Below are 141,696 nucleotides of genomic sequence, written 5' to 3'. Positions count from 1 at the left end.
TATGAGAATAGTTAATAAAATAAAAAAGGTAGTTTTGAAAATGAAGTCCAATCTACCTGTTTTACCAGATACTTTCACTTTCCGTTACATACTTTCCCTTTTTACTAACTTGTATAGATAGCAGTCTATCATAGACAAGTTTCAGACAGACCAATTTCAAACACTGATTAAATTTATGAAAAGAAACGAAAGTAACTATACAGAAAAATAGCTTTCATGCCCTAATGCTGTCAAAAGGCTACATATAGAGAAACTATTTACTTAATGCCCCATTTCAAACCTGTTTCAGATTCCAGTCCTAGCTGTGAGTTGCTGCCAATGCTTCTATAATATTAAGCTTCCAGAAAATAGCAATACAGAACACTCAAATTAGACCCATAATCCTAAAAAGAATAGAGATCATCTACAATATCTTCCCAATCATGTTCCTTTGGAGATGCCTGGGGAAAAACAGGTCTTCCAGGATGTTCTAGAGGTCACCAAATCCAGGCTCTAGTGAAACAAGGAGAAAACTTTATGCTTGGGAATGGGAGAATTAGAAAATAGGAGTTTCCCTTGATGATGTCTATTAAAGTACAAACTCACATGAGCATTTGAATTCTAACTGTGGGGAATGGAAGACCAAGTAGGTCAGTCTGCCAAAACTGAAAATTGCCAATTTAATGTTGGTGTAATTGTATTCATTCTTTAAAGCTGTCTCTTTTTTTTCCCTGCCACTGTCTCTAATATACTTCCATCTGCCATTTTATTTCTTAACCACTTTCTTTTGTCTTTTGCATCCTCTCCTATACTTCGTCTTCTATCCCCTGAATGCAGTTTACTTTGGAGCAGCTGTGGAGTGCAGAAATATTTAGGCTTCTCGATACAGGGCTGATGAGCAATTCCTGCCTGTTATGATGGAGGACGTTTAGAGGGAGTGCTAGATTTTTCACTCTACCTTAATTTAATGTTTGCGGTGAAGTTAAATAGCTTTGTCAGCTGGCCCTGCTAGTGTCCGCTGTTATCACAACAATTTAGTTGTTGAGCTCTGGAATTTGAAACCCTACAAATTCACAGTGAGCAACAAATGAAGTAGAGGCATCAATGCAGTCAGATGCACAGCACAACTGGGCTTGAGATTCGCCATTAATATGGAGGAGGGGCGGCAGGAGCTTTTGAATCTACACTTTGACATGGGTAAGAATTAGCTATCTCACTATCACTGGCTGCTTTAAAGTTTCCTAAAGTGGGAAACCTAAGCTCCCAAAATGCCTTTCATGGTCCTGCAAAACATTTTGGGTGCGAGAGTTCCAGATTAGAAGTAGTATTTAGTTGAGTGTTTTTGAAGTTGACCTTATATAAAGCAGACTAATGGTACATACTTAATTTCAAATGTCTAGGACAGCTACTTCAAAATCCATAAATTCATTGAAATCTGCAATCTCTCTCTCTTTTTCCTAACAGCTAGTGCAGGGGTGGCCAACCTGAGCCTGAGAAGGAGCCATGATTTACTAATGTACATTGCCAAAGAGCCACAGTAATAGGTCAGCAGCCCCCCATCTGCTCCCCAGTGCCTCCCGCCTGCTGGCAGCCCCCACCAATCAGCGCCTACTCCCCCACCCACTGCAATCAGCTGTTTCACGTGTGCAGGAGGCTATGGGAGGGAGGAGCAAGGCCATGCAAGGCTCAGGGGCAGGGGCCGTGGGGGCAGGGCTTGGGGCAGAGCAGGGGGTTCAGCAGTGAACACTCCCCAGCACATCAGAAAGTTAGCATCTATAGCTCCAGCCCCGGAATCAGTGCCTAGGTAAGGAGCCACATATTAACCTCTGAAGAACTACATACAGCTCCGGAGCCACAGGTCGGCCACCCCAGGGCTAGTGTTACCCCAAAAGGCAAAATGTAGGTATGTCCATTTCAGATTCTGAATTTTTTTCCCCTCCTCTTTCTTTCTCCCCCCCCCCCCCCGCCCCCCACTTTCCAACCTGGCTTCAGCACTTTGCCAAAAGCTTAGTGTTAATTATAGCCACCCTCCTTCAGAAGGGGAGTTGTATTTACCTTTACCTTAAGGACATCTGATCCTTTTCCTGAGAGCATCAGGGATAACCTATGTAAGTACCTTTAGAGACTATGTATTCCTAATAAAATTGGACTCATTCAGACATCTTTCACTGAAGTTCATCCACTTGTCTGTGCCTGGACAGGGAATGAGTGAGACTTTCATTTTGGAATACTTCTTGCACTCCAGCATTTCCTTGCTCTGGTTTTGAACTTCACTCTGTCCCTAAGGTAGACTGTCCTTCATTGTCTTGGCCACTTTGCAACCTGTCTGGAGTTGCTAATGTGTCTCAGTCCTATTTTTAAAAGTGGATTTAGGCATCTAGGAACCTAAATCTCATAGAAAATCACTTGGGATTAAGGATCTTTAGGCACTCTTGACCATTTTACCTTAATCTTATTTACAGTCCTGCACTTCTGTCCCCCAGGGCTTTCTTATTGGAAGGTTATATTTTAGCCTGCTTTGAAGATACTTTCTGAAATAGTCTCCTGCAGGGTAATACTATCCACTGAATGGCACAGCACATCCTGAATTTTCTTCCACACCCCAACCTCTCACAATTTATTCCTTGAGGAGGAATCAGTTGTGATGACCTGCCTACCTTAAGGATTTTTGCACCACTATATTGACATAAGTGGCGAAGAGTCCTGTGGCACCTTATAGACTAACAGATGTATTGAAGCATAAGCTTTCGTGGGTGAATACCCACTTCGTCGGATGCATGTCGTGGAAATTTCCAGAGGCAGGTATAAATATGCATGCAAGAATCAGGCTACAGATAATGAGGTTAGTTCAATCAGGGAGGATGAGGCCCTCTTCTAGCAGTTGAGGTGTGAACACCAAGGGAGGAGAAACTGCTTTTGTAGTTGGCTAGCCATTCAGTCTTTGTTTAATCCTGAGCTGATGGTGTCAAATTTGCAAATGAACTGAAGCTCAGTAAAAAGAAAAGGAGTCCTTGTGGCACCTTAGAGACTAACCAATTTATTTGAGCATGAGCTTTCGTGAGCTACAGCTCACTTCATCAGATGCATACCGTGGAAACTGCAGCAGACTTTATATATACACAGAGAATATGAAACAATACCTCCTCCCACCCCACTGTCCTGCTGGTAATAGCTTATCTAAAGTGAGCAACAGGTTAGGCCATTTCCAGCACAAATCCAGGTTTTCTCACCCTCCACCCCCCCACACAAATTCACTCTCCTGCTGGTGATAGCCCATCCAAAGTGACAACTCTTTACACAATGTGCATGATAATGAAGTTAGGCCATTTCCTGCACAAATCCAGGTTCTCTCACTCCCTCACCCCCCTCCAAAAACCCACCCCCATACACACACAGACTCACAGTTTCTCTTTGAAGTCTGGTCCTCAAGTTTTTTTGCTGCAGGATGGCTATTAAATCTTTAAATAGCTTTAAATCTGCTATTGTGTGTCCAGGGAGGTTGAAGTGTTCTACAGGTTTTGTATATTGCCATTCCTAATATCTGATTTGTGTCCATTTATCCTTTTACATAGGGACCGTCCAGTTTGGCCGATGTACATAACAGAGGGGCACATGATGGCATATATTACATTGGTGGACATGCAGGTGAATGAACCGGTGATGGTGTGGCTGATCTGGTTAGGTCCTGTGATGGTGTCGCTGTGTTGATATGTGGGCAGAGTGGGCATAGAGGTTTGTTGCATGGATTGGTTCCTGAGTTAGTTACTATGGTGCGGTGTGTAGTTGCTGGTGAGAATATGCTTAGGGTTGGCAGGTTGTCTGTGGGCAAGGACTGGTCTGCCTCCCAAGGCCTGTGAAAGTGAGGTATCGTTGTCCAGGATGGGTTGTCGATCACTGATGATGCGTTGGAGAGGTTTTAGCTGAGGACTGTATGTGATGGCCAGTGGAGTTTTGTTGGTTTCTTTCTTGGGCTTGTCTTGCAGCAGGAGGCTTCTGGGTACACGTCTGGCTCTGTTGATCTGTTTCCTTATTTCCTCGTGTGGGTATCGTAGTTTTGAGAATGCTTGGTGAAGATCTTGTAGGTGTTGACATAATTATGTTGGTGCAAATCCCTGTGTAGATGTACTGTGACTTACACCGTATTGGTGCAACTGAAGCCCTGTCTACACTGGCAAGTTTCTGCGTAGTAAAGCAGCTTTCTGTGCAGTAACTCCCAACGCTGCCAAGCCACTCAGTGCGCAGAAACTGCGCCATTGTAGCACTCTTGTTTTTAAAAAAAACAAACAAAAACTACCCTGCCGAGAGGCATAGAGCTTTCTGCGCTGGGGCTACAGCCCTGTGGTGCCAGCGTAGACACCGTGGCACTTACAGCGCTGTGGTAGGCATTGTGGGACACCTCTTGGAAGCCAGTTCTCACCTCCTGGTCATCCGTTTGAACTCGACTGCCTTGCCCTTACGTGACCAACTGTCATTCCCAGCCCATACATTCCTTTGCAAATTTGAAAGTCCCCTTCCTGTTTGCTTGGTGGTCAGTGCAATGGTCTGTGCGCATCTTTCCAGGTGGCCATGCCTGCTCCATGCACCAGGCGATCCCCCGCTTGGAGCAATGCCGAGCTGCTGGACCTCATCTACATTTGGGGAGAGGCGTCTGTGTAGTCCCAGCTGCACTCCAGCCATAGGAATTATACCTACGGACAGATTTCATGATGCATGTTAGAAAGGGGCCATGAGCAGGACACGTTGCAGTGTAGGGTCAAAGTGAAGGAGCTGCAGAATGCCTACTACAAGGCGCGGGAGGCAAACTGATGCTCCAGTGCTGTGCCCACGAGCTGCCAGTTCTACAAAAAGCTGTACACAATACTCGGTGGTGACTCCACTGCGAAGGCCCCTGTGGATACTTCGTTGGCTTGCATGTCAGTTGAGAGTGGACTGAGCCAGGAGGAGGAAATCCTTGGAGAAAGAGGGGACGGGGGACCCAGAGGCAGAGGATGACTCAGAGGCCAGAGATGCATGCAGTCAGGAGCTCTTTTCTACCCCAGAGGAGCCTAGCCAGTCACAGCAGTCGGATCTTGGCAAAGCGCAAACAGGAGAGGAAGCCCCTAGTAAGTGGATCTGATTTTGGGAAATGCTGAAGCAAGTTGTTGGGGGCAGGAGGGTTGCAGAAAGCAGGCTCGTCTCCCACCGCATGCCTAGTCTGAGTGGCGGAACAGGCTGTTGATTCCCTTGCTCCTCTGAGGGAGATTCCCATGATCTCCAGGAAACTCATGGAGATACTGGGCAATCCGCTGCTGCAGATTCCTGAGCAGAGGTGCTTTGTTTCTTGCCCCATTAACGGTAACTTTCCCGGGCCACTTTCCTGTGATGGGTGGGGGGATCATTGCTGCACACAGGCGAGCCACATAGAGGCCAGGGCGGAAGCCACAGGCTTGGAGAAGACCCTCCCTTGATTCCCTGCTCACCCTCAGTGGTGAATGTCTCCCATAATGATCACCTCCTGAGGAAAGTGTGGGGACAGGAATGATTATCAGGCCCCTCCTACAGTGCTAGCTCTCCCCAAGAGCCATGTGCCCAGTGTACAGCAGGGTCCAGGAAGAGAGATTTACCCTGCCCCTGTCGCTACTCGCCATTTTGGGGGTCTTGTGGCTTGTGTGCTTGCTTGGGGTCAGCCAGTTAGTGACAGGTGTCAGTACTGGCTATGTTTTAAAGCACTGAATCAGTGTTGTCTGTGTTGAAAACAATACTGCTTCTGTAAAATGTTGCATTTAAACTTCACAGAGATGACCTTGTGAGCCCCAGCCTCTCTCTTTGTTATCGGCAGCAGAACAGCTGTGCAGAATTAGAAAACGGCCAAGAAGAACTAAGGAGGACTTTCTCTATGAGGTTATGATGCACTCCACTGCAGAGAAACAGGAATTGAAGGAGTGGTGGGACAGCGAAAACAGGGATCGAAAGGAGAACGCGGCACACCAGAAAGAAGCCATGGAGCGGCTCTTAAACATTATGGAGCCACCAAGTGGACATGCTCCAGGCGATACTAGCTCTTCAAACCAAGCAGCTCCATACCTGCTCTCCCCTACAGCCGCTGTGGCAAAACTTTTGCCCATGTGCCGCCCCCCCCACACACACACCCCCAACACATTATCAACCTCCTGGCTCCACTGTCTACCCACAGCATTCCAATCCTCCCTCCTCACAGTCCAGGATTGACGACTCCCACTACTCACTGCACCAACACCCATCCTTCTGCAGTTTGGCCCCGCTGAAGTACAGCACCTGCTGCATTGTACTCCAAAGGAGAAGGTTGGGTGTGATCCCTGGACATAAACAAATCTGTAGCTGACCCAGGACCCCTCCTTGAGACCTTCCCTTCCCCTTCCCCTTCCCCATCCCCCTCCCTGCTGATGAATTTTTTTGTTTGAGTCTTTCCTCCAGTTGTCTTTTAATAAAATAATTTTGTTTGAAAGCAATTTCTATTCTATTAAGTGAAAGCAAAAAGAGCATGCAAAGCAACATTCAATTAGGTTAAGGCCCCTTCTTGCATCATGTGCACCAATCACCTCCTAGAATTACAAGCACCTCAATCCTGAGCATAGCAACAAATATTCGTGGCTTTCAGCTTCAAATTACTGCCTTAAGGCATCCCTGATCCTTATGGCCTCATGCTGTGCTCCTCTAATAGCCCTGGTCTCTGGCTGTTCAAACTCCGCCTCTGCAGTCCAGCCTTCAGTGAAGCTTTCACCCTTCTCTTCACAAATAGTATGGGTGTATACAGCACGCGGCTATAAGCATAGGAATGTTGTCATGAGCCATGTCTAGCTTCCCATACAGGCATCGCCAGTGGGCTTTTAAATGGCGAAATGCACACTCAACTCTGCACGTGCTCAGCCTGTTGTTGAACCTCTCCTTGATGCTGTCAAGTTGCCCTGTGTATGGCTTCATAAGCCACAGCATTAAGGGATAGGCGGGGTCTCCCAGGATCACAATGGGCATTTCAACTTCCCCTACAATGATTTTCTGGTCTGGGAAGAAAGTCCCTGCGTGCAGCTTCTTGAACAGGCCAGTGTTCCGAAAGATGCATGCGTCATACACCTTTCCAGACCAGCTTACATTAATGTCTGTGAAATGCCCAAGCTGATCCAGAAGTGCCTGGAGATCCATTGAGAAATACCCCTTGCAATTAATGTACTCGGGAGGTAGGTGGTCTGGTGCCAGAATTGGAATGTGTGCGCCATCTATCACCACTCTGCAGTTAGAAAAGCCCATTTGTGCAAAGCCATCCACAGTGTCACGCACGTTGCCCGGAGTCACAGCCTTTTGGAGCAGGATGCGATTAATGACCCTGCACACTTCTATCAACACAAGTCCAATGGTTGACTTTCCAACTCTGAATTGGTTAGTGACAGATCGGTAGCAGTCTGGAGTAGCCAGCTTCTACAATGCAATTGCCACGCACTTCTCCAGCGACAGGGCAGCTCTCATTCTCCTGTCCTGGCGCCGCAGTGCTGGGGTGAGCTCATCACACAGTCCCATGAAAGTGGCTTTCCTCATGCGATAGTTCTGCAGCCACTGCTCATCATCCCGGACGTGTATCACAATGTGATCTCACCACTCAGTGCTTGTTTCCCAAGCCCAAAAGCAGCGTTCCACTGTGGTCAGCGCCTCCTTAAATGCCACAAGCAATCTCGTGTCGTAGCTACTACGCGTGGCGAGATCAATGTCTCACTTCTCTTGCCCTTGTAGTTTAAGGAATAACTCCACTGCCACTCATGATTTGTTGGTCAGAGCGAGCAACATACTGGTCAGCAGTTCGGAATCCCGAAAGAGGCAGGGCACGCAGTACACAAACTGTGGAAAGATGGTGCCAAATGCGGACGGAAGCACAAGGATTGCTGGGATGCAAAGCAGTGCATCACAGGGCCTTGGGACAGGACCCACAATGCCCCGCGACCCCCTCCCACAAGTCTTTGTGGCAAAAGAGAAAGAGGTGCTCTGTGGGATAGCTGTCCAGAGTGCGCCGCTCCGAATAGTGCTGCAGGTGTGAACATGCTATTGCGCAGGCAGCTGTCAGTGTGAACACACAACAGCGGTTTTCCTTCTGCGCTCTCTGAGCGGCTCTCTAACTTTGTCAGTGTGGAGGTGCCCTTACTCTGGGTATTTACACTGGAGTTATAAATAATCTTACAACTGGAAAAATTATGTGTTTAGTGGATTAGGGGAGATGCTCTGGGCACCCTGCTGGCTCATGTGCTTGACTACTGCTTTCCTTATTGGAGTTTCCAGTGGGGTACAGTGTTCCCATCTGCTACTGCTTTTTGTTGCCTGATTCTCTTTCTCATAAGCTGAAAGCTCTCGCTAACTTCCTTTCCCAGTTCTACAACACCAGACTTATTTTCAAAGTGACTTAGAGGAGGAGAACATACTTTTTTTTCCTTCTGTGTAACATATAAGGAATGCTTGAAATTCCCACACCATTATAATAAAAAGAGATGGTGGTGGATGGTAGCTTTGTTGGGTTTTCTTTACAAATATCAAATCTTGTCTCCCCTATGTTTGCTTAAAAATTAGAGAACTGAAGCCTGGAGCTCTGTCAACTCTCAATTTAGGTGCATAGTAGCAGGCTCTTGAATCATTGCCTTACATATTTGCAAGGGGGTTGAGTTAATTAACAAAAACAAAATTTTGAACTAAACCTATCTTTGTGTCTCAGTTCAGCTTTCATGTCATCATCCTGTTGTTCAGCAAAACCAGGGGAGATAAGCCTGATATTTTTAGTGCACCAAAAAGCCATGCTAAAATAGTCCATTACCTGGATGCTTCCACTATTGCAATCAGCTGAGAAATATTTAAATGTCATTTATTTTATTAATAGTAATAGGCTTCATTATTAGCATTCAGGTGAGATGGGTGTGCTTAGTGCTGTTGTTCAGTTTGCTTACTTGAAAGGATTATATTGGTATACCTCTTACAATTCCATAGAAAACCTTAGGGAGATCCCAAATTCTCAGAATTTATGGATTTTTTTTCCTTTCCTGTGAATTTTTCCTTTTATAGTCATGTATCTTAAGATAGCATCCATGTGGATTGATCTTCCATGGGAGGCTGCTGACAGCACATATACTATCTCAATTAAAAAAAGAAAATCTAAACCAGTGCTTATGATTGTTTGTTTGCCGACCTCTTTCCCTCGCTCTCCTTTTTACTCCTCTGAAGAACGTTGTCATTCATGGATAGTTTGAAATACAGTAGTTGCTGGGTTTGGGCATTTAAGCAAGTAGGATAATGTATCTCCAGGACAGCTGTTTTTGATACAAATGCTATCCAATTACAAAGTCTAACCAAAACATTTCAGGCAATGATGGGGAGTATGCAGTAGATGGCTCTCTTCTCTGGGAGACATATACTTGCCTGTTCCCAGTCCCAGACTTCAGTTGTTTCTGTCACCAGTAGGTGGAGTATCAGTGCCCTTACTGGACTGAGCAAAAGAGAAAATGGACTAGACCACACAGAATTTCGAAGCTTACACTGGATGTGCATCTGCTTTTGTTGCACAAGAGACCAACAGCCCGCACTTGCTTTGTGTCAGCCCTCCAAGAACTGCAACAATGGTTCAAAAAAGAGCTAGTTAAACTCATATAGGATAGGTCCATCAATGGCTATTAGCCAGGATGGGCAGGGATGGTGTCCCTAGCCCAGGGGTCTCAAACATGCAGCTCGCAGAGTTATTTCCTGAGGCCTGCCATAGCTCCCCTGCCTCCGCCCCCTCCCCCCCCGAGTGCTGTGTCCCCGCTCCTCTGCCTACCTCCCAGCACTTCCCGCCACCCAACAGCTGTTTGGCGGCACTTAGGACTTTCCAGGGGGGAGGAGCGGGGATGGAGCACGCTCAGGAGTGGAGGTAGAGAAGAGGCGGTGGTGGGGATTTGGGGAAGGGGTTGGAATAGGAGCGGGGAAAGAGTGGGAAGAGGCAGGGTGGGGCCTCATGGAAGGGGTGGAGTGGGGGCAGGGGCAGAGCAGGGGGCTTTTGAATCTTTATATGAAAAGGTGACAGTGATGTCGCCCTCAGGCCAATGTACTAGTCCTCTTGTGGCCCTCGTGGTGATTTGAGATTAAGATCACTGCCCTAGCCTCTGTTTGCCAGAAGCTGTGAAAGGGTGATGGGATGGATCACTTGATGATGACCTGTTCTGTTCATTCTGTCTGGGGCACCTGGCACTGGCCACTGTCAGAAGATAGGACACTGGGCTAGATGGACTTTTGATCTGACCCAGTACAGGTTTCAGAGTAACAGCTGTGTTAGTCTGTATTCGCAAAAAGAAAAGGAGTACTTGTGGCACCTTAGAGACTAACAATTTATTTGAGCATAAGCTTTCATGAGCTACAAGTACTCCTTTTCTTTTGACCCAGTACAGTTGTTCTTATGTAACATGCATGGCTCTTCCAGGAGCTCCAAAGCTAGGAAGTGCCCATGCTGCCAGACTTCCACAGAAAGCAGCCCACCAGTGTGGTTTTCCTCCTCTTGCTGGCTGCGTTGGAGCTGGGGGGAGGCGTAGAGGAATGGAAGGGTTTTTCAAAGCAAAACAACAAGGTGAGGGCCAAGCATTATGTGTTTTGCTAGGAGAGTAAAGAGCTTCAAGCCCTGCCTGTGAAGAACTACACCTGATTTTTTCCCCAAGGCAAAGCCATTGTTAGAATGGTTCTGTGCTTTATACAGAAGACAACGCCATCCTTTCACCTAAACCAGGATATCGTATTGCTGTCCTGCTCCAGTCTCCGTAACCGTTTTGAAACTCGGCCCCACTATCTGATTCTTACAGGACTGCTATGAATCTCTTGAAAGGGCTGTAGGACTGCACAGAGTTCAGGTCCATTCTCTTCAACTGGATAAAGCTCCTTGTCAAGGAACTACTTTTCAGCTCAAGCAAACAAGTTCTGATGCTTTCAAAGTCCAAGTTGAAAGTTGGCTCTGTCCTGGATGGCAAAGTTGTGTGCATCATTACTGGAGATATGCGAGGCAGCCACCAGGAATATTTGTTTACATTTTCTAAATACCATCAATTCATGCATTTTTCAGTAAGAAAGTGCTTCTCTCTAACGTATGGCACAGCACTCTTTTGGGAGATCAGAAGTATCTACGTTTGCCAAAACAATTGAAGAGAGGGAAATTTGCCTTTGTTAAATTTTTTTTCCCAAGAAGTCTATGCAGTGTGACTGTGTATATTAAATTTCTGTTTGTTTTTGACATTTCAAGTCAGAGTTGTGAATTGCTTTGAACTATGGGAGTCAGTAAGCCCCTTCTATACAGGGATTGACATCACCAAAAGGTCTCAATGGACTGTCTCCACCTTCTGGCAGGGAGGAGCTGTGCAGACTAGCACAGAAGATCTGGAAAAAAGAAAATGTTCCTCTCTTTGCCCAATACAATTTGGTTAATTGTGCTGCATAATTTGTACATTGCACCAAGCAATATCAGACTCCTTGGTGTCCCTTCTCAAATGCACTTTTTCCACCTACTGTCCTATCCTTAACCTCCACTTTGATGTCATTCTGCCCTGAGTCCCCACATATTTCAATATTTTTTTAAAAAAATGCATTACATAACTGTACATAAATCTTTAGTTATTGTAACCCTTGACCTCCTGTGCCCCTACTTCTTGCCCCTTTGTCATCCCTTGTTGTAGTGATATCTGGTTTACACTGTAAGCTTCTCTTGGGAAGGACTGAACATCTCTTAATTGTCTGCAAAGCATCAGTGGTTCTGAACTAATAGTAATGGCTTGTCTACACTTACAATGCTACATCACCAACCTAGCACTGTTTACACCAGGGGTTAGGTCGGCTTAACTACATCACTCAGGGATATGGATTTTTCACACCCCTGGGTGATGTAGCTGGGTGCAACTAACTATTTAGTGTAGACCAGGCTTTAGTCATGGTTGCAGTAGTCAAAGTTCAAATTCATCTAGTTGCCAGTTGGCTATGTTCAACATTTGCTCTAAAGCAGTGATACTCATACTTCAGGGGCTCAGGAGCCAACTTAGCCATCAATACGATTTGAGGACTTCAATAGCTCAGACATAGGTGAGAGGTTTTTCGCAGGAGTGGGTGGGTGAGATTCTGTGGCCTGCGTTGTGCAGGAGGTCAGACTAGATGATCATAATGGTACCTTCTGACCTTAATATCTATGAACATTACCCAAAAGAGCCACAGTAGTGTGAATTCATGGTTTCATTTACTATATCTATTTTTTCTCAACAGCAAAATAACTGACCAAGTATTATTATAACCAACTACAATTGGTTAATAACATAGTAAAGGCATCCTGATTGGTTAATGACTTAGATTGGTTAATAATTAAATTGCAGTGTTTAAGGGCTTGGCTACACTTGCAGATGTAGAGCACTTTGAGTTAAACCAGCCTTCGGAAAGCGCAGTAGGGAAAGCGCTGCAGTCTGTCCACACTGACAGCTACAACCGTACTGGCATGGTCACACTTGCAGCACTTGCAGCAGCATTGGGAGCGGTGCATTATGGGCAGCTATCCCAGCGTTCAGGTGGCTGCAATGGGCTTTTTGAATGGTGGGGGTGGAGTGTGACAGGGAGTGTGTTGTGTGTATGTGGGGGGAGAGAGTGGGATTTTGGGGTGCTGAGTGTGTGTCAGCGTGCTGTCTTGTAAGTTCAGACCCCCCCCCCCGCCTCTGTCTCTGTGTGTCAGCGTGCTGTCTTGTAAGTTCAGACCCCCCCCCCCGCCTCTGTCTCTCTCACTCACTCAAAGCAAATATAAATGTTTGCTTTTTTCTCAGTCCAGATAAGCAGCCGCTGTCTGAAACTGAGCTTTGAAAGGGCACTTCTGCATTCCTGCAGCCGATTTCACAGCAATGGGAAGAGTGGCCACTTGGCTTAAGGGGATTATGGGATGTTTCTGGAGGTCAATCAGAGCGCAGTAATGTAACTCCTTATTCACGCTGGGGCATCTCAGGCAATACGCAACAGACATTATTCCTCTCACTGAGGTGGATTACCAGGAACGCTCTAGCCAGGGAGTCAGAGCGCTCTACGTGCCTTGCCAGTGTGGACGGGGAGCGAGGAAGAGCGCTCTGGGTGGCTTTATTGCGGTATAACGTGCAAATGTAGCCAAGCCCTTAGTATCATGTGCTGCAAAGAGCTGCAGGAGACACATTAAAGAGCCACTTGCGGCTCCCGAGCCTCAGTTTGAATATTGCTGCTCTGAAGTATCCTTCAGCAAGCACATAGTGGATAATCAAATTCAACTGTGGCCATAATACCTGCTAATGGGTGATCTGGGCCTTTTAGAAGAGTTCAGGTACTGGCTGTGTGTAACTGTGACTAGTCCTTGATCAGTAGACTACCACAAGGCTTGCTGAGAGAGGAAGTGGGAATAAAACCAAACCATATTCTCAATGCGAGACTTTTTTCTAATGTCTTCTCACAAGTGCCAATTTTTGTAAGAACCATTCTGAGAAATCTGGATGATAAGAGCTATGCTATGAAGTAGATGTGAATACATATTAAGTTGTATATAATTTAGAGATGGAGAAGATCTCTCAGAGACTGTTTTTGTATGTATTTGTGCATTAGCTAGCACAGCGGGGTCCCAGTCCTGACGGGCCTCTCAGAGCTACTGTGATGTAAATATTAAGTAGAAATAATAAGTAATCTGAAATGCTCACAACCACCAGTGAAGAATTGTTCCCTACAGTATATTATCTAGTGCTTCAAACAAACCTAGAACTAGGAGTAACCTGAATATTGCTGCAATTCTTGGTTTTAAGAGCCATCTATCACAAAGATACACTCACCTGAGTGGCAAGACAGACCGGAGTATACAATGGGACTGGGTGTGGCTCTGTTTAAGGCTGATAATATGCCTGAGGAGTTTGCACTTGGTGGACTTGGTTGGTGAAATCTAAGTTTTCGAACTTATGACCAGTTTGGGGTTTGTGCCCTGTTTTTTTTTTTAAAATAACAGACTGCCCTGAGATTGGTCCTCATGCTCTTGTGGGAGCATCACAACATGGTGGAGGTTCCCAAATTGTATGGGACCCATGTGCCTATTATTTTCCCACCACCAGGCCTTAGAATTTGTCCACAGAAAGAGATACTTCTCCATGATGATGCAAAGTCTGTTTGGTCACCAATGTTAATGTGTGCTGGTCTGGAAAGGTCCATGACACCAGGATCTTAGACACTTATTCTTATTTTATGCAATGAAAAAATGAATTTTTCCTGCCAAGACATTAATAGTATTGTGATTCCCCCCTGTCATTCTGGGAAACATAGCCAGCTTACCCTCTGCTTCTCTGGCTTATGAACCCTTTAATAAAGCACTTGGATAGGAGAAAGGAGCTGTTTAACTGTACCCAGAGTAGCTGCAGAACCGCAGTGGAGTGTGTTTCTGAAGGTGGAGGTGTCTAATGATAAGGCTGGATGTTTCTGAGAAATAACTGCCTTGTGTTATAGCTGCTTGCTATGTTTTCCACAACATCTGTGAGAGTAGGGGGGAGAGAGGTAGGCTTGTGGTTGTTCTCCTTGTTATGGGGGATAAAATAGCATGGGAAGGGCCTGCCCTTTGTAGCTGGAGGATTTAAAGGGGGCTTTCAGTATCCTGTGTTCTCAACCATCTGCAGAACACTACTAGGTTGCAATGAGCAACAGTGTTCTCCAGAGGTTGGTCTGCTTCTGCATCATACCTAGCATCTTTTCCTGAATGACCCTTTTTCTGTCCATACATTTCCTTGATGGCTCCCTATTCTTATTTCAGAGCATGAAACCTTCCCTCCACTCTTCTGTCTTTTTGGCCCTCTGCTAGGATGCTGTGACAAGGTCAGCAAACATGTCCTTCATCCTCTCTCTTTGCCAGGTGTTCAGCAACTGATAATGCCTCTCTCTGTGAGGTCTGTGGTGCATCAGGTGCCAGGAGAAGAGAAAAACCTTACATTATTAGCTATTGTCCCAATACTAGTGTTCAGGGCAAGAATGAAAATATATTGCTTTTTTTCTCCATGCTAGAATTCCTTTTCCTTCTGCTCTTCCCAGGCCATATCTACACCACAGCGGCTACAGAGGCATAGCTTCGGCACTGCAGCTACACTGCTACATTGACAGAAGGGGCTTTTCCATTGCTGTAGTTAATCGCCTCTCTGGGAGGTAGTAGCTAGGTCAACAAAATAATTCATTGTTCTTTGCAAGCTGCTCCTGTCTCAGACCTGACAAACTCACTACACCTAATACCCTGTTTTTACGGTATTTATCCATAAAGGATAGTATGTGAGGTCTCTACTGAAAGCTTGTAACTTAAAGATATTCATAATCATTATGAGATGTGTTTATGGGTAATATTTAAGGAATAATGCAATTATATTAAGAATTATGCTCTTATCTTGGAGTGAAAGTGCATCAGCAGGAAATATGTCTTGGTCATGGCCCATTCAAGCGGAAAGGAGTTGTTGGGGCCCTCCCTGGCTAGCTGATTATATAATGTATTGCTCAATTGTCTACCTTTGCACCAATCTGGAGAAGTCAATGGAAAGCCATCAAACACAAACGATAAACATTAAAACCATTTGGAAAAGAACAGGAAAGCTTTGACAGGGAGGGGATCTGTGAATAAAGACAAAAGACAAAAGATTCAGTATATCAGAGGGTGGAGAAAGACACTCTGTTCTGGATCCATTCTCTGAGATACCCTGATGAGTGGGGGTGCTTCATGAAAAACTGGGTCCTCCTATATAATGCCTGCATCTGTAATTTTCACTCCATGCATCTGAAGAAGTGGTTTTTTATCCACAGAACTGTTGCCAGCACAGAGTGCCCGAGGCAAGCAACAGTTGGGTTTGTTGTCCGGTGTGCGTCGCGCCAATGACCACAACGGGATGGAGAAGCAGAAAGTTTTATTTGAAGCTTCAGATAGGGCGCAGGGAGACTGAACTGTCTTAAATCCTACAGCCCCGCATGCAGATTCCAGTATACATTTTATACCTTTTTTTATTTTACTATATAAGCTTATGCAACTAATTATTTGTTGCCCCGTACAATACCGTAGCCAATCAGCTAAAGCAGTCAGTTATGTTATTTCTTAGTAGCATTGCCCGAGCCTTGCTTTATTTGGTTCTATTTGTTACTGGTTTTTGCTACACATTTTTGCCTTATTTATACGTTTCCTAGGCCGAAGCTGGCCTTCGCTTGCGAGCCGTGTGCAAACCTGTCTGTTTGTGTGCTAGCTTCCTCATAGTCGGACAGGGTCACAAAAAGTTCAAGGAGCGGAGGGGCTTCAGTTTGCCTGGGCCTAGAGCAAGAGGGCTTCCTCGACCCTCGCGATCTTCCGCCCTCCCGAGTTACCTAGAGTAGTGCCCAGTGTCACCAACAAAAGCTTATGCCCAAATAAATCTGTTAGTCTTTAAGGTGCCACGGGACTCCATGTTGTTTTTGTGGGTCCTCCTAGTTCCTTGGGGCTTGCAAGTACTGCAAAAGACTGAACTTTGGAGTGAGAAGCCATTAGATAGGAAAGGTAGCTATTAATAAGTAAAGGTCCTAGTTTGTGTTTTATGGTTTTGCTTTATAGTTGTTTTCCAAGCACTCAGACTTGTTTCTATCTGAATGTCTACTCTTTCTTAAATTTCATTTTGTTTTACTGTAATTGAACTCAAGTGCTGTGTGGGATACAGGACCTGGGGGCTAAGATGAAACTGTAAACTGGAGGATACTATTCCTTTGGGAACAGAGGATCTGGGACTTCTAAGGGATATCCAGTAATCAGGGGCTTGATACCACAGGGGAACACTTTTAAGGGATTAGGGGGCTAGGGTGCATCTGTTGTCACCCTGCAAGGAAAAGACAGACAGGGCTGGTATAGTCCAGAGGAGAGTGCTTCCTTGAGTGGCTGACAGGCTAATTGTTTTAGGGAGCTAACATCTAGTGGGCACAGGCAAGATTCCCTCCTCACCTGCTGGAGGCAGGTGCCAACAAGGTGACTCTCAGTCCTGGGTGCCCCGAGAAGTGTATACGAGTTCCCAAGGGACAGATTAGTAATTGCACGTGCTCATCTGCAGGCTATCCTGGAGGATGTTACCCTGAGGTGTGTCTCCAAGAGGCAGAAAAGGATCCTGTTAAAGAAGGCAGTGGGCAAACCAGGACGTATGCAGCCTTGCTATAACTGACATGAGTTAGCTGTCTCCCTGTAAAATCCTAGTGGAAACAAGACACAGTTGTTATTTTGAGGTAGCTAAGTGAGGTTGACACTGTAACCCTTATCCAGAGTTGACCTCACCTAGCTACATCAAGGTAAAAACTACCTGTGTCTTGTCTCTACTAGGATTTTAACACTGGCTCCAATAAAACAAAACAACCCCAGTAATTCTTCGGGCTGAGAATCCAATAGGTTTTGTCTACTCAAAAAAATTCCCACCAGCGCCCCCTCTGGTTTGGTTGCACTAATATTGGCATTGGCGGTTATCAGATGATTTTAAATGCCCCCAAACTGCCAGAGCCTTTTTATACTAAGGATTTAATTAGTGCTGCCAAATATTTTTTTTCCTAGAAGACCTAATGAAGACATGGCTGTAGAGTTTTGGGATTTGTAATCTGAGATAGGTAAATCAAACCATATTTTGAAAGTGATGAATCAATGAACTGTCTGAAAGAATGGATAGCTAAGGAATATTTACACACCTAAAATATTCCTTGGCCTGAAAGTCTTTGGCCAGCTAAGACAATATCAAACAAACCTCTAAGCAAGTAATTTAGAGCAGACAAAGCAACAGTCTGTGTTATCGTAGCAATGCAAAGTACACCACCTCCTTTGATGTGACTCTTCATATCAGAGGATATCAGGCAATAGAATTCCTGGCTTTGTAATGATTCATGTGGTGATGAGATATTGCTGCACCTTAGGCAATTCGGCTCAGAAAGTTTAGTCCCATCACTACCAAAAAGAGGCAATAGTCCAGCATCACACATGCCCTAAACTGTTATTGCACTTATAAAATGGCCGTGCAAACATTTATGTGAGGAAAAATCCTATTACATATTTTCATAAATGGTGTGTGGCCTTGTGCCATAAAAGCCAGAGGTTAAGTAAAAACTAATTATTAAAATTATTCTTTAAGAACAGTCCTAATTCTCTGCGATAGCCTCTGTGGGACAGGAGAATATGGAGTCATTCTCCTAAGATGTACGTGATACATGGACAGTACTGATAGTGCAGTTTATCTGACAATAGCAGGCTTGTGGCACTGTACTGTTTCTGATGCAGATGACCTGTTATGAAGCCAAGACCTCTGTGAAGGGAACTTGAAACGTGCTGCTGAGAGGATTCTAAAAAGAGGTAGTTCCCAATAACAACTTAGAGCATTTCAGCTTGCCTCCTCCTCCCTGCTAAAACAAGCCAGCTGAATCAGAATGCACTATTTTCAGGTTTCAGAGTAGCAGCCATGTTAGTCTGTATCCGCAAAAAGAACAGGAGTACTTGTGGCACCTACTCCCCTTCATACTTACCCCCTTGAGGTGTTAATATTGTAACTGAGGTGTTAATACCATCATTTAACTACAGCCATTTAAATGTTCATGTTAAATTCAACAGCCAAAAAGCTTGTCTGCATATACAAGTTGTAACACTTTAACTATATCTGTATAGGTAATGTGGTACAACTTCCGACGAATTGAGCTGTAGCTCACGAAAGCTTATGCTCAAATAAATTTATTAGTCTCTAAGGTGCCACAAGTACTCCTGTTCTTTTTACAGATACAGACTAACACGGCTGCTACTCTGAAACTCCTCTAATGTGGAGGCAATTATATTGGTGTAGAAGGGTCTTATGTTTGTGTATATTCTGTCCATCAGGGAAAGAAAATAAACTGAACCAGTCCAAGGTACCTTTTTCTAGTAAAGCTCCATCCATATTTGGGGTTGTACCAGTGCAACTATTTGGGTAAAAACGTCACACCTGTAACTAAAATAGTTATAGCAGTACAAAAATTGAATGTAGAAACAAACATGCTCCTCAGAGCAGGTGATCTGTTCTTATTTGTATTGTAAATCATTATACACATGTAGGGTAAACACACCTTTACTCCAGTCTAAAGAACAATAGCCTGGATTGTGTGGGGAATATCCACTCTAGCTTTACAAACTTTGTTATGTACTCAAGTTACTTGACAATCCATTAAGTCAAGATAAAAACAATCGTATGGAGCTATGTATCAGTGGTTCTCAAACTTTCGTATTGGTGACCCCTTACACACCGCAAGCCTATGTGTGTGAATCCCCTTATAAATTAAAAACACTTTTTTTATATTTAACACTATTATAAATGCTGGAGGCACAGCAGGGTTTGGTGGTGAAGGCTGACAGCTTGCGACCCCCTCCCCCCCATGTAATAACCTCGTGACCCCTCCAGTTTGATTAATGAATAAACTAATAATAAAAATCAACATTAAGGGCACATTTAAAGGTGGTTTGCTTTATGCCCTCGCCCTATAATTTTGTTAGAATGGACTCTTCATCCTTGTGTTCCCTAAATCAGAAATGTTCTGTGTCTCCATGCTGGTGTGGGAAAGGGACAGTTTCCCTGCCAATGCACCCATGGAATTGTTTTCCTTTTTACCAGGAGAACAACTGTACTCTTCTAAGTTGTGATGGATACCAGCCTTTTCCCCAATCCATGTAGTAATGCAGCCATTTTATCTGACAAACTTTGTTGAGGTTCTGCCCAATAGTTCCAGGCTCTGGCCTTCCCCCAAACTCCCCTCCATAACTGACATCTCTGCTTTCCTGGGTGCTCTCCCAGCTCCAGCATTTCCTGTCTCTCTGCCCTAATCACAGCTTTCCAAAGCAACCTGGTCAGTAAGCCTGCATGTTCTTCTCAATTCCACCCCTCCCAGGAATCACGCTCATCCCAGACTCAGTGTATCACTCAGCACCTTCCTCAACAAGTCTTCCTGTTTTCCTTTATCTCTCCTCAGAAAAATTTTCCCCCTCCATCTGTTCCCCACTATAGGCTCCCCCTGTGCTCTCTCCATAATAATCCTGTAGACTCTGACACCCAGCTGAGTTTTCTGTCCTGGGACAGTGAAAGCTTGTCTTAGCAACAGTAATTAGATAGGCACTAGTGAGGTGGCTAACATAGGGTGGTTAGAACTGCCATATTGGATGAGATCAGTTGTCCATCTAGCCCGATATCCTGTCTCTGGCAGTGGCCAGTTCCAGAGGAAAGTTCAAGAAACCCTGTAGTGGAAAATCAGGGTAACCTGCCATGTTGAAGAGATCTTCATTTAGAAATGCATCTGTAAAACAGATTTAAAAGCAGCTCTTTTTTGAAGGTTTGTAAGGTACGATTAATCACAAAATTCTGCAGATTGAGGGCAACGTCTCAGCAGAAGTTTCTTCAAATTCCATTGGCTCCACTGCCTTAAAGGAAACAAAGGACAAATACATGTGGTAGCCTGGGCCTTTGGGCTCCCTGACAGACCACCAGACTGTTGGTGGCTTGTTCTTATTCTTTCTTACTCTTACTATCCCTGAAGACATCAGGACTGTGGTGTGAGGCAAATGATGGACCACTCTCCCATATTATCTTCAAATCCCATGCATGTTTTCCTCTGCTGAGCCAGAGGAAAACATGCCTTTCCTGGCCAGCTCGTTGGAATGCCACTTTCAGTTGCTCCATGTGAAACTGTATCCTCAAGAAATCCTGTTGTTCAATGTTTTGTTTAGTAAGGGAATATGGACTGAGATCAGAAGTGGACCATATCTTTCCTAACACTCCCACCAAGAAGATGACCCATGAAGAGCGCAGTAGGGAATAGGCCTAGCTGCCTATTCTTCCTATCCTTCGACTATTGGATGTCTACTACAGAGAACCAGAGGTAGGAGAACTAGGGAGGAAGGGGGACTGGGAGGTAGAGGAGAAGCCCCTGTCCTTTTTCTTGAACAAAAACAGCCAAAGCATTGATCTAAAGTTCTGCAAAATACAAACACAGAAGCTATTTATTTGGGATGTAATAAGAAACTTCTGGATAAATTAAATAGCACCTAAACCACACAAATTTGATTAACAGACATTATTTTATATGATAATAGTCTGATTTGTTATTGTCACAAAAGTGAAAATTGAATTGAAGCATATATATTTTATCATTTTCACTTGCTGTTTGTTTACTTATGTTTGTGACTAATAGATAAGTAAGGCTGTAAGAAAATCACTGGCCACAATCTTGTTGTGGAAACCACAACTTTCAACACACACTGCAACTTTTTTGCAACAGCACTCACTCAAATTTGGCCCGAGTGCGCCTCCATCATAATGGAGAGGCAGCTGGGCCAAATTTTAGTAAGTGGTGTTGTGACCTATGCATGGGATGGGGACAGTGGTGGATGAGGAGGAAGACAGGGCCGGGGACCCATATGGGGTGAGACCTGACTCTCCAGGGAGCTCCTCAGAGGTGGCAGATAGCTAGGGCTAGAAGGGACTCAGCCCCATGCCAATCTGAGTTACCCTACTACCCCCACACACAGGCCAGCTTGGGAGGCAAAGCCCTGCCACTCGCAGCATCAGGACCTGCTTGGCGCTGAGTCTCCTGGCTGCGCAGCAGCAAGACAAGGGAGAGTTACTAGAGCCTGGTGACGGGCAGCGAGATGAGTCTTCAGCACAACATGGTGCTGTGGACAGAGGCTGTCCTGAGTGAAGACAGCTCCCAGCAAGCCAGTCCTGTCCCTGGTGCAGCGGGCCAGCAATCCGTCCTTCCCAGGTGCTTTCAAGTGAAGTCTGGGGTTGGGGTCAGGGCCATGGAGCGAGTAAATGAGACAGATGGAGGAGAGGAGAGGGGGAATGTCTGTGGAGGAGGGAGCCAGGCACGGCCATAGCTAGCTGTGGCCACCGGTACCATCACACAACTCCCTGTGGCTCCCAGCCCCTCCAACAGCTTCCCACCCAACCCCTCCTCCCTGCTATAAACCCCCAACCCACCCTTTCCACAGCTCCCACCCACCTTGTCTCAACCCCGTTCCCACAGCCCCACACAACCCCCAGCTCCTGTTTAAACCCATTCAGCCCCCTGCTACCCCATCCCCAAATAAACACACCCCGTTGGAATTATTAATATTTGAAATTATTAATATGGGAAACCACCAAACACTAATGTAAAGGACTTATACAATTGTTCTAAATGTGCCTAAAAAGCCTAAACAATAAGCAATTTACTACGTCCGAAAAGTAACAAAACATTCATAAGCATTTTATCAAGATACTTACACATGGGCTAATTCCAGGGGTGCTTAGATCCATATTGGCCCCAGTGTGATCAGGCAGATACTAGCAATGAAGCCTTTAAGAGTTTACTTTTTTACCCCCTTCAGCAAACAAGGTATGTCATTCTGACCTCATCTAAAAACCAATTTGAGTTCACCTTTATTTCCAGTCTTAATCCAGATAAGATTTACAACCTCCATTCTTCCCAAGGCCTTTCCTCCCCTCCTTCTTGCTGTTCGTTTTTCCATTGCAGGTGGGTTCACATCGGCTTTAACACTGGTGTGGGGGTTGGGAAGGTCCATGTTGGCACAGGTGCTGATTTTCCAATCAGCCGGGGGTGTGTGTGCACCCCTTCCCACCCCATTCCGCCCCCTCCCCCAAGCACACTACATCCTTGCTCCTCCCCTCTCCCCCCCAGAGCCTCTTGCATACTGCAAAACAGCTAATCTCGGTGGGCAGGTGGCACGGGGAGGGAGGGGAAGGCACTGATCAGCAGGGCTGCCGGCAGGCGGGAGGCACTGGCTGGGGGGGAGCTGATATGGTGCTGCTAGTGGGTGCTCAGCACCCACCATTTTTTCCCCATAGGTGTTCCAGCCCCGAAGCACCCTCCTAGTTGGCGCCTATGCACGTTGGCTCATTTTAAGACCGGTTCTCTTTGTTTATTTAAAATCATCTGCAGTTACCCCTGTTGGTCAGAGGCCTTCTTTTTAGAAACTTCTCCTTATCTCATTAGTTATTCTTTGAACCAGATATCCTCCCTACTTTATTCCATCTGGCCTTCCACTTATTATTTTCAAGGCCTTCCTTCTACTTGCTAGTCAGGGCCTTTCTTTACAACACATATATATTTCCTTAACCAAACTTAAGCTAACTCTAATTCTTTAATTTCATATTTATCCTACACACCCCAACTCCCTCCCAGGCCCCAGATAAACCCAAACCATGGGCGGTGGGTGAACCATGGGTGCGGGGAGGGCTAGTCCCTGCCCCCGCTCGCCCGTTCCACCTGAGGCCCTGCTCCTCCCACCCCCCTTCCCCTGCCAAAGCCCAGAGAGTTCCCCCCCACGGCCACCAGGCCATCCCCCCCAGCCCTGGGGCCACACGAGCGCCTCCAACCCTGGAGTGCCGTGTGGGTGGGTGATGCACCCCACCCCCTGAAAGAGCACGAGGCGGTGTTGCCCCAGTGCTACCCCAACTCCCAGTCTCAGCCCCAGCCCCACCCAGTAGGCTTCCCAGAAGAGGACGCAGCCTGCCTGGGCTGGGGTGTGGGGCAACTAGTGGCCAGCAGGAGGGGACCTTGGGGTGGAACATGGGCGGAGCCACGTGGGGCTGTTTGGGGAGGCACAGCCATCCCCAGCCTAAGCTACGTGCCACCCATGTCCCAAACCCTCCTCCTGCCACAGTCTCCTGTTGCACAACCCTCCCAGTAAATGCCCCCAGTAAAACATCGCCGGGCCAAAACCCTCCCCCACCCCTTTTCTCCACTCCCCAAAGCCCCACATTCCCACCCCCAAACCCTCCCCTGCTGCTGCCTACCATTTCCCTAAACCCCATTCCCCAATAAAGGGAAGGCCACGGTGAATGGGGCTGGGCAGAGGCTGGGGCTTGTGCTTCCTGCTGGATGCAGGACTGGGATAGGGCAGCCCTGACAGTGCTAGAACTGCACAGGGCCTCCAGGGGTCTCTGAGGTGGGGCTGGCTCTAGGGCTTGCGGTCATGCCCCCCCACCCTGGGGACTGAAGGAATAGGGGAGCATCCAGTCCCTGTTGGAGGATTAAGGACGCTGCTGCCAACTCAACAGCCAGTCAGTTACAACATGAGTTTATGTTCTGCATCCTCCAAGCCACCAACACGTCTAAAAGTCCGGTGGAAGGAGGACCTGCACCTCCACACCACCTTTTATGGAACTGAATTGACCACACTGAACCCACCACTTTAACAAACTATGGCCACAACTTTTGAACCAAGAAATCTGTACAATTCAACTCAGTATTTATGTGTGTGGGTTTGTTAAAAGTGATGTGCAAAAACAAACGGAGAGAATTTCATTGCTCGTCTTCCTTCTTTGCTGGAGGACTCTGTGGAGTACCTGAGAGCTGGAGTTGGAGCTTTCATAGCTCTCAGGGAAGGAGGTAGGGATATTGAATCTTTCCTAAAGTGTTAGTCTGCTGTTTGAATTAAATGGGTGATCAGAAAATTAAGTTTTCATTAAACAATTTTTCCTCTCTCCATTGCTCAGTTTCTTCTCTTCAGACTAGTGGTGTCATATTTCTACTAGTTATCAAGTCTTCCATGGAGTACTCCAAGAATAATAGGGTACATAAGATTGGAATTCCTAATGTAGAAAAACCAAGCAGATTTTAAAAACCAAAACAACCCTTTTCATGCTCTTAAAAAAATAAGGCAAACAAAACAGACCACAAACACACAAACTCTTTTATTTCTAATGCAGGGCACCTTTAAGACTGCAAGTTTGGGGTTACTGTTTAAACATACATGGTGTTTCACTTGAAAAAGTAATTTGAGTCAGGTGCATTTGTGTCATTAGAATTTCTAGTAACTGTGTATCTTAAAAAACTTGTTTGTCCTCTGTCCTATTCAAAACCCTCCCCCAGTCACAAACGCACACAAAGACAAAACAAGGCCAACAGCTTTATGCCTCTAGCAATTTTAGATACAAGATTATCTGTCAAAACAGTTTGATGGAATGAGTTATTTTGTGGTTATATTATCCAACTGCTTTCAGTTCCTTTCTTCTATTTTTGTATATTTCTGAAAATAGGATAAAAATATATATATGGGTCAGACACACGGAATAAACCGAATGTGTCCTGCTTGTTTCGTGCTTGTTTAAATGAAAATAAACAACGTAAATCACTATTCGCCAAATGCAAAGGGCAAAATTGTTGAGGGAAAGCGTTTTCAGCTATTGAACAATAATAAATATAAAGCATTTGACAAGGTTCCCTTTGAATTAAACAAACTGCTACATTCTTTTCTATTCAGATTCTTATACCACGGATGACCATATCTACAGGCCTTCCAGAAATGCATTAAGCAGTGTGACTATTATATTTTTTGAATTACAGTAGTGCCTAGGAGCCACAGTCTCAGACCAAGACCCTATTGTGCTAGGCACTGTACAAAAACAGAACAAAAGATTAATATTTGTCATGTATGATTCCCTCTTTCTCTCTTCAAGGGCAAGAGAGAGAGTTTTTTCATTTTGTTTTTATTTAATATGTATTATGCTGTGTGTGTTTGTTATTGAAGGCAAGGTCAAAGAAGTACAGCTTGCCCATATATGAACTGGTGCATATGAGATGGATCCTGTAAAGTGATCAACCAGGCACCAATGTGGCATTTTTCGGGTGCATGGGATCGACACTGATAGAACACAATTGAAGGGACAATTGACAGTTCAGGCAAGGTGCTAATGAGTCATAGAGTTGAAGGCTAGAAGGGACCACCAGATCATCAAGTCTGACCTCCACCAACACCACTCAGTGCCCACCCATCACACCTGACAACAGTGGCATTTCAACCACTGTGATACTTAGGGCTTTTCTACATGGGGAAAATGACCGGCATAGTGATATCTTTGCCAATATTATTTTATTCCTGAATCAAAGTGACCTTTTCCAGAATAACTACTCTGAGTGGATGCAGTATTGGTGTAACTGTGCTGGTCCCAGTATAGTAGAGACACAAGGTGGGTGAGGTAAAATATTTTATTGAACCAACTTCAGCTAGTGAAAGAGACAAGCTTTTGAGCTTACACAGAGCTCTTCTTCAGGTCACTCTGAGTAGAGTAATTACAATTATTCTGCTATAGTTTTGCTGGTCAGTTTCCCCATGTAGACAAGCCCTTCACACCGTGGGTTGGAAAAGGGGTGGTTAAAAACACCAACAGCTCGTCTACATCATTTCTATGACAGCTGGAGCTGCACTTGTGACAGAACGTCACAAAAATTTTGGTGTAGACACAGTTTTAGGCAGCTGTGTCTATGCAAAATCTGTCAGGTACAAAAAGTCTGACAAAAATAGTGGTATCTGAAGAACAGTTGTTTCCTTTTTGCAAACTTTAAATATTGCTGTAAATATTCCCCATGCAAAACTTGCCCACAAACACAGTCGTCTTCTGCTTAACCCCAACTGAATTAATTTTCCTTCCTCCACCACTTCTATCCCTCCCTACAATCCATTAATTCCCCCTCTTCCACTCTATTAGGCCTAAATCCATAAAGATATTTAAGCACCTACCTCACATTAATGAGAGTTAGGTGACTAAATACCATTGAGCATCTGGGCCTTAGTCCTTCCCCCAGACCCTCAGTTTTTTTCCTCCAGCCCCCTCAGTCCTTCCCACCATTTTCCCCACGTGAATCCACATGGGCTTGGTGGGGCCCCTTACTTAGCAGCTGCAGGAGCTCCTCCTATTTTTGCGGTTTTGCTCCTGGCTCCCTTCCTTGGTACAGGTCAGTGGTTCCTACTCTGAGTTCTTCCCCGCAACATCCTCTGAGTCTCTCACTGGAGATCATGAAAGAGTTGAAGGCAGCCTGACTGGCTGGCAGGAGAAGGAAGGAATGCAGGTTGAGCCAATGGCCCCAACCCATCCACAGCTAGCTAAAAGCCTGAGATGGTGGTGGCTGAAGAACAGAATATAAAGTTGGAGCCACCAGCCAAAAGCTGGAGATAGGCATGTGTGGTCTACACTGGCAAAACCAGGATGCATAATTCACCACCAGTGCAGGATAATAGCAATGGCAAAAGCAGTAGGGTCATGTGTGTTTACTGTAGATCCCTCAGAATCCATGAGGTTTGGAAGCAGAATGCTGTCCAAACCCTACCCTTCCTCCTCTTGTAGAGGAAACTCATCAAGGAGATCCTGGTGCAGTCTTCCACTCCATGAACACTGTACCCTCCATGGACCCTGTATTTTGTAATGAGGGAATGATTTGGCCCAGGTCCTTTTATAGCATAGGAGTATGAAAGAGCAAAATAGTCCTATAGGAAAGTTTGTATAGTTCACAAGTACATTCTGTAGCTCACTTCATACAGTCATCTGAGTCCTGATGTTTTCCAACCTCTGTTCCATCTGGAAAATGTCTGCAATCCCTATCCTTATAGCAAAATGTAGTGCACAGTTCCAATTCAAAATGATGTGCAAGAGAGACAGAATATAAAAATCTGAAACAGGAATAAAATAAATTACATTAAAAACAAGTAAATACTGAAAGTGGTACTTGAAGGACAATTGCTGCAAGTGAAAAATACTTTTCTTTAAGTGTCATAAGTTCTTCCTACGGGCATGGCTACACTTGCGAGTTAGAGTGCATTAAAGCAGCCCTGGGCGCCCTAACTCCTGACGCATCTGCACTGGCAAGGCACGTAGAATGCCCAGACTCCACGGCTGGAGCACTCCTGGTAATCCACCTCAACGAGAAGCATAACACTTGCTGAGCACCAGCTGGAGCGCTGTGGTGCCAGTGTGGACGCCCTAGTCTATTAATGCGCTCTGATCGGCCTCCAGAAGTGTCCCACAATGCCTGTTCTAGCCACTCTGGTCATCACTTTGAACTCTACTGCCCTGCCCTCATGTGACCAACTGTCAGACCCGCCCTTTAAATTCTCTGGGAATTTTGAAAATCCCCTTCCTGTTTGCTCAGCAAGGCATGGAGTGCTGTCAGCGAATCTTTCCCGGTGACCATGCCTCCACACACCAGGCGATCCCCAGTATGGAGCAATGGCAAGGTGCTGGACCTCATCAGTGTTTGTGGGGAGGAAGCTGTCCAGTCCCAGCTGCGTTCCAGCTGTAGGAATTATGATACCTTCAGGCAGATACCAAGGGACATGATGGAAAGGGGCCATGACTGGGACGCACTGCAGCGCAGGGTTAAAGTGAAGGAGCTGCAGAATGCCTACCACAAAGCCCATGAGGCAAACTGCCGCTCCGGTGCTGCCCCCACGACCTGTCATTTCCACAAAGAGCTGGACGCAATACTTGGGGGCGACACCACCTCCACTCCGAGGACCACCATGGACATGTCAGAGCCCAGTTCAATAAGGCAGGAGGAGGAGGAGGAGGAGGAGGAGGAAAGCGGGAGCGGGGGTGCTGAGGAGAAGGGAGACAGCTCAGCCTCCCTAGATGCATGCAGCCAGGAGCTGTTCTCAAGCCAGGAGGAAGGTAGCCAGTCGCAGCAGATGGTGCGTGGGGAAGGACAAACACCAGAGGAGGTTCCCAGTAAGTGGCTTTTAGTTTGGGAAGGAAGTTGTTCAATGTGGGCTCTTGGGGCAAGGAGAGTTAGGGCTGCATGTATGCCTAGATGCGGAATAGGGCGTTGAGGTGCTCTCTCATATCACGGTAATCGGCCTCAGTGATCTCTTCAAAGGTCTCATGCAGAAGCTGGGAAATGAACTTGTGCAGGTTCCTTTCCAGAGCTACTGTGCTCCTTGTCCCAGTCAGGCTAACATGTCTGTGCCACTGTGTCATGAGGGGCGGGGGGACCACTGCTGCACACAGGCAAGCTGCATATGGGCCAGGGTGGAAGCCACATTGTAGTAGAAGACCATCCCTTGCTTCCCAGGTCACCCTCAGCAGCGAGATATCTTCCAGGACAAACTCCTGTGGAAAATGTGGGGACAGTGTTCAGTATAGGGGCCCCCTGCAGCTGTTAGTTCTCCCCAAGGCACAGAACCCCAGAGGACAGTACAGCAGTGAAACAATCAGTCCCCCTTGCCCCTGTGCTTACTCACCATTTTGGGGATCCTGTGGGTTATGTGCACTCGCTTTGGGATGGGCAAATTCTGCTATTGTGTAGACTGTGCTTGTCTTTAAGTACGGGGGAATCATTGCTCTGGGGGCTGTGAACAATGCTGCCTCTGTTAAGTGTTGCATTTTGGCTTTACAGATGCAACTCTGAGATCTCAGCTGTCCTTGTTATCACCAGCTGAAAAACTCCAAAGAATTAGGAAGCAGCCACGTAGAAGCAAAGAGGACATGCTGCATGAAGTAATGCGGCAGTCCCTTAATGAAAATCAGAAAGCGCAGGAGTGGTGGGAGAGTGGAAAGAGGGTCCGCCAGCAGAATGCGGATCGCCGGCACCAAAGCACGGAGCAGCTGCAAAGCATTATGGAGCGCTGTAGAAATGCAGGCTGAGAACTACCATGCCTGCCCGCCCCCCCTCCCCCCAGCCCTTGTCCCAAAACTCTTTCCCTTGTGTCCCCATGTCACCTCCAACCCACTTTCTTATCGCCACCAGCTGCCTCCAATACCTGTAGTTTCACCACCCAGCCCTGCAAACTATGACCCTTACCCACTGCAACTCCCATCACTATGCATTTTAGCCAGCCTGAAGTGCAGCACTCATTGCACAGCACTCCAGACAGGAAGGCTGAGTATTATAACAGGACATACGCAAATCTGTGATTGTACCGTTCCCCACCCCACCCCCTGGCCCTTTCTGTTTCCCAAGCAGTTGTGTTTCTTTTCAATAAATGGATTTTTGGCTTTGAAAACATTCTTTATTATTGCATTAAGTTAAAGATACCTTAGCCCAGGAAAGCAACAGGCACTGCAAGTCAGTGTAGCAAACACCGATTCCTACTAACATTGGAACCACTGCACTTCACTCCCGTGCAGGGCACCAGACATTACTGGTGACTTTCAGCCTCAAATTGCTCCCTCGAGGCATCTCTAATCCTTGCAGCCCCACGCTGGGCCCCTCTAATAGCCCTGCTCTCTGGCTGTTCAAATTCAGCCTCCAGGTGTTGAACCTCCACGTTCCATGCCTGAGTGAATCTTTCACCCTTCCCTTCACAAATGTTATGGAGGGTACAGCACGCGGATATAGCTGTGGGGATGTTGTCATCGGCCAGGTTCAGCTTCCCATACAGATAGTGCCAGTGGCCCTTTAAACAGCCAAAAGCACACTCCACAGTCATTTTGCACCGACTCAGCCTGTTGTTGAACCACTCCTTGCTGTTGTCAAGGCTCCCTGTGTAGGGTTTCATGAGCCACGGCATTAAAGGGTAAGCAGGGTCTCCAAGGATCACAATGGGCATTTCGACTTCCCCTATGGTGATCGTCTGGTCTGGGACAAAAATCGCAGCTTGCAGCTTCCTGAACAGGCCAGTGTTCTGAAAGATGCATGTGTCATGCACCTTTCCAGGACAGCCTGCGTTAATGTTAATGAAACGTCCACAGTGATCCACAAGCACCTGGAGAACCATAGAGAAATACCCCTTCCAATTAACGTACTCAGAGGCTAAGTGGGCTGGTGCCAGAATTGGAATATGTGTCCCATCTATCGCCCCTCCGCAGTTAGGGAAACCCATTTATGCAAAGACAGCCACAATGTCATTCACGTTACCCAGAGTCATGGTTCTTCTGAGCAGCATGCGATTAATGGTCCTGCAAACTTGCGTCAACACGATTCCAGTGGTCGACTTTCCCACTCCAAACTGGTTAGTGACCGATTGGTAGCTGTCTGGAGTTGCCAGCTTCCAGATTGCAATAGCCACCCACTTCTCCACTGTCAGGGCAACTCTCAATCTCATGTCCTTGCGCCGCAGGGTAGGGGCGAGCTCATCACACAGTCCCATGAAAGTGACTTTTCTCATCCAAAAGTTCTGCAGCCACTGCTCGTCATCCCAGACTTGTATGACGATGTGCTCCCACCACTCATTTCCCGAGCCCAAAAGCAGCGTTCCACGGTGGTGAGCATGTCCGTGAATGCCACAAGCAATCTCATGTCATATGTGTTATGCGAGTCGACATTGTTGTCGGACTCCTCACTGTCAGTTTGTAGCTTAAGGAGTAACTCGACTGCCAAACGTGACGTGCTGGCAAGACCCATCAGCATATTCCTCAGCACTTTGGGATCCATTCCTGCAGACCGAAAGGGAAGACAGCACACGCAGTACAAAAAACGTTGAAAGATGGTGCCAAATGTGGACGGAAGCACAGGGACTGCTGGGATGCGAAGCGATGCATCATGGGGCATTGGGACAGGACCCAGAATGCCCCACCCTCCCCGCCCATGACTGTTTTTTCCACCGAATGCATCCGATGAAGTAAGCTGTAGCTCACGAAAGCTTATGCTCAAATAAATTGGTTAGTCTCTAAGGTGCCCCAAGTCCTCCTTTTCTTTTTGCGAATAAAGACTAACACGGCTGTTACTCTGAAACCCCTAGTGTGGATAAAGATATAGCAGTATATAGACGCTTTATACCAGTGTAGCTATTCTTGTATGGGAATGGGGGAATAACTATATTGATAAGTTACCTTTATACCAGTATATCTGCGTCCACATTAGTGTGTTTTCCAGTATAACTGTATCAGTTAAAAAAAAAAAATCACGCTGCCAACCAACATAGTTATACTGGTAAAACTTTTAAGTGTAGACCATGCCTTAGGCTATACCAGCAGAACTGCTTAGCAGAGATGCAGCTAATTCCAGGTTCATTTACCAGTATAGCTTTTACCAGTTCCCTGAATGAAATAAGCTAAACTGGCAAAAGACTTTTTTGCCAATATAACTGCATCAATCTCGGGCTTTTGCTGGCACAGCGATGTCGGTTAGGGGTGTGATTTTTTTCATAACTTTTAACTGACATAGCTATGCCGACAGAACTTTTTAAGTGTAGACCAGGCCCGAATCACCAAACTGAAACTACCATTGCCAGAATAATCCACTGCAAGGGCAGAAAATGGGACCAAATGACTCACAGGTGGCCAGTGGGGGATTACCGGTCTCAAGGAGATTTCTGGTTTATTTAAACCATATTAAAAAATTGACTTGAAACCTGAAAATTATGCACATAGCTAGTGTACGTAACTCTGTGTCCCTGTCAGTGTTAGGGCTTATCTACACAGTGCTTTAGTCTGTACCAGAGGGGTGTAAATTTTAGTCCACATTAAGGTGTTGTGCACTAACTGACCCAGGTAGACTCTGCTACTGGCCTGCCCTAAAAATTCCCTAGTATGTGGCAAAGTTGGGAGCCCTCATGCAGACAAGGTGCAGGTGAACATCAGTGCTTTTACCATCATATTATATAAACCTGCACTGAGCAGGGTTACAGGATGCAGTGATTTAAAATCCCAGAAGTCACCTAGAACCCTGCCTAGTGTTCCCATCATTGCTAACACTGCATCAGCTTTAGCAATAACGGCAAATTTTTCAGAAAAAGAGACTGATGTAAACACAAGCTGGGTGTTGCACTGTTTACATCCACTGCAAGGTCTTTGGGGCAGGGAGTATCTCTTGCTAGGGCCCAGATTCTCATACCTTTACTCATTCTGGATAGCATGTTGCTTCATAAGTAATCACAATGAAGTCACCTTTGTTCACATTTGTCCCTAAGGGTTTGCACAGTGCCTGACCTAATGGTACCTTGATCTGATTGAAACTTCTGCGTACTACTGTCATTCAAATTAATAATAACCATCTTCTTTCTATTGTCTGAGGCCACACAACATAGTTTCCCCCTAGAACTTGATTCAATTCAATGTCTTACAGGAAAGATCAGATCATATTTGATATAAGCACTAAGTAAGAAAACAAAGGATCCCAGGCCTCCCTATATTCAGAACTAAATTCACAACTCATCTCTTGCCTTCAGTGATGGAGTCTCTGTTGAGTTTGATAGACTTACACAGAGAGTTGTTTAAAGTGATACTAGGTCATGCACAACTAGTCACACTCTCTCATCTTTGTTGGCCATTTTGTCCACTGGAGCAAAAGGTTGTAATGAGTTGGCAGACAAAGATGCAGCACTTTTGTGCATTGCTAGTGAGACAATAAAGGCAATAGCAAGTAGAACCCACTGAAGGCCAAGGTGCCCACACCACATCCCAGTGCCTGGGCTGTGCAGCAGTGCCGAAGCTTGCTTGCTAACGCTACTGCAAACTGAAGCAGAATCACTAACAAGCCCACCAGCTTTTTTTCCCCTCTGTCCCCTGTGACTGGAGAGGTGTTAACGGACCACTTCACCTTGAATGGTCCCATGAGATATGTGCAGGGCCCTTCAATTTCAGTTTTTATTTTATTTAATTTTTCTTGGGAATTTATCGGTGTTTATTACTGCAAAAACAAAAACAGGTGAAAATCAGGGCAAAAAAGCTATTAATAATTTTCCTGGGTAAATACTGGGATTTATTTTAGTGGGTGGAAAGATGGGGGGGGGGGAGTGTTCAGTAGATTAATGCTTTGAATTCTGATCATCAATGTGGTTTGCTGCAGAACTAAAACAGAACTCAAAACACAAGGCCAATTCTGAGTTTAAAAAAACAATATACCTCTAATCCCCAAATAAAACTTTTCATTTGAATAAACAGTTTATTGTTGTAGATTTAGAACTATTAGCCTATAACTATTTACATTTAATAATTGGGCCACACCATTTGCAGCGCATACACTCAACTTCATCCTTTTCTCCTATTTTTGTTTTTTTTAAACTTTTGAATACTTCCTTATGTTCTGAAACATATTCTGATACAGATTTTTGTTTTCTTCCCATTTTAGTGTGTCAAATCTTTAAACTGTTATCTGCGAACAGCTTGAAATGTGTACGTGGTGGGTGTGAGATTCATCAGTACATTCAGATGCACACGCACTTCAGAGCTCGCATGCCTGCCTGTTTGTTTATTGTGTGCACCTTCTAGACTAATACATAGCCTTACTTCAACAGGCAGCTTTGCATATACACACAGACTAATGTATTACTGATATAGACGATATCTCATGCAATGTATTGTATTTTCTTAATAAAACAAGTTATTTTTGTATATTTGAATGATACAAAAGTAGGGTGAAAATCAGAAAAAAATGAATAATACTTTTTGTAAAACCCGGGGACTTTTTGGTAAAAATTGGTTTAAGCTGAAAACGAAGGGGCTTAGATATGTGCTAACTCCTTCTGCTAAACAACCTGTTCCACCTTGTATTTAGCTGTGACACTCTGAGTACATTTCCCAGACCAGAAGAGCTCTGTGTAAGGCTCAAAAGCCTGTCTCTCTCACCAACAGAAGTTGGTCCAATAAAAATATTACCTCCCCCACCTTGTCCCACCAATATCCTGGGACTGATACAGCTACAACAACACTTCATATCATAATATTAAAACAGCATCACTAACACATATATGCCCAAATGTAAGCACCTCACAGTCAGTGTAATGTGGTGTAGATAAACTACAGAGCATAGGTCAGGGGTGTGTGCAATGATGACATAAAGGTCACCTTTGCACTCAGCTTACGCTGATGCAGCCTCTCTGTAGGACTGCCTTTCCATCCCCAGGAGCATGTTAGAGCAGTCTTAGGACTACTCTAGTTTATGCTGACTGCAACAGCAACAGTGCTCTGAGAACACAGCCGAGGATCAGCATAGCACAGGGGTGTTCTCAGGCCATGTCCTGCATTCCCTGCTATAGTAGTAGGGAAAGAGAGTGGAGTAAGAGTCCCTACATTGTTTTTTCAGCACTGGAAGATTACCCTTACACTTGGGTGATCTCTGTGCTTCAGATGGTTTTAGGGAGAGATTACACTGCACTAGAGATGTGGTGCAAAGCTGCTGCACTGCACCTGAGAACTCCTTCCCCCCACCCCCCAGCATTTTCACACAATATTACATGTATGTTTCAATAAACTACTGTAAACTTTAATAGACAGCAATCAAGTGTGTGATTTAGGTAAATAATACTAAAGATGAAAGTAGTTGCTATTTTAATATCCTTACAAGAAAAACATTCCAAAAGAACATGAGAACAGCAAGACATGATTTACCAAGGGCTTGTCCTCACTTGCAAGTTTTGTTCCCAAAAACTGGCTTTTGGTGACAAAACAGCGATAGCATACACACTGCAAGGTCACTTTTTTCGAAAAAAAAAAAAAGCCTAGTTTGGCGACAAAAAACGTCCAGACTTTTGTCTTTTCCCCTCCCTTTATTGTTGACAAACAGCCAGTGTAGACACCACAGAGTTTTTAAAATTTTTTATTGGCCTCCAGAAAGTATCCTACAATTCCCAAGCTGCCGCTCTGGTCAGCAGGTTGAACTCTGCTGCCCTGCAGCCAATTCGCCCCTCCCCTTTGCGATCTCCAGGACTTTTAAATCTCATTTCCTGCTTGCTGGCTTCCCAGAGGAGCTTCCCAGGTTGCTTTCCAGGTGAGCATGGCTGGCTATCGCACCAAACACACTCGTACTTGGACCACCACTGAGTTGTTGGATCTGATCAGTATATGGGGAGAGGAGTCTGTTCAGTCACAGCTGCAAGTGACCTGTAGGAATTGGGACAAATATAGGCAAATGTCTCGAGGCTTGTGTGAAAAGGGCTATGATTGGGAGACACAGCAGTGCAGAATGAAGATAAAGGAGCTGAGGCAGGCATACCATAAGGCACAGGAGGCAAACCATCACTCTGGTGGTGCACCTAAGACCTGCTGCTTCTATAAGGAGCTGAATGCTATCCTCAGAGATGACCCCACCTCCATTACCGATTGCCCCGTGGATACTTCATATGCAACTGAAAGAGAGGGTAACCCAGAGTCTGAAATTGTGGATGAAGAAGTTGAGGTAGAAGAGGATGTGGTGCTCCCATGGGGTCGCCGGATGGGTCTGGCAGCCAGGAACTTTTCTTCACTCCAGAAGTGCTCAGCGGAGAGCAGGAAGCAGATGAGACTCCGGATAAGTTGCTGTGTCTTGTGTATGGAATTGAAAAGTGGGAGGCAGGTAGTGTTTTCTGTGAGCTGGACATTGCCCTGTGTAGCTAATCTGCATGGCCAACCAGGGTGTCGATGGACATCGAGACCTGCAGGGAATCCTCCAGAGAAAGGCTCTGGAAAGTTTCTTATTTGTTAATCCTCTGCCGCAGATTCCAAGGGATTGTAGCCTTGTTAGTTCCCCCATTGTAGGAAACTGTACCATGCCATTTAGCAAACACTGGAGCTGGGACCAAAGCGGCACATAGCTGAGCTGCATATAGACAGGGGTGAAAGCCTCAACCATTCAGCAGCTGAGTCCTGGTTTCTCTGGTCACCCTCAGCAGGGAGATGTTAGCCAGCAGGTTGGCCACCTGTGAAAAAGTGTGAGATAATTTTAGAATGAGTTCCCTGCAAGCTGTGACCTTTTTGTCTGCACGCACAGCCGCCTTCTGCCCACTCCTGAAACTCACCATGATTGGGGTGCCTGCGGAGCTGTGTGCCTTCCTAGAGTCTCAGAGAGAAAGTAATTTCTACTAGCAAAACGCCCTTTTTACTAAAATGTTTCAATCATTTGCTGGAATGTAACAATCCCTCTTCTGTTCAGCACAGACCTTGAAGAGCACATCACGTACCCCCGTGGACTGGCTGCGGCAGATAAGAAAAAAACCTAGGCGCAGCAAAGAAGAGATGTTCCGTGAGGTTCTACAGCACGATGAGAGACAGACCAGGGAATGGGAAGAGTGCTGGGAAGCCGAAAGGCAGGACAGAAAAGAGAATGCTGCTTTTTCTAGGCAAGCGGCAGAGCAGATGATAAAAGTTATGGAGGATCAGACAGAGATGCTCAAGTCATTGAAACAGCTGCAGATTGAGCAGATCCAAGTTCAAGCACCACTGCAGCAGATACACAATTCTTTGCTAAACCCACCCCCCTCTATGCACACACGTTCATTTTCACTCTACCCCCTCTCACAGCTTGCACAATGATAGCTGGAGCTACACACAGTTGTGAGGTTTTACCCTTTTTAACAATAAATAAAGGCTAAGGTATTTAATGGTACTGCGTTTTTATTCTGTGTTCTACAAAAGCATATAGCAATCAATTTACTCTTGGGAACAGGTTTCTAAAGCATTGTGTTGCATGGATCTTGAGCCCCAAAATTGTACATTGATGCAACAGGGAAGCAACTCCAAAGCAGACGTGTTACTGCCCCTCATTGTCAAAGTGGTTCCTCAAAACCTTTCTGATGTTAATAGCAACCCTCTGGGTTCCTCTGACAGCCCTAGCATCTGGCTGTTCAAACTGTGCAGCCAAGCGCTCTGCCTCAGTGCTCCACACCTGAGCAAACATTTCACTCTTAGATTCACACAGATTATGCAAAGTGCAGCATGCAGCTACGACCACGGGAATATTTTTATCCTTGGTAAGGTCTAGCCCGCCATTTAAACACCTCCAGCGAGTTTTCAAACGGCCAAAGGCACATTTGACTACCATGCGGCACCTGCTCAGCCTGTTGTTAAAATGCTCCTTGCTGCTGTCCAGGTGCCCTGTGTAAGGTTTCATGAGCCAGGGCTGTAAGGGGTAAGACCGGTCTCCCAGGATTACCATGGGCATTTCCACATCCCGCACTGTGAACTTGTGAACTGGTAAGAAAGTCCCCGCCTGCAGCTTTTTGTACAGGCCACTGTTCCTGAAGATGCATGCATCATGTGTCTTTCCAGACCAGCCTGCACTGATGTCCGTGAAACACCCCCGGTGATCCACAAGCACCTGCAACACTATGGAGAAGTATCCCTTCCTATTGATGTATTCAGAGGCAAGGTGGTCTGGCGCTAAAATTGGAATGTGTGTGCCATCAATCGCCCCTCCACAGTTAGGGAAACCCATCTCTGCAGAGCCATCCACTATTTCATGCACATTTCCCAGAGTCATGGTCCTATGCAGCAGGATGTGATTTATTGCTCTGCACACTGGGAGTAATACAGCCCCAACAGTGGACTTTCCTACTCCAAACTGATTTGCGACTGACCGGTAGCAGTCTGGATTCACCAGCTTCTACACAGCGATTGCAACATGCTTCTCTACCGGAAGGGCAGCTCTCAATCTGGTGTCCTTGTGCCGCAGGTTGGGGGATAGCTCAGCACATAGCTCCAGGAAGGTTGCTTTATGCATCCTAAAGTTCTGTACCCATTGATCATCATCCCACACCTGCATGACAATGTGATCCCACCAATCAGTGCTTGTTTCCCTAGCCCAAAAGCGACGGTCTACCATACTCAGCTGCTCTGTGAATGCACAAAGCACTGATAAGTTGCTGCCGTCCATATCACACTCGGGTGCCTGCGATTCATCTTCTGCTAACTTTGCGAGTAACTGTGCTGCCATGCGCGATGTCCTCACGACAGCTGACAGCTAACAGCACATAGGAGAGAAGTGCGGGATTCATCCTCTCTCACTGCAGATGCTGGCGCACACTACAAAAGAATGACAGTTGGAAAAACAGTGCGAAAGGAATCCAAAGACCTGTGGAGGGCTGGGACACAAAGCGGTGCATGACGGTACATTCTGCACATCCCAGGATGCGCCACGCTCCGTTTCCGCATTCCCACAACACCTAGTGACGGATGGTGCCGCCAGGCATTGTGGGATACATACCCATAGTCCATTGTTCTCACTGTCAACAAAGGTGCCCAGAATGTGGACACAATCTGTCGACAGAGGGAGAAAATGTAGACACACTTTGGTGACTTTGCTTTTGTCGATTTTTCCTTGGCGACATTAGTTTAATCAAAAAAACTTGCCAGTGTAGACAAGTCCCAAGTCCCTGGACTCTACACTATATGTCCCACCCCTTAGCTGATCACTGGCTTATGGGCCCATCTGAATTCCTTGCTTACTGCTCTTCCTTCATTTGCAGAAGTTGCTAGATTACAACATCTAGGGTAACAACTGGGGTAGATTCCTGAAATGTGGTTTTTGTGGCTTGCCTCTGCCTTTCTTCACTGACAGCTACTACTGTTGCCATCCTGAGTTCATAATGGATTCCTCCCCAAAATCTATTTTTAAATTAAAATGAGCTGGAGGTGTCTCTCTTAAATTCACTTTTATTTTTTCTTAAATAAAAGACTTAAAAAACCCAGCTTTTCTTGAAGAGGGAATAAAGGGAAGTTTGATTTGCTAGACTCCTAGAAGAAAAGATGTTCTGCCTTGATACATTTGAGAGATTCAGAGTGCTAGTATGCCTGAGTGAACTCTCTACGTATGAAGGCATCTGCAGTCTTGGGTCATTTATTTTATATCTAAGATAGAAAGTCTTTTGTTCCTTAATTCTGTTTGTCACAACCTGGCCTGGTACAGTCTGGTACACTGTATGGTCCCCAGTCTGTTGTGGTCCCATGTACTTCTAAGCCCCCAAATGGGCCTAACTCACCAGAAATAAAATATGTGACCTCTATCCCAGGGCACGTAACTGGCCATTTCACAACTATGTGCTTAGCAAAAGGCTAGCTGAACGGGATAAGCCTTGCATGCTGCACTTAAGGTGACAAAACTCAGGCTCTAGAGGTTGTAAATTTCATGGAGGCAATAAATTCCACAGCTGAGAGTACCTGTCCCCAATCTGGGGTTCATCTGCCTTATTGCCCCCTTGAAAACGTTGAAGACAAGAAGCGGGATCCTGAAATGGGTGGTTAGGCAACCAGAGTGGAGTGCAGAATATCAAAGGTTTCAGAGTAGCAGCCGTGTTAGTCTGTATTCGCAAAAAGAAAAGGAGTACTTGTGGCACCTTAGAGACTAACCAATTTATTTGAGCATGAGCTTTCGTGAGCTCACGAAATTGGTTAGTCTCTAAGGTGCCACAAGTACTCCTTTTCTTTTTGCAGAATATCAAAGGGATGTTTAAAAGAGAAGGTGGGTGAGGTAATATCTGTTAGTGGCCCAACTTCTGTTGGTGAGAGAGACAAGCTTTGGCTTGCAGAGAGCCCTTTAAGTTCCCAGAATATTTTATTACTGAACTTTGCTTTATGCTAAATCAGATCAGGTGACCAGATAGCAAGTGAGAAAAATCAGGACACTTCTTTTTTTGTTTTTTTGTTCAGGGGGAGGGGGGTATAGTTGCATGTCTAAACCAAGCCCCTAATATCCGGATGTGGTGAGGTCATCCTCAGCCTGATTCACACAGGACACCCAGCCAGAGGCACCTGCTGTCATCCCCCCCCGGAAGCACAGCTGCAGCAGCCGCAGGATGGCGTGACTGACTGTGCAGCCGCAGACGCCGGCGCCCAGCAGACCCCATCCGCCTCCAGCGCGGACGAGTGTCCTCCTTCCCGCCTCACCCACCCACGCGCCCTCCCAGCGGGGCCCGCCCGCCAGCCAAGCCGGCCCTGGCGGCAGCCGCAGCTCCTCCCGCGGCGGGACACGTGAGCGCCGAGTCCCCGCCCGTGGCTGGCTCGGACGAGGTGTGCGGCTGTGGCCGGGCTGCTGAGCCTGCCGAGCCTGTGCCGACGCCGCGGCTGGGGAGCGCGGGAGCCGCCGCTGTTGGTGTGAGTAGGGCAGGCGCGGCTGCTGGCCGAGAGCGGGGCCCGGCTGGGGTTCGTTCCCGAGCGGAGGCTAGGAGCTGCCGCTCCGAGTGGACAGGACAAGCGGGGCACGCGGGGGCCCCAGCTGCGCTGTCCGGCGGGCGGGCTCCCTGGCCCCGCGGGGGAGGAGGACCGGGGGCGGGAGCGGCGGGGCGTCATTTCGCTCTCTGCTCTGCCCGGGCCGGCGCTTGGCGGCTCTGTCACCCTGCGGCGCTCGGGTGTCCGTGGGGAGGAGGCAGACGCACCGGGTAGCCCGAGGCTGGGGCTCCGCGGCAGCCGGGCATGGGGATGTTGGGGTGTGGAGACGGGGGATCCTCGTTCACAACCCTCTGGGTCCAAGGGAGCCGCCTTTGCTTTCGGGTGGCCTAGGAGGGGAGTCATTGGCTCCCCTGCTCAAGCGGGAGGGGCGGCCGGTGAGATTTAGCGCGTCCCCCCTCGACCAGCCGTTACTGTCTTGAGTTGTCTTGGAAGCGCCAAAAGGGATAATGAATTTCTTGATATGTGTTCGAGTGGATGTTAATGCACCGCTGCCCCAACACTGCCGCTTAATGGGGACGGTCATAGGAGATGCCACGGGCTATATCGTCTGGTATTCGCTCTTCGAGTCCATGCCTACCGTGGCAATTTTAGGTAGCTCTCCCCCTGTTGCAGTAGCAATGGTGAGGGAAAACGTGTACGTTGGTTATTTGTATTCATACCACTAAGTCAGGGGAGGGGGGATCCCCTGAGCCCAGCTAGCCACAGGTCTAGGCTAGTACTCTCACCAGCAATACTAGTGCTAGTGTAATGAGTGGGAGATTTTAAGAAAATCTTAGTGCAGACCCAGTCTGGACTATGGATTGGGGCAAATGATACAATAATTGTACTACAAGTACCATAGTTGCAACAGGATTTGGTCTTGTGCATGCAGGAAAACCAAACCGTACTGTAACACAATCAAGGCACTACTGTACAGTAGTAGTATAGATCAGTACATAGTGGTTATTGCCAGACCCAGTTCCTGCTGAATGGGCCGCTGGTTTGGGCTTACTGGAGTGAAGGGATGCAGTTTTTAATGAAATTTAGGTGAATGAATTAGATCTGAGCTATTGCCGCCTATGGGGACGCTGGCTATAGCAGTATGTGCCCAAGGGTGTGATTGTTATATGTATACTGGGGACTTTTTCCATTTGAGATCCCACATTTGGTATAAAACTATTACTGATTCCCTTTCAGAATATGCCTTTCTTGCAAATTTGTTAGCTATCACAGGACTTGCTTCTCCAGTATAGTATAAAGTACTAATTGGAACAACAGAGAAATAATTTCTCCCTGTCCTAGACTATTAAGCAAAATTATATCACACAGAACACTGTTACTGTGATTTCATAGGGTTTTTTTCTTTGATAAACTGCTGCTGTTGACTATAAATAAGAAGTCCTGTACTATGCCCAGCATTATCTAATAAGGCTTTAATTCCACTGAGCTTTTCTAAAAACATTGTAAGTGGTATGTTCACGTCACCAAGGCACCAGATGGATTTATAAAGCTTGAGCCTTATTCTGCTCTCTCATCCTTCAGTGTAAAGCAGTAAGTAGTAAACTTAGAGCATAAGTGAGATCAGAATCAGGCCCCTTAAAATATAATAATAATAATTAGTGTAGCATCTGGAATCCCCACTTATGGACCGGAACCATTGTGCTAGGCACTGTACAAACACAGAACAAAAAGACAGTTCCTGGCTCAAAGAGCTCACAATCTAATGTAAGAGACATCTGATGGATAGACAGACAAATATATTCATTACTTACAACATAACTTTTTAACTTCCCCTATATTTAATTTTGCCTCCACCCACACATTTCTGCTCTCTCCTTTCCCATCTTGATTTTTTTAAAACAGCCATGTTAGTTTTCACAAATTCATACAAAGTTGTTCACTTTTCTATCATTTTCTTATAAATCCAGTACTGGACACTAGTATTAGTTTGTTTTAATATGGCATATAGTGTATCCACAACTGTTCATAACACTGAAAATTCATTAAGAAATTCTACCAGCATTTTAATACATTTTGAATTTATATACCTAAATAAAAAATACAGCTGTATTACTTGCATGTATTTATACTAATTCTAGGTGAGTTCATAAGGAGAGGTCCAAAGTTCCAGATATGGCAGTTAATCGATAACCACCAGTGAAATTTTGCTTGTGTATTCTAAAATCCCCATTTTCTTCCTCTTTGGCTGCAACATGAACTGCTAGAGTTAGAGATTAATGCTTTTATACTACCTGAAAGAAGTAGTTCCCAGCTTTCACATTATAAAGTTACAAGTATTACTTCCTAGATCTAGCTGTTTTGAGATTGTGATGGCTGAAATACTATCTTCTTTAAAGTGCACGTTTGACAAAGATAGTAATTAGAATTATGTGATTTTTTAAGGTGCATTTTGCCCACAATCTGTTACCATCCCAATGGAAAAACATCACTTCTTTTTTGTCCTTGTGGTACATGAAATATTATGCTTAAGTCTGATCCCCTATAAACTTTCAGTTTTCTGGTTTCTCCTTGCTCCCGATTTTGTGATGTGGCTGGCTAAATATTATCTTTATCCTTCATGGTCTCTCTCAGGGCTTGTCGACACTTGAAAGTTGTTTCAGATTGTTTGTGTGTGTTAACTGATTAGGAACAATTGTTCCAAAAGCAGCTTGTCCTCACTGCTTTATGCCCGTTAAAGCTGGTTGCTTTTTGAATCATCTTGTCCATATGGTGCTGTGTTTTACTGAAATATGTGCACAGCATTCAGGGCAGAAATCCCATGGTGCAATGTTCTGCCGCTAGGCTCAATGCATTTGGGGATTTTTCTTGTGGCACGTAATAGGATACCTACTAGAAGCCACTGGAATTCTGGGACTTGGGGGGTCAAATGAAAAAATTCCCATGATTCCTCTCCTTTTATCCTATTATTCATCTGGGTTTTGGAAGCCAGTGCCATTGTCAGACTGCTGTCAGGCAGCATGCGGGGAGACATGGCTGAGTGCTGTGATCCTGATGGTAGTTAATACAAACTGGCAGATGCACACGTATTGGCAGTCATGCTTTGGGTAACTTGAGAGACAGCCACGGTGGTGCTGTGGCTATATGAGCACAGGAGGAGGATGAAATTGAGCAGTGACCTCTGTACAATCTTTTCTAGGAGCAAGGGCTTCTCTTAGTGAGCTGCCACTTCAGGCAACCAGCACTTCCTAGTGAACAGGATAGTGCTGCAGACCTGGGAAGACTAGCAGTGGTACTGGTACTTAAGGATGAGAAAGCCCACTCTACTAGAAATCTGTGCAGAGCTCACTCAATGCTATAGTAGTGGAACACATACATGACAGCTCCCTTCAGCATGGAGATGCATGTGGCTATTGCTGTCTGGAAGCTTGCCATCACGATTGCGAGTGGTCTTTAGTTAACCAGTTTGGTATTGGTAGATCAACTGTGGAGCTGTTGTCCTGGAGGTATGTGCTGCTATCAAGAAGTAACGGCTCCTTTTTATAACTTCTTTTAATGAAACTCCTCTTAATTCTATCCCTGATGACCTTCGTGTGGGACACCACAAACTCCTACATGTTTGTCATATCTCTTTTGTAATTTCTTGATATTTGGAAGAAAAGAAGGAAACATTTCTCTGGCTGGTTGATTTAAAAACAAAACAAAAAAACGCAACAACTTGTTAGAAGTTGATCAGAGGTGTGGAATGTTTTAAGTAATCCTGGCCCAAATGGAGAAGTTGACAGAGGGCAGGTGACTAATTCAATGTGGCATGTTTCTGCAATATATTGATATCACTTCCTCATATGTGATCTATAGCATGCATAGGCTCTTGGTTTTGGAATCAAGGAAAGGTGCTGCATCTGGATAATTTAAGATCAGGTGATCTTTTTCCTAGTTAAATGTTCTGCTAAAACCTATTTAATCACAGGAAAATAACTCTGCAGCTTATTTTTTCTGATACTAAAAGTAAATGGGCCCAGATCCTCAAAGGTATTTAGGCGCCTAACTTCCATAAAAACCAGTGGAAGTTAGGAGCCTGTATTTCTTTGAGGATCTGAGCCTCGGAGAAAACTGTAGCTGTATCCTACAGGAATTCCAGGCTCCAGACAAAATAAATCTTGATATTGAGTGTTAAATCCTGCTCATCTTACTCATTCACTCAAAAGGCCCTAATGAAGCCAAAGGGGCTATGTGTAAGAATTTAGCCCCAAATCTGTCTATCTGCGTGTTTATATTGTCCATTCAATATAATATCTAAATTCTGCCCACTATTTAAAAATAGAAACAATTAATCTCTCTTTCTCCTTTCCCAGCCTGTAAAAATAGATTGGTTAATGTATATGGTTTTGAAACATGTATTTGTTTGTGTGGGCGAAGAATTTATTGAAGCCGAGCTATATCAAGGAAATGAGTTTGGCATTTAGCTTTCGGAAATGGGTAGGCCTGTGGCCACTCCTGTCACTGAGTTAGATCTATTAATTAGGTGCATATCTCATAGGAAAACCTTCCTCTGCTGGTCATCAGGATGAATGTTCCATTGAAACTAGTGTGGAGAGAGAAAGAGAGGAGGTAATTTGGTCAGCTATGAACAGTCCTAACTGAGGGCTCTGAACATCAAGACAGGATCTTGAACCAAATTCTGTATTCAATGGGAAATCATTGCAGAGAGTGGAGCATTGCAATGACTTATTAACAGTGACTTGTGATGCTAAGGAAACTGGCTGCTGCTTTTTATATGAGCTGGAGCTTTATTCTTATATATGAGATGAAGTGATCAAGCCAAATGGTAATGAATTCATGGATCTCTATGGGCAGCCTACATCCAAAGGGATGGGACACAGTCTTCTGTCCATTTGCAGATGGAAGCAGACACTGTTTACCCCTATGGCTATTAGGGCACCCATTGGCCCAAAGAATTGCAAAAAGATCCCAAGCCCTGAAAACCAGTTTGACAATCCAAGGACAGATCAGGCCCTCATCAGTGAGGAATGTTACAGAAGAAGCAAGTTCTTTGAAGCCTTCTCCTCTTCTTACCAGCATTGTCTGAATCTTACCTGAGCTCAGCTTTAGCCAGTTGCTCTTCATCCAGGTCCTGATTTCTTCCTGACATTAAGATAACTGGAAGATGGCTTTTGTAGCAGGATTCAGTCCCAGAGCGCATCCCCTTAGGGCATGGTAAGGCACTACAGGCACCCTGCCTTCAATTCCCTCAGGTTTTTCCCCAATAATTCATTCGCAGTGTAGAATACTAAAACTACATGTTCCCTCTTGGGACCTAATTTGTTAAGTCCTTACATATTACAGTCCCCTTTGGCCCTTCTGAGCCATTATCCTTCCTTCTCTGGGCTTCCAGTTCACTCTTGTTCCAGGGCTTCAGGTCCCAGTTCCTCTGACCCTGGAGAGCTGACTGTCATGCTCCAGCCCCTGACCTCTCTGGGGAGTCTTTCCCACAGTTTCCTTGTACCCTGGTCTTTAGACTCTCAAACTGCTTACCCCTGGTTCAGGGGCTCCACAGCCCTCCTTCCTGGGGCTGGGCTGTGATTCAGTCAAGCTTCCTCATCCCACCAGCATCTGAGTTCTGATCCTGCTCCAAGAAGCTTCCCTTGGTCTCTGGACTCATGCTCTATTTCTCCTTGGTTCTGGGGCTGTACTGTAACTTATGGCTAGGGCCCTTTGTTTTCAGTTTTCATTTTAATATTTCCTGGGAATTTATCAGTTCATTACCACAACAATAAAAACAGGTGAAAAGCAGTGCAAAAAACTATTAATTTTTCTGAGTAAATATTGGGGTTTATCTTGATGAATGGAAAGACGGGGGGTAAAAGTATTCAGTAGCTTTGAATTCCATTCACCAATGTGGTTTGCTACAGAACTAAAACAGAACTCAAAACACAATGCCACCTCTGAGTTTAAGAAAACAGTATATCTCTAATTTTCAAATAAAACTTTTCATTTGAATAAACCATTTACTTAGAACTATTAGCCCATAAATATTTATATTTAATAATTGGGCCGCACCGTTTGCAGCGAATACACTCAACTTTATCCTTTTCTCCTGTTTTTGTTTTTTTAAAGCTTTTGAATACTTTCTTATGTTCTGAAACATATTCTGATACAGATTTTTGTTTTCCCATTTTAGTGTGTCAAATCTTTAAATTGTTATCTGTGAACAGTTTGAAATGTGTACATGTTGGGCATGTGAGTCATCGGCACATTCAGATGCACACACACTTCAGAGCTTGTGTGCATACCTGTTTGTTTATAGTGTGTATCTTCTAAACCAATACGTAGCCTTACTTCAACAAAAAGAAAAGGAGTACTTGTGGCACCTTAGAGACTAACCAATTTATTTGAGCATGAGCTTTCGTGAGCTACAGCTCACTTGCATCTGATGAAGTGAGCTGTAGCTCACGAAAGCTCATGCTCAAATAAATTGGTTAGTCTCTAAGGTGCCACAAGTACTCCTTTTCTTTTTGCGAATACAGACTAACACGGCTGTTACTCTGAAACCTTACTTCAACAGGCAGCTTTGCATAAAAACACAGACTAATGCGTGTGAGATACATGTATTAAGATAATATAAGGTATTTATTTTCCTAATAAAGCAAGTTGGTTTTTTTAATATATTTGAATGATACAAAAGCAGGGTGAAAATCAGAAAAAACTGAATAATACTTTTTGTAAAACCCAGGAATTTTTCTGTAAAAATTGGTTTAAACTGAAAACAAAAGGGCTTACTTATGGCAGATATCCTCAGCCCACCAACATGCAGATGCTGGTTCCCATCCAGGAACCCTTTCCACAGGCCCTAACCCTATGCTTCTGCTTCTCTTCCCCAGCTCAGTACTGGGTTTTATCATGTCAAGAGGCATCTGATTAACACTTGGCCCCTTTCCCAGCTTGGCTGCTGATACCTAGAACACTGGTTTTCATAAAGAGGGCACATCATGGAACAGGGGTTGGCTGGCCCCCAGGCTCCATTGCTCATAAAGTGGACAGACCACCTTGTTACAGAGCTGTTTACATTTGCTGTAAAAGAGGTGCATTGTAGGGTACTGTCTGCATCCTGCTGGCACGTCAGACTCTCTCCCTCAGTAGCTTCAACGACTAGATATTAAATAGTAAGAGCAAGAGGATTGAACTTTGCGGGAGAGGGCTCATAACAACCCTATAGTCTTGGCCTGAAAGAAAGGACTTAAGCCATTTCAAATGAGTTTCTGTTTGCTCCTGCATCATCTTAGAGACAGGATTTATTTGTGTTCAGTGGCATACAATGCCACAGAGAGGTCTAGCAGGATGTGTGCTGGTGTATTTCCATTGTCTAAGAACAAACGAACACTGAAACATAAGGGTTCTGTACCATAAGATCTTCCATAAGATGTCTTGGGGAATTCTGAGTGTGAAATGAAAACATGTCTTGTGAGCATGATGATGATTTTTTCCTTGCTGTTGTCTTGTATCATGTGTCTTGAAGTGTCTGTCCTTTAGTATTTTGGGGGTTTTCTGACTTAAGAAAATACTTTTTTTTTTCCCTACCAGAGTGGACAGATGGAAGAGAAACACTATATTTTTATAACAAAACATCCGCTTTACTGGAATGTGAACAGTGTTTCATTTAGGAGAGAAACACTGTGACCTTTCCGTGTATGTGCAGCCAACAAATTATCGGAATCTTAATTCCAGCTTCCTGCTGCTCCTTTCCCTCGAGGTCCTAACTCCTAGCCAATTCTTTGTATACACACAATAATTATAATATAATTGGGTGTCTATTAATAAACTTGTCATTTTTAATCACTTGTGTAGTCGGAATGTAAGTTTTGGATTAGTCATAATTTTGGTATCTGTTGTAATGAGATCTTGGTCACGTTCTGGGAATGGGAATTTTTATTTCACCCAAGATGTTTTACTCAGACGGGGGGAGAAAGAGGTTCTAAAAATCCAGAATTAAAGGGTAAATTCAAAAGCTGAACGGAAGACAGTACTTTACAGGGGGAAGGGCAATAGCTAAGTAACATATGTAGGCATATGCCTTGTTGATAAAAGAGCATTTTGGCAGTGTCAACATGTCTAACGTGCCTATGACATCCCCACTCACAAGAATTTGCAACCGTGCACAAGTGTTCACAACTGCCATTGTGACTGAACTTGCTTTCAGCAAGGCTAAATTCTCTAACTTTGTCCACACTAGTGGTGTAGCTAGGAATGGAAATTTGGGTGGGTCCCAATTTGTGGTGGATAGGCAATGACCAAAGGTCTGATATCACAGCAGCCTGTAGCCTCTAGGGCAGGTAACCAGTCCCAAGCCTCCTCCTTTTTCCACCCAGGGTGACCTGAAGCGCTCTCACCTTGGCTGCAGAGTGTCGTCTTGCACAGCTCCTTGCACTTCCTTGCCTCCTTCAGATAGGGATGGGTCTAGCCTGCCTTGATCTCCCTTCCCTGTATTCGCAAAAAGAAAAGGAGTACTTGTGGCACCTTAGAGACTAACCAATTTATTTGAGCATAAGCTTTCATGAGCTACAGCTCACTGCATCCGATGAAGTGAGCTGTAGCTCACGAAAGCTTATGCTCAAATAAATTGGTTAGTCTCTAAGGTGCCACAAGTACTCCTTTTCTTTTTGCGAAAACAGACTAATACGGCTGCTACTCTGAAACCTTCCCTGTAGTGGCTTTGGGCACAGGCCAAAGCTGACCAGTGCCACCCACTGAGGAGGTGCCTGGAGGAGGCTGGCTGGAACAGGTGGTGTTTGAGAGTTACTAATTTGGGTTTAGCTTAAAGTTGATGCTTAAAATAAAGTAAAATAAGCCACTTAAACTGAAATAATGTTCACACAGGGGTTTGCACCTGTTTAAATAATTTTTAAAAACTGATTTAAACTAGTGTAGTTTATTGTATAGACGAGGCCCAATTTGCTACCTCTCCCAAACATACAGCAGTAAACTTGAGAACTCTGGAACAACGCAGGTATGAGATGTGCCCCCAGTTTGCAGGGAAGCTACTTGTCTGACGCCTTGGATGCTGTACTTTATTATTGATATTCAGAGGTGCCTAAAAGTGTGCTAAATGCTGTGCTAACAAATATAGGAAGGCATAGTCCAACTCAGTGAGCTTTCAGTCTAAAATGACAGACTGATGAACGGTGTAGGAAAGAGTTGGTACGTACCAGTAAAGTGGTCAAAGTAATGATTAGCCAAGTCTTCACATCTCTCTTTGTTCTTTTTAAAATTATAAGATATTCTCAACTAGCCTTTTACTGCCTCGTATTATTTAACTAATATCTCCTCGGAGGTCAAAGGGTATGTCTCACTGGGATTGGCAGTGTGACTGCCGCTCAGATAGGTATACCCTCAGCAGTTTTAATCTAGCTAGTTCAACTAAAAATAGCAATGAAGATGCAGCAGCATGTACCATATAAGCCTGCCCAGAACCCTGGTATGTCCATGCGTTACTAACCCATGCCAGGATCTGTGGTACTGTATCTTCATTGTTCTTTTAGCTGGGTGAAATTCTAAGGCCTGTGTCATACAGGAGCTCAGAGTAGATCATTATAATGGTTCCTTCTGGCCTTAAAGCATAAGAATTGGTAAATTAAGTTTATCCTAGAAGCACAGTGACTTGAAGTAGAGCTGATCAAAATGCACAGAGAGCTGACTTCACTCACTAAACTCTTTTTCTTATCTTTCCTCATACTTTGTGGTGCAATTGTGTAAGCTGTTTGGGATTGGTCAGTCTCAGGGAAGCGTAGTGGAAGCTGTCATTCAAGAGATGAGAATCTTTGCATTTATTATGGTTATTTTACTTTACAATATATATACCCTGTCTGCCTTTACAGACCTCTCCTCAGACCACTGATATTGGGCTGGCAGTTCTAGTTCTGGACTTCAGAGCAGGCTTCTCCTTTTCATTTTACTTCGTTGGTCTCAGGAAACAGACCAGATTGTAGCACACTTCCTACAGGTGACTAGACCCTGCTTCTCAAAAATACCAGTTTTGACACACCATGCAAAACAGAACAAGGAAGGTTGTTTAAAAAAAAAAAAGATTATGTAACTCTTTGGAAAGGCAATTCAAAGTAGCAGAAATCTTAAATACAGAAAACATAAATTAGATGAGAAGTTTAAGAAATGATTGGAGCTAGGCCCGAGCTGGGACCTCAGATCACAAAGTATGCAAAAGGTTCAGAACATTAAAAGGAGAAAGTGTGGAGGGGAAGGATGAGATGGTGGCAGCCTTTGCATGTGTGAGTCTATTTGAAAAAGTAGTGTTGCAGTAAGCATGCACTGTGTTCACTAGCTTCTGCTCTGCTCAATTAGTATTAAAAAGACAGCATTTGGTCCTTCCTTACAAGGAGGGTTGTTATTCTAGAGACATACTTTGAGAAAGTAATACTTTTCAGAATAGACTTAATTTACATTTATAATATGTAATAATTCCTTAGACATGCCCATATTGTTTCTGACATAGGTTCAAGATCTTTCTTCTAACCAAGGATTTTGGCCAAGGCTCCAGGATGCTGATAGGTCACGCCCACATCCCCTAATCTATGTGTGTAACTAACTGACTTCCTTTGAGGATCCAGGTCTCAGTCTCTATTTATCTGCATGGGATCCTTGCTGCTGCCTCTCTTTCCAACTATAAGTATAAGTGACAAAGTGTATAAGTGACAAAGCTCCAGTTTAGTTGTTTGTAACTGCATCATACAAAAATGTCTGCCTTAGGGTCTTATACTGCTGCCCATCACCCATAGCATTTGAGCACCTGATCTCTGTGTGTGTGTATATATATATATCTATATATAATTTATTTATGCATATTTGTATTTATAAGTGTATATATGCACATCTATGTATTTGTATTTTGTAACTGAATATAAATAATCAACACACGTTTGACTCCCTACACTAAACTTTTGATTTTACGTGGAAGATGCTCAGATACTGAAGCAATAGGTGCCAGGATAAAGCTGTAAGATAAGATTAAAAACAACATTTTCTCTCAGGGTACAGAAAAGGGAATCTTAAACATTTTCATAAGGCAAGAATACATATTAACAGAGAAATCGTCTTGTGAGCTACCAGCCCTTCTGTTTGTGGAGATCACTCTCCTCTCATAGACCATTGTCTAATACCCTTCTGACAACTACAGCAATTGCTTACACAGAAAAGTAACTTTAGGAAATTTATTTAATGTAGTTAGTGGCTGTTGCAAACAAGTAGCAGAGCCCACATTATGTGACAATCCATCTCTCTGTGGACCAGTAGTACGTTCTGCATGGAACACTGTTGGAGAGCTGGAGCTATAGAAGAAGAATTTTGAAGGCTTCCAGAATGACTGCAACAAACTCACATCCTTCCCCAGTGAATAACCAGTTGTCATGATGAAAACTGACACACATCACAAAATCAGTCCTACCACCCATGCCTACCATCTCCAATAGTTGCCTAATAATTGGCATAGCTCTGGCCTTTTGAGTGTTCTCTAACCAAGATTAGACTGACGTAATGGGTAAGCAACCAGATGAAATAGCAGAAAGTGTATGAGATCCCTTGATGGAGCTTATGTCTGTTATCTGAGGACTCTACAATGGGAAGATGGGAGAAAAAGAAAATACATTGTAGGCTGTGTATGAATGTCTTGTTTTTTAAATTATGGCCATCTTGAAGCTTCTCAGAGGTTTGGAATGTGAGTCATTCTGCAGCTAGAGAGGGATTATTAGACAGAGTGCAGGTGACACAGTCAGACTTGCTTAATAAATTTCATTTGCAGAGTCATGTAATATCACCTGTCTGTCACTGCCACGTGCTGGTGTGTGTATAATTATTTTTTGGGGGAGGGCTGATGATGATCAAGTTTGATTAATTAAATTAATGGCTCTTTGATTCCCAGGTTCCTGAGTAATGCATGACATTCTCCTAGATAAATGTTTTTTAGGTGATTTCAGTTCATTTTCTGATAGAGCAGTTCTTGATAGCAAGGATGCTTGCCACATAGTAGAATGGTGAGCATGCTTGATTGGAAGTAGGCATCATGACGTTAAAGAGAAATCTTTGTATAAGATGAGCATTTCATCAGCCATTGAGCTGAAGTCCTGCATGAATGTGAGCAGTTTCACCTCGGCCTCTTGGCAGTGGCTGCTCAAAGTCCAAATTTCAGGAGGAACTCTGTAACTTGCTTCAGCATGCTTTACCAAAGGGCTGTTTTTGAAATTGTCCCTCATTGCTGGCTTGTGGCCAGTGCTTAAATTGTAATGAAAGAGGTGCCGGGGCTCAAGCAATTTTTTTTACATTCATAACCAACGCACCAAACCCAGAGGTGCTGGGGCTATGAACTGCCAAGCCTAGAGATGCTGGGGCTGAGCCCCAGCACAAATTAAACACTGGTTGTGGCTGCCGAAATCCTGCTGATAATATGGAGTCCCTTATGGAAAAGTGCCCAGTTTCGTTTGAAACTGTCCTTGTTTCCTTTTAATAGCCACGTCAACGAAGTGCTTTTGCTGCTGGTGTGGAAGACCATGACTGGAATGTGTATTGGCAACCTGAGGCACAAGGACAGCTGGTCCTCATGGATCTTTAATTTGGTTAAATTAATATCTGAATACTGCATAGAATTAAGATACATTTATTTTCCTTTGATTATTTCCTCATATTTTCAATGGGGCAGTGCTCTAGTAACCACAGCTCCACTGCAGCTTGGCAGCAAAAGAAGGACAAGTTGATGCTGTGAATGCCAAACTGAGGTATGAGAGAGAAGCAGAGATCCTGTTTGGACAAACAGAAATGGACATGTCCATGGCCTAGAGTAATGGACAAAATCCTTTGTCTGTGGGAAGAACGATTCAGACCTAGGCACAAATGCCCCATATATGTCTGTTAAAAATTTTAATACTAAGTTGTTTCCTTGTTTCAGGAAGTAACTTATTGTATGTTTTATGTAAGTAGTCTTGTGTCTTTTAACATATTAGTGATGGGGTCCATCTGCATCTATCCCAGCTGATTCTCTAAGGCCACGGGAATGATCCAAGATTTGGAAAACATGCCTTATAGTGAAAGTTTCAAGGAGCTCATTCTGTTCACCTTAACAAGGTAAAGAGGTGACTTGATCGTAGTCAATAAGTACCTTCCTATGGAAATTTGATAATAGAGGGCTCTTCAGTCTCGCAGACAAAGCTATAACAAGATCCAGTGGCTGAGAGTTGAAGCTAGACAAGTTCAGAGTAGAAATAAGGCAAAAAAATTTAAGTGAGGGATAATTAACTATTGGAACAACTCAGGAGGTTGTGATGGATTCTCCATCACTAGACATTTTTAAATCAAAAAGAGATGCTGTAGTTCAAACAGGAATTAATCCAGGGAAATCCTATGGACTATGTTAGGCAGGAGGTCAGACTATATGATTACAGTGGTCGCTTCTGATTTTATACTCTATGAAAGAATAGCTTGACTTCAGCTGGCAGCTTGAAGTGAGTATTTTCACAATCCCACTTGTGTCATAGGCTATAGCCAAAAGGGAACTAGCAACCCTACTTATTAATACACTGAGGGTCATATTCATTGCTGGTATAACACTGGTTGAAGTCAATAGCTTACACCAGAGCTGAATTGATTCAAAATTGTCTAGAGAGATCTGCATGTGTAGTAATGGAAGCACATGTGAATGAAACATAAGAGGAAGTGAAATTGAAACAGGAGAGCTGCTTGTGATGTGAGGAGTTGCTGGTTAATGCAGTGTATTTCTTGTGTGTGTGTGAATTTTATGTTGAATATAGAGAGGCCAGTGACACTAGATCCCTGCAAGTGTAAGGAAGACTACAGTCCTGGTAGGGCAGGACCTAGCCAGAGGTGGAGGACAAGCCCCCATTTGGGGGAGGCTACCTGGCTGATGAATGACTCCTACCCAGGGACTGAGCCATTCAGCCTCAGAGTGGCCTCCTGCCACCCTAGCGGTGGTGGCTCCTTGCACTACTGGCTAGAGGTCTCTGCCGTGGAAGGAGCATCCTCAGCCTGCCTGGACCTTGTGCCTGCAGGGATCAGGTGTCACTTTCTGCAGCCCTGCTGTCATGGGGGTCTCCGGTCTGCCCCACGACGACCACAACCTTCCTTGTACCTGCCAGCATGGGTATTGCCAGCCTTGTTGAAGCACAGGGAGCCCTCTGCAGCTCCGCACAGCTCCACTCACTCACCCTAGGGCAGCAGGATTGCGGAGGGCTCTCTGCATTGCCACAGGACTGGTGACAACCAAGCCCTGAAGGCGCACGCGCGCGTGTGTGTGTGTGGTGGGGGGTGAGGCTGAACTTGCTTGTTACCAATGGATATTTTTTGTTGTTGATTTCAGTGTGTCAGCTGAAACCCGTGTTTGCTAATATCTATTGATTTATATCGAATCCTGCCTAGCCTAAATGTCTAGTACCTGTAAAAGGTGCCAGACTGGTAACATTGGAAACCAAAGCTCTTTAATAAACAGAAATAGTCCTGCTTTGGGCAGTGCCAAGTCATTTCCCACCTCTTCTCTCCATTGTGCTGCAAACTCTGTCATTCTGAAAGGACTACTCTAGGAGTGAGAGGGAGTCCCAGTGCCACACCCTTTGCCTCTGCTGAAATTAGCAGTGGTGGCTACAGTGACCTGAACAGATACTACCAACCCACTTCACATAGGACAATTAGCTTCCACCTGTAGGTAAGCCTCTGTAAAAAGTGGAACTCATTCCTTCCTGAAATGTCTTTTATACCCCTAATGTGGTCCTGAGATGATCCAAACAAAACATATATTCCCTCTGAAGATAGACAATAGTTCTGCAATAGGCACATATCCCAGTTCTATAAAAGATTTAATGGTGGTATGATCCATTTACTCCTTTACAGAAGTTCAAAAGTTTGTCTTTCACCAATAGAAGTTGGTCCAATAAGATATTACCTCACCCACCTTGTCTCACTTTATAGAATGTGCATTTTATAAATCTAATTACATTTAGATGTCTAAATTTTGAAAATACTTGGCCATTGAACAATTGTGTTCAATAACCGGGTAAGATATTGCTTCCCATTTCTTCTGATCTATTAACAGTGAGCTGGAAGAACATCCAGTGCATACCCCTGCCTGACATGTGATCTTTGAGGATATGTTTATGCTGCAATTAAAAATCCAAGTGTAGACTCTTGGGTTGGAGCCCAGGCTCTAGGGCTCTGCAAGGTGGGAGGCTCGCAGAGCTCAGGGTGCAGCCCAATACTGAACATCTATACTGCAATTAAACAGCCCCTTAGCCTGAATCCCACGAGCCTGAGTCAGCTGGCATGAGCCAGCTGTGAGTGTTTAATTGCAGTGTCGACATACCCTTAGAAATAGCCCTGAGCCTGGGCCTTAAGCAAAAGCAATAGTCAGTCACTCCCAGAAGGAGGCCCTGGATGTCCTGTGTTCAGTGTATAGGACTTCTGACTCCTCACAAAAAATGTCCCAGTAACACAATCACCTGTGAAATAGCCAGCTCTATTATCCCTTTTTTATTTTAAAATTAAGCTCCTCCCCTCCTGTTTGCTCACTTTTTCTCTCAGTATCTGCATTTTCTTTACAAATCCCCGTGGAAGATCCTTCATTCTGGAACATAGTAAATTCAGTGTGCGTTTGAGTTTTATAGGTTATTTGGAATGGAATCCACATGAAGATGAAGTTTAAACATTAGTTGTTCCCTCATCATGACTACAGTAAAATGGCAAGGATCATTTTATATTTGTAGAGATACTCAAAATAACTTGTCATCCTTGCCATTTTTCAAAGTCAGGGTGAAAGGAGAATACAGTGAGCGTTAAGTATTGTTAGAGATTTAATTATGATCTGTCACAGGGAACCCTAGAAGGAAAATTCTGTGAAATAACTACCAGAAAATGCGTGTGAGGGCTTTGGTTGTATGTGGTAGATTTTGGTAGTGAATGGTCAACTGTTACCCAGGTCTGAAAACAAAATTACTCTTCCCTAGCAACAATTGAAGTTGGTTGTTTTGATATCTCTAAAGGAGCCAACATAAGATGGATGGATGGATATTGAATAGGGGATCAGTGTTTCTTGTTTACGGGAAGCATAACAAGAGGATTTGTGGAATGGACTAGAGGTTTGTGAATAATATCAGAACACTTAAAAGAACCAGCAGATGCCACCAAATAACAAAAGGCTGATCATACAATTGCCATATAATCGAATATAAATACAACCTAAGCTGTTGGGGGAGGTGAGAGATTTCTCTCTCGTTTATTCCATATTCTGCTGCCAGTGATTTAGAGACTGCCAATCCCTGAGTGAGTTGCAGAACTTGAATAGGATGCTGGGGCAGAAAGCAATTGGTTCTTTTGATCATGTTTATTTGCTTTATTTGCTCAGGCCATCCCTGAGTACTCACACTGGCAGTTTTTTGTGCCTATATAGTATTGCTTTAAGTTTGGCTATTAGTTAGGTTTGGGAGTGTAGGGAAATTGTTAGTGTCAGCCTGTCCTGCAGTGGCTCAAAAATGTATCAATCTCAGGGGAGACTGTTAAGAAGCAGGGTACAAACACCAAATTGGTTGAGAGTTCTGTGCTTAGATTTCACCAGCCAGTTATCAAGTGTAAACTCTTCAAGCACTGTAACAGCCTAACCCTGAAGTCAGACAGTCCTCTTGGGTACTCTGATGTTTCTCACCATCTAAACAAGCTTGCCTTTGTGATAGATGGTCCCTTACACCAAAAATCACAACAGTATACTTCAAAGAGAAACTGCTGAGCTTCAGTTTATTTGCAAATTTGACACCATCAGCTCAGGATTAAACAAAGACTGTGAATGGCTAGCCAACTACAAAAGCAGTTTCTCCTCCCTTGGTGTTCACACCTCAACTGCTAGAAGAGGGCCTCATTCTCCCTGATTCCTTGAATATTTATATCTGCCTCTGGAAATTTCCACTACATGAATCCGACAAAGTGGGTATTCACCCATGAAAGCTTATGCTCCGATACGTCTTAGTATATAAGATGCCACAGGACTCTTTGCCGCTTTTACAGATCCAGACTAACACAGTTACCCTTCTCATACTTAACAATATTTAGGCTACTTCCAGTCCCAAAGGACCAGTCACTTATCTTAGGTGCAACTGACCTGGGGTCTCACACCAAAGACAACACTTGTAGTCAATCCTACAATAAACTATCTGAAGATGTATTAACTAGGAAAAGGAAATGAGTTATTTGTAAGGTTAAAGCAGGTAAACATACACACAAATGAGTTAGCTTTAAGTTTCAAAAGGTAATAGAAGCTTCTATAATAAGCAAGCTCTATATGTTCCCTGGGGCTAACCCAGACTTAACACTGGGGATCTCTTGTTTATGCCGAGAAAACCTTGCTCTCTGGAGTCCAAGCAGCATAGAGATGCTGTTCCTCCTTTCTAGGACTTTTTATTCCTTTCCCCCTTCTGCTTTGAGTTACAAACTTAGCTGATGGGAGGAATTCACTTGCATGCCTCCTTTTCATGGAGGGGTGTGATGGGGGGCGGAGTGCAATCAACAAAGTCTTTTGTTCTCTGATGTTCCACAGTAATTTATCTGGTGTTGATGGGCTTTCTCTGGCAGGACCTAACACAGGGGTGGGCGAACTTTTTGGCCCGAGGGCCACATCTGGGTATTGGTATGGAAATTGTATGGTGGGCCATCAATGCTCACAAAATTAACAATTCAGAGATAGTCAAACAAACTTTATTAAATAAAGGTACATTCTATTGTGAAAAAACCAAAAACCTTACTATTATGAATATACCATCGTAACAACATATTACAATAATTAAACCAAACTTACCCCCTTTCCACGCCCTCTCTCTCTAGCCTGGATTTGTTGGGCATCAGCTTCCAGTCATTGGAACTCATTGAGATTCACCAGCCCCGTGCCCTCAGAAATCTCCTCCTCCTCCACGTAGGTTCTGACAGCCCATAACTTTGAAACAGCCACAGAGCACTCCCTGGCCAACTACTCTTTGTTTTATCCTCAATAATGGAAAATTAACACTACTAAAACATAAGCGTCACCTAAGCCAACAAGTAGCAAGCATGTGGGCTTGCATGTTCCAGGCTCTGACGGTGCATGAGGTGTGTCTGTGTTATGCAGCTGGAGTAACGTGTCCCCTCACGCCCATCATGCAGGTCCTGAACACGCTGGAGCGCTGGGCTCACACAGCGGGGCAAGCCCCTGACCCTGTTCCCCGGCCGAAGCGAGGCAATGGAGCTTCAGGGCTAGATCCAAAGGTCTGATGGGCCAGAGTTTGCCTATCCCTGACCTGACACCTTCTTTTGGATGCCAGCATTTCACAGTAGTTAGTATCCGTTTCCTGTCTGGTGATTTATACAGTTTCAGAGGTTTACAAAGCAAATGCTCACACATTACCTTACAATATATAATACAGAGGTTATAAGTGAGATTAATGCATGCAGCAACTTACAAACATTCAGTAAAAGCTAAACATGTTTTTATAATTCTTATACCCATTTTAACAATACTAACACACAGGTGAACCAGACTGATTCCAGCTATGTGTTTGTCAGTATTCAAGTGAGGCATGGGAACCTTGGCATAAGCTGGCACCTGGTTTGCCAGTGTCATAGCTATTCATCTAATAGCAAAACTTAGTTTTCAAGATAGTGATATTCCTGGGAATGTTCTATTGCAGGGGTCAGCAAACTTTTTGGTCCAAGGGCCATGTCTGGGTGGGGAAATTGCATGCAGGGCCATGAATGTAGGGCTGGGGCAGGGGTTTGGGGTGCTGGAGGGAGTGCAGGGTGTGGGAGTGGGTGCGGTGTGCAGAAAGGGGCTCAGGGCAAGGGATTGGGGCAGAGGAGGGTGCAGGGTGTACAAGGGGGCTCAGAAGGGGGTTGGGGTGCAGGAGGAGGTTCACAGTGTGGGAGGGGAGCCTCTGGGAAGGAGAAGATCCTGTGATCCTTGAAACACATGCAGCTGGTAGAGGAAAAAAAAAGGGACAGTGGTATTTAAAAAGACACATTTTATAGAACAATGGGTACACTCGTTCACGGTAAACCTTGCTGTTAACGTTACATACACAGCACATGTGCTTTCGTTCCAAGATTGCATTTTGCCTCCCCTCAGCGCGTGGCTAGCCCCTTCCCCCTCCCCGTGGCTAACAGCGGGGAACATTTCTGTTCAGCCACAGGCAAGCAGCCCAGCAGGAATGGGCACCTCTGAATGTCCCCTTAAAAAAGCACCCTATTTCAACCAGGTGACCATGAATGATATCACTCTCCTGAGGATAACATAGAGAGATAAAGAATGGATGTTGCTTGAATGCCAACAAACATACACTGCAATGCTTTGTTCTACAATGATTCCTGAGTACGTGCTACTGGCCTGGTGTGGTAAAGTGTCCTACCATGGTGGACAGAATAAGGCTGCCCTCCCCAGAAACCTTTTGCAAAGGCTTTGGGAGTACATCCAGGAGAGCCCCAAATGCCAGGGCAAATTAATCATTAAACATGCTTGCTTTTAAACCATGTGTACTATTTTAAAAGGTACACTCACCAGAGGTCCCTTCTCCACCTGGCGGGTCCGGGAGGCAGCCTTGGGTGGGTTCGGGGGGTACTGGCTCCAGGTCTAGGGTGAGAAACAGTTCCTGGCTGTCAGGAAAACCGGTTTCTCCGCTTGCTTGCTGTGAGCTATCATCTTCCTCGTCCCCAAAACCTGCTTCTGTGTTGCCTCCATCTCCATTGAAGGAGTCAAACAACACGGCTGGGGTAGTGGTGGCTGAACCCCCTAAAATGGCATGCAGCTCATCATAGAAGCGGCATGTGTGGGGCTCTGACCCAGAGCGGCCGTTCGCCTCTCTGGTTTTCTGGTTGGCTTGCCTCAGCTCCTTAAGTTTCATGCGGCACTGCTTCGGGTCCCTGTTATGACCTCTGTCCTTCATGCCCTGGGAGATTTTGACAAATGTTTTGGCATTTTGAAAACTGGAATGGAGTTCTGATAGCACGGATTCCTCTCCCCATACAGCGATCAGATCCCGTACCTCCCGTTCGGTCCATGCTGGAGCTCTTTTGTGATTCTGGGACTCCATCATGGTCACCTCTGCTGATGAGCTCTGCATGGTCACCTCTGCTGATGAGCTCTGGCCAGCATGGCAAGCTGCGGGTGACCATGCAAACAGGAAATTGAAATTCAAAAGTTTGTGGGCCTTTTCCTGTCTACCTGGCCAGTGCATCTGAGTTGAGAGTGCTGTCCAGAGCGGTCACAATAGAGCACTCTGGGATAGCTCCCGGAGGCCAATACCGTCGAATTGTGTCCACAGTACCCCAAATTCGACCCGGCAAGGCCTATTTAAGCGCTAATCCCCTTGTTGGGGGTGGAGTAAGGAAAATCGATTTTAAGAGCTCTTTAAGTCGAAAAAAAGAGCTTCATCGTGTGGACAGGTGCAGGGTTAAATCGATTTAATGCTGCTAAATTCGACTTCAACTCCTAGTGTAGACCAGGGCTGAGAGAACTAGCAGCTTTCTGCTTTGTTTCTGTAGGCCATATCAGTCACAACTGTGGTTTTTTAAAACAGGATCTTGGCTTAAGCAAACATTTGAACTGTTGACTCCTGCACTCAGTGCTTCAGTGAGTCTTGCACTTGCTAGAAAACTGCAGTATATATCAAATGCCTTTATCAAATTACAGAAGAAGAAAAAAAATCACAATATCTTTTTCAAAATGTTTAAAATTTTATGAATGAAATCTTGGCCCCATTTAAGTCAAATTAATGTTGCTGTCTTGCTGGCATGACTATGTAATTTGTGAAATGGGAAATGCAATTTGCTATTTGAATGCAAGAAATTGTTAAAAATTGTTGCAAGTTTTAGTGTTTAAAGTTTCTAATACAAAAGGTCCCCTGTCATAATACTAGTAGTAATAGTAATTGCATTACAAAAGTTTGGAAGGCTTCTTCCTTTTCTCATGCATTCAAATGCCAAGAGCTTTGGCTGATTTACAACTTTATAGGATTTTCCTTGTTTCCGACTACTTTTTGGTGTATGCCAGGGTAGTCAACTATTTTTTGTCAAGGTCTAAATGTTTTGGTCAAGGTACAGTCAAGGTCCAGACTTCGGAGAAAAAAATAATAAAAAAAAGTTAGTAAATAAAATGATTTCGGGGACTGTTCAAAAGCATCTTGGCAGTCTGGATTTGGCTCGTGGTCCACCTGTAGACTACCTCTATGCTCAATAGATTTAATGATGTACCAAGCATATATGACATACTTGCTCTTCATACAATTCCTGCTGTTAACTTATCTGAATTTTTCAATTAAAAAAAAATCAGCTGCCCCATAGAAAGGGGATCCCACTGTAGCCCACACTTGCTGGAGTGAGCAAGCAGTAATACCTCTCATTTTCTGCTGAACTTTCAGGTTAGCTTTATGGTAGGCTTACTGTAATAGACAGTAGGAGTCATGGAGTAGATACTTCATCATAAAGCAAATTTTTTTAAAATGGGATACTAGGTCTGATTCTGCACTAATTTATACTAGCGTATATGGAGTAACTCCCCTGAAGTCAAGGCAATTACATTGGTAAAAAACTGATGGAAGGGAAAGCAGAATCAGACCCTGGGTTTTTAAAGGCATTTGAATATTGCAATTATTTTTAATCAGTCTCTCTCTTATCTTTACAATTGCCAATAAAATATTATTGTTGAAAACTGAAATGGGGTCTGAGCTGCTTATCTGGGGATAGCCAGCATCTGACAAGAGTGAACAGTCTCTGGCCTCCCAAAAGGGATGAAGGAAGCAGATAGAATTGCCTGGGTACAAGTCCTGGGGAGGCAGAAAGGTGCAGCTTTTCTCCCCGATATACTGCTACAATAGGGTTGGTGAAGGTGGCAAATGGGCACATAGAGAGCCAGCTGGTTTGAAAGGTAGTAGCCACAGATATAGTGTTAAAGTACAGGTGATGGAGGAGATGGCATTGCAGCTTCCTGGTCTTAGAAACAAATATTTGGCTTCATTCTAGTCCTCTCAGACTATTTATTGAAACCTGAGTTCAAACACTGGCTGCTGAAGACAGAAGTTCTCTCTAGAGATTCAGGTTTGTATGAATTGCTTGTGTAACCCAACTTGCACAAGCGTCTGGTCCCAGACTGTGGAACTGACTGCCACAGGAAGTAAGGCCCAATGCAAACCTTACTACCTTCTGGTCCACTTCCTCATCCTTGCCTTCACTAATGCACTTAACAGCCTGTACATATTTATACATATAAAAACCTAATCAAAATTACCAAAATGCTACATTGTGCACACAGCTTCCCCCATGAGGAGAGGATGAGAGAGAAAAATGAACCACGGATGTTAGTCCTGTTGCTTAATGCACTATTGAAAGTTGTTCAGATGCTGTGGTGATGAGGGTGGTGTCACCGTGCCTCAGTGGGTCACAGCTGAGAATACCAGATTCAGGTTAAACTGCTGAGAAATAAGGCAGACTCACCCGCAAACTGGTGGTTATTCTACCATTAGATATACCAAGCCAGAAACAAAAGTAAGCTTCTGTCTCACCACACTGGTTAACAAGAAGTCAAAAATGGAAAAGAAGCCCTTGAGGGATTTCACTATGATTTCAACAATTTCCATCCCACCATCAACCTCAGCCTAGATCAATCCATATAAGCAGTCCATTTCTGGGACACTACTGTGCTAATAAGTGATGGTCACACAAACACCACTCTATACCGGAAACCTACTGACCACTATACTTACCTGCATGCCTCCAGCTTCCATCCAGAACACACCACACGATCCATTGTCTACAGCCAAGCTCTAAGATAAAACTGCATTTGCTCCTATCCCTCAGACAGAGACAAACACCTACAAGATCTCTATCAAGCATTCTTAAAACTACAATACCCACCTGCTGAAATGAAAAAACAAATTGACAGAGGCAGAAGAGTACCCAGAAGTCACCTACTACAGGACAGGCCCAACAAAGAAAATAGCAGAATGCCACTTGCCGTCACCTTCAGCCCCCAACTAAAACCTCTCCAGCGCATCATCAAAGATTTACAACTTATCCTGAAAAACGATCTGTCACTCTCACAGATCTTGGGAGACAGACCAGTCCTCGCTTACAGACAGCCCCCCAACCTGAAGCAAATACTCTCCAGCAACCACACACCACACAACAAAAACACTAACCCAGGAACCTATCGTTGCAACAAAGCCCGATGCCAAATGTGTCCACATATTTATTCAAGTGACACCATCATAGGACCTAATCACAGCCACGCCATCAGGGGCTCGTTCACCTGCACATCTACCAATATGATATATGCCATCATGTGCCAGCAATGCCCCTCTGCCATGTACATTGGCCAAACTGGACAGTCTCTATGCAAAAGAATAAATGGACACAAATCTGACATCAGGAATCATAACATTCAAAAACCAATAGGAGAACACTTCAACCTCTCTGGCCACTCAGTAAAAGACTTAAGGGTGGCAATTTTGCAACAGAAAAGCTTCAATAACAGACTCCAGCAAGAAACTGCTGAGTTTGAATTAATATGCAAACTAGATACCATTAACTTGGGTTTGAATAGAGGCTGGGAGTGGCTGGGTCATTACACATATTGAATCTATTTCCCTATGTTAAGTATCCTCACACCTTGTCAACTGTCTAAATGGGTCATCTTGATTATCAATACAAAAGTTTTTTTTCCTCCCGCTGATAATAGCTCATCTTAATAAATTAGTATCTTACAGTTTGTATGGCAACTTCCACCTTCTCTGAATGTGTGTGTGTGTGTGTATATATATATATACACACACGCACACTATATGTTCCATTCTATGCATCCGATGAAGTGAGCTGTAGCCCACAAAAGCTTATGCTCTAATAAATTTGTTCGTATCTAAGGTGCCACAAGTACTCCTGTTCTAAAAGCAGTCTCCTTAGGTATTCCAGCACTTACTTCACCACCCAGACACTAGACTTTAAGTGGTTATTGAAAACCAGTTTAAACCAGTTCTTCTGATCTCAAGAGATCAGCCACATTGCCAAGTCAATATATAACTCAGATCTTACCCAATAATCATGCTGCTTCCAATCCTTTCGTAACTAAAATCTAAAGGTTTTAGAGAAAAGAAGAGAGGTTAAAATGGTATACTCACACAGTCATTCCTTTGGATCAGGTTTGTAGCAGTGGTTTTACAGACTGTTGGCTTGAAAAGTCTCTGGTAGCTTCCAAAAGATTGGAAGGTCTTCAGTCCATAGTCAGAGTGCTCCTTTTAGTTATATGTCCAAAGTATTAGAACAGGAAAGAGGCAACATGGAGATGTTCCAGGCGTCTTTTATATCCTCTGCCATGTGGATGGAATTTTACTATCTCAAACAAAGCTCATAGCCTAGTTTATGGAAAGATACTGGCACAAGATGGAGTCCAGGGTCACCTGATCATGTCACATGCCCTTACATGGCTTGCTGACTCACAGGTGCAGCCACTGGCCATTTGGAATCTACAGGAAGATCCATCTGGGCAGAATGAGTTTCTTCAATGGCCCATTGTGAGAGTTAATTGCCTTTTGATGGGCCATCAACACAAAGCTGTCTGGCTTCAATGTAAATTTTACCAGGAGGGTTTCAGAGTAACAGCCGTGTTAGTCTGTATTCGCAAAGAGAAAAGGAGTACTTGTGGCACCTTAGAGACTAACCAATTTATTTGAGCATGAGCTTTCGTGAGCTACAGTTCACTTCATCGGATGCATACCGTGGAAACTGCAGCAGACTTTATATATACACAGAGAATATGAAACAATACCTCCTCCCACCCCACTGTCCTGCTGATAATAGCTTATCTAAAGTAATCACCAGGTTAGGCCATTTCCAGCACAAATCCAGGTTTTCTCACCCTCCACCCCCCCACACAAATTCACTCTCCTGCTGGTGATAGCCCATCCAAAGTGACAACTCTTTACACATTGTGCATGATAATCAAGTTAGGCCATTTCCTGCACAAATCCAGGTTCTCTCACTCCCTCACCCCCCTCCAAAAACCCACCCCCATACACACACAAACTCACTCTCCTGCTGGTAATAGCTCATCCAAACTGACCACTCTCCAAGTTTAAATCCAAGTTAAACCAGAACATCGGGGGGGAGGGGAAGGGGGGAAAAAACAAGAGGAAATAGGCTACCTTGCATAATGACTTAGCCACTCCCAGTCTCTATTTAAGCCTAAATTAATAGTATCCAATTTACAAATGAATTCCAATTCAGCAGTTTCTCGCTGGAGTCTGGATTTGAAGTTTTTTTGTTTTAAGATAGCGACCTTCATGTCTGTGATTGCGTGACCAGAGAGATTGAAGTGTTCTCCGACTGGTTTATGAATGTTATAATTCTTGACATCTGATTTGTGTCCATTTATTCTTTTACGTAGAGACTGTCCAGTTTGACCAATGTACATGGCAGAGGGGCATTGCTGGCACATGATGGCATAAATCACATTGGTGGATGTGCAGGTGAACGAGCCTCTGATAGTGTGGCTGATGTTATTAGGCTCTGTGATGGTGTCCCTTGAATAGATATGTGGGCACAATTGGCAACGGGCTTTGTTGCAAGGATAAGTTCCTGGGTTAGTGGTTCTGTTGTGTGGTATGTGGTTGTTGGTGAGTATTTGCTTCAGGTTGCGGGGCTGTCTGTAGGCAAGGACTGGCCTGTCTCCCAAGATTTGTGAGAGTGTTGGGTCATCCTTTAGGATAGGTTGTAGATCCTTAATAATAACACCCAGGAGGGTGTTAGCTCAGGAACAAACACATTTGGGATATAGATCTATAGCCAATATTTATAACTTCAGATAAAGTGGTGATACATGGATTTAAAGAAGATAATCATCTTTAATGAATCATAACTTTTCCATTGACTCCTTACATGATATACTTTGTACAAGTTTTGTTGTACTTGTCTAACTGGCAATATTAATGACATAAATGGTTATATTTCAATCATACAGCGTCAAAAGTGGTATAAGAACCTATAGAATAGAACCTACTGACTTCACAAATAGAGCAGCTTGAAATACATATTGTAAACATTTTCACAGAATTCCCCACTGCCACTCTTATTTTTGAAATTTTTTTGTTCAGCCCTAGTTCTCATCATAAACGATGGGGTCACCTCATCTTAATTATGTAATAAAATAATTTTTCCTCCAAACTGGTTTGGACATGTTGGTAATGGGTGAAACATGTTATCTTATGTCTGCTTTTGAAGGACAACTTTCACCTTCAGAGTATCAAAACACAATATGCTAATCAGTTCCGCCCGCAGGCATGTTAATAAAACCTTTATGTTAAACAACATCATCATATACTATGTATATGCCATATGTTGCAGAAAAAGTATTTTTGGAATATTGTAGAAGTTTTTAAAATATATTGGGACTATATTTTTGTATCTCTCTGCTGTGAATTCAACTATACGGACTTTTGGGGCAGGGAAAATAAAACTAAGGCCTTATTTACATGGAAATTGGAACTGAAATAACTAAATTTGTTGTAATTCACTTTTGCTATTTCAGTGAAGGCTTGAGTCTGGACACTCTTATTCCAAAATAAGGCCCTGACCCTGAAATGACTTACACTTATACTTAATCTTGCTATTATGAGTGATTGCATTGAAATCAATGGAACTACTCAGTGTAGTAAAGTTAAGTATGTGTGTAAGCAGGATCGGGACCTAAGAATGTCCACATACAGACTTGTACCTAAATAATTAGAGGTGTGAATTAGGTACAATTTAGTTATTTTGGTTCTAGTTTCCATATGGATAAGGTTCAATTTAATAAACTTGTAAGACTCTCTTCTAAAATTACTAGTAGTATATTTTCTAGATATAACGTGCAGTGACTGGAAAGTCTGATAGCTCAGGAGATTCCAGAGCGAGACGCAAGTGCTGTCCATATCCTTTGGAAGGTACCAATGATGTGGTGGTCTACCCTTTCTAATGGTATAAACTCCTGGTTTTGGTCTTTAAGTATGTGAAATTGAAACTGAAACCTTTCACTGGTGCACAGATAAATATTGTCCATTGTGGGTTGTGGGTAATCCTGAGGGAGAAATAGCACTCTCTCTCAGGTAGATTTGGAAAGAAAAAGTTGTTTTGAAACTACTCAGAGATTTGGAATGTATTCCCGGAAGAGACTAGGTTAGTGGGTAGAGTGTAGGTGCAATGGTCAGAGGTGCATGCAACATTGTAGAGCCATATGCATTATAACTTAATTTTGGACATGGGCACCACTTCCACATAGGGGTTTGTGTGTAGCTATATAAACTGCATACAACCCAGTCTAGCTTTTCAGCAGTATTCATCTATCCTGAACACATTCACTAATTTTAGAGAAGAACTTAGCACCCCCCCACACACACAACATAACTCTGACTCCATGAAATTTACCCACACCTAAAGCTTGTATTCTGGAAGGTCACTCATAGTGTGGGAAGATTGTTCTTTACAACCATGTTCTAGACTAGGTTATCTATAGCATGTTTTAAGACATATTTATGAAAAAAATCCCTATATCAATCCTAATGCAGATGTTCTTTGTCTTATTCCCTAATGTATAATATGATTCCAAAAATAGTTCTGCACTCTAATTCATATCGGTGTGCTTCTTTATGATCCATATTGTGCCTATAGGTATGACCTTATGAATCATGAGAATGGATTATGTAATTTATAGCACAGTTTTATAATTTTGTGAGAAGCAGGGAAAGTCCCACATTACTATTCATACTATCTGTTTTGCACAGTATTTATTAACATTTAATCTGTCTCAAAAAGTTACTCTAGTGATTTTATACTGTGGCTGCGGGGCAGGTGGGGAGGGAAGGACCCCTTTCTACCCTCCGTAGGGAAGCTGTGCTGGAACCCAGAGAACAACAACCCTATGTCATGGTTCTTGCTGGCATGGTTCCAGTTTTAGTGTGGACAAGATCTTGGTAATATTCTGGTATAATTAGACTGAGCATATTATGTGATTCACCAAGTAAGGCTGTAGGCAGTTATGAAATAAGATATCACAATACATTTTGCAAAATGCTTTTCCAGTTCCTGTTTCAGAGCAGGGGGAGGGATAGCTCAGTGGTTTGAGCATTGGCCTGCTAAACCCAGGGTTGTGAGTTCAATCTCTGAGGGGGGAAAAAAAATTGGGAATTGTGCCTGCTTTGAGCAGGGGGTTGGACCAGATGATCTCCTGAGGTCCCTTCCAACTCTGATATTATATGATTCTATGAATACTTATAAATTATTGTGCAAAGAAAGTTAATGGGTCAGGTAATCTGCTTAATCCAGATCACGTTGGACACAGCAGAAGAGAGTGTCAGGAAGCCATTTGCAGCTCCTCGAGTTTCTGCTTGGCCCCAGCTCCAAGGTTGCAGTTTAGACCCCAGTTTTTGCTGTAGTTCCTCAAAGGACCATCTGTAGCTGGATGGAGTGTATCGTGTCCTCCACTCCCCCAACCCAGGCACACAGGACTGTGCAGAGGCTGCAGGGAGAAAGGCATAGGCAGCACCCACTCCATCTCTGTCTACAAAGGACTCCTGCGTGCCAGAGAAATGCCCATGAGGGAACTTGCACTGTGCCTCCACTCCATTTGTTGACGTTTTCCATCTGAAGTGCATAGTTTTAGGTAGGGGTTCAAGCCACTCGTTTATTCTCTCAGAGACCCCCTAGCTATAACCCTAGGCACCATATTATATAGAACCTGATCTGGCCTGTTCTCTTGTGGCAGAAGGATTACATAGCCCTATTTTACAGTAAGTTAAGGGCTAACTAGTTTTCCCATTTTGTTTTACAGGTTGATTTTTAGCTTCTGTTTTGAGGATGACCCCAAAACATGAAAAACAGGTACGTGACTTTAACGATAATAAATAAATGCCAAGTTTGATGGTGAGTATTGATAGAATTTTACTGTACAAAGCCCTGTAGACCGGAGCTTGGAAGATCATAGGGGCAAGCTAACTTGTTGGGTAACCATTAGAGCAGTGGTGTGCAAACTTTTCCAGTTGTGCCCCCACTCCGCCCCACCATCAACGGAATCTGTCTGTGTCCCCCCTCCATTACTACACAACCAAGGCTTCCTCAGCAGTAGAGCCTGGGCTGAAGGCAGAGCTGGGAATGAGGGAGAAGCTGGGCCTAGAGATGGAGTTGGTCTGGGGCAGAGAGGGAATGAAGGCAGAGCTGGGTTGGGGGTGGAATGGGACAGGGGGTGGATCTGGCCTGAAGGTGAAGCTGGGCCAGAGGGAGAGCAGGACTAGGGGCTGAATGGGGGCGGTGGCAAAGCTGGGTTTGGGGCATGGCGCTCCCTTCCCGGCCCCCATGGGGGCTCTTCTGGGCCTGGAGGCAGAGCAGGACTGGGGGCTGAACGGGGTTGGGGGAGGAGCGAGGCTGGGGTGGAGTAGGGATGGAAGTGTGGTGCTCCCGCCCCACCCCCTGTGAGGGCTGGCCTGGGTCTGGCCACATGGCACCCTGAACATTCCTCTGTGACCCTCTAGGGGGCATGTCCCACAGTTTGGGGACCATTAGAGCTGAGTGACCAATGGAAAACTGACAATAGAAAAGGGGTATATGGTAGTGGAGGAAGAGGGGGATACATCTGTGAAAGTCCAGGCACCTCAAGAATAAAAAACGAAGGTTTAACCCCCCACCCCAAATAAGCAGTTAAACCAACTATTTGCATACTGTGATATTTAACTGTCAGAGTATATTGAGTAAGCTCTTTTATGAAAGCTTGTAATGCACTGAGCTCAATAGTCACGATGAGATGTGAATACAGGTTACGGTGATGAATGTATGTGTGCGTATTTTTATACATATAATATGATGAAGAAAATTGTAATTGCAACTGTGGTGCAACTTCTTCAGCATCACCTTATAACAGGGCAGTGAAGTTATCAGTTGGAGAGGGGCAGCCTCCCCAAAAAGATACAACTGGCTTCAAGCACCTAGCTAATGTTAGCCCAGGAAAAAACAATGAGGAACCATCAGAGCAAATGGGAACAGCTTAAAACTGAAAAGAAAACTTCAGTCTTCAAAAATTAAGATAGGATGGAGCTTTCCCCACTTTAAATATCTATAGTGACTGAAGAAAAAATCCCTGCAAACGCTTTTGAAATGGAAGGGGTTTGAACTGAAGGGTATCCAGATCTTGGTGAAAAAGAGGTGGGAGGCTGTCCAGGAACTCTGGATCCCTCTTATAGCTACAGGTACACGGGGAAACTGTTCGACGGCAGTGGTTCTAATAGTTATTTGTTTGCACCCCTCTTCCATGTGTCTGTAATAATTTACACCCCCAGGTGCCCGGCCAGCAGCCACCGCTCTCCAGTTGCCCAGCTCTGAAGGCAGAGTGGAGAGTGGCAGCTGCTGGCCGGGTGCCCAGCTCTGAAGGCAGAGTGGAGAGTGGCAGCTGCTGGCCGGGTGCCCAGCTCTGAAGGCAGAGTGGAGAGTGGCAGCTGCTGGCCGGGTGCCCAGCTCTGAAGGCAGTGCCGCTGCCAGTAGCAGCACAGAAGGAAGGGTGGCGTAGTATGGTATTGCCACCTTTCTCTGCTTCTGCTGGCAGTGATGATGCCTTCAGAGCTGGGCACCTGGCTAGCAGCTGCTATGCTCTGAAGGCAGTGTGGAAGTAAGGTTGATAATATTGCAACCCTCACCCCAATAGGTTTGGGGCCCACTTTTGGGTCAGGATCCCCACTTTGAGAAATGCTGTGTACTTCTGTATACTTTTACCCTACTTTTTTTGTGTAAGAGTACACAAAAGGCCAGATTTTACAGTCCGTGACGTGATTTTCATGGTCATGAATTTGATAGACCCCTATGTACGGGTGTTTTTCTTATTTATTATTAGACATTAAAATGAATTCATAGATTCATTCATGCACACAGCTTTAATTTACAATTAAAATATATATCTATGGTTATGGGTTTGAATGACAACTAATCTATTGGCCCAAACTAAATCAACATTTCTGTTTAATGTGACAGAACAAAAACACAAACCATGAGAAAGTTGAGTTGCTATAACTGAAAAATAAACATAGCAGGCAGTTTTGCTGTATGATTCCTTGGAGATTTATATTGCTTCCATTATTGTGGCTCCTGCCATGAAGTACCATGCTGGTATTTTTTTCTGTTGAGTGGCTTGCCTAATGAGTTTATTTTTAGAGGTACATTATTGAAATATTTCCCTTTTAAACTGATGAACGCTGCAAATTGCATGTTCTCGCTAATGGCTAGTGACTTGAACTATAAGCTCACACAGGGGGGATCAGAGAGTAAGAATCAGGACTACCCAGGTCTTGGATTGAGGCACACAAGAGTAAGCCAGTGTTCATGCCTGCTGCTCCCTGCACTCAGAGCAGGTAGGTGGGGATTGGGTGGAGTCTTGGCTCTATTTCCAGTGCTGTGCAGGTGAACTGGTCTGGGGCACTTGTAATTTGCTGCTGGGATGGGTGCACTGGCATTTTGCTTAGACACGCCAAGACCAAACTGTTTCATCATAATCAGGGGACTTTTGTGTTATAGAAGAATCCCCAAAAATGATAATGTTTGCTGTGTAGGCAGCCCTTATGCTCCACTGCATTGGCCTAGAACAAAATTGGGAAGCTATGTTTGAAGAGCTATAAATCTCATGCCTGGAATATTGATATAAAGGGGTATGGCTTGCTCAGGAAGGACATGTAGGAGAAAAAAGGGAGGAGGTGTTGCTTTGTACATCAAGAATATATACACTTGTTCTGAGGTTCAGAAAGAGGTGAGAGTCAGACCAGTTGCAAGTGTCTGGGTGAAGATATAAGCGGGGGAAAATAGGGGTGATGTAATGGTAGGAGTCTACTATAGACCACCAAACCAGGAGATGGATGAGGGTTTTCTAGAATAACAAATATCGAAAACCCAAGACTTGGTGATAATTGGGGAATTTAACTACCAGATATGTGCTGCAAAAGTAATAAAGCAAAACTCAAAATGTCCAATGAGTTCTTGGAATGTGTTGGTGTCATGGGGACCTGTACTCATCACCGGAGTACCTCCTTCTGGCCATGTCTGGGGAGTAGCTCTGCCAGCCTGAGAGTCTCTTCTTGCAGTTGTTAGGCCCGTCATCTCACGCTCTCGCTCTGTGGCCTCTCTCTTGCTCCTCAGGAGCTGCTACACCTCATCTTCGTGCCTTAGCCCTCCAGCCAAGTCACAGCAGTCCTCCCCATCTGGAGTACTGTCAGTCTTCCACACCGCCCCAGGCAGTCCTTAACTCCACTGCCTTAGCTGAGCCACTCCCTCAGTGACTAGAATGAACAGTCCTAGACAGTCGTCAAATTCATTGACCAGATTGTGCCACTCACTCAGTGGCTGGTAGGGGAACCCAGGCTCATCCCCTATACTGGTTCCAGCCCAGGGGCTCTGTCTCCAGCAGCTAAGGTCAATACTACCACAAACCTTCCTGTCATGCCCCAGAACTAGTTCCTATATTGCCTATCCCAAGCTTGCATTGTCTGCCTGACTAGCTAAACCCCTGTCTCTGAGTCTGCTAGACAAACTCTTCCTTGTCCCAGGGAAAGTGACTGCAGCTCTCCTCCCTGCAGCCCCCTTTCTGCTACCTGCAGGGCCGTCCTTAGAGGGGTGCAGGGCCCAGGACAAATCAGCCTGTATGGGCTCCCCTTAACATTTTTTATACAGGTTAAATCTGGTGTGGGGCGGGGACACCAGTGCCAGGGGGCGAGGGATGATGGAGAGTTGCAGGGTGGCACATGTGCTAGGGGCCAGGGGGCCCCCTATTCTGGTGGAGGGGGGTCCCAGAAAAGGGAGGGATCCGGGGTGGAAGGGCAATGGATGGGGTCAGCCTGGCGCTGGCGTGTTCCAGCGGCGCTAGGATGCTGGCGCCTGGTGCAGCGGCGGTTGATGCTGGGAGCCAGCGGGGCTGGGGTCACTGCTGGAGACTGAGCCCTGCGATGCCAAGCAAGAAAAAGAAATACAATGTGCTGGAGGGTGCTCCCTGCCGGTGAGTGCAGGCCCGACCCTTGCTTCCAGCACCAGGCCCCCCACTGCCAGCCGGCCTGGCCTCCCCAAACTCCTAATCCCACCTCCCAGGCTGGTCTGGCCCCCCAGGCACCCCTAACCTCACCTGACCCAGGCCGGCCTAGCGCCCCCCCACACACACACTGAAGCGCGGGGCCTGGAGCAGTCGCCCCTATTCGCTGTACCCAAGGGGCGGCTCTGGCTACCAGCTCCGTGGTCTTATAGAAGCCCCGTCTGTTCCCGCACAGGTGAGTGGCCATTAATTAGGGCTCTCCTCTCAAGGTAAATGTCTCACGGTTTGCAGTCTATTAGGTTAATTGCACCCTCTGGCCTATGTTAATCCCTTCAGGGTGAGTGTGGGGAGCACATCTCCATCACAGCTGGGGACAACTTCTTGTTTCAGGTTTCAGAGTGGTAGTTGTGTTAGTCTGTATCAGCAAAAACAACGAGGAGTCCTTGTGGCACCTTAGAGACTAACAAATTTTTTGGGCATAAGCTTTTGTGGGCTAAAACTCACTTCATCTGTGCATCTGATGAAGTGGGTTCTAGCCCACGAAAGCTTATGCCCAGATAAATTTGTTAACCTCTAAGGTGCCACAAGGACTCCTCATTGTTTTTCTTCTTGTTTCAGAAGATGGAGGAAGCAACAAGTGTGGCAGTCATAGATTCTGACCAACAGAGAGGAGTTGTTTGCAGATCTGAAGGTGAAAGGCAACATGAGTGAAAGTGATCATGAAATGTCTGAGTTCAAGATTTTAAGGCAAGGAAGAAATGAGAGCATAAGGACATAGGCACCAACTCTGTGGATGCCTTGGGACTGGAGCACCCACAGGGAAAAAATGGTGGGTACTGAGCACTCACCCATAGCCCCCCATTACCTCACTTTCCCCAGCCCCTCCTATTCGCTGTTGGCCCCCGCTGATCAACACCTCCCCCTTCCTTCCCAGTGCCTCCTGCCTGCTGCGATCAGCTATTTCGTGGCATGCAGGAGGCGCTTGGAGGGAGTGGGGAGGAACGAGGGCATGGTGTACTTGGGGGAGGGGGCAGAACGGGGCAGGAAGAGATGGGGTGGAAGAGGTAGGGTGGGGGTTGGGACAGAGCTGGTGGGGTCAAGCATGCCCTGGCATATTGGAAATTCGGCGCCTCTGCATAAGGACAATGGACTTCAAAAAAAGCGTACTTTAACAAACTCAGACAACTGGTAGATAAGGTCCCATGGGAAGAAGAACTAAGGGAAAAAGTAGTTCAGGAGAGCTGGCAGTTCCTCAAAGGGACAATATTACAGACAGGACAACAAACTATCCTAATGCGAAGGAAAGATAGGAAGAATAAGAAGAGGCTAATATGGCTTCCACAAGAGCTCTTTAATGACCTCAGAATCAAAAAGGAATCTTACAAAGGGTGGAAACATGAACAAATTGCTAAGGAGGAGTACAAAAGAATAGCACAAGCATGTAAGGACAAATTGAGTTGCACCTAACAAAGGCAGTAAGAAAAGGTTTTATAATTAGGAGTGAGAGAAAGATGTAGGAGAGTGTAGATCCCCTCTTTAGTGGAGCTAATAACAGATGACCGAGAAGGCTGAGGAGTTTAATGCCTATTTTGCTTCAGTCTTCACTAAAAAGGTTAACGGTGACAGATGCTTACACAATTAATACTAACAACAATGTGGAAGGAACACAAGCCAGAACAGGGAAAGAACAGGTTAAAGAATATTTAGATAAGTTAGATGTATTCAGGTGGGCAGGATCTGATGATTTGGGGGTCATGGTGGATAATCAGCTGAACATGAACTCCCAGTGTGAATTTATGGCCAAAAGCGCTAATGTGATCCTAGGATACATAAACAGGGGAATCTTGAGTAGGAGTAGAGAGATTATTTTACCTCTGTATTTGATACTGGTGCAAGCACTGCTGGAATACTGTGTCCAGTTCTGGTGCCCACAATTCAAGAAGGATGTTGATAAATTGTAGAGGGTTTGGAGAAGAGCCGTGAGAATGAGTAAAGGATTAGAAACGATGCCTTATAGTGATAGACTCAGGGAGCTCAGTCTATTTAGCTTAACAGAGAAGGTTAAGGGGTGACTTGATTAGTCTGTAAGTACCTACATGGGGAACAAATGTTTGATAATGGGCTTTTCAGTCTATCAGAGAAAGGTATAACATGATCCAATGGCTGGAAGTTCAAGCTAGACAAATTCAGACTGGGAATAAGGTATACAGTTTTAATGGTAAAAGTAAAAAACAAAAACAAAAAAACCACCAATGGAACAATTTACCGAGGATTGTGGTGGATTCTCCATTATTGGAAATTTAAAAATTAAGATTTGAAGTTTTTCTAAAATATATGTTCCAGGAATAATTTTGGGGAAGTTTTTATGGACTGTATTATACAGGAGTTCAGTCTAGATGATCACAATGTTTCCTTTTGGCCTTGAAATCTATGAAATTCACTCTAGGGTATTTAAAGACCTAGCTGAAGCAATCTTGGAACCATTAATGATTACCTTCGAGAACTCCTGGAGGATGGTTAAGGTCCCAAGGACTGGAGAAGAACAAACATAGTTGTGACATATCCAGGGTACAATCCAGACTAATGAGTAGCTATGTCCCCCTGCCCTCTAACGTGGGGTGCCCTTTACACTGCTTTGCTGTTGTAGCCTCCAGTCTGGACTGCTCACAAATAGGCCTCCAGCATGTAAGTCACTCCCAGTTTTGTGTGTGTGTGTGTGCTGCAGCCAGCCACACATTGACTCTTACCCATTTTGTTTATACTGCAGGGTGACTCCAACACACTCCGAGTCTTAGATTTCCCCACAGAAATGTATGTCCTGTACTGCCCTGCCCTCACCTGAACAGTACAAGCTTATAAAATGTCTGTCATTTAATTAATAGAAATGGAGTTTCCCCGACACTTCAATTCAAACACGCTGGATTAGATAAAACAATAAAACAAGTTCATTAACTACGGAGAGAGAGAGATTTTAAGTGAGTACAAGTAATGAGGCATAAAAGTCAAAAATGGTTACAAGCAAAATAAAGATAAAACACAATTGGTGCCTAACTTAACAAACTATATTAAATTCAAAGCAAGGTTTTCTCACCACATGCTTTAGTAGATTACTGGCCATACTCTTAGGTCAGGACTCCTCTCCCTGTCCAATGCTGCTTCCTTTGTCCTTCAGGTTCTGTGGGCAGAGAGTGAGAGAGAGGGGGGCACTCTTGGGGTATCTCCCCTTTCTCTCTATAGTCCTCTTCCCCACTTTGAGAAGCCTCTCCAGCTGGGAGCATGGTGACAGGCAGTCTGTGTGGATGGGAACCCTATGCTGTTTCTTTGCTAAGATGTAAATTTTTTTGTGCCCTGTTTCCTATCAAAGAAAGGCCATTTAGCGGGTAATGGCCCATTGGCCTTGTTTACACCTGGCTGAGGTGCCAGCTTGACTTTGTCTCTGAGGAACTGGTTTGGCCACTACCCAGACTTGGAACATGTGTTAGAAACACCATACAGTGGAATTTTATAATTTTACATTAAACAGTGTTGCCACACACATTTTACCAGAACAATAATGACCAGCATTATTGACCATAACGACCAAAACTGTAAATTTTCAAATGATACCTCAGAAGGCATACCTTGTACAAAGACTTACAATAGTGTGCAAGGGGTGAATACAGGGGTACAGTCTGTCACAGTAGATTCTGTCTTTAAAAAGGGAAACAAAGAGGACCAGGGAATTATAGGTCAGGCAGCCTAACTTCTATACCCAGAAAGATACTGCAACAAATTATAACAATACTGTTTGTGATCACCTAGAGAATAATAGGCCAACATTGATTTGTCAAGAACAAATCATGCCAAACCAACCTAATTTTCTTCTTTGACAGGGTTACTGGCCTACTTGATGGGGAAGCAGTAAATATGATATATCTTGACTTTTAGTAAGGTTTTTGATACGGTCCCACATCACATTCTCATAAGCAAACTAAGGAAGCATGATCAGATATAATTACTATAAAGTGAGTGCACAACTGGTTGGAAGACAATACTCATAGAGTAGTTATCGGTGGTTCACCCTCTGACTGGGAGGATGTATCCAGAGAGGTCCTACAGAGATCTTTCTTTGGTCTGGTACTATTCAATATTTTCATTAATGATTTAGATAATGGAGTGGAAAGCATATTTATAAAATTTGTAGATGACACCAAGCTAGGAGGGGTGGCAAGCACTTTAGAGGACAGGACTGGAATTCAAAATGATCTTGTTAAGTTGGAGAATTGGTCTGAAACTCAAGATGAACATGAATAAAAACAAGTGAAAAGTACTACAATCAGGAAAGAAAAAGCAAATGCATAAGTACAAAAATGGGGAATGACTGGCTAGGCAGTAGCATTGCATAAAGGATCTGGGATTTATAGGGGATCCGAAATTGGATATGAGTCTACAATGTGATGCAGTTTCAAAAAAGACTAATATTCTGCTAGGGTCTACTAGCAGGAATGTTGTATGCAAGACTAGAGGTAATTGTTCTGCTCTACTCTGAACTGGTGAGGCCTCAGCTGGAGTATTGTGTCAAGTTTTGTGTACCACACTTTAAGGAAGATATGGACAAACTGCGGAGTCCAGAAGAGAGCAACAAAAATGATAAAAGGTTTAGAAAGGTATGACCTATGAGGAAAGGCTAAAAAAAACTGGGCGTGTTTAGTCTTCAGAAAAGAAGAATGAAGATGGACATAATAACAGTCTTCAAATATGTTAAGGGCTGTGATAAAGAGGATAGTAATCAATTGTTCTCCATGTCCACTGAATGTAGGACAAGATGTAATCAGCCTGATCTGCAGCAAGGGAAATTTAAGTTATTAGGAAAACTTTTCTAACTATGAGGACAGTTAAGTGCTAGAATAGATTACCTAAGGAGGTTGTAGAATCCCCATCACTGGAGGTTTTGAAGAAGAGGTTAGATAGACATCTATTATGGATTGTCTAGGTATACTTAGTCTACCTTAGCATGGGGGTGTGGACTAGATGACCTCTCAAGGTCTCTTCCAGCTCTAAATTTCTGTGATTCTTTGTCCAGGACTTCGGCACAATTTGGAAAACAATTAAAACACAGTTAGGACCTGTATGCAATAGAAGACCAAATTCTTTTGGAACCGATCCTCCTTTTTCACCCATTGTTTTGTTGTGTTTGAGGTGGCGAAATAGCAGATTCCACTATGTATGTCAAAGTAGTTCCATTGGCTAATTTGGAGGGCAATATGAGACATCTGAATTTTTAAAGTATGAATTAGATCTGTTAGGTGAGAGACTCACTAAAGAGTATTGAACGTGTAATATAACAATAACAGGAGTGCTGGGATGCATTGGAGAAATGTGATGGCTACGTAGCCATTTTCATCCTTGAAGTTATGTCATTGGTTTGCTAATAATAGGCAGACTGATTGGAAGAACTTTTTTTTTTTTTTTAAGGGAGCTTCATGGAAAATGACTGGACTGGAGTTAGTGAATAAGTAGATGAGTACCAGTTGTGGTTTCAGACACTCTAAAACATGAGGTTATCACCTGATATTTCCCTCATTACAGTGGTTTGACTGAAATCACAACTGAGTAGATGAAGTAAATAGCTAAACAATGAGAGGGTTTCTTTTATCCTTCATAGTAATTTTTACTATTTTAAAGATAGCTATTTCCATGGCAGACATCCTATTTTACAATTAAAAGTATAAAAACCCACCACAATTCTTCATGTTATTTATGCTTTGTCAGAGACCTAGTGCTTTTGCTCTCAAACTTTGTACAGAGCACCTGGTTTGCCAGTTATTGCGAAGCAACATGCTTTATTGTGAACAAATGAAATTGGCAGCAGAAGCAAACCTTAAGAATATTTCTTGCATTTGCTTCAGTTCCTTTTGCAACATATTCTCCCGTTTATGGCTAATCGTAACAAGAAGACTCCTGATACCTTCAGCTTTCAGTGGTTGTGTCTACATTAGCCTTTTCCCCCTACATATTTCCCACCATTGCCAACACCAATGCAGCTCCACCATGGGAAGCAGCAGTGAGAGTGCTAGTGTAGAAAAGCCACCTGCATCGTCTTGATCGCTGTGTCATGCACATGTATCCCTACATGTCTGGAATGCCCCCATTCCAGACAACATGTTAGTAATAATGTCACTGGTGCCTTGTTTACACTTATCAGTGGAGCTGCACCAATCTTTGCAGTGGAGAGAAATATTTGGATGAAAAGGGTGGTATAGACAAAGGCAGAGAGGCATTGAAGTGCATTTATGGTCAGAAGAGAGGGTATGCTGGTACCTGCTTATTAAATAGCTAGGACTTCTTAGTATTCCAGGCCCTGTCTGCTTGCTGTTCTGAAAGATATGTTAGCCCTCTGTAGCTATTTCAGATATAGGAAAGTAAGCTGAGGTTGCATTCTTCCTCATAATCAACAATATTCTTAACTAAGGCCTTGTCTACACAGGAAAGTTATACTGGTATAAGGTATCAAGTATCAGAAGGGTAGCCGTGTTAGTCTGGATCTGTAAAAGTGGCAAAGAATCCTGTGGCACCTTATAGACGAACAGACGTATTGGAGCATAAGCTTTCGTGGGATGCATCCGACAAAGTGGGCATTCACCCACGAAAGCTTATGCTCCAATATGTCTGTTAGTCTATAAGGTACCACAGGACTCTTTGCTGGTGTAAGGTAAGGTATGAATTTATACCTCTATAGTTATACTGGCAGTTCCCTACATTGAATAAGAGTGACTTTTTCTGGGTCAGCTTATGTCACTTTGGAAGTGGTTTAAGCAATACCAGAAAAAGCCATTTTTATGCTGGAATTAGGGAGTTATGCAAGTGTAACTATATCAGTATAGTTGTACCGGTGTAATTTTGCCACTTAATTTCCCTGTGTAGACGAGTCCTAAATTCTAATTGCAGAATTTGTACTGCTGGCCATGGTATCTGAGCCAGAAAACACCAAGCATGACTGTTGGATCCCAGGTGAAGGTTACAGGACTGGCAGTTAGGGGAAAAAAATGTTTTTTTTGTTAACTTAGCTATTTGTTATAAAGTTACTCAAAGAGAATAAATGAGAACCTCATGATGCCATTTTTCTCATTGTCTTTTTGTTATGTTTGACCAGTTCCTAGCACGTTGGGGCCTCTCATCCCTGAATATGGCTTTCAGGTGCTACTGCATCACAAATAATTATACTTTTAAGAATATAACAGCACCTTAAGCATATATTCTGTGAAACATTTGTGATGTAATAATCATAAGGCAGCCTCAATTTACAGCACCAATATTTTTTGTTGAAGATTGGCCATTTTTAAGTCTGTTGTTGAGTGTCCAGGGAGGTTAAAGTGTTCTCCTACTCGTTTTTGAATGTTACAATTCTTGATGTCTGGTTTGTGTATATTTATTCTTTTACGTAGAGACTGTCCAGTTTGGCCAATGTACATGGCAGACGGGCATTGCTGGAACATGATGGCATATATCACATTTAAAAGTGGCCATTCTTCAACAAAAAAACTTCAGAAACAGACTTCAGTGAGAAACTGCGGAACTGGAATTAATTTGCAAACTTCACACCATCAGATTAGGCCTAAATAAAGACTGGGAGTGGCTAGGTCACTACTTTACTACAAAAAGTAATTTTCCCTCTGATACTCACACCTTCTTGTTTACTGTTGGGAATGAACCACACCCACCCTGATTGAATTGGCCTCCTTAGCACTGACCTACCACTTGGTAAGGCTACTCCCATCTTTTCATGTGCTGTATATTTATACCTACCTACTGTATTTTTCAGTCAATGCATCTGATGAAGTGGGTTATAGCCCACGAAAGCTTATGCCCAAATAAATTTGTTAGTTTCTAAGGTGCCACAAGGACCCCTCATTGTTTTTGCTGATACAGACTAACATGGCTACCCCTTTGAAACTTTTAATTAGACTGGTATACATAAATCAGTACAACTTTCTAGTGTAGACAGTGCCTACGAGTTGAGAGGGGTGGGGGCATTCTAAGCATTCTGTTCCTGGCTCAAAGGAGCACTGACTGCAACAATAGCTGTGGTTGCTCACCGCTTGTTGGAGTCAAGTCACTAATATTGAAAATTTCATAGATCTTGGGAAATGCTGTACATTTTCTTTTCTTCCCATTAGTTAATATTTGTCTTGCTTCCTTCTTTCCTTTTAGCCTTGGTATTTTTGTTGTTGTTGTTGTTTTTTTTTTTTTTTTTAAAAAAAACCCTGCTACATGTTGTTAGCTTGAGATTGTGGTGTTCATAAGTGAAAGTCACACTGTGTTCATTAAAATGATATAATTAGATGAGCTTTGAGTTAGCTCTTTGCCACTCTTCCTCATCGGAAAATGGTACAGTTTATGATGAACCCAGTAGCTACTAATGTACATAGTAACTACAGAAGCCAGTTCTTGTTTTGTTAGTTATACAAATAGAATGTGAAAGATGTTAGCTGGCCTATTACTGCCCTACTATGGGATCATAGAGGTTAGGGCTGAATCAAACTTTGGGCATAAAATGTTTGGGGTGTTGGTTTGGGGGTATTTGGAGGTATTTACCCTAAAAGGTCAATACTTTGGAATAACAGATTTTGAAAGCAACGTTTTACTTACATGGCTTTTTTGATCTGTTGCAAAGGGGCTGGCGGGGGGGGAGTTAAAGTTTATTGGGAAATAATATAATTTGGGGGACCTATGTATAAGGAGGTATTATGGGCAGGTTATATGAAGAATGGTGAAGGGAAAGGAATCAAAGGTCAGATTGCAAGAAGACGTCAACCCACTTTGCCCCCCGGGGTGGAAGCCTTTTGTGGAAGGTAAGAACAGTGACCCAGTTCCTGATGGAGACCTCTTCTTTCAGCTAGCTGAAGCTATGTATTTGGGGGTGGGGAAAGAAAGGGAACAGCATGTAGGAGAAGAGTAAAAGAGTACATGGCACTAAAATGGAGCAGGGAGATAAGGGTGAGGAGCAGAGGAAAAACTCAAACAAGAGAAGACAAAACAAGATTAAGAAACAGAAAATCTAGCAGGAGAAGAGCAAAACGTAAGCATGGGGAGCAAGATATGCAGACAGTAAAATAGGATTAGACTGGGAGAGGGAAAATGCAGTATAGACATTTGAGACTGGGAGATTAACTTTTCTCCTGCCCTGGTTTTTACTTGATATGCCGAGTTCTTCTGTTTTGGAGAGGGAGTGCTCATTCCCATCCAACTCTCCCATTGCATGTTCCAGCTGTGTGTTTTTCTTTCAGTGTAAACCTGTGGTTACCCTAGAGGTGATAGATCTGCAAACTAAGAGCCAGGTCCTCAGCTGGTTGAAATAATCGTCATAGCGCTGTTGACTTCAGTGGAGCTGTGCCAGTTTACATTGCTGAGAATCTGGCCCTAAAGGTTATGGTCTCTGATGGCTCTGCACTGTGCCATTGACATGTGTGTAAAATGCCACCAGATCAGAATCCAGATGGCACTAGCGTTAAAAGCTACACAAGGTGCAAGGCAATGGAGAATTAGGTCCTGAATGTTTCTATGGTGCTGAAGAGGAAATGGAATCACCATGAAAACAGTTGTTCAATCTGATGAATTATTTAATCCAGACCACAAATGCCTTTTTGCACATGTGATGCACAAATGTTCTTTCAATCTGAACACACCCTTTCCTGTCACAGATGTCACAATTCTTAAAACATCCACTTGTTTATCTAGTTAGCAGTTTACAGGTGGGAGTATATGGGTTGGATGGGTTGGAGGCAGAGAAGAATTCAGTTGAAGAACAAAGCAGTCTTTTCCGGTATCTGTGGGTTGGTGGTAGAAGTATTCTTGGGAGCGCTCTGTGTCAGTACTTTTGGTTTCTGAAAAGAAAAGTATAAATTAGTCTATAAATAACACTGAGTTCAGAATTCTGGGCCAGACCCATAGCAGATGTCAATCAGGGTGGCTCTCGATTGAAGTAAAAATTACATCAGCTGACAGTCTAGTCTTCTCTATGCAACATTTTTTTTAAATAGATCATTGCATTTTTAACACCATCTTCTTCTAAAATAAGTTCGTTTGTCAGTAACTCTGCCCCTTTTCCCAGAATTGTTTCACTTACCAACAGAGCTGATGCAATTCTCCCCTTCCTGTTCTTCCCCTACCACTCAAAAAGTATAGCTTAAAGTGATTTTCTTTTGTTTCTATATGTAATTTAGAGCATTTCTAAAGTGTATTATCACCACACATGCAGTCATGGGACATAGTCAGTTCTCCATCTTGGAGGCTTGTCTAACACGGTATTTTCTCTGATTTTACTAAACTGATAGGAAAAAATGATTTAGTTAAATCAGTGCAACCCTTTAGTGTGGATGAAATTACAGTGGTATTTACAGAGGTATTTATATCAGTATAGCTTGTTTTGGCTCAAACACTAATATAAACACATTTATACCAGTATAACTATCCATACTAGAGACTAAATCGTTGCAACAACTATGCGTAGACAAGCTCTTAATGTATTCATATGTCTTTGAGCATCCTGTCCAGTTTTTCCTCTCTATTTTGGGCTCTTTTCTGGGGGAATGATTTGGTTCAGTAACTATCCTCCAAAAGTTGAACAGGTTATTTAAATTACCATACAAACACATTAGTTAGACACACTGCCAAATATTTATATTTTAAAGGATACTTTAATATTCACATATGAATTTAGGGCTTGCTATGCCAGTTTCCTTAACATGATGTAGGATCTTCCAGAGAGGTTAGCTGAAAGTGTCTGCATTTCTTCAATCTCATACGGCTGTTATTAGCAGTACATGTTTATAGTGTAGAATTGCCCAAAGGCCTCAGTCCTGACTGGAACTCCATTCTGCTGGGCACTGGATAAATACTGGGCCACATCATGGTCCATTCCACAAGCCAGCCCAGGGAGTTGAGGGGGCATGTGTCCCTTATTCCCTTGGACCAATACACTGTACCACCGCTTCCTGTGTGTAGGGAGAAGTGGGCTCTGAAGAGCTGCTACATTCAGGTAGGTGGGAAAGAGCCTTGACTCGGCTCCCCTCCAGTGTGCCCAATTATGTAGTTTCACTGGTGCATCAGGGAGCATATGCTGTGACGGGCGTAGGCCTCCCTCCACAGAGCAGCTAGGAGAGAGATTGTGACTTTGCAAGGCAAAATCTCTCCACTTGTGTTGCTCCTGGAGTAGCCTGTGATGTGCTCCCCTTACTCTGGTGTGGATCACAAAGAGATGATCTTCTAGACCATAGGAAAAAGACAATTCCTGCCTCCTTGGGCTGGTGTTAAGCATTTATATAACTTAATTTCAGATACTTTGATTTAAGAAAAATTGTACAGAGTGGTGAGGAAACATAGATTCAGCAGCATGCTAATAAAATGTAGTAGTCATTCTATACCATGGAGTATTTTTTGTAAAGCCTCTTTTATTTAATGAAATGATTGGCATTTGAAAAAACTTCTGCACAACTATTTTTAGTTGGTGATTTACAAGTTAGATAATCAGTTTGTCGCCACTCAGATCACTGAGTCCCCATGAATATAGTGTGTTTGACAGTTTAAAAATCTACAATATTATTTAATTTTAAAAATTCCCTTTTTAGCTAGCTGTGTGGCAAGGAGTTTTCCGAACATGTACTATAGTTCAGATGATTCATTGGTTTTTGCTTCTCCTTTTAAAGGATTGCAACTTTCTATAAAGCAGCAGTTTAGCTTTTAGTCTGAACACAGAAAAGCAAAACAATCAAAGAATCTTTCAGGCTCCGTTCTTATTCTAAAACTAATTGCTTGATTTATTATGCACTTACAGGAATTTGTAACCGTCCTGGTACGGGACCCTAGGATACAGAAGGAAGACTCTTGGCATTCACATATAAACTATGAGATATTCATTCATGTAAGTATGAAAATAACATAGTAAAAATACTTTGCACTTATGTAGCACATCTCTTCAAGGCTGTGATCACTTCAGAAATATTAATGATGTAAGCCATACAGCACCACTGGGACATCAGCAGGTATTTTTATGCAGATGGAGAAACAAAGCAACGGATAAAGTGGCTTGGCCAAAGTCATGCAACAAATCAGTGACAGAGCTGGGAATTTAATCATGATACACACTGGCTCACATTTGTGTGCTCTAGTATGCTCTGTTCTCTGACAGATACTGTTCATGGTTCAAATTCTTAGCAAGACGACCAATGTGGCAGACTTTTCATAGTCACTGGTTTTATCATAGTAAGAAAAACCATTGGATTTCAAGCATCCGTGTTTATACAACTCTCTTTTCAATGAATAATCCAGTTATTTGCTTCATAATCAAAATTCCTGAAGCTGTTTTATCTGTCAAGCTATTTGATTGTCATAACTGTGTAAATGTTCAATGTGGCTAGACATTTATATTGTGCCCAGTTCTGTGGTATCTGGGTACTTCAAGTGTTTTTCTTAATGCTTATAATTTTAGTGTACTGCATTCTAATAAGGATACGTTTGAAACTGTGATTCTATCATATCCTAAATCTGCCATACATTTCATTTAATTAAATATTGCTGATTATTCTTCCATTACCACACTTTGCTGGATGAAACATTGAAGGGATTATAATAATTTCCTCAATCTAGATCCTGAGATTGAAAAATATGATGTATGAAAAATTTCGTCCATCCCCTCATGTTGGCAGGATTACTGGGTTCAGCCTATTACTGTTTTGAGTGTAAAGTGTCCCCTACAATATTGGCTATCAGACAAATATGGATCACTTTGGAGAAAAGTGAAATTACATCTTTTGTCACACACTGATGCTGTACTTTGGGGAAGCCCATTGCTGGAAAATTGACAAGAAACTGGTAATGTGGACAGAGTGAATGCATAAGAGGATAATTTGGGTCTCTCAGAGGTTCGGTTTCTGCCATTCCAAGCACTCCAACAGCAGTACACCATACCTTGTCCAGCTGTCTGCCATTACCTTCGGCTTAAGCCTCTCTTGAAGGATTTATTTGATCCTGTTATACTGGAAGCACTAGAGACTCCAGAATTGTTGCAGATATGGAGAGCACTCCATAGGTTCACCTGACCAGTTATAGCTTCTTACGACTTTGTGGCCCAAAAACCCCTCCTTAATTTAGATTGCTAGCAACAAGCATTGAACAAAGATTTGTATATATTCTTGAAAACTAGCCAACGGAGAAATACCTTGCAAAGCATTAAAAACTGTATGTATCTACAGTTGAGGCTGATTCAACAGAAAATTTATATTTCATTCACACTGGTCACTGCACAGCTTACAATGCTTTGCCAAAACAAACTGCTGTTGGAGATGTGGGTCTCCCAGAGCTCAGATGTTTTGGGACTGTCCCAGGATACAATCCTTTTGGCTAGAAGTAGGCAGGAGGATTAATATGATAATGGATATCTCTTTATAAATTACTTCCCAGAACTGTGTTTTGGGATATATCGCATCATCTTGGAAACTTTCCACCTCATGGAAAACTTGTTCTCTAGAGCAGTGCTGGTAGCCAAACGACTCATACTGCTTAGGTGGCAGGGCAGACTGCCTTCAGGGCTAGAAGCTTGGCTCAGCAACTGGGCTGACCTAGCAGCTGAAGAGCAGGTAACATTTCTGAGAAGAAGGACCTCAAACAGATTTGAACAGATTTGGTCCGACTTTTTAGAAGTCTTTGATTAACTCATAGTGGATGGAAACTGAGATAATACTCTCCTCTCCTTCCCTGCTCCACTCCCTTCCTTTCTTTTCCCTCCCTTTTTTTCTTTTCTTATTTTTTGGGTGGAAAATATAAATTAAAAAAATCTTGCATAATTACTCAAATATTGAGGTGAGAGTTTGAGAGCATGAAGTCATATGATTGCTAAATAAAGCCACAAGTCTGTCAGCACTTATTACTTGTGTGTGGGAGGAAAGCATTCATCTTAGTAAGGGCAAACAATCAAGTGACTGGTAACTAAGGGCCCATCATTACATCTGCTTTTCCCTGTGTAGCAAGTATTCATGCTAGTGCTATTGATAGAGCCCTGCGCATGCGATCCGCAAAAATTATCTGCGGATGTGGATATCCGCAGATTTGCAGAGCTCTACATTGGGGGCTGAACTGAGGCTCCGAGGCACCCCCCGTCTGGAGCCCGGTCGGGGAGAGATGCGCTGGCAGCTGTGGGGGGCCATGATGGACCGTCCATCTATCCTGGGTAGGGAGCAGTGTTCCCTCAAATTTTTCCCACCCATGTGCGGAATGAATTTTGTTATGTAAAGCAATATGGAGGTGATGTGAGGGGGTGCAGAAGGGTGCTCTGGGGCTATGATGGGGAGAGAGGACTCCCCTGAGCTCTCTCTCCCCACAGCAGCATCTGGGCTGGGGAAGAAGAGGCGCTTCTTCCCTCTGCGGCAGCTTCGGGGCTAGGGCGGCAGTATAGGTGCTCCTTCCCCAGCAGGTCCAGGCTGGGGCTGGGTTCAGGTCATGGGAGGGCTGCTGTGGCAGAGTTGGGGCCGGGGGAAGGGCGCCCCGGCCGCAGCAGGTTGGGTGCCGGGCTAGGTTGTGGCCTTCCCCGGCTGCGGCAGGTCCCTGGGTGGGCTCCCTGAGCGCCTGTGCTGTGCAAAGAAGGCTGCTGGACGGAGACACAGCTTACAGCGAACTTAGCCAGGGGCCCAAGCAGCCCCCCACCCAGGACATGTGGAGGGACCCAAGGTCTCCACAGCTGCCAGCGCAGCTCTCCCCAGCCGGGCTCCGGCCAGGAAGGGGGGTAGCTTGGAGCCGCAGACCAGCCACAATAACAGCTGGGCAGGCAGCTGTGGGGAGCTGCGGTGGACCCTCCACCTGCATTGGGCGTGGGACCCGAGCAGCCCATGAATCCTGTCCGTACTCCCAAGTCAGGTGGAGGATCCGCGCCGCATTGCAGATACTGTCAGAGCCTTTCCGCATCTGCAATGGTATCTGCAGATATAGTCCGTGGATACCCATGGATCTGCAGGGCTCTTCCTATTGATTTAACTGGGACTATGCATGCTTGGAAGGAGTAAGTGTTTGCAAGGTAATGACCAGAGCTATTTAAAAAAAACCACCCTTTTTTAAATGCAAAAATTGGAGTTTTCTGTTGGAAGTCATTTTCTGACAAACTTTTTCACCTGATGTAATTGATGTCTTCATTCTGATCATTCTTTGCTTTTAAAACAAAGTGAAGAAAAATATATTTCCCTGAGAAGTTAGAAACTGATCCTGATCTGGTTCAAGATGCAACTGTTTACATAGCTATTATACTGAACTGAATAGAAGTCAGTCCTTCAGCTTTCAGGGAGAGAATTCTCAGTGCCTTTTTTTAGTATGAAATATCTATGCTGTTTTCTTAAGTCTAAAGGATTTACAGGTAAAGTGAGTCTCATTTCCCAACAGACAAATAGCATGTGCTTTACAAGGAAAACATCTTGTGTTAGACGACGCTTTCGAGAATTTGTATGGCTGCGGCAGAGACTTCAGAAGAATGCTGTGCTACTGTGAGTGACTTTTTTTTTTTTTTAATTTACCTTCTTCCATCAAATACAAATTTAATACTCTGAAGATGACACGCAGGTAGGGTTTTTATCTGTTCGGAACTATTACTAAAGAATCATATAAGTTAGAGTTGGGCAAGACTTTAGCCCATATACTCTGTATCCTACCAGTGCAAGGTTGTTTTCCACAATATATTTTCTAGTGGTTTGCGGGTACTTCTACACAGTAATAAAAATTTTGCGGCTGACCTGGCCTCTGGGACTGAAAAACCGCTATGTAGCTGTTCGGGCTCAGGCTGTAACCATTGCAAGGTCCCAGAGCTTGGGTTTTAGCCTAAGCCTGAATGTCTACACAGCAGTTTTTCAGCCAAGAACCCAAGCCAGCTGACAGTTTTTTATCACTTTGTAGACGTACCCCTGCCTTGCCTGGAGTTAAACATCTCAAGTAGTGGGGCTTCCACTATTACCTTTTGGTAACTATTCCCCAAACTAGTAAGGCTTAACGTATTTAATCTTATATTTTGTTGTATACAAGTTTAAACAGCTAGTGCTCTTGATGAACCATTAAAGATAACAAAAATGTAAATTACACTGTTCTACATTTTCCTGACCCAACTGTTCATCCTTGGAGTCTAGGTGTCTATATACCAAGGTTCTCATATGGTCCTTATCACTGTGGTATCTGAGCACCTCCCAAAATGATAAAATGTGTACACAAAGATACATTTCTCTCTCTCTCTCTCTCTCTCTTCCCTCCATTCATCAGAGACTGGCTTTGCTTTATATTTGTCCAAGATATTTTTTCCTTTGGCCTGATGTTGTAATTTATCCTCCTAAAATTAGATCACTCGCATAAACTATTTTTCTCAGCCACTTCATTTTTGGTTTTAACTCTGTATTTTATTTTTTAAAGCCAATTACCTGAACTTCCATCTAAAACTCCCTTTTTTAATATGAATAATCCCCATCATGTGGACCATCGTCGACAGGGCCTACAAGAATTTCTTGAGAAGTAAGTACTGCATCTTAGTGTGTTTTTATTGAAGTCACTAATTTGCTGTATTAGACAGCTCATCTCTTGTACGGGAGAGCCATCTTGTGGTGAGCATTATATATTGCTCTTTTAGATTTCCTCTGTCTCTCATGGACACATTTTTGTATATACCACTGCAGCTGAACTGTTGCTACCAAATTTCAGCTGAAGTTCTGCACATTTCAGTGTATTGATTAGAAATTGGCATTTTTGTGAAGCATCACAGTGTTTAAATTATTTCATGGCCTTATTTTGGTTAAAAATGCTCTTCTGGTAAAATCTGTTATCTTTCAAGAATGAGATAACTGTTAAAACAAAGAAACAGGTTTACAGTGGTGAGGAAACTAGTGTTAACACCTCTCTAGCAAACTCTGCTTAAACACAATGGGCTTTGGGAAACACTCTGTAATAAGGAATCATTTAAAAAAAATATCCCTCTCATACTACAGCTGGTTTAGCTGAGCTGGGGTTAATACCTATATTTGGGTCCCCTAGTGTAGATAAGGCAATCTCACAGTTGGCACCATTTTTACCACTTTGCCAAATAAGTTTTATTCCAGCAAGCATAACTAAAACAGTGATCAAAATAATCTCCCAGCAGCACCAACACTCCTTCACCCGAACTGGTGATACCACCAGTGGAAATTTTTTGGTAAATTTCTCCAGTGTAGACTTGGACAGTAGAACCAGGCCCTGTCTCTTCTTGCAAGGGACATGGTTTGTGAAAACATTGTTTAAAGGGATAGAGCAAAAGAATTTTTTAAAATAGTCTCCTTGGCTAGGGTCCAACCTGAGCTAGAAAAAGGTTTTAAGAACGGTTTTAACATGGCATTTAGCTCAACACTCTGGCTGTTTAATAATACCTAGCTCTTATACAACACTTTTCATCTGTAGATCTCAAGCACTTTACAAAGCAGGTTAGTATCATTATCTGTGTTTTGCAGATGGGGAAACTGAGGCACAGAGACCTGTTCAAAATCATCCAGCAGCTAGCTGCAGAGCTGGGACCCAGGTCCCCTGAGTCCAAGCCTAGCATTCTAGCCACTAGATCAGGGTGGGCAAACTTTTTGGCCCGAGGGCCATATCGGGGAATAGAAATTGTATGGCAGGCCATGAATGCTCACAAAATTGGGGTTGCGGTGCGGGAGGGGGTGAGGGCTCTGGTTGGGGGTGCAGGCTCTGGTGTGGGGCGGGGGTGAGGAGTTTGGGGTGTAGCAGGGTGCTCTGGGCTGGGACCGAGGGGTTCGGAGGACATGAGGGAGATCAGGGCTGGGGCAGGGGTGTGGGAAGGGGTGCAGGTTCCAGCTGGAGGGTGTGCGTTCTGGGGTGGGGCTGGGGATGAGAGGTTTGGGGTTCAGGAGGGTGCTCCAGGCTGGAATTGAGGGGTTTGGAGAGCAGGACGGGGATCAGGGCTGGGGCAGAGAGTTGGGGCATGGGGAGAGGCTCAGGAGTACAGGCTCCAAGCGGCGCTTACCTCACCTAAAGTGACTCCCGGAAGCAGTGGCATCTCTCTTCTCCGGCTCCTATGCAGAGGGGTGGCCATGTGGTTCTGCAAGCTGCCCATCTGCAGGCATGCCGGAGGGGTTATTGGAGCACGTAGGAGCCGGAGCGGGGCCATGCTGCGCCTTCCAGTACCTGCGTGGTGCGGCCCATGACCCAGCGCCCCGGCTGGAGCGCCGGAGAAGCCCCTGACCCAGTGCCCTGGCTGGAGCGGGGCTGAGCTGCATAGTGTGGCCCTGACCCTGCACCATGGCCAGAGCGCTGGAGCAGGGCCGAGCTGCGTGATCTGGCTCCTGACCCAGCACCCCGGCTGGAGCGAGGCCAAGCCATGTGGTGCAGCCCTGACCCTGTTCCCCAGTGGGAGCTCACGGGCCAGCTTAAAACGGCTCACGGACCCATGGTTTGCCCACCTCTGCACTAGACCAACCATGTTTGTACCATCTTGTGGCTTTTTCTACCATTTGTAAAATGTCCTACCATTGCTGTCACTGGTGCAGCTCCACTTGTGGCTGCAGTGGTAGGAGCACTAGTAAGTCAGGCTGCTACCAGCCACCAGCTTTGTATCCATTGTTTTGTTTAGAGCTACTCTGAGCATGGGTAGATGACATGAGAGTTACAATGCTAGTCTCCGTAGAACTTACCAGTGTGGACCTCTACTAGTAGTAGCAAAGGCAGGAATTTTTAAGCAAGTTACTATGCTTTTTGGTGCATGCTCTTCCTGGCCAGTGTCACGTAGCTTTAAGTGGAGTCCTTTGCTCCTAGTTTGGGAAGAGCAAGGGAAGATCTGTGTTAGCAGTGTGCTTATTAACTGGCAAGAGGGTGTGTGTCTACAGTGACCCCATTAGTCATTTCAGGAACAGTCTTGTCTGTTCCTGCATAGAGTCATATCTAATCTTTGTTGGCCAGGACTTTAGTCATGACACTGCTTGAGGGTACATGACACTAATACAGAGAGTGGAGGAGGATTTAGGGATTGCCCCTCAACCTCACTGATTAAAAACAACTCAAGAGTTGGGAATACTGATGGTTTGGACAAAGCCTGTGGTTGTTCAGGTATCCATGTGTGAGCTCTCAGCTTTCTCTGTGCCATGATGTGGATAATTGTTATTTTTTAAAAATACTCTAATTTTAAAATGAAACTTGCAGGAATGGTGATCAGCCCAAACTGCTCCAAAGTGACTTTTATTACAGGACACACAGTATTTCCATCCAGTGGCTATGTTTCCAGAAATGACATTAAAACAGAAATGTACTTTCTTTCAGCTTTTTGGATACTTGTAGTTAAACTGAGTACTGGGATAGGAGAATGTTGAGCATTTCAAGCATATTGCTCCATGAACATTAAAATGATTAGTGTTCGGTGCATCAAAGTTTTTAAACTGGGTTTTTCCTCTTATAGTAATGATTTAAATGTTTGTGCTTCAGTGCTGCATGAAAGGTGGCATCGTTCTCCCAGACATTCTCAGCCACAGGGGAAAACTAGACTTGAAAGGAGTTTTTAAAAATATGGTTGTGTTAGGATAAATTGGCTTGGCATTGACATCCTGTGGCGCTGCCCTCTGCTGGATGGAATGTCAGACGTCCCAGTTTGCAGAAAAGTTCTCTCCATTAGCTGAACTAGAATGCTGCTCCGGACGCCTCTATTTTGGAGATTGTGAGTTTTTTCTTTTTTGGAACATAATGTCATGAATTCTTTCCCTGAAGTTGTATTTATGTGACTCGTTGACAAGCATGAGATCTGCATAATTCCAGCACTGGATCACTGCAGATTTTTTTTTGTATGACACATGCTCCAACAATTTAAAATAGTGGCACTGACATATGGTTAGTCTGCGGCCTTTCAGATTCCTCTGTCTTGATTTTATGTACATTTATGGACTTTTTTTTTTTTTTTTTTTTTTTGACATTGCTTAGTACTTTAGGTCTAAATTCTGCCCCACAGTGCCTATAGCACAGAGCCCTCAGCAGCTCCCTAGGGCCGCCAGGCTGCGCATCTGTAAACACCCACTTCCTTTGGGAGACGGAACATCCTTTGAGACAGCAAGGTAGCACTTATACAGATGCTCTGCGCTTTTATACACCCCCACACAGCAGTTTGGTGCTTCCAGTGTTCTAGGGGGAGCAATAGGGGAAATCAGTCATGGAGAAACTGAATGGGACCCTACAGGCCAAAACAGCAAAAGTGAGCTATTAGCCAGGGCAAGGAGACAGGTGCCTGTCAGGCAGAATGACACAAAGCGCGCCTCCCCCCCCGGGCCTGGCAATTTCTTCTGGGAGCGAGCAGAACAGGGATCACAAGCCACACGTGCTAACCAGCTTGAGGAAGATGGGGCCATGGTAAAATTTTCAAAAACCCTCCTTGAATCTTAGGCTTCTAAGTCTCTTCTGAAAATGTGACCTATGCTCCTAAATCACTTATTTGCTTTTGAAAATGTAATGCACCATCCCTAGCTCTTTTCTTTTTTTTTCCTCTCCTCCATCCACCTCTCTGTGTGGGAAGGTTACTGCAGCAGCTCCCAGGGCACCCACGGAAGACAGAGGGGCGAGAATTTATGGAGGGCTGGTGGGGAGAGGAGGCTCATTTGCATGAGGTTCCTACCCTGCACCGTTGAAGCACTCTGTACTACCCAGCTGGAGAGTGGATGTGGATCTTTGTTGTTCCCCACCTCCACACACCATCCTCTGGATTAGTTAACTCTGAACAGCTAGTTACTTAGACATACAGGGTTTCTGCAGCTCTTCCTGATGCATAAATCAGGGCCAGGATTTGACCCTCAGTTTGAAACAGAAGTAAAGCATTATAATTCATGTTGGAAGATGAGGTTGGATGAATCTGGCTTTATCATATATTTCCAGCACTGATCCCATTTGTTTTATAGGGGATTATCATTTTGATTGACAAAAGAACTGTATAACTCAGTCCTTGTTACTGTCAAGTTCAGTGTTTGAGAACTCTGCCTCCATTAGCTAGACGTCAGATTGCTAATTTTCAGTCATCAATTGCTTTTTGGGAATGAGGAAAACTACACATTTCCCATTGGAAATATTCCTGAAGACATTGTGATGCTGATGAATTCTCCTTTAAATTCAAACAAGAAAGCTTATTACTGAATTGAAAAAAAATCAAAAATTATCTTTACTAATACTAAGTTTTGTTAGACCCTCTTCCTTTTCACACATTTGTTCTGCACAAAACTTAATTTTGGGGCCTAAAATTACCTAAAATGATTATTTGCATTCCTGTTTATAATAACTCCAATATGTATTTACCAAAAGCAATTTATTGTATTTAAGTTGCATTCCATTATTTTGCTTTAATTGAATGAAACTGGAGTTATTTGCTCATACCAATGTGTGGTTTAGAAAAAAAGGTAAATATCCATTAGTAATCTCTTGAGAGTGGCTGTTCCTGGAAATTACAACTGGGAAACATGCTTTAATATTACATCTCCTGACAAGAGATTAATATGGAAATAGATTTAAATAATGTTTTTAAAAGTCCACTTCTGATTCGCCAAACCAGTTCCTAATCCTGCCTCCCTACCTTCCATGCGTAAATATTATGTGTGTAGTCCCAATGGGCCTGGTTCACTTTTGCCCTGTACCTTGTGTAGTCATATCCACTTTGCAGTGATGCAAATTAAACACTAATATTCTGATCTGGTTGTACTTTACTCTCACTTTGCACTGTATAAATGACTACACAAGGTACAGAAAAATAGTGAACCAGGTCCATTGACTACCTGTAAGGTTTACTCAGGCTAATAAGGGATGCAGAATTGGGCCCCATCTTTCTATTAGCATTATTCTTAATAGAATGCTCCAAATATTTCAAATTTGATGAGTTGTGCTGAAATGAGTAACACTTAGTATGGGATCCAGCAGCCCCTCGTAGCTGCTCTATTTAGTTAAATTCTCTTTCATATTCCCAACTAGCACCTGCTGCCTTTCACACTGGCCTATTTTCAGTACTGTTTCCTCTTTTATAAAAAGTATGAAGAAATATAGGACATTTTGCAAATGAGGAAATAGAGCTTTTTTGACTGTGGCCTGTATTTCCCCATTCTCTGTGTTTGAATATGTGTGTGTGTTCAATAGAGGGCACCAGAACACAGGCTGTGATCAGTTGTTTCTGGTAAGTTTTATTTTTCCCCCTCTCGTGATCTGATGTAAGTGGGCAGAGTAAATTTGCTGAAAACGAAATCAGAGTGTTAACCTTCCACACACATTCAAGTGGGCATCTGTCATTGTATTAGGTTACAGTAGATACAGGAAATCTTTAGTTAGGATTAAGTTGTACTGTTCAGCCATATGCTGTTCTCCTCCAGCAAAACAATGTATAATATACCTAATAAAATCACATTGAAGAAAACCAGATTTTGGCCTTTGTCCAAATAAGACACACCACATGTTTTGCCTTTTGTAAATGTTCTCTCTTCAGCTTGGGCGAGGGAACAGTCCCCATGTAGCATACAGCATCTCCTCAAAAGCTATGTGCTTTCTTTTGTGTATCAATTGGAATTTTATTAGAGGTCTGCTCGGGTCTAATTTTAAAGGCCATCTAGACCACAGCTGACCTGAATCCACTCCGAATCTGAGAGTCTCAAGTCATTTTCATAATTGACCTGACCCTTATAGTCAGGCCATGTCAGGTTGCAAGGTCAGGGATGGAGTGGCAGGAACCAGAGCTAGCATAGCAGCATGTCCAGGATGCTGCAAAGAGACCCAGGTGTTTCTGCCATTCAGAAACCTGGCCCACACCCCTTCTCTCCCCTGCAGCTGCGCCAAGAAGCCCAGGGTTGCCCATATCTCAGTGGAGCCTCAGTCCCCCAAACTCCCAGCCAGGGCAGCCACACGGTAGGACAGACCCATTGCCAGGCACAGGGCAGCTCCCCTTCTCTCCTCCACTGCCACCTCCTGCCTGGCCCTATTGCAGGGTGGGTGGGGGCATGGGCCCAGGGGTGATGCAGGGAGGGTACCCATCTGCAGATCCCAATGAAAGCCTCCTGCTGTGCAGGAGGGGTGAGGTGCAGGGCAGGCAGTGCCTGGTGTGGGGTCCCAGCCAGCCTGTTGTTTCTCTCTGTTCACACCTGAACCGCACCCATGTGTGTCTTAAGGCAGCTGATGTGAAGACAGCACCACCTCTCCTGGTGGCAGCACCTCCACCAGTCACGGACCCATGTAGACAAAGGACTGTTTACCACCACCCTACCAAGCCATCCCTACGGCTGCCTGTGACCCTGCGCCTGCCCCAGTCTGCTCTGGCCTAATTTTAAAGCCTCACCCGAACCCAATCTGAGCATGTCAACTCATTTTCGTCTTCAAACTGACCTGAACCCAACACCTATAGTTAGGTCCCATTGGGTTTCGGTCGGGTTGCAAGACTCCGTATTTTATGCCCTCTTTCTGTAAAGGTCGAGATGATATAAATTTTTACCAAGACTGCTTACAAACCAAGATCCTTGTGACAACAAATAAAAAAGATTTTATTATCTCTAATTCAAACATAGGGCCTGGTTCCACAAACCCTTACTCATGTAAGGGAGTTCTTATGTGAGAGTAATGACTACTCACATGGGGAAAGGTTTGCAGGATTAGGACATTAATTTCTATCCTAGGTAGGCATAGGAAAAGTTTGACTTTCCTTTAAATCTGCCTACTCATTTTTTTTCGGGTGATACTAGAATCATAAGTGTGAGCTGTGATTTTTTTTTTTTTTTTTAAATAGACTAACTGTGTGGGCCAGATTTTGATCTCATTACCGTAGATTTACACCAGAGCTGCCGAGGTCAGAATCTGTTCCTGTATTCATTGAATATTGTGATAATTGCTGAATGGCTAAAAATTGCACACATGGTTAGTCAGTGCTGCCGCATCCTAATTGTATGTTACCTCCCCCTGCCTCCTCCACTTCTTCCTGCCTAGTTGTTTGTCTCATCTTCATGTCATGTCTTGTCGTTTAGACTGGACGCTCTTTGGGGCAGGGACTGTCATTTTTTATGTGCTTGTACAGCACCTAGCACAATGGGGTTCCAACCTAGTTGGGGCCCCTGAGGGCTACTGTAATAATATTCACCAATACTAACAACAACAGGTGACGAAGCTTGCATGTCCTTGTTTGGAGGTATGAATATTTTGAACATAAAAACAAAAAGTTAGAACTTGGATAGTGCAGACACTTTATTTTTCATTTTGATTGCTTTTTAATTACATCCTTCAAGCAATATAAATGGCTGGTGCAGAAGGAAAAAAAGCAGAAGTTGTCATTTCTCAATTAAAGAGTAGACCAGGCATTCCAAGGGCATACCTAGGTGAAGAGTGCGTATATGACTGCTCACATGTTGGCTTACAGTGGTTGGTAAAGAACTCTAAATGTTTTCCCTTACAGATGTGGTGTGTGTGATTGGTTCAATGAACATCTTTCTCTAATTCTTCCTCTCTGTGTGTCTTCACTCATTTAACCTCCAGATGGCACTATTAAGCAGAAGAGAAAATAACTGTGAAATAATGAGTCCAATGTACAGTAAAATTGGAAATTGAATTATAGCTGCTGAAAAAGGACAGTAGCCTTGAGGTTCTGATCAACCTGTACCCTTATCAGTTTTGTTTGCTGTTGCCATGTGTTAGGTTACCAGCAAGTTAATAATAGTGCTTCAGCAGTTCAAGGCTTAGTAGAATTGCTGTGGACATGAAATAAAGCTAAAATGAATTTGTGTCCAATATCATTGACATTAGTGCTCATTACTTCTGTGGTGTAAAGCCTCAAACAATCTAAAATCAATTTTAAAGATTATCCATTATTTTATAAAGAAAAGAAAATACATTTCAAGCAGCAACAAAGCTGCAAGTATAGCGTAATCTCATGAACAGTTAGTTACTTGCGCTTTAGCCTGGGTGGCAGGAAGCTACTAAAGGTACAATACAGGAAAATCTTTAGGGAGACTAAAGCTTATGCACGTTGAATTTAATGGGCTGGATTTTTAGTATATTACTCTGAATTAGAAATGCAGACATTAGTATTGCAAAAATGTGAATCTCCTCACTGTTATCTGTTTTTAAACCTGGAACATAAATCCCAGTAAGATTTACTTTAAGGAAACAAAAGGAATGAGTTTACGCCTCCAGTGCTTACGCTATGAATCTGTATTAATTGTGTGGTATGGTTGGGGTTTTTTTTTCCTTTTTGTTTCATGATGTTTGTGTCATTTCTTGTTTGGGATTTCACGTTGACCAGGAGTGGCCAATGAATGATGGCTTTTCAAACTGTATTCATGAAGTTGTTGCTGTCGAGGAGGGAGGTGTGTGGGTTTGTAGGTTCTGTGGCTTGATTCATTTTTGTACACTATTAGGTGGTTTCTTTTGGGTTACTGAGAAGATATTTTTAAATGTACTGTGCATTAATACTTTGTAGGCATGGATTTTAAGAAAGACTATATTTGCAATGTCTATTTTTAAGAAAATTATCAGAATAAAAGCTGAGTTTTATCAATGTTTAAAAATGTCCTTATCTTGGACAGTAGCCAAAAGTGATCTCTGTTGCAGCCCCACTCTCTCAGATATATATAATTTCACATGGAATGTGATAGATCATTATGGGCCACTGCAAATACTTTTCATTACTGCAAACTTATCAATTTCAAGTGTGTGTGCAAACACACACAATACCCCAAAAATTAAAGTTTAATATTATAGGTCTATTTTCATTTTGCTTTCCTTTAACAGAAAGACAGAAATCCTTAAGTATATTACCATAATTAAAAATTATTAGTATATTGGTCACAATAGAGAACAATTTTCAGAGTTCATTTATATTTAAAATATTACAGTCCAAACACATGGTTAAAATTGGAAGAACCAGTCTGTTATACCCTTCATGTTAATTAGGGTATTTATAATACAGTTGATTTTTATTTATTTTTGCTTTCACCAGTTCTTATGTTATTGTCTTGTATCCGATTATATTCAGTAATGTTGCCAAATAAATGGAAAAGATATTGATAACTAAAAACTAACTTAAATATTTGTAAGTAGGCGAACATTAATTCTGAACGGTTCTGGCTTGCTTAAATATACTGCAGTAAATTTGCACGCAATGTTAGTTGTTAGTGTCATAGGCCTTATATTGCAAATGCTGAGTATTCCCATTGAGCTCAAAAAGACTACTCCCATGAGTAAAGTTATGCATGCACATCAGCATTTTGTAGATATAGACCCTTATTGTCGTCTGCTGATCATGTTAGAATAGATCTATTGTGTAATTCGTTCCTTATACAAATATTGCAGGAGCGTTGCATTTTCAGAGTAGCAATGCTAATACTCAGATTTCAGTCCTTGTAGAGAAACTCTTAATTTTCCAGTTTTTTTGAATGCATTGTACTTGGATTACACAGTTCACATGATTAAACAGGTTATGCTAAATGCATTTGAAGGCTTATTTTCACAAACATAAACTGCAGTTGAAGACAGACTTTTTCAAAAAACAGCTAAAATGAAGAGTATTGTCAGAACTTACTGAAAACATTTTATAAGCAGATTTAAATCAATGTACATCAATGGCATTTTTACTATTCCTTAAATATATATAAATTTGTAAAAGTGTAAATATGTACTTCTAGTTTTTGTTGGTGCACATGCATTCTATTTCACAAGTATGTCGAAGTCCTGACTTTTCATGCTTCTAAACTCCTTTACCTTCTTCCACTCCCCCAAGAGAAATCAGGCAATTGAAATTTTAAAGTAGTTTAGTATTTTTAAATATAGACAATTCTTGAATGTAGACCAAATTTCCATAAGTGCATGTGCCTTTGCCCCCCCTTACAATCATTAATTGATCCACATGGTAATAACAGATGGTTAAATGGAAGAAACGCCCTTGAAGTTATTCTTAAAACAGATGTTCTTAACTATTAACTTCATGTTTTTACTCGCCTAAAATTCCAGATAATGTAATAAAAAGGTAACACATGCCTAATCATTTTATTATGTGCAGTGCATTCTGAAGCTAATTTGGGATTCATTTAAAAGCAGGACACCTTTGAGAAATTGTTCTAGTCATTGTGTGTTTTTCTTTTTTTAAAGGATCCTACAAAATGCATTATTGCTTTCGGACAGTAGACTTCACCTCTTCTTACAGACTCAGCTAAGTCCAGAAGATATTGAGGCTTGTGTATCTGGACAGACAAAATATTCCGTTGCTGATGCGATTCATAAGTTTGCCTCTTTGAAACGACGTTTTCCTATTGAAGAGGAAGAGAGAAAAAGAGGAAAAAATGATGCAGATTCTGATTCAGAGAGGTTATTTTCTTCCTTACATTCCGATATACATACATATATACATACACAGACTTCACTTTTTGTTGATGTAATACTAAGATAATGAAAAAATTAATTGACTGAGATTTTATTGAGCTGTGACAGCTCATCATAGAAGTCTTCACACACACCTCCACACTGAATTAATGAATGCAGTAGAAATTCAATTATCTGCATTCTGATTATGTGAATTTCATTTAGTCAGACTTGAATTATTCGCGTTTAAATTATCTTGCTAAAAAAAATATCCAACTGCACTCCAAATGGCTAATTAAAAGTCCAAATTTCCTGTCTCTCTTTGTGACTGGAGATAATTAAAGTTCTCCTCTGTTACTCAGGCTTCGAGTGTGTTGTGAAAACCAATTTCCTTTCTTTATTTTTTATTTTTTTTGTCCCCTTCTCTGTAGTTCATCCTCCGGGCTTGGACACACCAGTGATGACAGCATTTCACATAGATGTAAAGCAAGCACAGTCCCCGAAGAATCCTGAAAAATCATTTGTATATTGCCATCTTAAGACCAGCAAAATAATGTGTTCTCTCTCAATTTTCAAACAGCTTTGAAACTGTTTCTTTGTTTGTTGCTTTTATTAAATTGCACTGATTTATATTTACATGTCGCCTACTGTATTTAGGTTTATGCAGCCATTAAAATCTTGACAAATATTGGGCTATTGTTGCTTTATTGCCAAGTATGGCTGATAAAATATTTCCCTGGGTGACGCTGTATTTTAGATCTTAAAAAAGTAAAGGTATTTTACATTAGTTTAAAAGTTGTGTATTAAATTAAAATATACTCAAAGCAACTTTGTGTACTTTATACCAGAGAAGTTTCATTCTAAACAGTTGTGTAACATTGGTAATGAAGTTATATAGACCACAGTATTAACTTTTTAAAACAGCATGGTGACTTAAGGAAAACAGAATCTGTACTATATTTGTTGCTGACCATTGAAGATATAGACTTTCTCCAATATTTATGGAAAACTTGCTCTTATCATGCACAAGAGCCAGAGGCCAACATTTTCAAACATAGATGCCTAAAGTTAGGCACATAAATGTGAAATGATTTCCAGGGGTGCTGAAAACCTTCAGCTCTCATGGAAGGTAGCAGGAGTTATGATTGCTCCCTCCCTGTGAAAATCTGGCCCCACTGAAGTCAATGGGGCATTTTGCACTGACTTCAACGGAGCCAACATTTCACTCTCGGTATCAAACTGAGGGACCTATGTCTGAAAATGTTAGCTAAGTTGTTCTAGATTAACATTTTAAAGGAAGTGAAACTGTCTTTCCAAAACAGGGCTGCCCGGCCAGGGGAGGGCGGCAAGTGGGGCAATTTGCCCTGGGCCCCAGAGGGGCCCCCACGAGAGTTTTCAGCAGCACTTTGGCGGCGGGTCCTTCAGTGCCGCCGAACACACGCGGAGTGAAGGACCCGCTGCCACAGACCTGCCGCTGCTTCTTCCGCTCTGGGTCTTCGGCGGCAATGGTCCTGCCGCTCCATGTCTTTTGGCAAAGTGCCCCGAAGACCCCAGGCCCCCTGAATCCTCTGGATGGCCCTGTTCCAAAAGGCTGATAGTCACATAGCTATAACACATTGTTCAAATATAGAACGCTAAGCTGTTGGGTACAAACTGAAATAACTGGAGTTTTTTATTTCACTTTTACTGTAGTCAACACATTGAAATATTGACTTTTTCACAAATGGCAGGCCTGGACACAACTTTTTAACCACAAACATTTGTTATAATCTACTTTGCTCTTTATAGCAGCAACTATGAGTTGGCTTGTCTCAGAGCCTGTCAATACAAGGAAAAAACCATTGAAAAGATGCAAGAATAGAATGGTCTCCTGTGTGTCACCCACTAAATTTGTTAGTCTCTAAGGTGCCGCAAGTAGTCCTGTTCTTTTTGCGGATACAGGCTAACACGGCTGTTACTCTGAAACCCATTAAAAGAACTGCTAAAAAAAAATTAAAGATGTTTCAATGTTTGTTTATATTTGATGTTTAACTGTTATTAAAAACAACGCAGTGGGTCTGATCCTATTCCCATTGAAATAATGGCAAAACTCCCCTGGATTTCAGTGCTGCAAGTTCAGGTCCAGTATGGATTTTGTCTCTGACAAAGATGCGGTAGTTAGTATCTTTTAACCTGTGAATTACAGAAACAATATATAATTAATTGGCCAGCTAATAAAAGTTAGTGTGGATGTGTTTTTAAATCATCCAGCTTGGAATCTGTATAGTTTTAGAAAGGTGTATCTTAAGATCTTGAGGATAACATCTCATCTCTTAGGTAGTTACTCTGACCCAGTTTTCTCTTCATGGTAGCACTTTCATAAGATAAATATCTGTTTCTTTTGCTCAGTTTTGTTGAATTGCACAAATATATCTAGTTGCCATCTCTGCTTGTGTGTAGAAGAGTCAACAAAATATTTTCATATCACAGCACTAGCATTAATTAAAGCAACAAGTTATCATGGCAAGATAGCTGCTATTGCAAAGTGCAGACTTTTTTTGGAATATGTTGCCTCATTGATAGACTTATTATTTAGCAAAGATGCCCAAAACATCAGTGAAAAAATTTTGAAATGAACAAAAACTGAGAACTGGAATAATTTTTAGAGAAGGAAATTAATTATCACTTTGTTTACCATACTATTGGGGGTTGGGTTTTTTTTTTTTTTTTTTAATGTTGAGCTAGATCATTGAATGCACTTTACGCTTTGTGGCCTGCTAACACACATCCTGACTGTTTGAAAGTAAAACAAATGTAAGAGTTGAATCTTTGTGACTACTTTCTATAATTCAGGGATCTTGTCTTTTGTGTATTAAAGAGATTTTGCAAAGCAGCCTGTTTCAGTGATAAATACTTGGGATTCATAATAATTGTATTGTTATTAACTTTATCACACTCTTCGCAAGTTATATCTGTGCTCTAAAATCTATTGCATTACCTTCTTCCTATCCTGCATGGAAATTAATTTAAAATGTTACTCTTTTGAGTTCTCTGTATACCTATTATTAGTGGAAACGTTCATGTTAAATGATAATGAAGAATATTCTGTTCTAGGATTTGTTATGTAGCAAGAAAAAATTGTAAACATTGTAAATGTTTTAGGATATGTTTATTTTGTGAAATTTAAATATAAAACTTCTTAAAATTTTTGATTAGTGTGTGTTGTGATTTTAGCACTACATCAAATATTGTTTTTCTACAAGAAACATCTTTTTGAGGTTTTGATTCTTGGTTTTTGTTGTTTTTGACTATAAGTGACATTTCTGTCTAGTTTTTCAGTCAGGGTTTTTAATGTGCCACTCCTGCATCCAAAACCTTACATCACTTTAATTGTTCCTCTTTTGCTGCTTTGCTACACTTACACTTTTATAAGAAAGTTTAGTAGAAACAGAACTTTAAGTAATTAAATGACAAAAATAAATTGCTCTGTTTTAACTTGTAAATGAGATTTATTTTATTTTTAAAATCCATTTCCTAATTTATTTTTGTCATGACTTTTAGTAACTCTCCACAGTTTTCTGTTTCTCACATATTTTTGTGTTTGCTATGTTGTTAAACAAACATAAATAGCTCCAGTCATTTACATTTTTGAATTGTAATGCATATTTAACTTAAGGATATTCTAAATTAGCATTCCAACAACCTGTTACTCATAATGCAACTGAAACATTTCTATAAACAAGGTAACAAAAATCCTCTTTTAAAAGAAAACAATTCATTCAATAACAGACAGCTCAGTTTTTATAAACATTAAGAGTAAGAAACTTGACAGTTATTTTCTCAACACACATTTCTAAATTCTGTACCCCCCTTTTCCAAATTCTGTGCATTTTTGTTTCTAGAAATATTTTTGTGATTTGTTGAAGATAGGTTTTCAGAACTATATTAAAAAGTATCCAATTATATTTGTGCCATTATCTGTTTGTAATACAAGAAGCGTGTAAAGTTAGCAACCCTTTTAAGGGCTGGGTAAAATAAAACCATACGTTTCTAAGTAGTTATAACAACAGTAGTAGGATCAATAATGATGATCAATGTTTATCCCAAAAAGGTGGGGTTTTTGTTGTTGTTAAACTACTTTTACAATGCTGTACTCTTTCTTTTAAACACAAAAATGTAATTCAGTACTTCCACTGTCAAGACTGATTCTGCTCATGAAAGGCCTTCAATACTTAAAGATAGACTTTCCCTCTTAAAATTAAAAATATTCCATTGTAGGTTAAACTGCTTTTTTGCCTATTTGAATAAACCATATTTAGAAGATAACTGAATTATCTTTTGTAACAGGAACCAAAAATACTCCTTTTGGTTTGGAACATTTAGAGTTCTTGAATTGTGAGATACCCATAACGTATATGTATATATTTCTAAGTATTCCTAATCCTATCTATTTTCCATGAGCAATTATACAATATTATGTTTTGCAGTTTTGCTATTTTATTGTAGGATTGCTGGTGGAAAGTTAAATAATAATACCTGGTTGATACGATAACTCTACAATCTAAGTTTGCAATTACAATATATACTACTTAAAATCATCATCTACAGTTTGGCAAATACAAAACTGTTCCAGTTCCATGAGGAAATCTCTGCAAGTACTAAGGCAAAGCTGAGCACATCTACTGGAAATCGTATTTAAAAACCTGCACATCAGAAACTTTCCCAACCCAAATATACTTTCCAAAACCTTGCTCTCTCTTGGTAGCTGTATGTTAGTAAGCGGTTCCCCTTGCCTAGAGAATGGCAAACCTTTCTTTAACTGATCCTGTAACTAAACCTTTTCCTAATTGTTAGGAACACAGTTCCCCCAGTTTTTTTACATTTGCCACCAATTGATCTAGCAGCACAAACTCTTCCAGCGCCTGCTCCTTTCCTCTCCTTGCCTGTGCTCTCCCGCAAGGCCGCCGTGAAGCTTTCAAGCTACCTTTTCCTGCCATGAATTCCTAACTTTATAAATTCCCCTCACTAGCCATCTGGCTCCATGCTAAGAGGCAAACAGTTCCTCCAACAAGTGCCGAGTCATCAGCAGCCTCCCCCCCGCCCCCCAATCGCCTCCTGCCTTTCCTCCTGGAGGCAGCATTGGCAGCCCTTTCAGTTGAGTTTTGCTAGTTTCTTACCTCAGGGCCTTCATCCTCTCTTCCCCCCCACCCCACTTGCTGTAGCTTTTCCTGCAGCTGCAAGCCCAGACTGACTGTGTGTGCAGGGGGCTCGCGCGGCAGCTCGCTCCCTCCCCGCCCGTGAGTGTGTGTTCCAGGCGCCTCCATGCGCCCGGCCTCTGCCGGGGGCTGTTTGTCAGGTAAAGAAGCTCGCCGGCCTTGATCCGGTAACTCGTAGCAACCGCAACCCATAGCAACAGTGGGGGAAGGAGGGGGGGGGGGCCGGGATGGAAAAGGGAGGGGAGGGAGACGCAGCAAGTTGCCGCTTCTCCGCCCCCAGAGCCAGAACCCCGGAGTCTCGTGCGTGAGATCTGGGTCTCCACACCCACCCGCCCCCACTTGAAAAATACAAAAGCACCAGGAGATGCTGCCGCCTGGGGGGGGGGCGGGCGAGAGGGGGGAGCCAGCAGCATCCCCCTCAACACCCAAGGAAGCAGAGTTTGGAGGAGCGTGGTGGTGGTGGTGGGGGGGGGGTGCCTGGGGAGCTCTGCAGGGATCGAACATTTTCAGGGCGCTGCTGATTTATTTTTAAATGTATCTTCCTCCCCCCGCCCCGAATGTAAAACAAAAGGCTGGGAGGGGGGCGCGTGCGTGCGAGCCAGGCTGGGAGAATGGGAGGCTGCCTCTAGTGCCAGCTCCTGGGCCGGTGGGATTCTTTGTTAGGCAGAAGCCCAGGGGGCTGGGCTCCTCGGGGCAGGCTGGAGGAGGCTCCGAGCCAGAGGAAACCGTGTTGGTGTTGTTTTTTGGGGTGTGTGTGTGTACAGGAGTGCGGGATCCGAAAGGAGTGTGCCGGTCCCTTCGTTTTGGGGTAGCCCGCTCCTCTCTGCAGTTACATTTCAAATCCCAATCAACGCAATTACCAGAGCGTGGCCAACACTTTCCTGTTTGCTGCCCTCAATATCCCCACCTTCCATCAAATCTTTATGGCTTTATCTAGTTGCAGCGACACTTGTGCCCCCACGAATTCTTTCCCCCGGGACTGGAAGGAACTGATGCTTTGTGAGGTGGGTTTTTTGTTTTTAAGTAAAAGACTAGCAAAATAACCTCTGTGCATTGCTCACATGACCACAAGCCAATGCAATTTGGTCAGTCCTTCCTTTACATTAGATTAGAAAACCTAGTGCCTACAATGGGAGTGCAGAGTCTGAGACTCTGCTGCGAAGAGAGCATCGCCTCTGTGCATGATGATGGGGAGACTCTATCCTGCCTGGGCATGAGCCAGTCACTGCTTCCCACCACCAAGTTTGCCTGACCCGATTGGGCCGAGGGACCTCTTGGTACCTCTGTGTGTAATGCACCTACCGGCCGGAGGGAGGCGCTGCCAGGCGGAGAGCCCGCACGGGGAGTTTGAAGGGGCTGGGAGCAGAGCCCAGAGCTGAGCCGCCGCCACCTGCCCTTCCCTGGGACATTCCACTCCAGCAATCTGTTCCCCAGCCCCTCTTAACAATGCATTAAATCTCTGTGGTGGGTGACAGGGCCCTTCTGGTTTGTATGGGACCCTCCCAAGAGGTGGAGATTAGGAGTATGCACCAGACACAGAGAGCTTAATGAGTTCATTGCATTTAAAACACACAGGCACACACACACAACCCAGCCAGTTCCCAAACCTGGGCATCTCTGTAGCCAAGGAAAAGGATCCATTGCTACAAAATACATATAGATCCACCTTCCCCATGTGCAGTGGGGTGTTAGATTGTGTGTGAGCAGAGACAATGGCTTTCTGAGGGGCCCACTCCTTAATCCTCCCCCCCATACACACACAGCAGCTCTAAGCCCTTTAATTAATTATTTTTTTTTAACAAAAGCAATTACAGAAAAGTGAAAATCTAACGCGTGACATTTAACACTTCGCTGTGGCAGGCAGGCTGCCTTTAAATGGGGGCCTTTCTGCGGAACAACAAGAGCCAAAAGGCCCTGTGTCGTGGAGTAATGTAAGACACAATCTTGCCTGCAAATGCACAATGAATCGGGAAGGATTTATGTAATTAATTGACCAGTCTTAACCTGTTATCGTGATGTAAGGAATTTGGAACTCATTAATTTGGGCTCTGACAGATTTCATATTAGAGCTGGCAAATATGGATTGAACCTCTTATTCTTGCAGCAGCTGGAATTTCCATGACAGTGAGGATTAGTGAAGAAGACCTATTGCTGGAGTCAAACTGCCTCTTTTGTAATCAGCAGCCCTGCTCTGCGTTAAAGGGATAATGGGTGATAGGGGAGACAAAAAACGTGTGTGTGTGCGTGTGTGGGGAGGGAGAGAAGATATTACCCTGGTGGTGTAGGGAAGAGTGGCCCTTTTGCTCACTCTGCTAATATTTATATAGGTCCCAAGCATTTGCAGCTGAATGAAAACCTTAATACCCATCACAACGAGAGTGCAGCTACCCGGAGCTAAAAGGAGAGGACAAGGCCACAGGCTGAAGATGTTCTGGGGGAAGTTTAAGGTTTAAAATGTGAGGAGGCAGGCGTTTCTGCAAAACATTCTCTGCCTGTAGCGCACAGCTTGAGAGTCAAAGGCTGCAGAAGCCAGGAGATTCTAGGTTTAGGCCAAAAGGGAGTTGGTGCAATGCTTTAATTGTAAGTGAGCACACCAGGGCAACTCATAATGCAGGCTGGCCTTCCCTGGAGCACACTTACTGTCTCCTAGACAGTGGGCTACACACAGTCTTGTGCAAAAATAATGAATCTGTTGAGGTTCCTGTACTTTAATATGTGCCTTAGTCCCTCTGTGCAGAATTTATGAGTCATCTCTTAAGCAGTGTGAAAAGGTAGTTTAATGGTTAAGGGATTGGATCAAGAGATCTAGGTTAAATTTCTGGCGTGTCCACAGACTACTGGTGTGACCTTAGCAAAGCTTTTAATTCGTCTGTGCCTCAGTTTCCTATTTGTAAAACAGAGGATAATAATACTGCCTTTCCCACCCTTTGTCTGTTTTCCCTATTTAGGGACTGTCTCTGACTATGTGTTTGCACAGTGTCTAGCATAAAGAGGCCCCAATCTCCATTGTGGTCTCTGGGCACTAATGTAATAATAAGGTATCCAGACTCCGGCTTATATCTGGAAGAAAACAGTCTTAGACCTTTTATCTTTCCGTGGCAAGTCATAAATTATTGCGCAGAAAACCAATAAAGTTCTTAGAAGGAACACTAAATGCACTGAACCAGATCCCATCTACTTAAAAATCACATTTCTGTCTATAAAGTTTTTACCTACTATTGTTACTAATACAATTTACTGAAAGACGTTAAAGAAAAAACATTTCTCCCTTTTTTCTGATTTCTCTACTTTGTGCATTTGACAGCAAGTTTTGTATCTAGTCACTTTCAGTGTTTCCCCAGCATAGTCAGTGCACTAGGTCTCTCTTTTATTTGTGTGGGTCTTCTGCACAATAGCAAAAGAGAGAGAACAGCATTAAAAATAGGCAAATATGGCGGTGAAACCACAACATTTGACAGGGGGCAAATGTGGTGCCAAAAATACAGTTAGATTTGTGCTCTTTAAGCAGACCTATCATTTATTATGCATTTGGATAGTGCTTAGCACAATGGTGGCCTTTAGCCTGCCCATATAAATGTTAGATAATAATAGTGATAATAGGTTTAACTCATTTTATTTAAAAAAGACCAGATTGCAAGTTGATCATGCCCCTTTAAAGTGTATCTTTTTATTGCTTCCTGATAAATTAATCTTAACATATGCCATGGAGATTTTTATTTATCCACAGGTAAGACAACATTTATCTTTTACAGATTTACATGAATCTGTCCCAATAGTCGCTTAATCGATTCTGTACTTGCTTTTCTTAAGTGATCAAGAACAGCAAACGGCTCAGTTTACACTGTAAGTATACATTTTACCAAATTTTTACTCTCATTAAGTGTTGATCAAGCGTAACTAATTTCCTTGTTAAATTAAATGCGCTGGCATATGGTGAAGCTTAACGTTATTTAAAAACAACAAAACAAAGCATGTTTAAGGTTTTGTTTATTTGTAGGTCCTGTATTTTTAAGTATTTTCATCCTCTTTGATTCTTTCAGGTGACCAAATTCAAAGTATGAATCATTTACATTCTTTTCTTAATATTACCTTATATTTTGGATGCTTGCAAAATGAAAGTTAGTGGTTATTATTAGTAATAGTGAAGGTTTTTGCAAGATATATGTTGATTAAAAAAACAAACATCATGTCATAGAAACTTTGAGATCAGATTTTTATTTTGTTTTGAGATGATTAACATACAATGCAAGGCAAAAACTATGTATATTATAATTCAGTATAGTCAAACCTTCCAGACTAATTCGTTTTTGCTTCAGATATTTTGTACCTGAAGAATACAAACATATATGGCTCATTAAAAGTTTAGTTTATTTATAGAGGGTAAATACAAATTTCTACCTAGACTCAATGAAGGATGAAATGGTGGCCCCATTGAAGTCAATGGCCAAACTTCCATTGATTTCTGTGGGGCCAGGATTTCATTCAAATGGTGGATTTTTACCATTATTTTAGTACCACCTTGTTTGCTGCTTACGCTCAAATTGAAAAAGTGCCCTTTCCTACATGCAGCTTAGGTTAAAATTATGTCTTCTTTGAACCAACAGGTGGCCTTTTTGAATGTAGTTAATTTTTGCCTGTAAAACCGATGAAAGTCTGATTCAAGTTTAGGTATATTTTCAAATACTATCAGGATGTATTTTTATTTATGCGAAACATGGTAGACAAACTTTTGATTATTTTGTTTTCTAATCTGTATTGTAATGCAATTGATTTCATGCAGTAAACATTTTTAGATGTCTACTTTTTCTCTTGGTCCTGGTTCTTGAATGTTGAATAATAAATAGTAATGATGATGAGTAAGGCTGTAAACACCATTCTCATTTCTGTTTCTCATATTTCTCCTCTCAAGTTACATCTATCTATGCTCTTCACTGCAGCGTATAGCTACCCATTGTTACCCTAAGATCATGCCAGTGCCAGAGGGCAAGGACCTCACTGGTATCAGGTAATGAGTTTCAGCTGGCCTGACCAATTCAGTGTACCCCAACTCATTATGGTTATAAACTATATCTAAAAGGTATAATGTAATATGTCATTGGAAATCTAATAACTCACTGATCATACACTTGTGTGGTGTATGTTGTGGTGTGTATTAAGAGTTATGGACATATGCTGAAATTATGACTAAAGTGTGTTTAAACCAGGCATGTCATGGGGAGTTGGTAAACAGGTCTATTCTAGACAAAGGAAAGTGTTTGCTTCTCTGACCAGTCTGGTCTTCAGGCAGACACCATTTACATAAAAGGTAAACAAAGCTAACAAGAGGGGAAGGAGACAGCTTGGCAAGACGTCTACACACCAGCAGTAGAGAGAAATTTTATCTGAGCTATCAAGAGAGGGGTCTGAACCTCAAGTGACAAGCAACTGACTCAACTGATTATGTACATATTACTGTACAATAAAAGTTTAACGAGTGAAGTGTTTTCTGAAAGTTTAAAACCCACTGATGATTCATATAATTGTTAATTCTATGTATTAATACTACATAAAGAATTATGAATACTTCTTTCTGTTATGCTTTACACTCTGTGACCAAACAAACATGTCTCTCCCAGACAGAAGGGACCATCACAGCAATCTATATGTCACCAATGAAATTAAGTAAGGTGTGACAACAACAATGGAAGCTTCATTTACATTAAATCAGCAAAGGAATGGGAAGCCCACAGGAAGGGAAGACCAGCATGAGGTCAACCTGCCTCTTGAAACAAGATCACTAAACTGTGAGAGATTTAAGCAGAGACAGAAAGCCATTTTGTCATCCATCACTGGACAGACACAAGAGGCCAGAGCTCTTGCAAGCTGAGAAAGATGGGTCCTTCAACTAAGGAGGGATTGCAGTCTCTGAGAACTGAATATAGGTGAGAAACCTGCATTGGCAAAGATTTTTCACCTTGGAAGACAAGGGAACCTAGCACCTTGTGCTTCTGTGGAAGGTCCTGATTGAAGGAAAGTCAGCCATGGCTGGGAAGAAGAATGACTGTCAGGAGGAACCATCTTGAACAAAGCCTTTACTGTGCTAGATTTTAAGTTTTAGACTACGCGTTTTCACTTTTATTTGCTTGTAACTATCTCTATTTTTATTTCTTTCACTTGGCATCACTTAACCATGTCCTATTGTTAACAAATCTGTTTTATTTTTACTATAAACCAACTCTGTGTTGTTTGAAGGGAAAAGTGTATTTACCTCAGTCAAGTTAATAAGCTGTAATGTGCTTTTGTCACTTGCAGAGCACACGGTTTGGGAAAACTTGGGACTGGAAGTGTGTTGAGGTCACCCTGTAAGAAGTAACTAAGGCTGGTGGTGGCCAGGGTGGGGCTGTTGTGCTATAGACAGGATGCTGGAGCCGGAGTTGCTGATCCAGGGATGTACAGCACACAGACACTTGGGTGTGACCTGCATGTTTTTCTGCTGGCTGCTAGTGTCTAGGCTGTGAGCTACAGTAGCGGGGCATTTCGTGGACTCAGGGTTACAGGGCAGGTTGTGACTCAACCCCTCACTGGTTTGGATTGCACCCCATACACTACACACTATGCCAGTAGTGTGCAGTGTAGATGGAGCCCTAATGTGGAATCAGAGTGTTTCCTCCCCCCCCACCCAGGGGATAGTATGGAATGGCTATTGCAGTTTTAATGCATACGCTAGCTGTTTCACACTAACTAACCTTGAATTCCCCATGTAGACAAGCCCTCAGTGTTTTTTGTAGACACAGGACTATATTTTGCTTTTTGTGGTATTTAGCAAGATTTGGGACCCATTTCTTCTCCCTGGGGAATTTAGTATAAGTCTAGATGAGTTGTAAAGTAGCACAGCATGTAGTACTTTCGCCCGCACGCTCAGAGTGAAATCCTAACTCCATGGAAGACAATGGGAATTTTGCTACATTCATTTCACCAAGCATCAAGATACAGCTTCATCCATACTGTGTACCTTATGTATAGCAGCTGGTTGGATAGTTTCATAGTATAGGGCTGGAAAATGCATTAGACACGCTGTTCATGTTAAGCTTCCCAATAATTGCTACTTCTTGGTGATATAAAAGATCGCACTTCAGTGTCCTTTGTTATTGCTGCTTTGTAAAGGCTAAGGAAATGGGGAAAGAAGCAGAATATGACTTCATCTATCCAGATCAGGAAAATCATTCTTGGCCCATAAAATACAGAACTGTTGTTAAAAAAACCTTGATCACTGTATACTATCAGTTGATCTTGGTGACTGAGTTTTGACGGCAGATCTAAAACACCTTTTTGTCTGAGTATCTTCACATCACTGACATGTGATGCTGAAGGAGGGATACAGGGCAATTAATACAAATATTTTATATTTCCTCTAATGCTTTCCATCCAAAGATCTCAAAGCACTTTGCAAACAATTAATCAAGTCTCAAAACACCTCAGGAGGTAGGTACTATTGTTTTACAGATGGGAAAACTGAGCCATAGAGCAGTTAAGTGACTTGCCCATGGTTGCACAGAAAGTCTGTTGCGATCTTGGAAAGGAATAGCAATTGTCCGTTGCCTATTTCTGTGTTATAAAGGACTTCCCAATGGGAGATGCTAGGTAACAAGCTCTTTTGAGAATCTGGCCACAATTGTGGATGCAGAGTACTTTTAAAAATATGATTTCTGGGGCCTCAATTTTTGAATGCCCAACTCAAGACATCTCAAAAACACCTAATTTTCAGAGGGCAATGAGCACCCATCCACTCAAAATCAGGTCCCTTTTGGTGCATTTCAGGTTGGGCACTCAAACACCAGGGCATCCAAAATCACTAGTCACATTTGATAACATTGGCCAAAGTATTTTTCAGGCTACAGCACCCATAGTAGAGTTCTGTGTTTATTTTGGGGAAGCGAGAAGCAGCGTACGCACCTTGCTGATTACAGAGTCAGAGAAGGGGAGAGAAGACGGAGGTAATTAGTGTATGCTTCTACATATTGGTTAAATGGGCAGCATCGACAGAATTTCCATTTAGGGAAACTAGTAGCAATGTTGTAGTCTTGTTAATATCAATTGGAATTGGTGCCTGAGAAAGCAGGATTGGTGTTGATTAGAAATTGCAGGAAAGATATTGATTTTGGGCCAATCCTGCAGTCATTAGTGGCCCCTAATAACGTTATTGGGACTACTAGCATAAGTAAGGACTACTCATTGAGTAAGTGTCTTAAATATATCTTATAATAAATCTGGGCCACACTGGGGTGTTAATTTCAAGCAGAACTCCCCATAAGTGGGAGTTCTGTTGTTCAAATTATGCTATCATATGGCCCTCCATTATTATTTCCTCATGTTATAATAAAATTAGTTTTGAAAATTGATCTTATTTTACAACTTATCATTTTAGAGATATAAAACTTGGTAGCATATGACAATCAATTTAACCAAATATATTGAAAATGTATTGAGATATATATTTTCTTTTCTGAAAAGGTCTTTTCCCCTTAATGCCATTTGTACAGGTTTCTGGCCAGGAAGAATTATGCAAACAGCTTGTATATAAAAACAAAACAAAATCTTGTTTCTTATTTCACAGGTATGTGTTGCATGTTACCAGAAATCACATGCACTTACAGAGGAAGATTTTTGTCTTCCATTGCTAACAGAGAGGCCATCAAGCAATTACAGAGAAACATATTTTCTTGTTCATACTTAAGACACATTTCTGCAACTTTGACTGACAGAAAGAGTCCTTATGCCTATGACTAAGACACCCTTGAATAGGATTTTACAGGATTGGCCCTGATTTTGTATTCTTCACATAAAACAATACAGCTTCTTTTCATTAGCATTAAACTATGCCGGGGCTGGCATAAAGACAGCCTGAGACTGAAGGAACCACAATTGACTCCTTTACTCCCGCCCACCCTCTGCTGTGCCCATTGGTGTCAGGGGCTGCATCTGAGGACTTCAGATGCTTTGCCATATGTCTGTCTGTCTCCCTATCTAATCACAGTGGCCTCTGAATGCATTACAATAAATTTAATAAAGGCCGGAATCTTAAATAATTGGACTCTTGTTCTCTCCCTCTATTCCATGAGCCTGTAGTAAGAGGCTCTTTCTCTTCTTTCCCTTGAGTAACATCCATTCGCTTAGTATGATTTTCATATTAGTCTTCCCCTCTTTGTTTCCCATCTCCCTGGGTGGGGTTGGTTCTGGTGGGAAAGATATGGGTCTTACATTTCCTTCTGAAGATTCACTTGCTTAAGTGCTTTGCTGGCTCAGGGTCAGAGAGTTCAACATTTGCAGGATTGAAACCATAAAGATCAAGGCCAAAACTTGGAGTTCTATCCAAAATTCTTTGGGAAGTCGGTGCAGTATGCAGAAAGCATTGAGGGGCTGTGTTTGCATTCACCTGTGTTACTTAACAGGGTAGTTGTCATATTGTGCACCAGCAGAAGTTTCTTCAAAGACATTGGATTAATTCCCAGCTACAGTGCATTGCAGTAACAGGCAGGAGGTCACAAATGTGTGGATCATTGTGGCTTGGTCTGTGTCTGTTTAGATGAGGTTTAGCCTTTTGGCTAGCAGGAGGAAGATGTGTCTGGTTTAGAATGACCCAGAGACTGTTCATTCTCTGAATGACTGGAGGAGCAACACCCTCAGTTGTTATCATTTTGGCCAGTTCTCTGAACTCTTTCCCTGTTTCACTAAACTCATGTCTGTGTTGCTTTGGTTTAGCTTTCACTGGCTGTTCTTCAACCGCATGCTAATTTTGGGATCCCTGATGGGAGCGATGTCTAAGATCTGGGTGTTGTCTGCATGTTTCTGGCATGTGAGTCCATGATGTTTCACAGTCTCTCCCAGGCTGAAGTCTCAGAGCTCTCCTGTCATGTAGGAAGGTACCAATAGTATATGAATGTAGAAACTTGAAGTACAGAGAGTTCAAGGGTTTGACTTACCTAAGATCACATGGCAAGAGACAAATCCTCCCTTTACTTACAAGATTTAGAAAACCCTAGGGGTCAGTATGACTGTTCAAGTGAGAAAGGCAAGCAGGACGTCCTGAGATGTGCAAAAATTATCTTCTGCTAGAGGTGAAGGTACTCATTTCCTTCCAGGAGGCCCTCAGCATCTTTCAGGATTAGGTGTATACATTGTAAGTTCTTCTGGGCACGGACCTTGCCCTTGCCCTTGTCTGTGAAACACACATTTGATGCTATGTATGGTAAATAATAAATAATGACTTTAGACACCTGCTGCACATGGGATTATGAACTGATTCTCCCTCCTGATTAATTTCCCTTTCCAAGATGCCAACTGTGCGGTTTTCCTGGAATATGTCAGTAGCTGGTATGACGGCCTCTGCTACTTTCTTTTACACTATACAGCATTAACTGTTGGGGTACTGTCATCTGCCATATACAACATATTTTACAGCACAGAAGAAGAATTTTAATAAGACCTCCAAGGGGCTTGCTGCCATTTTTTAGTGGAAAGGTTTCCTACAAAGAAAGTGCACTGAAGTTCCCAAGAGACAGCAGGAGAAAACACTCCCACTGAGAAGAGCCTGTGTCATCCCATTTTATTGTCTATATGTCACTACAACACTAACATGATTCTGACAAGCTGTTCTTTTCTGCCTTAGCTAGTGCTGCTTAATGTCATTTTCTTGGTTGAACATCTTCATTTCAGACTTGTTACAAGGCATTAACTAGTTTCTAGGTTTCTGCATGTTGGCTGTATGTTGCTTTGAATAACATTCTCCTTTCTCCTTCATATAAGGTAAACCGCACGTTTCCTTGATCCACATTTTTTGTAGCACATCACAGAAGGAAAAGCTCTGTGATGTCTCCATCCAGATTAAGCATTTTAGGAGCACATAAATGTGTTTGAGGGGCGAACTAGACAACACTATTTCAATGAGTTACAAATAACTGGTAAAAGAACATTGTCCATGCAGTGACGCCAAATACTATACATTTAGGCCATCAGTGTACTACAGTAATATAATTCTCTCTCATTGGTAAACCACCAGCTAGTCCATTTCTTAGTGCAAAATTACTGAGAATATCCTTTGAAAAGCAATGGGCAGCTCATCCAAGTGTTTCTCTTATTTTTGCCTGTGTATACGGTGAGTACATCATGTTTGTATCATTCTAAATGTTGTTTGTTTTGTTTTGGACTTAACACTGTTACAGGAGAAGTGGATCATTCTGAGAGTTGGTAATCAATAACCTGGACCTTACTCAGAGAAGCAATCCTATTGAGGCCCTTCCTATAAACATGCATGTGGGTGGTCCTTATGGGTCCTAGTCTGATACCTTTACTTGCTCAATAGCACATGATTTCACAAATAATCCTATTGACGTCAAGGGGTCTATATGTGGAGTAAAGTATTGGACATGAATAAAGGTATCAGGACCTGGCTCTGTTTAATTCAGAGAGACTGTTGTGAGTACATGTTTGCAGGATCTGATCCTACCCTAAGTGATGAACCTTGTTTGCAAAACAAATTCAATGAGCTTTTAAAATTAAAAGGCCGAATGCTACAAGGAGTGGCTTCGTTGAGATGAAAGTACCCTCTCCCCCTCCGCGGAGATGGAGTGGGGGATGGCGTTCTGCCTTGGCTGGTGCCTAGCAGCTGACTTAGATCTGGTGCACACCTCTGAGTGACATAAGTTATATTGACATAAATGGTAGTGTAGACAGTTAGCAGGTGTGCTTCAGCACCTCTTTGGCTTGTACCAAATGTGCACAACAGAGTAGGGTCTCATTTTTGGGGCCTGATCCTTAATTGTCTCAGAGTTATCTTTTGAAGTCAAGGAGATTACTCACATAAGAACTGCGCATGTGAATATGGGTTTGCAGAGTGGGTTTGTGTTCCTGAACTAATATTGCTTCACACCTCAATTATAGCAGCAGCTATAGGGTTAACCAACAAATTCTCTTCTTTCTCACATTGCAGTGCTCATTCATTCTCCACTAAAATATATATTGTAAGAAACTGAATGCTTTAGAAAGTTTGACCAAAAGCTGATAAATCAACTGTTTTCCAGATTTAACTTTTAATAGGGAACAGTGATATTTTTTGTGCATTCAGATAACAAACTCCTAACTACTAAATTAGGCACATTGAGTTTTTGTTTCATTTTGCTTTTAAATTGAACCTGAGAAGCTGATGTACATGAGTTGCCCTGTTCTGAATCTTTGTCATCTCAGACAGCTCTGCTTATTGCCTGCTCATTTCACAGAGATCTATTTCAAATCAACTCATAAATTATTAATCATACAAGTGTAGGTCAGAGAGACACTAACCCTGACAATCACACCCTAAGATTCTCTCTTTCGCATCAGAAATAAGAAAGGAGATAGGAATAATCAATATTCAACAACCGAGGTATATCTCACACAGATATGGTTATGTGCACTCAGAAAAAAAAAAATCGTATCTTTACAAAACCTGTCAGGTTGGCATTAATCTTGCATGATGAATAATGTGGCAATTTATGAATTTTTAACACCTTTAAAATGATGAAATTGTGGGAGGTGATATCCAAAAGTAAATTTGATCAAATCCGAGAATATTTCTGATCAAATGGAGAGATTGAATAATGTGTAGAAAAATATTTAAACATCAATTTAGCTCACACAGCAAGCAAGAGAGTTCTGACAGGTTTGTTACTGGGAAGAAGTTCTGATCACAAATAATTCACTTGAATATTTAATTATAATGTAAAGCTAAAGCAGTAAAAGGTAACAAACTAAATCCTGTAAGGTGTTGAGTGCCTCCCGTGACTGGGAGTTAAGGGCGCTAGCAATTCACAGGAGGCAGGCTGTACCATATAGGCTGTTGGGCCAGACGGTGCTACCTTGACTCCCACTATGTAGTACCTTACTTCACGGAAAGCCCCACTGGTTTCAGTGGAACTCCTTGCAGAGTAAGATACTAATCAGAGTGAATAAGGGGACGGAGGGAGAATCTGGCCCTTTATTAATACTGGGGTCTGAACCTGAGAGGTGCTAAGCACCTGTGACTCCTATTGACTTCACTGCGAGTTGTGGGCATTCAGCACAGAATCAGGTCTTTGTTCTGATGAAAGAAAACATCAGATCATTTGCCTACACATTTATTTATTCATTTTTGAGAGAGGCACAAATTATTGCTATTGGCTAATAATGAAAACTATGGGACCAATCCTGTGCCAGCTGAGGAGTTTGCCATCGACTTTAATGGGAGTAGGGTCAGACCTTATCTTTTAAATTCCCTAACTTTGAAATTGCCTGACAAATACCAAACCAAAATGTTTAATTTATTAGCTGTCAGGAAGGAATTACTAACATTTTATGATTATTAAAAATAGTTACAAGTTTTCCAGGAACCACGGAACAGTTGTACATTTTAATTTTTCATTGTAAGTAAAATAAAAATGAAAATCAAGAATTTTATTTAGTAACAAAAAGCATCAACCCTTCAAAATGCAAACATTTTATTCAGTATTTGTTGAACAGAAAATAAAATGTGTTTGTTTCCACAGATTTGAGGAGAATTAACATGTGTCTGATTGTTAATATTTGATCCTTCTTTAATTATTTATGATGCCAAGGAATGAATCTGTCAAGTAAATAATGAAATGCGTACATGCAGCATATGTAATTAGGTTAGGTGCATAAATCCAAAGTGTTCACTTTGTAGTTGTCAGTGCAAAATTTATTAATAATGAGAAATGCTAAATGAAGAAAATCTCTAAGTCTACTCATTAGCGTAGGTTTGAGAAGTTGCTGAAAAAGAAAGTGACCATTGGTCCTCTTTAGCTGCAGTTCATAGTTTAAAAACGTTGGTAAACTGCTGTCCATTTTGCTTTTCCCTGCTTTGAACTTGTAACAGGAGCATCCTCTAAGAAGGGTGTTGAGAATGCATATTTTAATTTCACTTTGTAAATAAATGTACTGCTATCTGACTATAGTAATGTATAGGTAGAGATTTTCTGCATCCACCCAGCACTTAAAATTCAGTAGACTACTGCATGTTTTATTTCTTACGAGACTGAAGTTCCAATAAACACTAAAATAAAGCAAACCAACATTTGGGTGTTAGAATGTTAGGATCAGAAATGTGCAATAAATTCTCATATTTCAAAAACAACAACAGGAACAATACTGCACACAGACTCATGAGTGGAGTGATGCTTGCCATGTTATGTACTTGCTTGCATTGTGTTCTGTGCACTAGACAGAATACGTCACACATAGGAGTGTGTGTCTGTGTGACGTGTGTAGTTCATTTAAAATACCTCTTAATTGTGGAGCAATGAAAATCCTCCTTTAGCTCACAGTCCGAGTCTGTAGCCAGTTATAACCTGACTCCACAAGCTATGTTTAGCTGAATGAAGACTGGAGCATCTGGATATAAGTATTAGGCCATTGGGTAGTTGTGTCCACATAATCAAAAAATTTAATGTATCACTTTATTAGCATGCTTTCAACTTGATGTCTAGCTGCCTCTACCTTTTGTGTGGGAAAACAAAAAATGGTTCTATTTAACAATAACAAAAAAAAGCTATGAGTTCATGTATATTGGGGTACCACAAAAAGTGAGAGAAATACCTTTTGGAGACAAACACCTGTAATTGTGGGACTCAGAATGAACATTTGTCAATCCCCAAATGATATTCTGAGCTTAACTGCTAAATTTATGTTGAAAACGTCTTTCAATATGATGTCTGAAGCACATAATTAGCACAGGCAAATAATAAGACAATTATCTACACATGAGATGCTAACACATCAGTGGCATTCTGTTGTATTTTAATACACAATATATCATATGAACCTCGTTGTTGAACCAAGTCATATTTTGGGATCCAGAATGAAAATCATCTCAGGATGGCCATAAGAGATAAATATTTCAGCCTATCTAAATGACCCTAGCTAAGAGCATATGCTTTCTTTTTCAAGGCATCAAAATATCACGACCACCAAAAGAAAACTGGTAGCCACACATTCAACTCTGTAGCAAAAAGTTAGTTTGCAACTCCAACTTTATGCTTCAGAATCACAAATCCTGTTATCTGTCATCAGGGCTACTTCCAGGACTAATGTTTCTTTGTCTCACATCAGATACTACAATATTGATGTCCGCTAACCAAACCTAGAAGTTCATTGACTTGTCCATCCATAAAATCAGGAACAGGCATTTAGTGATACAAAATGGTCGTGCTAAGACCTAATACCTGAGGGGCAGATCACTCATATCAGACTCCCAGTTCTGCCTGAAAAAGACCAATTAGGTTATCCTGTCTCTATTCCACTACCAGTCCAGGACTGCTCCCAACAGAATATTCCCTAGTGCTTTACGCAATCTAATTTTAAATTACTCAAGTGCAAGGGCTTCTATCACCTCCCTTGGGGGACTATTACAGTCTCAGGTCTCACTGGTAGGAAATCTTTCCTGTTATTCTGCCAACACTTTCCTGTGCTCTTTCATCCCATCACTCCTAGTTACACCTTCTTGGACAACCTTAAATTCCCCTTTTTCCTTGGTAGTTTCACCATTCCAAAATGTAATGATAGTTACCCTAATCCCTTGCAGCATTAATTGGCAAAGCTCTTTAAGTTCTCCTTAATTGTTTTAAACTTTCAGCAGGAGCGGCAGAACCAGAATGCCTAAGCTAAACCCTCCCTAGTTTGTTCTGTGCCCCCTCTGCTGCCTTGGGCTGGATTTTTGTTTTACCCCCCTCCCCCCCCCCCACAGTGTCCTGTTGTCACTACCCTTCCCCTGTGTTATCAGACAGGCAGAAGTGGGAGCCTGAGAGCCAACCGAGGAGCCATAGCCTGACATTTCTGTCTGCAATAAGTAACCTATTGATGGGGGTGCCCATCCCTTATGCAGCGGTTCAAGGTGATAAATCCTAGCTGCAGAATGATATGCTGCTGACATTTCTAGGATATTAATTAGATCCACCTTGTCAGGCTGGAGGGAATTTGCTTAACATTCATTAGGAATTTCTTACAGCGAGAGATAGGCATCTCCCCCGCTTTCCTCCCCTGTCTTTCGGCTTTGATTGACAGATGAGGTCAGGCCAGAGCCAGGTCTCCCCCCCGAGCCGGGCCGGAAGAGCCGGGCCCCGGGGGGCGTGTGGGGGGGGAGGCGTATGAGCTCATTACACGGGACAAAAGCTCGGCTGCCTCGGGGTCCCTGCCGCAGCCCGCGCGCACCGGGCAAGCAGGCGAGGGCGCGACGCAAAAGCCATCTGCGTCCCCGGCAGTCCGTTTTCCACGCGAGTCAAGCAGACCCTGCCGGCGTCCTCCCCCTCCCCCCACCGCCACCGCGGCTCTGCCACCGAGCCCCGCCGCCCGGGCTCCTGCTGCGCGCGCACTCGCGCCCCCGCCCCGCTTGGGCAGGGGGCCGCGGGCGCTGCTACCGGCCGGGCCGGGGCTGTCGTTGGGGAGCCCGCTGAGTGCGCCGGGCTCGGTGGGAGCGGGTGTCAGCGGGGCAACCCGTGAGCACCGGGCAGAAACTGGGCGGCGTTTTATGACGGGCCCGGGGCGAGGCGGTTTTACTCGGGGCCGTGGGAGGAGCCGTCGGGTTCCCGCCGGAGCCGGTGCTGGGCGCAGCCGCGCTCTCCGGGTGGTTTGGCCGCTCGGCTGCGCGCGTGCTCCCGCCGGCTCCCACAAACCGCCGGCCGCGGGAAGGCAGCAGCCACGTGACGCCCGGCGGGGGCAGCCGGCTGTTGTGTTGAGGGTGGTAAAAGGGTGGGTGTTTTGGCTGCTCCCCTACGCGCAGCCAGTGCCATGTGAGGGCTGAGACGTGATGCCAAGGCAGATCAGACTGGGCGCTGGTGGTTTTTTTTTTTTAAGATCATATTTGGAAAAACTCCCTCCTGATCAGATGGCCCTGGAATTCTATATATTGACATCCGCATGAAGGGGGTGGCAGCCCTGCTAGCACTGGAAACCCGTTACTCCAAATCTGAAGCCAGATCTTCAGCTGGTGTCCGTGGCATAGCTCCCTTGAAGTCAATGGAATGACGCTGATTGACACCAGATGAGGATCAGGTGCTTGATTTTGAGGCCACTGAGGGACACAGTTTTAAAGGGAGCTCAGTCTCTCTTCCAGTTTTGTACTTGGCATCTGTTGTGATTACAAAATTGCAGGTGCAAATGATCACATTTAGACAACAAACTGATTGGTTTGCAGATTCAGTCAGGGTGTTAGAAATCTACATTCTTTACTTTGGGCCTGTAATTGATAGAGGGTGCAAAATTAGGGGCTAATAAAAATTGAACCCACTGATAAGTATTTATCTGCCATCATATTCTCATTTTTGGATCACCAATTTATTCATTATTTTCAGGAAAGAGTATTTTCTGTGACCTTATGAAAATGATCAATGATCCTTTAGCACAGAAGACTCATGGGAGTAATTTATTTTGTAAGCAGTATTTTTAAAACAGTGGTTTCAAGCATTTTAAAAGGTACAGAAGGCTAAAAAAAATTCAGTTAGCTGCTGTTTTGTTCTGCCTTTGTTCTTACAATGAGATTTTGCAGATCCCTAGAAATTTGGGAGGTCCATGGATTTACAGTGTATGATACATAGTAGTGAAACTAGCAGTGTTTATGCCTTTAGGATTTTCTTTTTTCACAACTTGAAATTCATTTGGAAATGTATATACACTAAAACAAGTTTCAGAGTAGCAGCTGTGTTAGTCTGTATCCGTAAAAAGAAAAGGAGGACTTATAGCACCTTAGAGACTAACAAATTTATTAGCGCATAAGCTTTCGTGAGTCGGATGCATCCGATGAAGTGAGCTTATACACTAAAACAACTATTACATCTGTATTTTTAGGATACAGAGTTACTCTGTATGCATGGACCTGTCGGTTAAAGGCTCCCCAAATATACTTTGACATGATGCACTGTAAATGATCCACAAATGGTGGAGTCCCTAAGTGTGCATTGACTCGCTACACCATAGCAGCTCCTACTGAGATTTTACAGTATAGCATGCCAATGATCCATGGACTGAGGACTCCCTAAGTACACACTGACATGATAGACCAAAACAACTCCAGTCTATCGTATCAATTATCCAGGGATAATGACAGTGTCTTGTGCATATCCATTGAGACTGGAGTGGTTATGGAAGAAACAAAATTGTTCAACTCTAGTCATATTGCCCTTCTTGGGTGCCCTAGAAGCTTGGTGTATGTTCCCATACTTCATAACACATCCAAGGTGCGTATACAACACTGTTACTGCACTGCCTGCCTTCTACGCTTGGGTATATGTTTAGAGTAATGCTACTGAGATGCATATAGCTTTCTTCAGCTAGATTACCACAGAATATCAATGTTTTTATACAGAAAGTCTATCGTATTTTAAAGAGGAGAGTTGGTTTTTTAGGGAAAATTTAGTGAGGAAGTGACATTCAAAGTGAATGTCAAGCAGATGAGTAGCACTAGCGTCAGAGAAAACTCCCCTCCATCCCTGGTGCAGAGAATAAGGGAAGGTGAATGAGTTAAGATAAATAACAATAATATTTTACAGTTATACAGTGCTGTTCATCTTCAAACTGCTTCCTCAACAATAACTAACTAATCCTTACAACACCCTAAGAAGGTGCTAAGTAAACATTCTTATTCCCATTTTACTGATGGGGAAACTAAAATGTAGAGAGGTTAAATGGCTTGTCAAGGCCAGTGGCACGTCCGAAGCTTGAATGCAGAAATTACTGGCCTTCATCTCTAGACCAAGCTTAAACAGGCTGGGAAGTAGATTATATGAGCCAAGGTTGACATGTGCATAGAGCGTTTTGAAAACTAGCAGGACAACACGGAACTGGATTTGGAGATGGAAAAGAAGTCAATGGTCAATAGTGTTCTTCCTCCAGCAAGAAAGTAGTCTGCTGTTGTCAGGATCTAGATACCTCCTGAAGTTTAGTCAATAGGGATTTAAAAGCCCAGAAAATAAAGAAATTTAGTAGTCAGGGTGGATCAGAAGAGATAAAGGTATAAATAGGATTTCAGCAGAGGCAGAGTCAAAGTGAGGATGATTTCTAACAATGTTCGGGAAGTAGAGATAAGGAAGTTTAGGGTCAGATTATCTATTAGCCTGGTAGGATTGGTGTCCAGAGCCCTAAGGTTTCTTCCAAGCATCGGGACTCCTGAAGATTTTGGTGACCCCATTTTTAAACCAGCCTCTGTGTTTGGAGTCTGTCTTTTGATGCTGCTCAATTAGAAGGTTACGAGGAAAATGAGATTCCTGTGTTGAAAGCAGACTTTCAGTTGTATACATTTTTCTTCTTCTTCAAAAGAAAGAAAGTAGCAAACTGCTCACATTGTTCATTAAAGACAGGGATGGAAGAAAAAGTGTATGTGTTGGGGGGAAGGGTAGAAATGGGCAGGAAGCAAGGGCTGGAAATCAGGAGCTGGCACAGACACTGTCGTCACCTTTACCTTCACTGGTGATTGCGGAGAGAACCTGGCTTTTCCCACTAAAAAAGCAGCTTCTGCAGTCCTAGTGCTCTGGTTTGTACCATCATCTCTCTGTCTCTGACTCTAGACTCCAGTATGTGAAACCTGAGCTGATTTATATAGCAGAGTGATGTGCGGGATACAGTACAAAATTGCATGGAATTAAGTTGGCACAGGGTAGAATGATAGGTTTCAGAGTAACAGCCATGTTAGTCTGTATTCGCAAAAAGAAAAGGAGTACTTGTGGCACCTTAGAGACTAACCAATTTATTTGAGCATAAGCTTTCGTGAGCTACAGCTCACTTCATCGGATGCATACTGTGGAAAGTACAGAAGATCTTTTATACACACAAAGCATGAAAAAATACCTCCCCCCACCCCACTCTCCTGCTGGTAATAGCTTATCTAAAGTGATCACTCTCCTTAGAATGTGTATGATAATCAAGTTGGGCCATTTCCAGCACAAATCCAGGTTTTCTACCCCCGCCCCATACAAACCCACTCTCCTGTTGGTAATAGCTTATCTAAAGTGATCACTCTCCTTACAATGTGTATGATAATCAAGGTGGGCCATTTCCAGCACAAATCCAGGGTTTAACAAGAACGTCTGAGGGGGGAGAGGGGGTAAGGAAAAAACAAGGGGAAATAGGTTACTTTGTATAATGACTTAGCCACTCCCAGTCTCTATTCAAGCCTAAGTTAATTGTATCCAATTTGCAAATGAATTCCAATTCAACAGTCTCTCGCTGGAGTCTGGTTTTGAAGTTTTTTTGTTGTAATATCGCAACTTTCATGTCTGTAATCGCATGACCAGAGAGATTGAAGTATTCTTGAATATCATACACATTGTAAGGAGAGTGATCACTTTAGATAAGCTATTACCAGCAGGAGAGTGGGGTGGGGGGAGAGAAAACCTTTTATAGTGGTAAACACCCATTTTTTCATGCTTTGTGTGTATAAAAGATCTTCTATACTTTCCACAGTATGCATCAGGTAGAATTATAGATATCAGTGTTTCAAGGAATAGAATCAGATGAGTGATTAGTGTGATTTGTTGAGAAAGAGTCAATGTATCTAGGTGCTTTATGGAATAATGAGTGTAACATGTAACTGTTATGAAAAATGCATCTTGTTTCTCCTGAGTAATGAAAATTCATTTGATCTTCAAACAAACATTCACTGGATTCCCATCCATTTCTGAATGCAGCTTTTAGATTAAGCCATTCACATGTTAGAAGTCCTGGCCACAACGCCATCTGAAGTCAATGGGAGCTCCTACTGTTCAGCATCTCTAAAATTGGGCCCTAAATGCCTGCTATCAAAGCTGGTAGGTCAAAAGTGTGAGTCACCCATTGTGTTTTGGACTGTAGATGTTGACACACGCTTGCTCAGCTCCCTGTGCCTGATGACTTTGTTTTTGTGAGGGTAGGAGGGGCCTCGGACAGTTTGAGTGTACTGGTGACTGCTAAGAGTGGAGCAGTCAGACCCTTAAGAATAAGTGGCATGAGCATGTGCATACCTCTGTCATACTAATACACATTTAGTGAACCACGGGATGTTTTGAATTTTGTAGGGTCACTCAGAAGTGCTGGAATTGTTCTTCTGAGTTCAAAAATGCACTAAAGTGCTCAGTTATTTTGAATAAAAAAACTATATTGCAGGCTTCAGAAGGTCAACAGGAAAGGAAATGTAACATTTTAAATGTAGAAATACAATCTGAGGCTTACCAACCTCCACAGAGCTCATAATAATTTGAATTCATTTAATTGAAAAAGAGAGAACCTCTTTGACTCTGATTATGATTTAAACGAATACATTATACATTGACTACCAGGCCCTTTGGTGAAAGGCTGCTTAGCGGCAATATATTGGTTTTTCAGGTCCAATGAAGTTCATCATAAACGTTCCCATTATAATATACTCTTCTTTGTAATGCTTAAATTCCTTGACTTCCAACAGTCCAAGAAAAAAGGTGTTGTGTGCATATTAAATGTGTTTTTAGGGCTATTTTCAATTTTATTTTCAATTTTACATTAATGGAAACCTAAACCCTACCTAACTCTGTCTTCTGAGGGAAAATGTACACTATTGAGACCTAAAGAAAACTGAATAAGGTCCAGATTTCATTAATAATGTTCATGTGCCTAAATGCTGATCAATTTTTCAGTTTACAACCTTGCAATGGCAAAGCTCTGATATATGCAACTTCACTGGAAAATGTTACTGTATTTGTAGCAGGCGTGATCTTACTCCCATCAAATTCAAAAGGGTTCAGATACAGTATTTCTTAATGCAACACATAAGAGTTTATTAGTCAGTGTTCATTCTCAAGAATTATCATTTAATTGTGGGCAGGAAATAAAAAACCTTGAAATTTTTGGGTGACAAATGTTGGGATTTGAAATTTAACAGTTGAGGAACACCACTAAAAGATTTTTTGGGAAAAATTATCTCAATGTGTTAAGTTTTTTTTAAAGCTGCTCTACTTCCAGCTATTACAGTTACTCAGATTCTGGATGGCATTCAGCTCTTATATAAACTCCAGTTGCTGAACTGCCAATGAAGCCTCCAGCCACAATGGGAGGAAATATAATGGAGGACCTGGCCCAGCTGCAGGCAGCTAACACAAGTTGGGGAGAACAGAATAGAGGAATCTTCCCACAAACACCCTTGCTAGCAACAACAGCTCTTCTGACACAAAGCGGAAGTAACATGGTGAGAATGAAGGGACACCCGTGTACCCGAATCTCAACAGTAGCAAAAGTTGGCTTTATTAAGGTAGGCATATTTGGGAGTTGAATAGAATAGAAACCCCATAAAGAAGCAAAGATTAAATGAGGCATGATGGGAGGGGGCGCAGAAGAGAGAACGGAGTCTGACCTCTGGAGGGAAAGAGATGGGATTGTGTGGAGGAGCAGGGAGAGGCAGTGGATTTAAGAGATGGAAGGAAACAGAGAAGGGAATGCAGGGAGCAAAGGGGGTAAAGAACAGAAAAAGGGGAATGTATGTAATGGGCTCTACACTGGCCCTCTAAGAGAACTATTGCTCAAGCATGGCCTAAAAAAAAGTATTCTGGGGAATGTAGTCTGGATGGGAAGTGTAGTCCAGGAACCGTGTTACTGTGGGTTGGGGCTGTATAAGTCAAACTTCTTTCTTAATTTAGGGTGATCAGGGATGAAGAAAATTTTACAGCTGAGAAAGCAGCCTGGGGAGGGGGCTGTGAGAAAATTCCTTGAGAGAAGCATAGATAGGACTCTTGGGTGGGATGAAATAAACGAAAGAAGGGCATATGGGCAAAGGAGTATAGATGGCTCGGGATAGGAACTGAGCATTGGCTTGCAGCTTTAGGCTCACAGCTGGGGCTTCCGGAGAGGATATGAGGAAGTTCCACTTGTCTTACACCAACTGGGGGAAGCTGAGCCCTGGGAAGGGACAAAGAAGAAGCTGTTTAGTCCAGAAAAGGCCAAACTCCTCTTTGAATGGAGAAACTGTGTCATGGACAGGTGACCTGATTTCAGAAGGGTAAGGGAACCTGCCATAGGGAGCCTTGAGAAAATAGACTTTTGATCTAGCCTCATCGTCCACCCCTCACCACTTTGAATCCTTGCACCTACTTCCCCTTTCTATTTATGTTCAAGCTACCTTGTCATTGCTTCAAAGATCTGTATAGCTCTGCTCTTACCTTGCTTATTGCAATGCCACTCCTGCTGCCAATACAGCCATTCCTGAGTGCTCATTTGTCCACTTCTGCAGACCTCTTTTGATGCTGATCTTCGTGAATGGAACAGTAGGACAACTATCAAAATCCTTCATGACTCACCTCTATCCTGATGCCTGCAAGAAATCAGTCAACTAATAAGGGCAGGATTGAGGAGACTATGGGCTATATGAATTACAAATGTTGGCAGTCTTTGGAAAGGACCACAAATTTTCTATGGTATTTAGCAGAAAATCACTGAGACAAATTTTCAGCCCGGAGATAGGTTTATGTATGTATTTTGCATACTAATACAAACATCCGAAGATAAATCTGCTTGAATATTTGCTCCAAATAACTGAAAATAGAATTTTATGTGCCCGACTGCTTCATCCCCGCTAACATTAGTTCTGTCTAGCCAAAACCCACAGCATTATAGTAGGACACTAGAAAAAAATGTAAAAACTTCAGAAAGTCCTTGCAGTCATCCATTATGGTCAAATGTGAAGAAAATATACTGATATTCATAGATTTCATAGAGTTTAAGGCCAGAAGGGCCTATTAGATCACCTAATGTGACCTATCACAGGCCATTTAATTTCACCTAGTTACCCTTGTTTAACTTGAATTTGACTTTAGCATAATGTGTGCTTGGCTAACGTGTATCTTCCAAAAAGGCATCCAGTCTTGATTTGAAGACATCGAGAGATGGGAGAATCTACTACTTCCCTTGGTAGTTTGTTCCAGTGGTGAATCACCCTCACGGTTAAAAAATTGTGCCAAATTTCTATTTTGAATTTGTTTGGCTTCAGCTTCTAGCCATTGATTCTTGTTATACCTTTCTTTGCTACAATAAAAAGCCCCTTAATACCCGGTATCTTCTTCCCCTGAAGGTACTTATACATTGTAATCAAGTCACCTCTCAATCTTAAATGAAATTGAGCTCTTTAAGACTGTCACTGATAGGTATTTTCTCCCAGCCTTCAATGTGCAAGAAGATGTACTAAGGAGATGACCCAAACCCAATGAAATCAAAGTAAACATTCCTATTGACTTCAATGGGCTTTGGATAAGGCCCTAAAATTGTACCAATTCCCATTGAGAATGACTAAGCTCTCAAAGATATGATGAATAAGATGAGGCTGTCCTGAATATCTATCTGCTCCCCAGATATATTAAGCTAATATCTTTTTCTAAAAATTAGTGTTCTCCTTGAATTTGAGCCCTGGTTTGGTGGTGTCATTTTAGTATAGTGAATATTTGTGCATCTCTTAGCACAGTTCTCTGTCTTGGCTCAAAAGAATTCCAGGACCAGCTGAGCAGTAGTATTGCAAATCAAGATGTATGGTGCACCAACAGGACTTTGTGGAGGGAAGCTTGCACCAGTGCCATCAAACCCCTTCATAGCCCCATTTATACCCATAGAATTTACTTCCATATTTTTTATAGTAAACTCCCATGTAAGCTAAGAAACTATCTGTTGAAGACAAACTCTTTCTTCACCCTGAAGTCTGTTTGATAGGCGTTTTGTAGTGGTGCTGAAAGTGTGGATGGGTGAAAACCATTAATATCATTGGTTCTAGGCGACACACTGATGACAACCATTGTCAGCAATGAGTCAGTGTTGTTATGTTGATAGTGTAATGGGTCAAAAGGACATTCATCCAAACTTAGTAGGCCCAAAACTCTGCCCTATTCTTCTTTATTATACCTGTTTGCAAAATCCACATAGAAATTTTTAAAAACCAAATGGTTCGATTCTTGTATTTCTAAAAGTAAGCAAATACCAGCAGTCTAGTGTTCCTGAGTAACCCTGCAATAACCAATCAGTGCGTTTCATACAGTAGAAGAAGACAATATAGTTAAGGAAATATATTGCATTTTCAAGCTTTGTACAACTATTACCAACAACTGTGAATTTGTTTTAAAAAGGTTAACGATTAGGAAAAACACACTGGTCATAGTATTTGACTCTTACAAATAGAATGTCTATAACAGGGACAACATGTACATTTTTGGGGACAGGGACTGTCTCTGTTCTGTGTTCCTATTATGGACTATGACTGGGTGGTACAGTAATACAAATAAATAATAATAATCACATGTTTAATCCCTCAAAATTGTCTTAAAGGACGATACATCCCATGTGAAATGCCTGCTGGATATGGGCTGACACTTTTGTGCATTTGCTATCTGGGACAAACTCATTCATTACAAAGTCATGACATTACTGCACTCTCAAACCACACCAGGATGGGGCTGAATCAAAATATCTTCAGGATGATATTTCTCCGGCATAATGATGTTTCTCAGATCCTGAAATTTGATTATGGACTTGTGATCCCATGTGGCAATGGCCCAACAACAGTATGGTTCATCCTAGAAACTAAGGGCCGGGATAACTCTATTGAAAGATGCCATCTGATATTTTTAAAAAGAGGCTAAGAGTTTATGAAAGCATTGTTTTAAATCTTAGCAACCGAAACAGTGTGTGAGTGTGAAATGCATGTGTGTGCAACCCAAACAATGTGTGTATGAGTACAGTTTTCTGTTCAAAACATTTTCTAGGGATGCTAAGTTTGCTTTCCTTTTACACATACATTTTCTCCAAACTTTTGGAGAAACTATTTAGTACTTGCACAATTAATACTTGCACAGAGCCTGATCCAAATTGAAGTCCAGGTTTTTTTTCATTGACTTGAATGGGCAGTGTGTCAGACTGAGGCAATTAATGTGTGAGGCTCCAATCTTACAATATGATGCATATAGGCAGCCCCCAGGTCCTGCACAAAGCTTGGGCAATAGGAGTCTGTGTGGGCACATGCACTTGCTTGTATGCATCACTTTGGTAGATTGGGGCTTTAACACATGTAGGTTATAACTGTGGTAATGAGCCCCCATTATTTCAATACACATAACTGAGATGAATATACGTAGTAAAATTCCCCTGTTCTTTAATTTAGAGGTAAAAGGAACCTGGCTTTTTACACCAAGAAAAGGTATGTCCAACTTTTCGCAGGTGAAGGATCTTTCAAACATTGGTTGAATGATTTTTGTCCATTTGGCCATTCAGCTAATTGCTTTAGTACATCTTCCCCCTGCATTTTTTCACAAGTAGTCAGACCTTTGTAGTAAAATATTACAGTCAAAATATATTTTGGAGGAAAGGTATAATAATCCTGTTAATGGATTTCTTTAAATTTTCTATGTATTTTTCAATGAAATAAGCATATCTATAGCATTTTTTTAAAGTTGTGCTTAAGGATTTATATACTCTTAACGGATAGAGATTATTTCTCTGGATAATATAAATATCCTAAAGATTTAATGAAGCCATAAAGACATTAATAAGACTTCTGTAATTTAGAATGATGGTTACAAAAGCTTCAGAGTGCTAAATACGCTGGTAATATTTCATTTTTTCAAGTTTTTAGTAAACAAGCTTAGTGTGAGAGACCTATACAGGAGCTGGAGAGATGTAATTGCCCTCCCAGCCTGGTGGTGGGGCACAGAGCACCAGTGTACACATTAGGGTGGGTTATCACCAGAGAAGCTAGTGGCCATACCCCAGCCACTCTCCCAAACCATGCCCGACTTGTCCACAGCCTCCCTTTGTACACTGCTGCAGCATATGCCACGGTGGAATACTGCTAAACAGGGACATGGATTCTCCATCTTCTCCATGTTCTGTCTCCAGCACATAGTAGCGGAACCACAGTTTCACTGTTGTTGAGATCTTGTGCAGCCATGCAAATGTGGGGACACAATCTGACCCTGAGCTCCCATGGCCATCGCTCTCTCTCTCTCTCTCTCTATTTAATGAGTGTTACTACTCAAACAATTTCTGCTGTGTTGATCCATTGGATATTTTGATTGTATGCAAATGTTTTGTCTGTTTGCTATGCAAAGAACAACAATGACACAGAATCCAATGATGATGGCACAGAATCCAATCAGAAAACCGGCATAAAGATTAAAGGTCTTCCCAATGAGAAGTGAACTTGCTAAACTACACCTTTCAATGAATTTGGACAAAACTGAAAAATGTTGTTGGTATCAGATCCTTAGGCTGATTACTGAAGCGTTCGATTTTTCAGTGTGTCAATTCATCACTGTCTACCTGGTTATATTTAACATTTTCTCCTGTTTCCATTGTGTCTGCAGAGATAGGCAATCTCTGTCACATGATATCTGCTTCACAAGAAGGTCAATAGACCATTGTGGAGGCCCATGATTCCTGCTCTCAAGCTGGCTTGATTCTTTCCATGATACTGCTGAAAGCGGATGGAACCTCCGTGTCTTGCAGCTTCTAAAATATTAATAATATTAGAGCTTTTATCCCTCAGACAGTTGAGCATTTCCTTTTTGGTGCTCTGCAAATAGCCAGCCTGTCAATGTAAAGCAAGGGCTCTATAACAATATTTGGTAACTCTGACTGGTAATACCAAAATGCTATACTGTACCCACCAGTAAATTTCCTGTTTATCTAGTTAAAATGATACTCCATATTTTAAAACATCCTTAGAAAGAGTTAAGTTTATGTTGAAGATGCTAAGCTTAAAGTGTAATTCTATCTGAAGTTGAGAGGTTATGGATGCAATTTGGTAAGTATTTTGGTCCAGATCTACACATATGGCCAAAATGCACAAAGTGTGAGGCATGGGATGGGTGGTGTGCAAAGGTGGCTTAAAGCACCCCTGTTCACTGAGCTGCTTATGGTGCTGTGTTAGAGCAACCTAAAGGTTGCTCTAAACTTACACCCTTCCTGTAATTTCCACAGGGAGCCAAAATGAAGTGCAGAATTGACATGGCATAGAAATGTCCTGATCACACCCTTTCCCTCTGCCATCCTCAGGGCATAGAATCCATTTACATTGCTTCTTTGATCCTACAGGATCAGTCTTGCACTATGTACCACTGTCCCTGAGCTGGATAAGACAGAGTTTATAGCTAGAGTATATTGATAGTTCAGTACAAAGCTGTTGCATTTCATCCAAAGAGCTAGATCATTATCTAGGTGTGGACCTGAACCAAAACTCTGGATCTGACCACGTCTGAATTTTAAGGGATTTGGAATCTGAACTCAGACCTTTTTTGCCTCAGTTTCCCCATCAGTGATGCACCACCTTTGTAAAGTGCTTTGAGATCTACAGATGGAAAGCACTATAGGAGTTTTTTCCTTAAAGGGCCTATCCTTAAATGCTTGTTGAAGAATCAGTATTTATAAATATGCATAGCCCTCTGGTGTAGAATTTTGCCTGTTCTTTTCCGAATACATAAGCCCAGCTGTCATTCACTCTTCCCTTTTTAGAATCAACAATTAAATTGCACAGCACTGCTGTGTTTTACCAATTAAAATAACTACTGTCTATTTGGCAGTCCTTTAATGGGAAATGAAATTCCCGTTTAGGCATATATCATGCCAATGCATATATCATATGGTATACAATTTAGATAATTTTCGAGGACAGTAACTGTATTAGTTTACACTCCCCCTACCCAGTCCTGCTGATGAGCATCAATTTTGTTAATTAAGAATTTTAAGCTCTGTAAATTTATTGTACAATTATGTTTTACTTCACACGTAGAAGGTCTTTACCCCTCTACCACTATTAACAAAATATCCACTTACATTATTTGCTGACGGTTTCAAAGGCTGGTGAATTTTATATGAAGATTTACCATTTATTTCTAAGCCTTGCTCACTGAGTATCAGCTGTTTGTCAGCAAAACGTAACAGTGAAGACTTTTGACTTAAATCTTTTTTTTTTTTTTTTTTTTTTTTTTTAAAGAAAAGGCCATTCATCAGGTAGGAAAAGACTGCTGCTCACAGTCTCAAGTTCTGCCAGAGACAAATGGCTGTAAAAATTTAAAATCAATCATTAACAGATTAGCTGTTGGTCCAAAGTAAATAGCAATCAGCTTATTAGGCATCAGGCAGAGTGAGATAAAGGGGAAGAGTTATTGAAAATGAGGATGTTTGCTGGAGCTGTGCTGATGGAGCAGAACAGGAAAAGGCTGTTTCTTTGTTGCTCTAATTACAAATGGAAAATAACCTACAGTGCTGAACAAGTTGAGCTCCCTAGTTGAATTGAATGGAGCATGGTGCTTATGTTCTACGTCATGGCTTGATTTATCTCGATTAGCATAGAAGTTTGCTTCACTTTTTCCCCCTCCTCACAAGGCCCAATTCTGTATTCCCTCTGCACCTAAAACTACCACTGAAGTCAATGGAATTTTTGTACTGAAGGGGTTGGCGCAACATGTGCTAACTGGTTTGAGCTCCAAACCGACGTCAATGGTGCACAGCCTGTTGCCATACTAAAACATTGGTGACGTTTGCAAATCTAGTTCTTGCACCAGGGATTCCCCGCAGGAAGAGGTGGAATTTTTCTCCCAACAGGGTTTAATTCTGGCTAGCTGACAAGCTGTTGAGGACTAAGCCGTAGACAGCATTGTGTCAGCTAACTTGACAGCTACGTTGGAACATGGCAAAATTGTGTAATGTAGACAAACTCAGAAAGGAAGGTAGGTTGTAAGACATAGAGAAGAGAAAAGAACGAATGGGAAAGAAGAAGAGCAGAGGAACAATGAAAGTTAAAAAAGAGTTGAGAGGAAGGAGGGAGGAGAAACAGTAGGAGAAATGTCCAGGAGGAGAGAAGGGGAAATCTGGAGGAAATGAAATAAACAGAGAAGTGAAAATCCTGACTCAATTGAAGTCAATGGCAAAGCTCTCCTTGACTTCAGTGGAGCCAGAATTTCAGCCACAGTGTCTTTTTTATGATGTGTTCAGCTGATCCAATTGGATGCCTCAGCATATGTAAGTACCTGAGTGTACTTTATTTTCTGCCCCCTTGGGTTAGGAAGAATGAACTGAGTGAACATAGTGACTTACTATGTTCATTCAGTTCATTTTGATATTTGGAGTTGGGGTTTTTCTTTTAAGCGACTGAATGTGATGCTTATGAAAATGAGGGATGATTAATACTGGCTAGATTTAAGTATAATGAAGGCCTTGTGTAAACTTCCACACTTTCCTTTTCTAATGCTTACTGGTTCCAACTTGCAGCATTCGCTGGTTTTCTAGTTCTACATCTCTGTTTTTATCAATTTAATTTGGTTCTTGGTAGATTCATCACATCAGCTGCCCTGCAAACGAAAGTGCATTAGTTCAGTCTCCCTGTCCACTCATATTCCTTGTGTCGCTGCTGAGAATGCCAACAAAGGTGCCAGCTTGGTAGGTTTTGTGATTGTAATGAAATGTCCACTGGGCCCTAGGCAAAGCCCACAAGTTCACTCCCACTGGTGATCTAGCAAGGTGTCAGTACAAGTTGGGTTTATGCTGTACGGTCAGCTGTAGAACTGTGCCAAATATTTGCTGGAAAAGTGAAAGCGTTTGAAATTTGACCTTTAGAGTTCACAGAGTCTCAAAAATACAGCAGTGCATGTGGACTTTTCTGTGAAAGCAAACATTTTGTAGAAATTGAGCACAACATCTTTTATCATCCATCTGGCGACCTGGGAAAATTTCACTCCAGCTTTTGTGGAGCACTTTTAACTTATGAAGTAAGTTAATTGGGAGCAATGAGAAAAATATGGTATGTGTGGTTTATTGATTGTTACCAGTGCCAGGGCGCTGCACGTGTCCAGAAGTCTGTTTGAGAACTGCACAATGCAGAATCTGGGTCAGGTAGAGCTTGGTGGGAAGTTGTGATGAAAATGGAATTTAGACAAAGTAGAAATTATCTTTTTTTTGTAAAATTTTAGTGACTTCTTTCTGATTTTTCTGCAGCCTTACTGGTTATTAGGATACTCCCTGTTCAAAGGTTTGAGCATCTAGTCTCCCATTTATTTTTTTTATTTCTAGTGGATAAATTTGGAAACAGTTTTTGTCTCTGAAATTATTCTACTCTTTATATTTCTGCTTTGCCTTATCATATACTGTCATGGCCTAGGGGCATCCTACTTACATATAACTCTTATGATGTGCTCATTAATGGCTGATGCAACCACATGAGCTTATTGTTGTAACTCTCCCTCCTTCTGCTAATCAACATTTGATCACATCCCTCATCAGGTCATATCTTAGCTTCTAAGCTCTCTGTGCAGGGACTTGTCTGGTATTTGTTGTGCTGTGTAAAATAGCTATAATAATAACAACCCCTGAGAGTGTGTTTTGTTCTGTCTGTGGTGTTATTACAGGCCTGGAGGAATCTTGTTCCTGTTCTTAGGCCTCTGTCCAGTAGGACAGCAGACAGAACCTTCAACTATCTCATTGAGTACAAGGGCCAGGGACAATCACTGCCCCTGCACTTGGGGAAACCCAGGGTCTGCATAACTGTACCCCTTACCTCCATTCCACACAGACCCAATTTCCCTAGTAGCTCCAGGAAGGATTATGCCCCCTATTTAGGCATGTGGTTAAATGCCTCAATCTTGCCGCTAGCATCCGTGTTATATGATTGAGGTCTAACTCATGAATAACATACATTTATACCATTACCTTGTTTAATCCCCCTTGATTACATAGCCTGAAACCTGACTGGATTTGGATCTGTTTGATTTGAGTTTGAGCACCTGTGCCAGCTGAAATATAGGACATTAAAAGGTTAAAATGCTACATCATACTAGTGCCTTCCATAGAGTATATGGACATTATAAATTGCACTGTCTTGTTTACATAAAGACTATATCAGGGTTGGGAAATTAAATGACAATATGAATAAATGTGGGACAATGAACATGACCAGAATGGGAGACAATGGTATCACTGTGACCCTAGAACTGGGAAGCATATTTAATTTTTGTTATTTCTATTGCAGTAGCACATGAGGACCCTAGTCAGGGACCATGGTCCCTTTTTTAGTATGCACTGTATATACGGGCACATTTCACAAAGACAGTCACTGCCCCAAAGAGCTTTCAGTCAAGGGTTTTCACTATATGTAACAGGGAAATAAATGGAGTCTATGCCCTTCTTAAGGATAAGCATTTCTTTTTGAAGACCGAATGGGAGTTCTCAGGAAAAACATGGTGTACTTTGAAATTAATTTCTTAGCAGACAGAGAGAGTAACACTCAGACATCAAGAGGCACATCATGAGTCTACAGGGCATCAGAAGGGCACTGTCAAACCATTCAGTTCCTGGACAGGATGGATGGGAAGGTGAGCAGGGCACAGGAGAGCATCACAATATGCCAGGCCACTTATTCAAATCAGTATGCCTGTTAGAATTCTAAATAAGTTTTAAAAATCATCAGGCCAAGGTGGTATTGAAAAGTTGGTGTAAAATTGAACACTGTGGCCCAATTTTCAGAGATGATGAGCACTTGCAGTTCCATTGTCTTCAATAACAAATGTGGTGGACTGAGTTTCGTTCTGTTTAGGCTTTCTTTGGCCCAAATTTGCTCTTGGTTATGCCAGTGTAAATCGAAACTCCCTTGAAACTAAAGAGCAGAATTTGGCCTAGGATCTTCAGATTTCAGTGTTCTGAGAAAGTCACAACATCTAGGAGCAAAAGTGTCCATTCTGCATCGAGATACATTTGAGGAGAAATGCAAATTTGGGGCCTGAACTTGTGCATGCTACCAAGAACAGTGCTTGCTACTATGAGTAGACCCATTACTTCTCAAAAGCTAGATTGTGGCTGGGTGTCTGTGGGCTGCGCTGAAGATCAAGGGGGAGTAAGACCCCCAATCCCACCTCCCTGGATGACCATGTCAGAACTTTCATGGGCACAAAAGGGGCTTCATAGCTACGTACATGTGGGTGTCCACCTGAAAATCAGGCCCAAAGTCTGTAGGGCTGTGCACCCCAAAACTGAAGGCCTCCAAAATCCTAAATCTGAAAAGTTGATTGCATAGGGTTCTTTGTAGAGATGGAAAGTATCATCTTGTTCTGATTTAGACTCTGGATTTAAATCATTGACTTAGGGAGGAAGATTGTCTTTTTTCTCAATAACCATGTCCCAGTGTTGTGGAGTTTCCATTGTTAATAAACTGGCCACATCATTTCCTACCATTATTTGAGGGTAAACTGAGTGTAGACTAAACCATACTCTTCCTAAATCCTTTCCTCTCATCTTTCCCGTCCCTCTCCCTATTTTCCCCTCTCTTTTCCTTTCTGTTTCCATTCCTCTGTGTTCCTTGCTAGCCACATCTCCCTACTTCTCCATTTGCTCTCTCATCCATTATCTTCTTTCTTTACTCCATTTCCACACAGATCACTCTTTGCCCTTTGTTCCCCATCTTTCCTTATGCTCTTTCCCTTTCCTCTTGTGTTTCTATCCCTTCTTTCCTTCTCCTTTCCTCTCCCTCTGGTTTCCTTATGCTCTTTCCCTCTCCCACATCCTTTCCATTTCCATTCTCTTCTGTCCATATCTCTTTTTCTTTGTTTGGTTTGCTTATTATAGCTGAATGTTTGCACTGATTTAAATAGCCTGTTTCAGGAGTAGCCACAGCTGCCAGGATGAACAATCCTCTACTCTGCTGAGCTGGGGGAAGGCAGGGGATTGACAGGAGGCAGAGCCTCTGGCATAATCTAATCTGGATTGGTGTGAACTCCTGCAACAGCAATGACAGTAGCAAAGATGTAAAGGGCAATGATGGTACCATTTCACTGACAGTTTTCCCCGGAAACTCTCTTCTTCAGAAATGTAATAAGCCCTGCCCATCTGCTATGATGGCTGAGAAGCCCCAATTCCCAGTAGGGCTCTCCTTTGCTGCTGCCATGGGGCAGGTGGGCATAGGTAGCATGATTGCTGAAGCTTCAAGGAAGGGAGAACCACTCCAGGATCAGATGGCACGTGTGTGTGGAAAGGGTAAAGCATCCTCACCTCCTGAATCATACCTCGGCGGAGAGGGATGAGACATACTACAATCACACCCCACGCCCCAGTGATAATGGGAAAGGATCGGGCATCATTAGACCCAGGTGCATGGGGTAGGGAGCCTCTGAAGTACATCTGCCTGTTTGGAGGGCACTAAGTAGAAACACCTGTCCCCTGAATGCTACAGCTGACTTGGAGGCTCAGAGGAAGGCTCTGTAGACACAGAAGCTCTTTGAATTGTCTGCCCAGCCCTGCTCAGCTGCCTTCCCCTTTCAGGGGGGTGGGAAAAGAGTCCCCTAACTGAAGTGGGGATGAAGGATTGTGGAGGTAGGACTGCATGATCTTGTCCTTCCAACCTTTGGCCAGTTTCCAGGGCCCCTGGAGTGGATTCTCTTGCCCCACAGCTTCAGCACCCACCTGTTGTTGCTACCATGAGGAAGCCATCCACTCAACTGTCACAGTAGGGCCAGAGCCAATTCCTCCAGTGAATGGCTACCAGGCACTCCAACTCACTCTGCCCATTTTTATTATCACCTCATGCTGCGCAATTACTAGGTCAGTGAAAACCTGACAATAACTGCCCATGAAAGATAGTATCACAAACCTTGACCACTAATGGAGTTAAACTTCAATGGAAACAGCCTTTTTATTCAAATCGCATTTTACTTTAGGCATTGTCGTCAGCTCCAAATAACAGGCCAAATAAAAGCAAAAGTATTATCATTCCTATAATTTTCAGTAAAATCTAAATATCTCCTGTTTCCATGGTCTAACTTACTACTGCTAAGCATATGGATGGCCAGACCAGGAATCTATCAGAACAATGGTTGTTCTAGTCCTGCCTGGCTGCATCAGAGGACAGTTGCAAGTGCTTCACAGTAAGCTTGAAACTCTCCCATAATGGAAAATTATGAAATAAACTATCATGGGGAGAGTTCCTTTCTGAGCCCTAGTTGTCTTATGCCCTGAAAGTGAATTTAATCAAGAGTAGATAATAGGAATATATCTACCATAATGAACTCCAAGACATTGTGAGCAGGCATTGTCAGGAGCGGAATTCCTGATCTATGCTGGGTGTAATTGGAAATCTTTACATTTTAGTTCCACATGTCATTTTCCAGTTCCATTCTAAGGGTATCAATTAAAATAATACTCTCTCTATATGACAATTACATCTGAGCCCCCCACCTCCCCCATCTAGTCCTTTTGACTGAAAAAAAAATTGCTTTGCTACAATTCAGAATGAATGTTAGGATATTCGGGGCCACATTTTAAAATATGACCGTACCAGGTCAACCTGCATTTGTATGCATAGATTGAGTAATTGTGTACCCATTTGTTTGTGGTGTTGTTGCCCCATTTGTGTGTACAAATAAAGGCTCCTTTCCACTTGCTATCGAAGGAGACTTAGCCATCCAGCCAGAGTTCCAGGTACATGATGCAGGTCTCAGGGTTTGGTGGCAGGGTAAGTTTAATGTATCATTTTCTTTGCTAGAGTTTTAATAGCGAAATTACATTTGAAAACAATTAAGCCCAAACCAAAGGATACTGATGGTAATGCAGACCTGACTAAATAACACTGGCTGTTTCATTTTCATTCACTTATCAG

At 42.9% G+C, this 141,696-nt stretch overlaps 1 protein-coding gene across 3 annotated transcripts; it reads left to right on the top strand.

Annotated features, from left to right (window-relative positions):
- Positions 1–40,387: 40,387 nt before the first annotated feature.
- SNX10 (sorting nexin 10) lies at positions 40,388–104,081 on the top strand. 3 transcript variants are annotated; one of them, XM_077811348.1, is made up of 7 exons: positions 40,388–40,475; positions 69,352–69,401; positions 85,385–85,471; positions 88,975–89,075; positions 89,986–90,084; positions 100,684–100,899; positions 101,325–104,081. In XM_077811348.1, exons 2-7 carry the CDS (start codon positions 69,378–69,380, stop codon positions 101,404–101,406), a joined length of 609 nt encoding a protein of 202 aa, XP_077667474.1. In that variant the 5' UTR covers positions 40,388–40,475; positions 69,352–69,377; the 3' UTR covers positions 101,407–104,081. The 3 variants fall into 3 exon arrangements, with proteins under 3 accessions (XP_077667474.1, XP_077667473.1, XP_077667475.1); XM_077811347.1 differs by lacking the exons at positions 40,388–40,475; positions 69,352–69,401 and adding an exon at positions 74,264–74,401; XM_077811349.1 differs by lacking the exons at positions 40,388–40,475; positions 69,352–69,401; positions 89,986–90,084 and adding an exon at positions 74,264–74,401.
- The last annotated feature ends 37,615 nt before the right edge of the window (positions 104,082–141,696 follow it).

The sequence above is a fragment of the Eretmochelys imbricata genome, chromosome 2, assembly GCF_965152235.1.
Source record: "Eretmochelys imbricata isolate rEreImb1 chromosome 2, rEreImb1.hap1, whole genome shotgun sequence".
Taxonomy (NCBI): Eukaryota; Metazoa; Chordata; order Testudines; family Cheloniidae; genus Eretmochelys; species Eretmochelys imbricata.
This window is presented reverse-complemented; position numbering and strand designations above follow the sequence as displayed.

Bases quoted from the DNA above. Each gene is read 5' to 3' on its own strand.
- SNX10 (XM_077811347.1), top strand. From the start codon at position 74,366: ATGCCTTGGGACTGGAGCACCCACAGGGAAAAAATG. The intron at 74,402-85,384 runs GTGGGTACTGAG...ATGCACTTACAG, and splicing joins GCACCCACAGGGAAAAAATG to GAATTTGTAACCGTCCTGGT. The intron at 100,900-101,324 runs GTTATTTTCTTC...CCTTCTCTGTAG, and splicing joins GCAGATTCTGATTCAGAGAG to TTCATCCTCCGGGCTTGGAC.